Source organism: Symsagittifera roscoffensis, chromosome 3, assembly GCF_963678635.1.
Source record: "Symsagittifera roscoffensis chromosome 3, txSymRosc1.1, whole genome shotgun sequence".
In the NCBI taxonomy this organism is placed as follows: domain Eukaryota; kingdom Metazoa; phylum Xenacoelomorpha; order Acoela; family Convolutidae; genus Symsagittifera; species Symsagittifera roscoffensis.
Window position 1 is genome coordinate 77,618,558 of NC_087064.1, and position 144,179 is coordinate 77,762,736.

The 144,179-nt window shown below is 36.7% G+C and overlaps 1 protein-coding gene and 1 long non-coding RNA gene across 2 annotated transcripts; both read left to right on the top strand.

Annotated features, from left to right (window-relative positions):
* The first annotated feature begins 24,269 nt into the window (after window positions 1-24,269).
* LOC134842147 (uncharacterized) lies at window positions 24,270-27,083 on the top strand. Its single transcript, XR_010162482.1, has 3 exons — window positions 24,270-24,697; window positions 25,351-25,469; window positions 27,015-27,083. It is a non-coding gene; the product is annotated as an uncharacterized LOC134842147 (long non-coding RNA).
* An 11-nt stretch (window positions 27,084-27,094) lies between these two features.
* Window positions 27,095-95,437, top strand: LOC134841847 (uncharacterized). The gene is made up of 16 exons (XM_063857887.1): window positions 27,095-27,198; window positions 32,065-32,288; window positions 74,972-75,132; window positions 79,344-79,987; window positions 80,665-80,851; window positions 81,232-81,334; window positions 81,809-81,894; window positions 82,429-82,529; window positions 83,509-83,579; window positions 84,709-84,816; window positions 85,158-85,228; window positions 91,269-91,389; window positions 92,761-92,937; window positions 93,307-93,446; window positions 93,766-94,033; window positions 94,613-95,437. The coding sequence occupies exons 2-16, from the start codon at window positions 32,175-32,177 to the stop codon at window positions 95,435-95,437; spliced, it is 3,177 nt and encodes a 1,058-aa protein (XP_063713957.1). The 5' UTR covers window positions 27,095-27,198; window positions 32,065-32,174.
* Window positions 95,438-144,179: the final 48,742 nt, after the last annotated feature.

The following is a 144,179-nucleotide window of genomic DNA, read 5'->3' on the forward strand; positions in this document are numbered from 1 at the left end:
TTCTTCGCAATTATGATCCCATAACCCAAATGTACATCTTCTGTCCCATCACCAAGACCTTCAACGCCGAAGAATCCCGACCCTTCCTTATCCCGCACGAGTTTGTACAACCTATAGAAATCCCAATTTTAGAATTCATCCACAACACTAAATTCAATCACAAATTATATAATCTAATCCAAAACACACCTTATGAGTTTGCAGTTGGCACTGAAGAACTAACCACTATTAAGGCACTTCAATTGCTTTGGCCACTGCTTCAGACTAAAAATATCATCCGCATCTTAGCTAAACTACTAACAAATTCCGATCTCATCCACGACATCTTCCCCCACGGTTTTTTCCACGACGACTAACAGGTAAGTATGAATTAAATGAATATTACTAACTAATTAAAATATTAAAAAAACTCACCATACTTTATCCATGTTTTCTTTAGATTTTTAGCCTTCATCCGACAATTACCTACAAAAACCACAAAAGACAAATAAAAATCGCAAATCTCATCAAACAGATTTCAAAAATTCTATTAATCTCTTACACTTATAAATTTATAAATTTAATACCAATGCAGTAAATTCATTTCTAAAATTTTCCCCACAAGCAGTAAATCTAATTATGATGAAAATTTGTAACTTAAAATTCCCCCATAACTAGCAGTAAATTTCCAAATTCTATGCAGTAAATTAATAAAATGCAAATGCAGTACTAACCTTTTGATATTCTCATTCATTCGCACAGAAATTCTATTCACACTCGCACAGCTCGCCCACGAAGAATTGTTTAAAATAATGAATTTCAGTTTCAAGTTTTCACACTCAACAACTCTAACATATAATAACATGTTTCAAACCTTCCTTTAACCCGGTTGGAAAGGAATCATATACTAAACAAAACTAACCAACGCAGCTTACTAAATACCACAAATCATAGAATAACAGCATGAATAAGAAAAGGAAACCAACGGTACCCAAACCGGATTAACCCAGTTTAAAACTGGATAATTTATTCTTTTGAAGACTATTATAAAGTCTAAGAAAGAAATAATAAAACACAAAAAAGTCGAAAGACAAACCCATACCACGAACAATTTGCTTTTCGGAAAAAGGACATAACCAACAAGACATAAGAAAAACCACAACAAACCCAACATAAAACGTTGTCACATAACAGGACCCCTCATAAAAACCGCATGAAATCATACTCCCACTCCTGGCCTAACCCACCAGGAAGGACGTCCTGAGCATGCTCTATAGCCGGCCTAACCCACCGCGCTACATCCACGCTTTGTGACCACACCTCTATTTTTAATAAGAGCTACTCAAGGGTGAGTAACTCTTCAAAATAACCGAACTAAAACAAAAAGCTTTTGTGAAAACAACTAACTAAAATCATAATTAAAAAATATTAAACTAATAAATGTTTTATAAAATGTAAATTACATTATGCAATACATAGATCAGAATATAACACCAAGGACGAACATCTAAAGACAAAACGACCCCACTACACTCGAGAGAGAATGGCCAACCACAATCGATATGCCACTCACAATCACAACTCAAAGGATTTAGAGTACGACTTGACTTCGCAGAAAAGGACTTCATTGAACTAGACCAATGACCACCTCGATGTTCAAGTATACGTACAGATCCGAGTAACCAGGCATCCCCTCCACGCACAATCTCCACGCCATTCCCAAACTAGATCAGACACAAAAGAAGTTCTCCACGCAGAACAGAAAAACCTGACATAGCCAACCATTCTGAAATCAGATTTGAGTTTGTTGCAAAGACTTAGTCGTTGTCACTAGAAGACACAACGTCTTATGTCTCTTACTCCAGCTTCCTGGAACTTCTTTAACAAAGAGGAAACGGAAGAAAATGGTGTTCGCCAAAAACCAACGTCCATCATCCATCCTTCGAATCGCAGAAGAACTATTCTAAAAAACTCTGTAAAACCCGGATGGGTGGAACCTGATCTAAACTACATTTTATGATTGGATAAATTAGATATTTTACCAATGTAAAGTATTTAATATTAACCAATCATGATCCATCTAACTAACAACCCACTTATTTGTACGTGCTGAAGTTACTTGTAATTTCAGCACCAGAGAGATTTGAATTTAACTTAGAAATTAGTTGGACTCTCCCGAGCACTTCAGCAGCCGCAATAAACCAGTATACCCTAGATCTATTGAGCCTAGCAGAGACTAGTTAAACAACCTGAGACTAGATAGTATAAGAGTAAGATTAGGATCGGTATTAGACTAAGAAGTTGCACGAATCTATCCGGCCGAAAATAAGATAGCGTGACGAGCAGACGGTGTACCCTATCCGAAATTACTCTATGAGTTATACACTCCAGTCCTAACTCATTATGGGGGTTTGAAAATTGAATTGTTAATTTGGCAAATTTGGGATAGTTAACTCGCTATATGTAGTGATCCTATAGCATGTGTAAGTGGGCCTATCATTTGGCATTATTATTAGGATACGAGACGTTAAGTACTTGTTTTGTTAGTTTGTTGAAGCGTAATTGGGATAATTTAGACTAAAACAGTGAAAAAAGCGCTTGTTTTCAATTATCAACTTTTTCTACATACAAAAAACTTTTTGTTTGCCCTGGGAACCAAGTGCAGTGGGGACCATTAGGTGTTTGCCATTCTTCACCAGTAATCTTGTTTGACTTTCGGATTTGGATCGTGGCTTTTTCAATTATCGATCTGTGTTTTCTTCCTCCCCAGCTGTATTTAATCAGAATTTGCACGACTCAAGTTTCTTGCGGGATTATGGAACTTCGGTGGGCAGAAAGTCCATTTCGGCTACCCAATTCAGTCGCAACATGAGTCGCGGACCTCGGCCCGGTTCACACTTCCCTCGGCTACTTTTTTTTGTTTTTTCGTTGCTTGACATGCTGTCAATCTTTCTTGAGGTTGGATTCATTCTCGCCGTCAATGATCTTTCCACCATCCTGAAAAAGACTTAGGGCTGATTTGATTAAATAGATTTGTTGTTGACAGACAGTTTTAATTCTTCGAGTCAATATGAGCTAATTTGGAACCTGATCTAAACTACATTTTATGATTGGATAAATTAGATATTTTACCACTGTAAAGTATTTAATATTAACCAATCATGATCCATCTAACTAACAACCCACTTATTTGTAAGTGCTGGAATTACTTGTAATTTCAGCACCAGAGATATTTGAATTTAACTTAGAAATTAGTTGACTCTCCAAGAAGACTTCAGCAGCCGCAATAAACCAGTATACCCTAGATCTATTGAGCCTAGCAGAGACTAGTTAAACACCCTGAGACTAGATAGTATAAGAGTAAGATTAGGATCGGTATTAGACTAAGAAGTTGCACGAATCTATCCGGCCGAAAATAAGATAGCGTGACGAGCAGACGGTGTACCCTATCCGAAATTACTCTATGAGTTAACCACCTCGGTTCAAACTCATCTGGTGCAACCATAAGTCTCGAACAAGACCTTAAAAGCTTAGAATTAACCAAAAATAGATTAGAAATTAGACAAAACATTTTTAAAATGTTACACGACGATAATTTAATCGAAATGTCTCTACGACTCAATAGATCAAAGCCAATATTCCGAACGATAAGAGAACTACCCGGAATTGGAAGAAGACCTCGAACCAGAGACGACATACGACAAAATAGAAACTTACCAAATAGTTATATGATAGTACGGCAAAAGCCAACACAAACTTTTATATTTAGAATCTTATTAGCAATGAATTTAGATTTTCATTTGCAAACTTAAATCTTGAAGTCAATCTTCATGATCATTTCAGGCGCTAAACAAAATATTAATATACAATAACGATTGATAAAAAGATCTCAGATCGTTCTCCTAAAATTCTGCAGTATTCTATAAAAACATATTTGGAAAATATTTATTGAAAATCAAAACAAAAATTAGTAGCATGACAATAAACTGTTAGTAATCATAAATTATCCAATTGTCCCAGCTTCATCACCTAAAACATAACAGCAATCATAAACTCACTAATATCATTAAAACACTAAATCTTTTCCTTAAACAAATTTAAACCATTTTAAACTTAAATTCACTTAATTTTCAAATCAGATCATCAAGGCTTATCCTTGGATCTTAATTCATTTTCTATTCAGTTAAAATTTAAACTTGGTCATCAAGGCCCATCCTTGGATCAAAAAGAACAATTTTGTTCTCCCCCACCCACTTAGCTAGTGTCTAACGACCTCAAACGTCGATTCACTATCCAACCCTTTCAAAAAACCCAAGACAAATATAAATTTTTCAACAAAACTAACCATTCAAATTAGGATAAACAGTGAAAAACTTCGGTTATTCATCCTTCACTTGAACCCTCCTCTTATCAAGACCCAGGATAAATCGTAGACTTAGTAAGTTTAAAATAGTATCTAACGAACTACTCGTGTTCTAATTATACCTGAACCTTGTGGATCGATTTACTATTCTCCAACCCTTGAACACAATCACTACCCCTAAGTAAGATTAAGTAAGTTAACACCTTAGCTTATACTAGCCACGAGAAAGTAAAAATCATTCTTCGGAATCGATATACTTTTCTCTCCAACCCTGAACAAATAGACCCAGGTTAAGCTAACCAAAAAATCGTAAGGACTAACAATTTAAGAAAATAGAAATCATCTAACAATTTTTTGCATCCGTCATCCTAAACCTTATGTCATTTAAAATCTAGGAAACAAACAAACAATCGTTTTACACAACTGTGAAATAGATAACAAAAAATACGACCTTGTAATCACACCTCATACACAAACAGTTGGATATATTAGAACAAAACGACAAACACTAAAAAAGAAAAAAAGAAAATAATAACCAAACAAAGACAAATAACACGAAAAAGATTTTCCGAAAATAGAAACGCATTTTCAGAATCAGAAGCCAGCAATTTAGACGAACTCTATAAATTAAAAGAATCTATAGATAAAAATTGCCCCATACACGATCAATTATATTTTTCTGACTCAGAAACAACTTCAAATTCATCAAAAAGAGGAAAAAGACGAATAAAAAAGCAATATAAACACAAACCAGTACATTTATACAACTGGAATCAACCAATTAGACACATCGATAATTACCTATTAACAGTCATTAAACGAAAAAATGAGCCAAACACACACTCCAAGTGAAGATAGTCCAGATGATGACGATATCTTCCCCTTCCTTGTAGATGCACCCACTGATAGAGGACAGCATATACTTTGCAAGAATTTACTACTAAATTTATTTGAACCCGGAATCAGCCCATGTAAAGCAGAGTTCCCCGATGTAAAGATCAAAAGACAAAATATTGATCACTATCTGAAAGATATATGTAATTTGACACAACACTACGGAATCTACACCATAGAATTCACCTCACCAAACCCGAATCACCGCAAATATGTAATTCAAACAGACGACCTTGATTTAGAATTTTCAAAAGTATTCTCAGAATATATAAAAAGCATACAATATCATAACTCACAAAGAGCAAACTCCATATTTACTAATGAAGTTTTTGCAATAATATATAGTTATATCTCAATATTAGAAAACGAAATCCCAATCTCAAATGTCTCACCGACAGAGACATCCAAAAATATAAAGGTACGACATGAAATCACACTATTTTCAACTTTTCTACATATAATTAAAGAAAATTTCACCAAAGATGATGTTTCACAACATACAAAACATGACTTACAAAAAATTTTGGCATGGTTTATAATAGATTATTTCACACATAATATAGATTTAATTTCACAAGCAAGAAAAAATTTTAGACCTCAAAATTCAAACGATAATACCGCCATCACAGAACAGTCAGACTACGTTTGGGACCCCGAATGGTCTCATTATGCATTTATAAATATCCCACAATCAATTCCAAGCCAAGCAATAAGTACAATATCTTTTATAAGAGATTATGTAAGAGTAGTACAATTAACCATTGACGCAACACCATTAAACTACAATACATTTTTACCTGATACTCGAAATAACAGTTTAAATTCGACCGTCATACACAATGAAAACCTTAATGGAACTAGAAATCTCACTCAACAAGATATTCAGACACCATCACACTTCATAAATGAAGAAATTGTCCAAACAACAACAACTACACAACAAAGTATTTCACCAATACGTCCAAATTTAACAACACCAAGAAATACAAACACTTCGCTAGCACAGGTAACCTTACAATCAACCGTTAAACCTTCGGTTGCTCCAAAATATTCACAAATGGATTATCAAACATATAGACCCATGACAATACCGTCAAAAACACGCAGAACATTCACAAGAAACAATTTTGCGGAACATAATTATAATTATACACATTCATCAAAAACAAACTATCCTCCACGAAATAATAATAATAATCAAATCAGATCTCGATATTGGAATAATCCAATGGCAACAACCAAATCAGTAAATTTTCAAGCTAATCCACATCCTCCACAGGATCATAGTGAAAATTACCCATTCTTTCAACAGAATAAAAATAAAAAACAAGCACCTCATCAAACGGATTACCTATCCTCTGATGATGATCATTTACACCAGATATATTTGCACCATATACCCAAGAATATCGCGGACAAGGAATGCAGAAACCATATACACATCATAGAAATTTTTCTCCACACCAGATAGATACACAAAATCAACAACCAATACAAATGCAAAACCCAATTAATACACAATCTTTTCAACCAATTCAGCCACAAAACCCAATGATTACACACTCATATCAACCAACACAAATGCAAAATGAAATACCACTTCCATATTATCTTCAACAACACGAAATAACAAAAAATCAACTTTCTAATTTTTCACAAATGCCAAATGCAGCAGAATCATTACAAATGACAATGAATCCATACCTTATGGGTGGATCATCAATAACATCAAACAAACCATTAATGGTATTCACAGGAACAGACCCTGAATATTCTGTAGAAGATTATTTAAATGCAGTAACAGCAAATTTAATTTTAAATATAGGACCTGAACCAATTAATACGCCACTACATCAAAACTGGATACATCGACGCACAGCGTTGATACAGACAACCCTAGACGGCGCAGCCCAAAAATGCTTTTCAGTATTGCCTATAGAAATAAAATCAAAATGGAAAAGATTTACACAAGAATTTTCAAAAATGTTTGACTCCGAAAGAAATAAACAACAACAAAGAGTTTTATGTAATGAAATTCGCAGATTACCAAATGAAACCAACAAACAATTAGCAGTACGTATCGAAACACTAGTTCGAAAAGCATATTCATTAAATACACACGATTATAAAAACACAAAAATGACAGAAATCTTAATGATGACCTTAACACCTCAATTAAGGAAAATAGCAATAAAAAAGAGAGCATCCCATCCCTCCTCAACTCGAGAGCCCGATTTAGATTTTCGAAAACTAGTAGACAAGCTAGAGCAAGCGGAAATCACAATGAAACTTGAAGAAACAGAAAATCTGAAATTACAATATGTTAATCGAATTGAAACAAATACCACAAATATCAATAATATACAGGATTCAGATACAGACCTCGTTGAAAAAATCACTGAAATACTCAATATTTATGAAAAACACACAAACTTTAAAGGCAAACCATCTTTCAAAAAATGGTGTAATTATTGCCGACGATACGGACATAGTATTTCCGAATGTAGACAAAAACAACAGGACAATCAAAACAAACCTCCAAAAAATAAAGAACCGAATAAATCATTCTATCAATACATGAAGAAAGATCAAAATCTACCGAACAAAAATGTATACAGCAACAACAGTTCAGGAAAACCACTACCGAACAATACCAACTACACGAGAAATCAATCACCATATAACACAAGTTATAGAGGAAGATCACCAGAACGAAGAAATACACAAAATTCGTCACAAAATCATTACAATAGACCAAATAGTCGAAATAACTACTCCAGATCAAAGTCAAATACAACACAATTTGTTTCTAGATCTAATTCCCAATCAAGAAATAATTACTATCCAAACCATCAATCACGAAACTCATCATACAATAGAAATAGAAACTACTCCAATAATCGGAATAGAAGTTATTCAAACAACCGAAACCAGAATTACCCGAACAATCGATCAAGGAATAACTCATATAATAGATCAAACTATAACAGACCAAACAATAATTATCAAAACAGATCACGAAATAATTCACAAAATCGACATTCAAGTTATAATAATCGTTATAGAAATTATTCCCAATCACCACACAGGAATAATAACCATTATAATAATCCTAACAATCGCCACAGAAGTAGTACACCTAAACATCAAAGAAACATTAATCAAGTACAATCAAACCCAGAAACAACATCAGACCCCCCAGGTATTGATGACACAGGAAATAACGAACTACAACTAAATCAAATAAACTGTGAATCATCAGACTCAGAAAGTGATACAGAAAACACTACCTCCATAAATATGATAGCAATCGAAAATGACTACGAACCTATTATATATGAACAACATTTTTCATCACATATATACGAAAATCAATTAGAACTCCTTCACAATTATTATATTGAACCCATCCATTCTACACAAACGGCACAAGAAACTAACGAAATTAACACTACAAATCAATCCAATGAAAATAATAAAACAAAATGCTTGAATACAATTCACATCTATCAAAATATACAAAAAGAACAACCCAAAGAAAAAATTTGGACAATACCATTTCTTTTAGAAAGTCCAAGAAGCAAAGAATTTCAACCACCAGATCTTCAAATTGATTTTTTAATTGATTCAGGAGCAGAATCAAACATAATAAACATTCCCACATGGAATGAGATAAAATCACTACACTCAAAGCTAACGCCCCTTTAAACTTCCAATAAACAAGCAACAGCACAAGGATCAACATTAGTAAACTATGGAAAAATTCAATTATTTCTTCTCCCCACAAGAACAATAGAACAAAATAAAATTTTAAATAAACCATTTAAACAAATATTCCATATCACTGATATTAAACACAATATCATTGGAATACCATTTATCTCTAAATATATACCAACAATCAACATTTTGAATAGTAAAATACTAATCAAAGATAAATACACAAAAACAAAAGACACATCCCTAACATTTTTTCAAAGATTAAATAAACAACCACCATTCTTTTCAAAATTTTATCCGATATATAATCAACAAAGAAAACACCTGAAACCACTATCAGGAAACATATATAATTTTTCAATAAAACAAGTTCACCAATATGATAAAAAACAAAACAAACAACAACTCTATATGTCAGATTTTGAATTCAAACCTATCCATAAGTTTTTCAAAATCACAATTTCATCCATAAAATATTTGAAAAACTCGAATTCAGATTTTATTTCTCTACATGTATACAACAATACACCCTATCAAGTAAGATTACCTTTAGGACTTTTAGGCTATTGCGAAACCAACGCTACGATATCACCAATACATGAAAAAGCATACCGCGTAAATATTATACTCCAATTATTAGATATTTGTCTATCTACAATTCTTAATGAAGAATTATCCATAAGTAATATAATAAGTAATGAAAAAAGAAATACAGATTATTTCACAAAAACTCCATATTTCAAACCTACATTCAACATAAGTAACTACACAGAGACTCAACAGAAGTTTTTAGCAATGTTTAACTTCCAACATTCACAAATAACACAAGACGAATTTGATAAATTAGCCAAACAGCTAATAAAATATTCATAAGTCTATGCAACATCTAAATTTGATGTTGGCAAAATCAGTTCATCACTACATCTCCCATTAAAACCTGACGCAGTTTTCAAAAAACAAAGAGCAATTAAAGTACCAATTCATTTACACGATAAAGTGAACAGATTACTTGATATTTTAGAACAATACAATATAATCTCACCGGTAAACAAAGAAGAACAACCAAAAGGTAACACATTTATCAACCCTGTTATCATCCTAGCAAAAGGAGAATCATTAAAAATAGTTCTAGACGCTAGATACCTTAATTCACTAATAGACGAATCAAAATGCAATTGGCCTATTGAACCAATACAAGTTATTTTAACAAAAATAAACGGAAAATACTTTACAACCGCAGATATGAATAGTGCATATAATCAAATGCCACTAGATGAACAATCGCGACGCTTAACACAATTTGTTATTGGAAATCAGCAATATGAATTCAACCGCCTATTCTATGGAATATCCATAGGACCAGCAGCATTTTCAGCTTTTATGAGCAAAATTTTTAGACCACTAATACTCAAGAAAAACGCAATCACTTATTTAGACGATGTTTTTATGCAATCACAGAAAAATGAAGAAATGTTTAAAGTTTTAGAACATTATCACAAAATACTTCAGAACGAAAATCTGAAGGCCGCCCCCGATAAATCACACTTCTTTTTAACACGAGTTAAATTCTTAGGACATAATATAGAAAGAAAAACAATCACCCCATTAAAATCACGCATTGATGCTATTCAAAAACTCCAACCACCAACAAACAAAAAGAAAATCCAAAAATTCCTTGGAATGTTAAATTTTTTAAGTAAATATGTCTATAAAATGCAATTATACCTAAGACCATTTTATAATATACTTAGACAACAAAATAATTTTGAATGGAACACAGAACATCCAGCACAATTTGAAGAAATTAAAAAACTCCTAACTGAACAAATTTTGAATACAATTCCAGATCCAAATCAACCATTCTATGCAATGTGCGATGCTTCGAATTTTGGCATCGGCGCAGCATTATTACAATCACACAATGGCACAAACAAAATGAATCTTATATCAGCAAATTCTCGATTATTCACTCAAGCAGAGCTACGACTCTCAACTCTAATGAGAGAGTGTACAGCTATAATATATACACTAACAGAATATGAATTTCTGATACTTGGATCAAAATATCCAACAGTTCTTTTCACAGATCACAAACCAATCATTTTTCTCTTTACACAAAAATCTAATCCAAATCACCGAGTTTATAGATTTCAACTAATTCTAATGAAATTCCCAAACTTACATATAGTTTGGACAGCAGGAAAAAATCTTGCATTACCAGACACATTAAGTCGAAATACACCACCTGAATTACTTACACGTAAAACTACAGTTGAAATACCCAAAAATATAAAATTCTACCTTGCAGAAAACGAAACATCACCCCGACTAGAATGCAAATATGCAGTAAAAACTGACGTTGAACAATCACAGATAAACAATCTACAACACTTCCCACTCTATTTAGATTGCCAAAATAATCATTACGAAGTTGATCTACTTGGAACATCAACTTTCAAACCAATTCCATACTCACAATGGATAAAAAATAACACCCAACAAAAAAGAGTAAAACAACACTCGCATAAAAAAGACCTTTTTCCATTAATTGAAAAAGAAAACCTAACTGATAAAATAAATTTATCAGGACCACAAACAAACGATTCAAAATACACAATAAATCAAGTATTTGACCTCCATGACCCACTTGATACAATTCCCTTATCTAAATTAGAAATAGAAAACATTTTTCTCCCCCCAACAGATAAAATTACAATTAATACTTTGAAACAATATCAAAATCTTGACCCAGTAATTAGACAACTAAAATAATGGCTCAAATATAAAACTAAACCCGTCAAGGCAGATACAACTATTTTAGGAAATAAAACACTCCTCCGATATTTTCGAAAATTCAATAATACAACAATTAACGAAAACACAGACCTTCTAGAATACAAATTAAATGAATCTACAGTTCCCTGTCTCCCTCTAAGTATGATTCTTATAGCTTTTAATATTTCACATACACAAAACATTAAAGGACACTCTGGATCAGAGAAAACATATTCAAATTTCATACAAAACTTTTATTTTCCAAATGCACCAATTTGGATAAAAGTACTATGCAATGATTGTATAGTATGTCAGCTAAATAAACCTTATCCAAATCAAAAACAAATAGCACAAAAACAAGATTTTAAAGGACAAAGTTTGTACTTTAACCACCGTATTTCATTTGATACAAAAGGACCAATTTCACCCTCATCCGAAGGAAACTCCTACATTATGGTAATTGTTGACGCGTTTACACATTATGTAGCACTTAACCCAGTACCACATTGTAACGCTTATTATGCTTACACAACACTATATGAACACTGGATAGCCAAATTCGGACTACCAGAAATTCTAGTTACAGATAACGGTACAGAATTCATAAATAATGAAATTATCACACTATGTCATTTATATAACATCAAACACAAACCACGTACAACTCATGCACCTTGGACAAACGGCTTAGTCGAAGGTATGAACCGTTCACTACAAGAATATCTTAGATGTATCATCAATGGAAATGATACAAGATATACCGAATGGTCAGCAGATGTAAGACTATTTCCCTTAGCATATAACTCACAAATCACGACAACTCTAGGAATGTCACCATATGAAATGGTTTTTAATCAAAAGCCACGCAAACCGATTATGTTTACAGCAAACTCTCATAAAAATGCACAAAGTTATTGTCAACCGAATAAAGAATCAATTTGTTACAACTTACCTTTACATACACACGATGAAGATCATTTTCATCACCCACAAATTCTTAAATTAGCCTCCGGTACACACACCGAATGGATTTTAAACAGAGATAAAAAACACAATGAAATTTACCAAAAAGTAACAAAAAAGTTGTTACAAAGACAAAACATTAATGAACAAATAAATTCACGCTTTACACCAGCCTCCGATTTAAAAATTTGAACATTTGTTTTAATACCCAATTTTAACACTCAAAAAGGAATCTCTAAAAAACTACAACCCCTTCGTAAAGGACCATACCAAATAATTGCCAAACCCACTGATGTCACATATAAAATTACCGACTCAGACAAAAAAGAAATTGTTCAACACCGAAACAACCTATTACCTTATTACCCAAAAGAGTACGCACTACGCGAACTAACTCAATTATATTCTTTCACAGGTTTAAAAGTTATTCAAAATTATCCACATACGGAAAATAAAACAAAGGAACAACATGACATTCACCTCGAAAACCAAAATAAAAAATCAACTACAACAAAAAACAATACAAAAAAGCTAGATCAAAATACACCACAAAAAGAAAGAAAAAATAGAAAAATGATAGAAAAAAAAATACCTCAAGAACAAATCGACAAATCAGAACATAGAGAGTCATCACGACTTAGAAATCAACCACGTAAAAACTATAAAACATTCATTCCACAGTCTAAAATATTAAAGAAAGTCGAATTTCAAAAAAAACAGCTTTAAATTTATATTTAATAATTTTTGCACCTCTGAAATATTTTGAACTTTCATTTTTCAAAATAACATGCTGACAAATACGCAACGATTCTAGTTCATAATTAGCCAATAGGATTCATCCAATCCGTTACCTTCTCGAATTCTATCACAGATCAACTAGACGAACAATATTAAACTCCAGGCACATCTATAACTATAACTTTGCGACCTCCAGGTCAAAAATAAGCAAACCATTCTAACTTGACAACTAAAATAAATATCACCATAATATCATAACCCTCCCTTATCTAATAAACCAAAGATCAACAATATTTCCCCAACTCAGACCTCAAATACCCCCCAAACAAATATGTTAAATTAGCCTAAAGTAAAAGAACGACCATTTTAATTAGCCTAAAGTATAAAAATCTCAAAAATACCCCAGATCATTTGACAAATGAAAATAAAGACAAAGAAGACCTCCCAATCACCATAAAATTTGCCCCCAATAATTTTTCACGAAACTCGACCCACTTGTCAAAAAACCAATAAATAATTCGACCACACTTGAAAATTGCCTCAAACAACAAAAAACATTCGATCGAGAAGCCATTTCTTAAATGCTCTTCTCTCGACCAGTTACCATAATTCTAAACATTCTCGCAAACTTTTTCACAATATTTAAACCTTTCATCATATTTCTTTTTGATACCTTTGAATCTTTTATAATAATCTTAATCATTTTTTGCAATATTTTTTTAATTTTCTATTCCATATTTGAACTATACCTCCAGCTTTCAAAAGCTATTGACTATATCCACAGGTACGATTCACAAAACTTATCTAAATGATACGAACCATTTTTAGTAGAACAGATATTTTTTTTACTATTTGTAATTTTTATAACATTTCTATCATCCCTCATCTTGACAATATGCAAATGTATAAAGAAAACAATTATCACATTCGCCCTAGCAACAATCCTCCTAATACTTTTTCTAGAAGAATACTACAATAAACATAAATTTTTTCACGAAAAGAATAGATCAAAAACCATCAAAAATTGCTAACCAACAATCACACAGTCAGTCTTCACCGACATCATCCCAGGAAAACCCGACACCACCTTCAAATACCCAAAACCCCCAAACATCTACACGAATTTCTTTTCAAGATAACCCATATACCTTTGAAGAACGACACGCTCGCTTATCAGAACCACTAGAACCAGTTCAACGACAAGCACCTCTAAGCGAACCAACATATAACTTATACTCAACACTACCACAAGAATTAAGTAGAATACGAAATCCTAGTCAAAACCAAAATACAGTCGAAATAAATAGACAAATTATACATCCTCGACGAAACAGAAATTTTCAAACTCCCCGAGTTCATTTTGATATACCTCAATCCCCATCACAAAGTACACCAGAAAACCCCATTGGTATATTACCAGAAACCCCTACGCTTCTTTCACAACGTAGCACCTCAAGCCTACCATCAGATTACTTAGGTTCAACACCAACATCTGAACAAATACGTGAAAATCCCTTTAACCCTACAAACCAAACATCACGACTACCATACTGGACAACACATTCATTCACACAAGGTGAACCAAATTTAATCAATGATCCAATAGATATTTCTACGGATACAACAACATCCTCATCACTACCAGAAACATTATCACTACCATCAACATCATCAATAAGCCAGATTTCACCAACGCCTTTTAACTTAAATTTCCCAAATAACCTCGACGCTAGATATCGAGAACAATCATCAACAAATATTCCTTTAAGACTAGACTGGAATACATTCACAGGACCTCCACCATTATTTGGACAACACCTAGAAAGTAACCGACTCCACAACTGGGCACTAAATAGACTACAATATAGACAAGACATTCACGAAGACATTCGTGCTCATAACATCCAAATACTCCAACAGAATAGTCTACAATTAAAATTTGAAATCACGGTTAAATTAAACAACATTACTCAACATCCCTATCCATTAAATCCACCAAATATAACAGCTCAATCCCTACCACCACCATTTATAACAACTGAATACTACAGATATACCAAAAAGACAATTGGTTACATCACATTTTATAACCCATACTCAGGATTGTCATACACATGTATATTCTAAAAATTTTAATTTTTCTCCAACTCCTTTTTCTAATAACCTCAAATGAAAACATAAACCCTTCCCCCCGCACAGGACCCCAAGATTTATTAGTAACACATTACGATTGTGACGAAAACGAACAAAAAACATTACACAATTATGCAATAAATCAAGTATCACAATGCGAAACAGAACCACAAGCTATAGAAACAACAAATGTAATAGCGACACTTTATTCAAAAGCCCGAGCAACAACAGTTAAAGGATATAAATTCACAGCGACATTTTCCGAAAAGAAAGTACATTGTTCACAAGTCTCAAATGGAAATAAAAACCGACTTGACCACGAATCATTCTACCAAAGTAATATCGAACGACTTCTATATCTCAATCCCGAAGATTGTAAAAACGAGTTACTAAGACTCAATATCACAAGAAATAAAAACACTGATAGAAAATTAGTATATTTCCAAGTTTTTGCAGATTCTGTACATCAAGCAGAACTTGAAAGATATCAAGGACATATAAAATTAGATGAAAAATACCCATACAACGGCGCACACGGAAGATTAACTTATGATATACACGATAAACACTGGATACCACACATTGGTATAAATGACCCATCAAACTGCAAAGCAGACACAAAAAATAAAGGATATCAAGAAATCATGTTTTTTGATTGGAAAATACAACTCGAAAAAATACAACTCACACGCGATTTATCAGACAACACAATGATCTATCAAGGAATTAGATTACCTTGTAAAAACGACCAAGGCTATTGTGACCCTACAACACGAACACAAGCAACAATTGTTTGGTTCCCTGAAGACACATGTACAACATTTCAAGTAGCAAAAATACACGCTCGTATGATAAAATTTCACGAAAAATATTTCATACAATCAATTCCATATGAACAAGTCCATCCATCACGAAGACAAATTTCTAATTTTAGAAACATACACAATATAGAAAATAAATTGACTTGTTTTCAAATATATCAAGAAACAGAACTTGCATGTAAATACAGAAATCCACTTCACAAAACACAATACTCCGAGATATTAGTTGAATACGAAAAAGGATTCGACATGACCACTGGAAAAGTAAAAATCGACCCATACGCCACAAGTCACCCTATAAACGAAGGAACATCATATATACCAGTTAATTTTCAAAAAAGTAAAAATCAACCTGGTGGACATCTAAAGCCCCATGACACTAGAAGCACACGTTTACAAGAATTATCACTAATGAATAGTACATATTTCGGTAACATCCACTATGATATTCACCTAGATATGAAATTAGACTACACAATTAGCCGAATTTTTCAAGAAATGTCACTATCTGAATTAGAAACACTTCACCAGCTATGCGAATTAGAAAGGACACAAATCCTACAATCACTTGCACTAGCAGTATTAAAAATACCCTACGCAGGATATTTACTATCGGAAAATAGATCAAATTTTTTAGATTATGAAGGAAACATTTTATGGTTTTATACCTGTACCAAAAAAGTATCACCACTATATGTTTTTGAAGATAAACGATGCTATAAAAGAATCCCTATCTTTTATAAGAATAAGGTACACTTCGTTGACACACTTTTAAGACGAACCTATTTCTGGGATACCGCAGTCCCATATGGATCAGAAAATAGCCACAATGTAGTTCAACTGAACCCTGATGAAGATAAATATTATCTTCTTACTCCATATCCCACATTAATGCAATCACTCAAAAAATTTTCACCTGAAAGCATTAGAGCTATTGTTCGAAACCCAAATATTGACTTACAATCAATTGGAATATATTCAAAATCCGATATACAACATCACATTAGAACACAACAATTCCAAGAATTATTAACACAAATGGACACGATACAAAGACAATCAATTGACCAAAACTTACGCAAACTTGCCGAAACAGCAGGATTTGCAGATATTTATACACAAGACTATAGCGGATATTTTAAAGACATCAAAGACTATATATATCTAAACGGTGAAAAATACCGACCACAAGATATTTCACCTATAAATATTTTTAGCTTTGTTACACTAAAAAATGAAATTCTCGATTTTCTAGGATGGCCCTACTACATCTTAGAAAAATTGACTATTTTATACGCAATGTTTAACTTTATAGGATTTCTTTTTTCGCTTTTAAAAGGAATCTATAATACATGCGCTATACACACACAAGTAAATAGACAAGCAAGTGTAGCACGCATACTAATTGCAGGATTTTTTGGAATTTTTTCATCATCAATAAACAAAATTCTTTTAGATGCACAAATAAAGGAATACAACACAAAAATAGCAACAAGACAGAACACATACGACGAAGAACATAACAATGTAGACATTACGCCTACAGCACCACAGTTACCACCACTACCACATAACCATCCATTATCACTAGTCCCACGAAATTTTCGAAATTTAGCAATAACAAATAATCCAAATTTTAGACCAACAATATCACAAAGTCCCATTCAACATATAATGACACACCATTCACTAGATGAAAATACATATGAACAAATCATAGAACAACCCCATAACACCGCTTTTCAGTCTCAAAATAATAATTTTTTTAGCCCACGATGAGCCGACAACTTGGATCCCTACACCGCTCAAATTCCCACCCAACCAAACTCAACACTCCAATTACAATAATTCCACTTTTTGCTTTCCCGCCACCCGATTTCCCAACCAATAATATAACATCAGGCATGAATTCAGACACTAATTCACACATCTCAGTTTTATACTCCATCTCACAACTCAATAACCCAGATATTGAAACCCCTGACGAATTTGCAGACTCTGAACCATCTCCATCCAATAATTTTCAAACCAATCCCTCAGTTTTTTCGAAACCCCCTTTTCAACCAATCCCACCATATAACCCACTCCCATCCATTTCTACACCCTCCTATGCTTCACAAGTTACCCCAACCTACTCTTCACTTCATTCAGATCGATCATCCAATTCTCCAGACACCCCCCAAATCTCCCAAGAACTAGATAACTTTATCACCTTACAACAACAACCCTTCCACCTTGAAAACCCCACTATAAATCAGATTTCATCCACAATAAAATCATCAAACCCACCTACCCCTACACCCTCTTCAGCTTATACCGCATCATTAGCACCATCATCCACATCCACCGAATCATCAATTAGCACTAATAGAGCTTACCGCACTTTCAAAAGAAAATTCCCAAACCATCCATTTCCAACAAAACCAGGAACAGCCCGTGAATATATTAATCATCCAAATCACACTAACACGAAAGAATTTTTAGCAATCACCTTACCTTCATTTCCACAGTATACTTTGAACACCCCTACAGATACTAACGATACACGTAGCTTTGTAGATGAACAAGTTTTAATGCCTACACTTCATTGGACAGCATATTATCATTTTACTAACCCCCTTTGCCTACCTTTATCTAATACTCACATCAATATAGAACGAAATCAAGATATGCTATATCGACTCACTACACCACTAACACATAGACAATTTACTTACATCGGATATAAAAAATCACTAAAAACATACACTGCACCCCGAGCTAACGAATATACGCTAGAATATTACGATCATAACATCATCCGAACTAACCAAGACCAATTTTTAGATGATGATCGCTTCGCTAACCCACAAATCACAGAAAAAATTTTCATCAAAACACCATATGTTTTTACACTCAATATATTTGATCGCAAATTCGACCACATCATTTCTGAAGCACTAACCGACACACAAGCTTACGAAAGTTTTAAAGAAAGATTTCAATTATTTTCACTAACCTTTCATTTCCTTGCACCACATGAACGAGATTTGCACTGCTCACATGACATTATGTTACGCACTAAACAAACCCACACATATACATATTACCGCTTTATACAAAATCACTTTGACCTACACACTCCATCAAGACAACCACACCATCATTTTTAATTTATTAACTCTAAATACACATCACCATTTTTTCTTAACTTCACATATTGCATCAAAGATACTAACCTTCACGGTATTCTTCGCAATTATGATCCCATAACCCAAATGTATAATTTTTGTCCCATCACAAAGACCTTCAACGCAAAAGAATCCAGACCCTTCCTTATCCCACATGAATTTGTTCAACCTATAGAAATCTCCATATTAGAATTCATCCACAACACTAAATATAACCACAAATTATATAACCTCATCCAAAACACACCTTATGATTTTGCAGTTGGCACTGGAGAACTAAAAACCATTAAAGCACTTCAATTGCTTTGGCCACTGCTTCAAACTAAAAACATCATTCGCATACTAGCAAAGTTACTAACAAATTCCGACATAATCCACGACATCTTCCCCCACGGTTTTTTCCCCGACGACTAACAGGTAAGTATAATTTATACATATACTAATAAATTTAAAAATAAAACACTAACCATTCTTTATCCATGTTTTATTTAGATTTTTAGTCTTCATCTCACGATCATCTGCAAAATACACAAAAGAAAAATAAAAAATAGAAAACTTCTTCAAATTGTCCCAAACTCTAATAATCTTTTGCACCAGCTAAATTAAATAAAATTCATACAAATGTAATAAATTAATTTATAAATTATTTCCCTAAAAGCAGTAATTCTAATAATGATGAAAATTTGTAACTTAATTTTTCCCCAAAACAAGCAATAAAATTGAAATTCTATGTAGTAAATTAATAAAACGCAAATGCAGTACTAACCTTTTGATATTTTCATTCACTCGCACAAGAATTCTATCCAAACTCGCACAGCTCGCCCACGAAGAATTGTTTAAATAATGAATTTTAGTTTCAAGCTTTCACACTCAACAACTCTAACACACGATAACAAATTTCAAACTTTCCTTTAACCCGGTTGGAAAGGAATTATATACTAAACAAAACTAACCAATGCAGCTTACTAAACACCACAACACATAGAATAACAGCATGACTAAGAAAAGGAAACCAACGGTACCCAAACCGGATTAACCCAGTTTAAAACTGGATAATTTATTCTTTTGAAGACTATTATAAAGTCTAAGAAAGAAATAATAAAACACAAAAAAGTCGAAAGACAAACCCATACCAAAAACAATTTGATTTTTGAAAAAAGGACACAACCAACGAAACATAAGAAAAACCGCAATAAACCCAACATAAAACGTTATCACATAACAGGACCTCTCACAGAAACCGCACGAAATCATACTCCCACTCCTGGCCTAACCCACCAGAGAGGACGTCCTGAGCATGCTCTATAGCCGGCCTAACCCACCGCGCTACATCCACGCTTTGTGACCACACTCCTATTTTTAATAAGAGGTACTCAAGGGTGAGTAACTCTTCAAAATAACTGAACTAAAACAGAAAGCTTTTGTGAAAACAACTAACCAAAATCATAACTAAAACACTAAACTAATAAAAATTTTAAAAAATGTAAATTATATCTTGCAGTATATAGATCAGCATACAACACCAAAGACGAACATCCAAAGACAAAATGACCCCACTACACTCGAAAAAGAATGGCCAACCACAATCAATATGCCGCCCACAATCACAACTCAAAGGATTTAGAGTACGACTTGACTTCACAGAAAAGGACTTCATTGAACTAGAACAATGACCACCTCGATGTTCAAGTATACGTACAGATCCGAGTAACCAGGCATCCCCTCCACGCACAACCTCCACGCCATTCCCAGACAAGGTCAAACACAAAGAAGTTCTCTACATGAAACGAAAAAACCTGTCATAGCCAACCATTCTGAAATCAGATTTGAGTTTGTTGCGAAAACCCAGTCGTTGTCATGAGAAGACACAACGATTGAATCTGGAACTTCTCTAACAAGAGAACCCAGACGAAATATGATGTTCACCAAATACCAACGTCCATCATCCATCTTTTGAATTGCAGAAAGACTATTCTAAAAAACTCTGTAAAACCCGGATGGGTGGAACCTGATCTAAACTACATTTTATGATTGGATAAATTAGATATTTTACCACTGTAAAGTATTTAATATTAACCAATCATGATCCATCTAACTAACAACCCACTTATTTGTAAGTGCTGGAATTACTTGTAATTTCAGCACCAGAGAGATTTGAATTTAACTTAGAAATTAGTTGACTCTCCAAGAAGACTTCAGCAGCCGCAATAAACCAGTATACCCTAGATCTATTGAGCCTAGCAGAGACTAGTTAAACACCCTGAGACTAGATAGTATAAGAGTAAGATTAGGATCGGTATTAGACTAAGAAGTTGCACGAATCTATCCGGCCGAAAATAAGATAGCGTGACGAGCAGACGGTGTACCCTATCCGAAATTACTCTATGAGTTAACCACCTCGGTTCAAACTCAAATTGATCAAAATGAATCCTACCAACCATTTGTATGTTCAATGCTAGACCACGGCTAGCAGTCTACACTCTATGGACTATAATCATATCTCACAGTGCACAGCCGAAAGCTGCTCACGTCTACATGCACTCAAAAAACTTAAATAACTGTCAAAATGAATGTGAACAATTCATGGAAAAAAATTGCCCATTGAACCAAATTGGCGTGTTCTATTTAGATCTAATTTGCGGATCTAGCACTTCATCTCAAAAGCCGTTTTTGAACAATTTTTTATGAGGTTTTGACATGAGAATGCTCCATAAAAAACCAAAAAAGGTAGATTTGAAAAACTCGATATCTCGAGGAGGGGAGGGGATGGGAGGGGCGCCGTTATCACGACACACCACCCAAACATTCTAGTCGGCATTGAATTAAGGATTGTTTGACTCTACCGAAAGCTGATTAAAAATTTAATCCGACCTTGTTTTTGTCGATAGCGCTTGACATCCCGGGTTGATCAAAACAGCTAATCCATATGTAGAAAAATGCTACTCTTAAGAGTTCTATGCAACTTTGTTAGCATAGAAAATTGCACGAAAGATGTGAGATTAGTATTTTTCCATATATGGAAATTGTATGACTAGCATTTTTCCGTAACTTATATTGTGTTACTTTTTCTATTTTTTTTCAAATTTTTGGGTTTGTAACCTGACACAACCCGCTATGCAGTTCCCTGGATAATCAGTAATTATAAAAAAAAATTATCGGCTATCTGCCAAAAATTCTAAAATAACCGATCATAAGGTATTAGTAATCGATTATAAACCAATCAAAATAGAAATAAATTGAAACCAACATAATAAAATATAATGTGCTTTCCAAAATACTCCCGAATGGTTTTAAAACTTGAGCTACATTTGGCTTGTAAATAATGTTGTATTGTTTTCTTCTTGTTTTCTTCATAATATTTTTTCACTGTTTTTTAATTGGGTGTCTCTTTGCCCCTTCGCACTTTATTGGAATTTTCTTGAGTCAACCAGACCACATGCTTAGCTCGTGGGTCAATCATTTAAGTTAACAAAAGCGTATATATCTAGCACTCATTCGGTTTGACCTACTTGCAAGAACTCACTTTGCAAGTTGCAGATCTAGCGTAATTTGAACCAGCAATCAAGACCTCGCATGCCACCATTGATGAAAAAATTTTCTGAAAAATGGATTAGAATGGAGTGTATTGGATGGCGTGATCCTAAAGTGTAATTATAATCAATTATGATGACAACATTTTTGACGCTTATATTCCAATATTATCCGTGGAGCCTCAATGCAGGAGGCGACGAAAAGCCTAAAGGTTAAACGGCCATGCTTGTACAAAACATTGAAACAAACCGCTGTGTAGATATATGTATACTCAATCATTATAAGGCAAACGCAATTTTTGAATTTCTAATTCATTGTTCAGGATATATAAAAATATGCAAAACAAAAGAAATAGGCTTTTTGAGATTTTTTGAAAAATTTGTAGAGAGAAACGGAAAAGTTATGCAGCTTTTGTTAATCCAGGACAACGTTATTTACAAAAAGTGAGTTTTGCCTGTAAACGTTTTTGGGAAACGTGTGTTTGAGTGTTAGTTTTGCGCTCGAAAAAATTTTTTAAAAAGTGCTTGGGCACTTTCAAAACTGTACTCACTATAATGTTTGATCTACAAGTCTACAAATTTTCAATAACCAAGGACTGCAAAACAGATATTTTGGTGCTAGCATTTTTATGGCTAGCATTTTTTCAAGGACTTAGAGCATGGAATTGTTAGTTTTTTACGACCTCAATTTCGGCAAATAAAGGCTAACTAATTCTAAAGGCGCCTTTGGCAGTTATTTTTAGGGGAAGCGCGCGCAAAAAAAAATTTGGTCTAAAAACTTCAAAAAGTGCTCACAAATATCTTTTTTGAATTTTTTCGAGCAAAAATTCACTTGCCACACAGAAAATTTTGGCAGAACAGTTAGAGTCATTTTGACATTTTGGAGTTTTGAGGAGGTCATAAAATTAAATTAACTGATCATAAAGTCAACAAAAACTTCGAATTTTTTTGAAACACTCCGCGAAAATCAAAGTCGTGAAAAATCCTTAGTCGTGTGTTACTGTATTTAAACTCTATTGATAAATGACTCGAGTAAAACGAGATGACGTGATTTTTAGTGACGGTAATTTTTCATTGAGTTTTATGGCCATTGATCTTAATGATTGTAACGAAAATTTCAAACACACGTTTAACTTTTTGGTAAACAATTCTTTTTTTACACATCTGATTTATGATTGATAGCTTTGTTTAATTTATTGAATTAACTCTGATTTATTTAATATCTAGCTTTTAAAAAAGTTCTATAGTGTAGTTAATAGCGCTATTGAAATTGTCAAAATTGTTGCGATATGGAATCAAGCGAAAAAATTACCAGGAAACTCTTAAGTTATCTTTCGGATGCCAGTGTTCAAAGTTTAACCAAACTGCGGCGACACATTGCAAATCAACCGGATTCAGTTATAAGTTCATTCGCTGCAAATGGCGGATGCGAGAAGATCTTTTCAGTCCTTTCAAAACATTCAACTTCATCAGAAAACGTGATTAAGATAGAAGACGATGCTGTTCAGTCTGCAGTCGAGTGTCTGAGGATTCTCAAAGCCATGATGCGATGTGACTCTGGCTTAGACTACATTTCAAATTCACAAAACAGCCAAGATCTTTTTTCCCTGAGTATGAATTTGTTTCAGAAAATGTTACCTTCTTAAATTACCAGTAAATTTTCAAACGGTTTATGGTAGTTTTTTTTCAATACTGTTTTTCTGACTAGCATGTTTTGGAATACACAGACACCGAGTGAAAAACTGGTAGAAATATCTAATTACAAAGGATCAACGTTTTAATACAGCCGAGCTAGGTTTGTCTTTTTTTTCGGGTGCATTAGTAAAAATGAGAATTTCATAAGCATTTTGCAACAAAGCCCGCAAAATGTTACTGAGATCCGAAGTTTTCCCCTCAACGTATTTTTTGATATGAACAGCCTGACTACCCCTTCGATTTCTTCGGGATCGTTGGGACCATGTTCGGATTTGCGGGAACCATTGGCTTGTATTTGTATCAATAGTCTGACTATGTTGCACTGATTTAAGGATTACACGGGTAGAGGCCGTGGTTTCTTTTTCCCTGTCAGCGGGTATCAAAGCTTGGTAGGTTCAGACAGTGGGGAAGAAATTTTAATATTATCAGAACCAAGTGACTAAATTAATCAGGGTTTGACCCGGAGAAAATCACGGCGGTATGTTTGGGAGTGCAGGGATATCGCTTTTAACCTAAAAGTAGCGAGTCAGGTTACCGTGCTTGAGAAAACTTCCAACTTCTGTTTTCAGTGCTGGGCTCGTGGCAGGATCCTTCTGTACTTAGACATCTGTATGGGTTGCTGTCTGTTATTGCAGTGCACTCTGTTTCCGGTTACAGCTGCACTCTGCAAGCATTGCAGCTCCACCAGGTATATTAAATGGCAACAAAGGAATCAGTTTGTCAAAATTGTTCAATTACCTTGTAAATTTTAATTTTGAAGCAATCTAAAGCATTAGTTTTGTCCAAAAATTAGTTTTGCATGCATACGCTTTCTGTAACACAGTTGATCTGCAACTGTCAAATGTATTTGTGGCACAGCAATGGTTGATTTTCAAATCTTTGGTTGAGTTTCATGTGATCACGTGAAAAATGAGAGGCCCTGAGAATGAAATGGAGGGACATTACATGCAAGTTTTTTAAATGTCGTTCAAAACCCGGCTGAAAGGGTTTTAATAAGTTGTATCATTCGACCGATTTGTTGTGGTAACTAATTTTGCTCGAAAAACTAAAAACAAACAAATTTTTCAAATAGTCGGAAGAACAAAAAATGGGGATTTAAGGGAAAATTTTACAAAATCAGTTGCGCCCACAATAATTTGAAAGCGTTGACCCGGGTTGACGTCACAGAGCAAATCATTTATTACAACCGCTTATAGAAAAAGTACAGTATTATAGATCATAGAAAGAAAGCTTCTCAGGGGGCCAATATCATAGGCGAAGGACTAAACGGGCAAAGGATAAAAATCAAAAACAATAAAAAGTAATTTACTAATATGAATTAATTGCCGTTCAACTAAAAGAAATTAAATGAAACAAAATTTTGCTTCTTTTTTAACACACCTTTGAAAATATAAAATTTGCTCCAATTCGCAGGCGGTCAGTAACAATTTAAACTTTTTGCTTATTTTCACCGTTTTCATAATAGGCAAATATCAATACTAAGTCCCTGAAAATGTTTACTTTAGTTAAGAATTTCACATTTTTTTCCATATTTGGAATACTGCAATCTGATTGGCCGATTTATATTTTCGCCCATTCGGTCTTTCGCCTTTGAGGGATTCCATCCTCTGAGAGTATATGTTCATAACAGTGAAGGTATTAAAGTTTTGCGAATTTTGAATCATCGACAAGCAACTGTTTTTTACATCACATTTTCAGAGTAAAATCAGAGAAAACATCAGAGAAATGTAGTTACTCGCATAGATATTTATTTAAATTTTTTTCAATTATAAACTTACTAGAGTTGCTAAAATTTGGTCCGGCAGCCAAAAAAGGATATCTGAAATGATTACAAAAGTGGGACCCTTTGGGTCCGCACTCCCCCGAAATCCGCTGGTGACCATAATCCTAATTTTTAGTGCGATCAGTCACTCGCAAAAAGTCGACCAATTAAGTCCAATTTTTAGCCTTAGATTTGGACAGTTGGGCCGTTCAAAATTAGATCCCAAAACTGCACCTGGTTTTCTTAGAATTTTGTACTCATTTATCCCCTCTTTTCACTAAAAAGTGATCTGATTCTGTCTGTTTTGCTTCAATTGCGCTCATTCAGTTGGCATCATGGAAAAAAAATAAACCTCAGAAGAGATCAACTTCGGCGCGGGTACTGGCTCAAGGGGTATGAAAACTGATCTGAGCAAGTATATCTTTAAAACTTAGAAGAATTTGAGAGTCAAATACATTTTGATGTATTTAGGAGAACGACAACCTGAAGAGCAAGTTCGAGAATGTTGTTGGGAGAGATCTAGGCAACCTGTCGAAGAGTTGGAACATCCATTCAACTCTACCCTTACAAACAGCTTCTTTAACTCTCCTCAACTGTTTCATTCTGTCCACCGATAGTATTTGGGACAGACTGCAAATTAGGAACGAAATAGAAAGTAAGTTCGGGCAGGGGTTGGCAAAAATTGTGTGACAAGCTTTTTTACATAAATGAAAATCGATATTTTATTATATAAATTTTTGAGAGTAATGAATGTAGTGAAGATTCTTATATAGGTCTTGCTGATTTTTTTTTGTTTTTTTGTTTTTTTTAGGGAAAAGTCTCAAAATGCTCTGATAATTTCCAATGCGCATTCATATATATTATTGCATTTATGAATGCATTAAGGTCAATATGCACTTTTTGAATTCAATTGAAATTCATCTGCTGAAAGTTACCTAAATAGGAATCTCCTCGTAGAAGCGTTGCAAGAAACGTGAGCAATTTCTATTTTCAAAAGTGGAATTTAATTTTTAGATTTCCAGCGGAAAAAAAATTTACCTATTGATCCAGTTTTCTCAAATTGGAATAGTACCATTAAATATGCGCCCTTCATAAATTGTTCTAGAAACTCAATGAGCTTAAAAAGCATCTATTTTGGACGTGGAAATTCGAAAGTTGAGATTTTTTGAACAATATCAGTGTTTTTTTCTGTTTACTTGTGTTCATTACTCTTTTCAACTGTTAATGGCTATGTTATAAAATTTTGAGTTTCCGTGTTTTGTTCGAAAAACACCATAACTATTTTTTTTCTCATGAAAAATCAATCAGCAACTTAAGTGGCAAGAATTGCACCACAAATTTTACTGAAAATTTTGACAATTGAGTTAATTATATGCTTTTCACAGCGATAAAACAAAAAAGCTAATTTTTTGTATGGTGATAGAAAACATTTTTTGAAAAATGTATAAAACTGCAATTGGTGACATGTTTTTCTACTTAAATGGCAGATTGCAGTTCAATTTAGCATAAAATTAAAGAAAAAAAAGAAAAAAAATAAAATTTGTGTTTGCACACAGAAAAATGTTTGTATTTTGGGTGAAAATATGTGGTTAGACTACGTTATACACAACAAAATGCAATGTGCAGGCAATTGATTTGGAAAACTACAAATTATTCCTCAGTTTTTGATTTTTTGTAGTCAGGTAGAAAATTGACTATCAACGTATGTTCTCTAATAAGGAAAGTCGAAATTGCGCAATTTAAAATGAATGACTTTTAGTTTCGAACGTGAACGTTAATTTCAGATTAAACCGGTTTTTTGAATTGTGTCAGTTGTAACAAAAAGTTGTAATTTAGTTTTGACTTTCAAACATTTTTAAGGCCATAAATGTTTCCGATGAAATTTTCAAGTTATAGAATTTCCGGTTTCCTTCAGTTCGTTAAAATTTTTCAAACTGTCTGTTGGTTGTGTTGTTCGATGATTTTAAACGGCGAATGATTAGGTGAAAAAACGGACGAAAGAGTAGCCTAAGTCATCTAAACGTTATAGTACAAATTATAAAAACACCTCTTATAAACGTTGTAGTGATATTTCAGTCAGCCTTTTTTCAAACTCCTCTCAGCATTTATCGGATTAAGTCTGAAAAAAATCAAATGATCAGATAAACTTTAATTGGCACTGAAGCAGATATTTTTGAGAATCCGGAGGATGGCTAAACTGGCTTCAGTATCATACCGTTTTTTTACTCCTACAAATTTTTATGCAGTCAGTTTTGGCTGAAAAACACAGAAACTATGACATAATGCTTTGATGTGGTTGGAACAAAATATTTGTGCTGGTAAGAAGAAAATAAAACATTACTAAATGCATCTAAAAACTGATTTCTTGCTATACGCGTAGAGATTGAGTAACAGCATGATATTTAACGTTTTAGATTATCTAGACTTTCATTTTGAAAATTTAATTGAGTTTTTTAGTCAATGCCACCAAGGCCCTGCCGTAGTAACCCATTCTGTGTCGCGTAAAAGTTTCTCAAATGCTTGAATATAGACAAAAAATAGTTTGTTTGCAGAAATTGATCCAAAAGGGATCGTCTTCCTCATTTTTCTCGATCGTTAAACACTGAGACTATCTTTTCTCAGTCTATTGAAATGATTTTTGACTATCTCAATCAAAATCAGATATGCTGACCTACATTCACCAAAAACTCATACAATTCTATGCAATTTGTTTATCGAAAACTGTAAGTTATACAATTCCCATACTGTAGGACTTGTAGAACCAGCGTTTTTGGATGAACAAAAAGATTTCAATGAGGTTAAAAGTTAAAGGCCTCAAAACAATTTCATCTTTTCGCAAAATCAATTCTGTACTCAAACAAGTTTTTTTTTAAGAAGAAAACAAAATCTAAAATATATCTTTTCTGTCTATAGCATTGCTTAGTGCTCAAATATTTGCAGAAAAACAAACACTTTAAATAAAATTGGTTGTTTAATTTAAGTAAAAACCTATTTTAGTGGATAAGTACCAGACGCTTGGTCAAATGGAAAGTTGTGCAATTTTAAGATCGGTGACAAAAACTACTGCTCAATTTCGTCGCGCAAACTGTCAAAAGTTGAGATATTTTTGCTTCAAAGCTAGTTTTCCCTTCTTTGCTTAATCTGAGAAAGCAACTTTTCTATGAGATGACAAGTGTTGTACTAACATCTGGATTTTTATTCAGCAGTGTTCCTGTGTTTCAAGAAAAGACAAAGACAAAGATTAGAAATGAATGTAAGAGACAAAAAATCTGCACAGTTGCAGTTTATGGAAAATACTAGTCATACAATTCCACACGATGAAATATGCTTTTCAAACAATTCTAGTATATGAAAAACGCTTTTCATTGAAGTTCAAACTGTTTTTCAAATGCCTGGAATGATTTGAAAAGCGGATGAAAACTGTTTGATCACCTTTTTCGTCAACATAGGCATATTTGTTCCTCCGACAACCTCCTTGGTTGGGCAAGACTTCAGGACTTAGAATATTTTTACTGAGGCGTTCATGATTGAATTGTCATGTCTGAGCCGATTTTATGTCTTTTAGTTGTGACTTTTATTCCAAATGCCATTTGCAAAATCAACGTTTTCAGAGCAATTTAGTGAGAAAAATATCAATAAAAAGTTAGAAAAAGCAACATAGAGCTTTTAGTTTTTGCTGCAGTTTATTTCTCTAATGCTGATTGTGAAAAATTACTCGGATCAAACATTAGTACAAAAATTTCAATGAAAAGCGTACCTTATGCTTTTATTTCAATGTACTTATAATATCTGATCGGCGAATATAATGAGAAAATTGGTAAATAGTTTGTATATAAAATGTTAATAGCCTGTATGAAATCTGTATATAATCTGTATATAGTCTGTACATAATCTGTATATAATCTATATATAATATGTTTGTATTTTGTAGATAATCTGTAGTTTTTCTGTTTATAATCTGTATGCCATCTATATATAGTATGCATGCGATTTGATATATAAAAAACAGTTTCAGAGTGTTTTATTTATGATTATTTAATGAAGATAAGCTGAAATAAACTTTTGTAAAACAAAATGCATTATAATCGATTAGTGAAACTACATAATCGAAGTTCTACTATATGAAATTATAACATATCTGAAGTATGATTTTTGTTCATTTTTGTCACTGCGAGTTTTCTCATTAATTATCGTGTTCGATTTTCGAAATAATCTGTTCTTAACAACCACTAGTTTGTTCAAGTATTCACTTTTCTTTTTGTTTGAGTTAAATTGAAGATTTTTTAAAAACCAGACATGAAACTAATAGGTTGTTTAAAAAACAAAATAACGTTGTTTAACTCAGCTTTTGGAATCTTCTGTAACAAAAAAAAACAGTAATTTTTTCAAAGCATAAAGTTCAACTTTGACCAAAAATTAAGCTCATCGAAACATTTTTTTTTTCAAATAAGTAACGTGCGTAATACAAATCGTCTGGGATATTGGTACAGAGTTACCTTTCAAGGTACTTTCGACTCTTTCTCAACTTTCATGTGATGGCAAATGTTTTTCGCGCAAGATACCTTTCTCGTAGGAAGATAAGTTTTGATAAATTTTATTATTTTTTGAATTGAATCGTCTGGGGGATTGTTTGCACAATGTGTTCGAATTGCAAAAAAAAAGATCAAGCGTTCCGCTGCCTTCAAATGTCTTAATTAATTTCCTGCAAATCGACCGGGGGTTTTTACCCTGCCGGATTTTTAACCCCTTTTTTGTATGTCGCGTTGAGGAGCCGAGTTTTTTGCGGCTTAAAATATTCGATCATTTTTGCAATTATGAGGCGTTGTATACTTGAACAACGCAAACAGACTAATTTGTTTAAGCACAAAGCGTACTATGTTTTATAACTTGAAAAAACTAATGGCAACAGCAAATCAAACATTATCCGTCCCAAATCTTATAGCTGAAAAAAGGAAACATTTGTATATTTTGGTTTTATTTAAGCTCCAATTACGCTTCCAGTGCACTACTCACTATCAGTTTGAAACCGACAAACAGATCAAATTTTTAGGGCGCACTTTGAAGAAATATGCAGCTAGAGTTCTTCTTATCTAAAAATAGGTTCACAAAAGTGAAAAGTATTTATCAAGCTGTATAAAGTAGCACTGCCAAAGTAATCATTATTTTGTGCGACGCTCCACCAAGTAAATGCAAATGGTTGACAATTTTCTGTCATCTTTTTGTCAAATTAACGTCAAAATTTACGTAGATTACGAAGAGCTGCTAAACAAAACATTTGAATAATTTCCCCAAAAAAATTGTTAGCGGAACTTAAAACTCAAATTGCTGTATTTTAATTGATTCCCAGTTTTTCACAACCCAGAGAAGTTTATCAGGCAAAAGTTTTCATTAAGCGTCCAATTATCTTTTTTTTACAATATTCGGTGTTAATTATTGACTGTTAAAAATTACCTTTGGGTGTTCATTTTAAACAAACATAAGTAGTTAAAGCTTGTTGAATTGAATCAGTTGTGTGGTTCAGATCTCGGCTTGATTGGAATTCTCCAAGATCTTCGGAACGTTCATCTGCAGTCAAACTACGGCGATGATTCGAGAAATAGCGAGATAACCACTCAAAGAGACGAACTTCTGATGCAAATCTCAGTGTACGAAGATCACTCAACACAGGATGCTGTTTTCGTCCAACAGACATTCGATTTTGATGTCAATGACCAGCAGATGCTTTTAAAAGAGATCAACAAAGCAGTAAGTTTTCAGAAACAGGTTTTTTCGCTTTGTGGTCAACATGTATAAACTTATTGCAAAAATAACAAAAATAACAAAAATGTTGGCCATATTGGTGACTTGAACTTCCTTATCGCTCAAAAGTGGCGAGTTTTAGGAACTTAAATTTTTTTGCCCTCTTACGTTTTTATGGGTAAAAATGGAACCCTGTATCAAATTGCCCAGTTTTAAGTTTTTTTTTGGTTGAGAATCGTTGAAGAATTCTCAATTGAAGTTCAGTACATCTGCGAGTGTGTTTTTTGAACAATGAAAAAGTTATTGCAACGCTACCCGCGCCGGAATTCCATGGATAGTAATCAGCACTTTGTCATTTTTGTAATCAGGATCCGTAAAGTTCTTAGCTGATCAATTATAATCGATTCAAAATGGTTAACAACTACTTAATGATGTTATGAAGCCCACTTTAAACTAATTATAATATTTTATAAGGGAGTTTAATTGTTTTTTTTTCTAAAATCGCTATCCACGCCGGATATCCATGGAACGCCGGAACGACGGAATTCTATGAAAGTTATTTCAACGCTACCCGTGCCAGAATTCCATAGATAGTAACCATTATTTTGTCATTTTTGTAATTAGGATCCGTAAAATTCTAAGCTATTCAATTATAATTGATTCAAAACTGATTACAACTAGTTAATGATGTTATGAAGACCATTTAATAGTGATTATAGTATATTAAAATGGAGTTTAATTGGTTTTTATACTAAAATAGCTACCCACGCCGAATATCCATGGAACCTCGGAACGCCGGAGTTCCATGGAAGTTATTGCAAAGCTACCCGCGCCGGAATTCCCTGGATAATAGTTATTAATTTGTCATTTTTGTAATCACGATTCGTAAAATTCTAGGCTATTCAATTATAATCGATACAAAATGGCTCACAACTATTCAATGATGTTATGAAGTCCATTTTAAATTGATTATAGTATATCATAATGGAGTTTAGTTAGTTTTTTTAAACTAAAATCGCTATCCACGCCGGATATCCATGGAACCTCGGAACGACGGAATTCCTTGAACGTTATTACAACGCTACCCGCGCCGGAATTCCATAGATATTAATCATTATTTTGTCATTTTTATAATCAGGATCCGTAAAACTCTAAGCTATTCAATTATAATTGATTCAAGTGGATTACGACTAGTTAATGATGTTATGAAGACCATTTTATATTGATTATAGTATATTATAATGGAGTTTAATTGTTTTTTTTCTAAAATTGCAACCCACGCCGGATATCCATGGAACGGCTGAATGACCGAACTCCATGAAAGTTATTGCAACGCTACCCGCGCCGGAACTCCAGGGTTAGTAATCGATTATTTTGTAATTTTTGTAATCAAGTTCCGTAAAACTCTGAGCTATTCAAATATAATCGGTTCAAAATGGGTTACAACTACTTATTGATGTTATAAAATCCATTTTATATTGACTATAGTATTTTATAATGGAGTTTGATTGGTGGTATTTGTTGTTGAGACGAAATGCTATTTTTTAGAGGTCAGACTTAATTGAGTCTGATCCGAGTTAAAGAGAAAAAACGATTGAAAACGGTCAAACTGGATTTTAGCCCATTGGGTTTACATGTATAAAGGTCAGGTATGGAGGGATTCGAACCCGGTTGACCAACGCGAGCGTCTGGTCTCTTGGCCGCACGACCATTAATTCTTCAAGTTTGATAACTTTCGTCCAATCATATAAAAGCACAAAATGCATATACAATCTTATTTCGTTTCGTTCATAATTAAGAGAAAATGAACGTGGTGAAGACTCTTATATAAGTCTTGCGGATTTTTTTGTTCTTTTATTCCAGAAAAAACTTTAAAATTTTGATGCACTTGGGTATAATGCACTTTTTGAGTTCAATTGAAATTCAACTGCTGAAAAAGATGTAAAAAGCAGTCTCCAAACGTAGAAATGGCGCGAACAAACGTGAATGGTTTCTAGTTTGAAAGTGGAATATATTTTTAAGACTTCCCAGCGTAATAAAATTTTATCTATCGATCCAGTTTTCCCAAGGTGGGTTCATGTTATCAAAAAAGCGCCAATCAAAAATTGTTCTAGAAATTCATAGAGCCTAGATAGCGTCTATTTTTTCTTTGAAAATCGATAGATTAGGTTTTTTCAAGAAATTCAGTGTTTTTTTCATGTTTACTTGCCTTTATTACTCATTTCCAATCTTCGATTGGCTATGTTTTACTTTTGCGCTGCAACAATTTTTTTGCATCAAACTCTGATTTTAATCTCTGATCACTCTGTACTGGAAAAAATCACAGCACCCGCAACAGTACTGATCATTTGCAATACCAAAACTTCCACTGATTAAGTTTTGTCATCTCATCCAAATTTGATCCCCCTATCATTTACACTAGATCTAATAATAGGCTACTTGAAAAGGAATTTGTATGAGGTTTTCGAGCTCTGTGTCTGTAAATGAAAATCAGTTGACTAATGACGGGTCATCTGCCGTGAGTTAGGCACTGTTGAAACTACTTGAGAAATCCAAGATGAACCAATAAAGATTTAATTGCAGAAAATGGACAAAACAAGTATCAGAAAAAATAATGAATTGTACAAAAAAGGATTGTTAAGTTTACTTTAAACACACTTCACAAGGCAAAAAATACACTTCATGAAACTTTAGAAAAATCAGATCCGCCTTCCACAATTTCATTACGAGGCCAAACTGTGCATTTTGTGCATTGTAAGCGGATTCCGCTATGGAACCTGATCTAAACTATATTTTATGATTGGATAAATTAAATGTTTTACCAATGTAAAGTATTTAATATTAACCAATCATGATCCATCTAACTAACAACCCACTTATTTGTAAGTGCTGAAGTTACTTGTAATTTCAGCACCAGAGAGATTTGAATTTAACTTAGAAATTAGTTGGACTCTCCCGAGCACTTCAGCAGCCGCAATAAACCAGTATACCCTAGATCTATTGAGCCTAGCAGAGACTAGTTAAACAACCTGAGACTAGATAGTATAAGAGTAAGATTAGGATCGGTATTAGACTAAGAAGTTGCACGAATCTATCCGGCCGAAAATAAGATAGCGTGACGAGCAGACGGTGTACCCTATCCGAAATTACTCTATGAGTTACACTCCAGTCCTAACTCATCTGGTGCGACCATAAGTCTCGAACAAGACCTTATTAGATTAGAATTAACCAAAATTAGATTAGAAATTAGACAAAAACATTTACAAAATGTTATACGACAATAATTTAATTGAAATGTCTCTCCGACTCAATAGATCCGAGCCAATATTCCGAACCATAATAGAACTACCCGGAATTGGAAGAAGACATCGAACCAAAGACGACATACGACAAAGTAGAAACTTGCCGTATAGTTACATGATAGTTCGGCAAAAGCCAGAACAAACTTTTATATTTCGAATACTACTTGCAATGAATTTAGATTTCCATTTGCAAACATAAAACCTTGAAGTAAATCTTCAAAATCATTTCAGGCGCTAAACAAAATTAATATTATACAATAACGATTGATAAAAAGATCTAAGATCGTTTTCCTAAAATTCTGCAGTATTATACAAAACATGTTTGAAAAATATTTATTGGAAAATAAAAATAAAAATTAGTAGCATGACAATAAATGGTTAGTAATCATAAATCATCCTGTTGTTCCAGCTTCATCACCTAAAACATAACAGCAATCATCAACTCACTAATATCATAAAATACTAAATCTTTCCTTTACACAAATTTAAAACCTCATTAAAACTTAAAGTCACTTAATTTTAAAACCAGATCATCAAGGCTTATCCTTGGATCTTAAATCATTTTCTACTTCATTACATTTTAAATTTGATCATCAAGGCTTATCCTTGGATCAAACAGAACAACTTTGTTCTCCCCCACCCACTTAATTAGTGTCTAACGACCTCAAACGTCGATTCACTACCCAACCCTTTCTAAAGACCCAAGACTAATAGAAATTTTTAAACAAAACTAATCATTCAAATTAGGATAAACAGTGAAGAACTTCGGTTATTCATCCTTCACTTGATCCCCCCTCTTACCAGACCCAGGATAAATCTTAGACTTAGTAAGTTTAAAATAGTATCTAACGAACTACTCGCGTTCTAATTATACCTGAACCTTGTGGATCGATTTACTATTCTCCAACCCTTGAACACAATCACTACCCCTAAGTAAGATTAAGTAAGTTAACACCTTAGCTTATACTAGTCACGAGAAAGTAAAAATCATTCTTCGGAATCGATATACTTTTCTCTCCAACCCTAAACAAATAGACCCAGGTTAAGCTAACCAAAAAATCGTAAGAACTAACAGTTTAGGAAAATAGAAATCATTTAACAACCTTTTGCACCCGTCATCCTAAACCTTATGTCATTTAAAAACCTAGGGAATAAACAAACAATCGTTTTACACAATTGTGAAATAGATAACAAAAAATACGACCTTGTAATCACACCTCATACACAAACAGTTGGATACATTCGAACAAAACGACAAACACTAAAGAGAAAAATAATCACTAAACAAAGACAAATAACACGAAAAAGATTTTCAAAAAATCGAAACGCATTTTCAGAATCAGAAACCAACAGTTTAGACGAACTCTACAAACTAAAAGAATCAATAGATAAAAATTACCCACAACACGATCAATTATATTTTTCTGACTCAGAAACAACTTCAAATTCATCACAAAGAGGAAAAAGAAGAATAAAAAAGCAGTATAAACACAAACCAGTACATCTATACAACTGGAATCAACCAATTCGACACATTAATAATTACATATTAACAGTCATCGAACGAAAAAATGAGTTCAACGCACACCCCAGGTGACGAAACTCCAGATGATGATGAAATCTTTCCTTTTATAGTAGATGCAGATACTGATAGAGGACAACACATATTTTGTCAAAATTTACTCGTAAATTTATTTGAACCCGGAATCAGTCCATGTAAAACAGAGTTCCCCGAAGTAAAAATCAAAAGACAAATCATAGATCACTATCTAAAAGATATATGCAACATAACACAACAATATGGAATCTACTCTATAGAATTCACTTCCCCAAACCATAATAATAGAACATACACTATTCAAACAGACGACCTTGATTTAGAATTTTCAAAAGTTTTTTCAGAATATATAAAAAGCATACAATACCATAACTCACAAAGAGCAAACTCCATTTTCACCAATGAAGTTTTCGCACTAATATATAGTTATATTTCGATATTAGAAAATGAACTCCCATTAACAAATGTCTCACCGACAGAAACATCTAAACATTTAAGAGTACGACATGAAATCACACTACTCTCTAGTTATTTAAACATCATTAAAGAAAATTTCACGAAAGACGACGTTTCACAACATACCAAACACGATTTACAAAAAATTTTAGCATGGTTCATAATAGATTATTTTACACACAATATTGATTTAATTGCACAAGCAAGAAAAAATTTTAGACCCCAAAACTCGAACGATGATACAGCTATCACAGAACAATCAGATTATGTTTGGGACCCCGAATGGTCTCATCCCGTATTTATAAACTTTCCACAATCAATCTCAAGTCAAGCAATAGGTACAATATCTTACATAAGAGATTATGTAAGAGTAATACCATTAACAATTGATGCAACACCATTAAACTATAATACATTTTTACCCGATACACAAAATAATAGTTTAAACTCTACAGTCATACACAATGAAAACCTCAATGGAACTAGGAATCTTACTCAACAAGATATACAGACACCATCACACTTCATAAATGAAGAAATTGTACACACAACAACTACACAACAAAGTATTTCACCAATACGCCCAAATTTAACAACACCAAGAAATACAAATCCTTCACAAACACAGGTAACCTTACAATCAACCGTTAAACCTTCGGTTGCCCCTAAATATTCACATATGGATTACCAAACATACAAACCCATGACAATACCATCAAAAACACGCAAAACATTCACTAGAAACAACTTTGCAGACCATAATTATAATTATACACATCCATCAAAAACAAATTATAAACCACAAAGAAATTTTAATCAATATACAAAACCTCGAAACTGGGATAACCCAACGGCCCAATATAATTCCAAAAATTTTCAACCAAACCCTCCACAGGATCGCAGTGAAAATTACCCATTTTTTCAACAAAATAAAAATAAAAAACAAACATCTTATCAAATGGATTATTTATCCTCAGATGACGATTTCTTACAACCAGATATATTTGCACAAAATACTCAAGAATATCGTAGACAAGGAATACAGAAAACACGTACAAATTATAGGAATTTTTCTCCACAACCAATAGATGCACAACATCAACAACCAATTCAACAGCAAAATCCAATTAATACACAATCTTTTCAACCAATTCAACAACAAAATCCAATGACTGCACACTCGTATCAACCATCACAAATGCAAAATGAAATACCACTCCCATATTATCTTCAACAACATGAAATAACAAGAAACCAACTTTCAAATTTTTCTCAAATGCCAAATGCAGCAGAATCATTACAAATGACAATGAATCCATACCTAATGGGTGGATCATCAATAACATCAAATAAACCCTTAATGGTTTTCACAGGAACAGACCCTGAATACTCTGTAGAAGATTACTTAAATGCAGTAACAGCAAATTTAATTTTAAATATTGGACCTGAACCAATTAACACGCCACTACATCAAAACTGGATACATCGACGCACAGCGTTGATACAAACAACCTTAGATGGCGCAGCCCAAAAATGGTTTTCAGTACTACCTCAAGAAATAAAATCAAACTGGAAAAGATTTACACAAGAATTTTCAAAAATGTTTGACTCCGAAAGAAACAAACAACAACAAAGAGTTTTATGTAATGAAATTCGCAGATTACCAAACGAAACCATCAAGCAAATAGCAGTAAGAATCGAAACACTAGTTCGAAAAGCATATTCACTAAATACACATGACTATAAAAACACTAAGATGACAGAAATCTTAATGATGACCTTAACACCACAATTAAGGAAAATAGCAATAAAAAAGAGAGCATCACATCCTTCTTCAATTCGAGAACCCGATTTAGATTTTAGAAAACTAGTAGACAAACTAGAACAAGCAGAAATCACAATGAAATTAGAAGAAACGGAAAATCTGAAATTACAATACGTTAACAAAATTGAAACGACTCCCACTAATATTAATAATATACAAGAATCAGAAACAGATCTCGTTGAAAAAATCACTGAAATACTCAATATTTACGAAAAGAACCCGAACTTTAAAGGCAAACCATCTTTCAAAAAATGGTGTAATTATTGCCGACGATACGGACATAGTATTTCCGAATGTAGACAAAAACAACAAGATAGTCAAAATAAACCTCAAAAATACAAAGAACCAAATAAATCATTTTATCAATACATGAAAAAAGATCAAAACCTACCAAACAAAAATGTATACAGCAACAACAGTTCAGGAAAACCACTCCCAAACAATACAAGCTATACAAGAAATCAATCTCCATATAACTCAAGTTATAGAGGAAGATCACCAGAACGAAGAAACACGTATAATTCATCACAAAATCACTACAATAGACCGAATAGTCGAAATAACTACTCCAGATCAAATTCAAATACACAACGATTTGTTTCTAGATCTAATTCTCAATCAAGAAATAACTATTATCCAAACAACCAATCACGAAATTCATCATACAATAGGAATAGAAACTACTCCTATAATCGAAACAGAAGTTATTCAAACAACCGAAACCAGAATTACCCGAACAACCGATCAAGGAATAACTCATATAATAGATCGAACTATAACAGACCAAACAATAATTACCAAAACAGATCGCGAAATAATTCACAAAACCGACACCCAAGTTATAATAATCGCTATCGAAATTATTCCCAATCACCACACCGAAATAATAATCACTACAATAACTCTAATAATCGTCACAGAAGCAGTACACCTAAACATCAAAGACAAATCAATCAAGTACAAGCTAACCCAGAAACAACATCAGACCCTCCAGGTATTGATGACACAGTAACTGATACGTTACAACTCAATCAAATAAACTGTACATCATCAGATTCAGAAAGTGATACTGAAAACACTCTTGATATCAATATGATAAAAGTCGAAAATGACTATGAATCTGTCATATATGAACAACCCTTTCCATCACATATATATGAAAATCAATCACAAATTCTTCAAAATCATTACACTACACCCATAAATTCCACACCAACGACGCAAGAAACAAATGAGATAAACACTACAAATCAAACCAATAAAAATACCAAAACAAAATGCTTGAATACAAACCACATTTATCAAAATATACAAAAAGAACAACCCAAAGAAAAAATTTGGACAATACCATTTCTCTTAGAAAGCCCAAGAAATAAAGAATTTCAACCACCAGACCTTGAAATAGATTTTTTAATTGATTCAGGAGCAGAATCAAACATAATAAACATTCCCACATGGAATGAAATAAAAATCTTACACCCAAAGCTAACACCTCTTGAAACCTCCAGCAAACTAGCGACAGCACAAGGATCAACATTGATAAACTACGGAAAAATCCAATTATTTCTCCTCCCTACCAGAACAATGGAACAAAGTAAAATTTTAAATAAGCCATTTAAACAAATATTCCATATCACCGATATTAAATATAATATCATTGGAATACCATTTATTTCAAAGTATATACCAACAATTAACATACTAAATAGTAAAATATTAATCAAAGATAAATATACAAAAACAAAAGAAACATCCTTAACATTTTTTCAAAGATTGAATAAACAACCACCATTCTTTTCAAAATTTTATCCGATATTTAACCAACAAAGAAAACACCTGAAACCACTATCAGGAAACATCTATAATTTTTCAATCAAACAAGTTCACCAATATGATAAAGCACAAAACAAACAAAAATTTTATATGTCAGATTTTGAATTCAAACCGATTCATAAATTTTTCAAAATCACAATCTCTTCAATAAAATATTTGAAAAATTCGAATTCAGATATCATCTCCTTACATGTCTATAACAACACACCTTACCAAGTAACATTACCATTAGGACTTTTAGGATATTGTGAAACCAACGCAACAATATCACCAATACACGAAAAAGCCTATCGCGTAAATAATATACTCCAATTACTAGATATTTGCCAATCTACAATTCTTAATGAAGAATTATCTATAAATAATATAATAAGTAACGAAAACAGAAATACGGATTATTTCACAAAAACTCCATATTTCAAACCTACATTCAACATCAGTAACTACACAGAGGACCAACAGAAATTTTTAACAATGTTTAATTTCCAACATTCACAAATAACACAAGACGAATTTGAAAAGTTAGCCAAACAGCTAATTCAATATTCATCAGTCTATGCAACATCAAAATTCGATGTTGGCAAAATCAGTTCATCACTACATCTCCCATTAAAACCAGACGCAGTTTTCAAAAAACAAAGAGCAAGTAAAGTACCAATTCACTTACATGATAAAGTAAACAGATTACTCGATATTTTAGAGCAATACAACATTATATCACCGGTTAATAAAGAAGAACAACCAAAAGGCAACACATTCATCAACCCCGTTATCATTCTAGCTAAAGGAGAATCGTTAAAAATCGTTCTCGATGCTAGATACCTCAATTCACTCATAGATGAATCAAAATGTAATTGGCCCATTGAACCAATACAAGTTATTTTAACAAAAATAAACGGCAAATACTTCACAACCGCCGACATGAATAGTGCATACAATCAAATGCCACTAGATGAACAATCACGACGTTTAACACAATTTGTTATCGGAAACCAACAATATGAATTCAACCGCTTATTCTATGGAATATCCATAGGACCAGCAGCATTTTCAGCCTTTATGAGCAAAATTTTTAGACCACTAATACTCAAGAAAAACGCAATCACCTATTTAGACGATGTTTTTATGCAATCACAAACAAAAGACGAAATGTTCAAAGTTTTAGAAACATATCACCAAATACTTCAGAACGAAAATCTGAAGGCCGCCCCCGATAAATCACACTTCTTTTTGACTAGAGTTAAATTCTTAGGACATAATATAGAAAGAAAAACAATCACTCCACTGAAATCACGCATTGACGCTATTCAAACACTTCAACCACCAACAAATAAAAAGAAAATCCAAGAGTTCCTTGGAATGTTAAACTTTTTAAGTAAATATGTTTATAAAATGCAATTATACCTACGACCATTTTATAACATCCTTAGACAACAAAACAACTTTGAATGGAATACAGAACATCAAACACGATTCGAAGAAATAAAGAAACTTTTAACTGAACAAATTTCAAACACAATTCCAGACCCTGATCAACCATTTTATGCAATGTGCGATGCTTCGAACTTTGGCATCGGCGCAGCATTATTACAATCACATAATGGTACAAATAAAATGAACCTCATATCAGCAAATTCTCGATTATTCACTCAAGCAGAGCTACGACTCTCAACTCTAATGAGAGAATGTACAGCCATAATATATACACTTACAGAATATGAATTTCTGATACTTGGATCAAAACATCCCACAGTTTTGTTCACAGACCACAAACCAATCATCTTTCTTTTTACACAGAAATCTAACCCAAACCACCGAGTTTACAGATTTCAACTAATTCTAATGAAATTTCCAAACTTACATATAGTTTGGACTGCAGGAAAAAATCTTGCATTACCAGACACCTTAAGTCGAAATACACCACCTGAATTACTTACACGAAAAACAACAGTTGAAATACCCAAAAATATAAAATTCTACCTTGCAGAAAACGAAACATCACCTCGATTAGAATGCAAATATGCAGTAAAAACTGATATTGAACAATCACAAATAAATAATTTACAACATTTCCCACTTTATTTAGATTGTCAAAATAATCATTATGAAGTTGACCTACTTGGAACATCAACTTTTAAACCAATTCCATATTCTCAATGGATAAAAAATAACACCCAACAAAAACGAACAAAACAACACCTACCTAAAAAAGACCATTTTCCACTAATTGAAAAAGAAGATTTAACTGATAAAATAAATTTATCAGGACCACAAACAAATGATTCAAAATACACAATAAATCAAGTTTTTGACCTTCACGACCCACTTGATACAATACCATTATCTAAATTAGAAATCGAAAACATTTTTCTCCCCCCAACAGAAACAATTACAATTTCAACACTGAAACAATATCAAAACCTTGACCCAGTAATTCGACAACTAAAATCATGGCACAAATATAAAACTAAACCTATCAAAGCAGATTCAACCATTCTAGGAAACAAAACACTCCTCCGATACTTTCGCAAGTTTAACAATACAACAATTAACGAAAATACAGACCTTTTAGAGTACAACCTTAATGAATCTACAGTTCCCTGTCTCCCTATAAGTATGATTCTTATAGCTTTTAATATTTCACATACACAAAACATTAAAGGACACTCTGGATCAGAGAAAACATATTCAAATTTTATACAAAATTTTTACTTCCCAAATGCACCAATTTGGATAAAAGTACTATGCAATGATTGTATAGTATGTCAATTAAATAAACCTTACCCAAATCAAAAACAAATAGCACAAAAACAAGATTTTAAAGGACAAAGTTTATACTTTAATCATCGTATCTCATTTGATACTAAAGGACCAATTTCACCCTCATCAGAAGGAAACTCCTACATTATGGTAATTGTTGACGCATTTACACATTATGTAGCACTTAACCCAGTACCACATTGTAACGCTTATTACGCATACACAACACTTTATGAACACTGGATAGCAAAATTTGGACTACCAGAAATTTTAGTCACAGACAATGGTACAGAATTCATAAATAATGAAATAATAACACTATGTCATTTATACAACATTAAATACAAACCACGTACATCTCATGCACCTTGGACAAACGGCTTAGTCGAAGGTATGAACCGTTCACTACAAGAATATCTTAGATGTATCATCAACGGAAATGATACCAAATATACCGAATGGTCAGCAGATGTAAAATTATTTCCATTAGCATATAATTCACAAATCACGACAACTTTAGGAATGTCACCATACGAAATGGTTTTCAACCAAAAGCCACGCAAACCAATAATGTTTACAGCAAATTCCCATAAAAACGCACAAGGTTATTGTCAACCAAATAAAGACTCAATTTGTTATAACCTACCATTACATACGCACGATGAAGATCATTTTCATCACCCACAAATCCTTAAATTAGCCTCCGGTACACACACCGAATGGATTTTAAATAGAGATAAGAAACACAATGAAATTTACCAAAAAATAACGAAAAAGTTATTACAAAGACAAAACATAAATGAACAAATCAATTCACGTTTTACACCAGCTTCCGATTTAAAAATTGGAACATTTGTTTTAATACCTAATTTTAATACTCAAAAAGGAATTTCTAAAAAATTACAACCCCTCCGAAAAGGACCCTATCAAATAATTGCAAAACCCACAGATGTCACATATAAAATTATCGACTCAAACAAAAAAGAAATCGTTCAGCATCGAAACAACCTATTACCTTATTACCCAAAAGAATACGCACTCCGCGAATTAACCCAATTATATTCTTTCACAGGATTAAAAATTATTCAAAACGAACCACATCTGAAAAACACAGAACAAAATGATAACCCCACCGAAAATCAAAACACAAAACCAATTGCTACCAAAAACAATACACAAAACCATAAAGAATCTCCAAAACAAAGAAAAAATAGAAAAATGACAGAACAAATAATACCCCAAGAAGAAATAGACAAATCAGAACATAGAAAGACAACAAGACTCCGAAATCAACCACGTAAAAACTACAAAATGTTCATCCCCCAATCTAAAATATTAAAGAAAGTAGAATTTAAAAAGTAATTTTAAAATTTTATACTTCACAATCTTGAAACCTCCGTAACATTTTTCATTTCCATTTTTCAAAATAACATGCTCACAAGTACGCAATAATTCTAGTTCAAAATAGACCAATAGGATTCATCCAATCCGCCACTTTCTCTACCTCAAACTAAGATCAATTAGACGAATAATCTAGAACTCCAGGCACATCTCTAACTATAACTTTACAACCTCCAGGTCAAAAATAAGCAAACCACTCCAACTTGACAGCTAAAATAAATATCACCATAATACCGTACCCCTCCCTTATCTAATAACCCAAAGATCAACAATATTTCCCCAACTCAGACCACGAATACCCCCAAAACAAATTTGATAACTTAGCCTAAAGTCACAAAATGAAGATTTTAATTAGCCTAAAGTATAAAAATCTCACCATACCCCGGATCATTTGACAAACAAAAATAAAGAAAAAGACGACCTCCCAGTCACCATGAAAATTGCCCCCAACAATTTTTTACGAAACTCAACCCACTTGTCAAAAAACTAATAAATAATTCGACCACACTAGAAAATCGCCTCAAACAGCAAAAAATATTCGACAAAGAGATCATTTCTTAAATGCTTTTCTCTCAAACAGTCGCTCAAATATTTATCAATTTTAAACATTTTTTTTCAATACTTCAAGTCTTTATAATCTTTCTTTTTGATATCATCGAATCTTTTCTAATAATCATAATAATTTTTTGTAACATTTTTTTAATTTTCTACACAATAATTGAACTATTCCTCCAACTTTCCAAAACCCTTGAATATATCCACAGGTACGATTTTAACAACTTGTCTAAATGATACGAACAATTTTCAGTAGAACTGATATTTTTTTATTGTTTGTAATTTTCATAACATTTCTATCATCCCTCATTTTGACAATATGTAAATGTATAAAGAAAGCAATCATTACATTTGCCCTAGCAACAATTTTTCTAATTCTTTTTTTAGAAGAATATTATAATAAACATAAACCCTCTCACTAAAGTAACAATTTAAAAATCCATCAAAAATTGCTACCCAACAGTCACAGAATCAGTCTTCACCGACATCATCCCAAGATAATCCAACACCACCTTCAACTACTCAAAACCCTCAAACATCTACACGAATTTCTTTTCAAGACAATCCATACACCTTTGAAGAAAGGCACGCTCGTTTATCTGAACCACTAGAACCAGTTCAACGACAAGCATCCCTAAGTGAACCAACATATAATCTTTACCCAACACTACCACAAGAACTAAGTAGAATACGAAACCTTAGTCAAAACCAAAACACAGCAGAAATAAATAGACAAATTATACATCCTCGACGAAATAGAAATTTTCAAACTCCCCGAGTTCATTTTGATATACCTCAATCCCCAACACAAACCACTCCAGAAAACACCACTGGTATCACACCAGAAACTCCTACACTTTTTTCACAACGAAGCACTTCAAGTCTACCTTCAGACTACTTAGGTTCAACACCAACATCTGAACAGATACGTGAAAATCCCTTTAACCCCCCAAACCTAACATCACGACTGCCATATTGGACTACAAATTCATTCACACAAGGTGAACCAAATTTAGTCAATGACCCCATAGATATTTCTACGGATACAACAACATCCTCATCACTACCAGAAACATTATCACTACCATCAACACCATCAATAAGTCAATTTTCACCACTACCCTTTAGCTTAAATTTTCCAAATAATCTCGACGCCAGATATCGAGAACAATCATCAATAAATATTCCTTTAAGATTAGATTGGAATACATTCACAGCACCTCCACCACTATTTGGACAACATCAAGAAAGTAACCGCCTTCATAACTGGGCACTTAATAGATTACAATATCGCCAAGATATTCACAACGATATCCGTGATCACAATATTCAAATACTCCAACAAAACAGTTTACAATTAAAATTTGAAATCACAGTTAAGTTAAATAATATTACCCAACATCCCTACCCATTAAATCCACCTAACATAACAGCTCAATCACTACCACCACCGTTTATAACTACTGAAGTAATATACAAATACGACAGATACACTAAAAACACAATTGGTTACATTACATTTTATAATCCATACTCAGGATTATCATACACATGTATATTCTAAAATTATTAATTTTTCTCCAAACCCTTTTTCTAATAACCTCAAATCAAAATATAAACCCTTCCCCTCGTACAGGACCACAAGATTTATTAGTAACACATTACGATTGCGAAGAAAATGAACAAAAAACACTACATAAATATGCAATCAATCAGGTATCACAATGTGAAACAGAACCACAAGCTATAGAAACCACAGATATAATAGCAACACTCTATTCAAAAGCCCGAGCAACAACAGTTACAGGTTATAAATTCACAGCAACATTTTCCGAAAAGAAAGTACATTGTTCACAAGTCTCGAACGGAAACAAAAACCGACTTGACCATGAATCATTCTACCAAAGTAATATAGAACGTCTTTTACATCTCAATCCCGACGATTGTAAAAATGAATTACTTAGACTAAACATCACAAAAAATAAAAACTCCCAAAGAAAATTAGTTAATTTTCAAGTTTTTTCAGACTCTGTACATCAATCACAACTTGAAAGACACCAAGGACATATAAGACTAGACGAAAAATACCCGTATAACGGCGCACACGGACGATTAACCTATGACCTACATGATAAACACTGGATACCACACATTGGTATAAATAACCCATCAAACTGCAAAGCAGACACAAAAAATAAAGGATACCAAGAAATAATGTTTTTCGATTGGAAAATACAACTCGAAAAAATACAACTCACACGAGATTTATCTGATAATACAATGATCTATCAAGGAATCCGACTACCTTGTAAAAATGATCAAGGATATTGCGACCCTACAACGAGAACACAAGCAACAATTGTTTGGTTCCCCGAAGACACATGTACAACATTTCAAGTAGCAAAAATACACGCTCGTATGATAAAATTTCACGAAAAATATTTCATACAATCAATTCCATATGAACAAGTCCATCCATCACGCAAACTAAGTTCCGATTTTCGAAACATAGACAATATAGAAAATAAATTGACACGTTTTCAAATATATCAAGAAACAGAACTTGCATGTAAATACAGGAATCCACTTCACAGAACACAATACTCTGAAATATTAGTTGAATATGAAAAAGGATTCGACATGACCACTGGTAAAGTAAAAATCGACCCATACGCCACAGGTCATCCTCTAAACGAAGGAACATCCTATATACCAGTTAATTTTGAAAAAAGCAACGGACAACCTGGTGGACATCTAAAACCTTATGACACCAGAAGCACACGCTTACAAGTATTATCACTAATGAATACTACATATTTTGGTAATATCCACTATGATATTCATTTGGATATGAAACTAGACTATACAATTAGCCGCATTTTTCAAGAAATGTCACTCTCTGAATTAGAAACACTACATCAACTATGCGAATTAGAACGAACACAAATACTACAATCACTTGCACTAGCAGTATTAAAAATACCCTACGCAGGATACTTATTATCAGGAAATAGATCAAATTTTTTAGACTACGAAGGAAACATCTTATGGTTTTATACTTGTACTAAAAAAGTATCACCACTATACGTTTTTGAAGATAAACGATGTTATAAAAGAATTCCTATCTTTTATAAGAATAAAGTACATTTCGTGGATACACTTTCACGAAGAACATATTTCTGGGATACCGCAGTCCCATGTGGATCAGAAAATAGCCACAATGTAGTACAACTAAACCCTGATGAAAACAAATATTATCTTCTCACTCCATATCCCACATTAATGCAATCACTCAAAAAATTTTCACCAGAAAGCATTCGCGCTATTGCTCGAAACCCAAATATAGACTTACAATCAATAGGAATCTATTCAAAATCAGATATTCAACATCACATTAGAACACAACAATTCCAAGAATTATTAACACAAATGGACACTATACAAAGACAATCAATAGACCAAAACTTACGCAAACTTGCAGAAACCGCAGGATTTGCCGATATCTACACGCAAGACTATAGCGGATATTTTAAAGACATAAAAGATTATATATATCTAAACGGCGAAAAATACCGTCCCCAAGATATATCACCAATTAACATTTTTAGCTTTGTTACACTCAAAAATGAGATCCTAGATTTTCTAGGATGGCCCTACTACATCTTAGAAAAATTGACTATTTTATACGCAATGTTTAACTTTATTGGATTTCTTTTCTCACTCTTAAAAGGAATCTACAATACATGTGCTATACACACACAAGTAAACAGACAAGCAAGCGTAGCACGCATACTCTTTGCAGGATTTTTTGGAATTTTTTCCACATCTATAAACAAAATTCTTTTAGACGCACAAATAAAAGAATATAACACAAAAATAACAACACGACAAAATACATACGACGAAGAACATAACAATGTCGACACACAGCCAACGGCACCACAATTACCACCCCTACCAAATAACCATCCACTATCCCTAGCCCCGCGAAATTTTAGAAATTTAGCAATCACACATAATCCAAATTTTCGACTCACCACATCACAAAGTCCCGTCCAACATATAATGACACATCCATCACAAGATGATAATACTTATGAACAAATTATTGAACAGCCCCATACCACCGCTTTTCAATCTCAAAATAATAATTTTTTTAGCCCACGATGAGCCGCCAACTTGGATCACTCCATCGATCAAATTCCCATCCAACCAACCTTACCTCTTCAATCCCAATAATACCACTTTTTGCTTTTCCGCCACCCGATTTTCCATCTAGCAATGTAACATCAGGCATGAATTCCGACACTAACTCACAAATTTCAGTTTTATACTCCATTTCACAGCTAAATAACCCGAATATTGAAACCCCCGACGAATTTGCCGACTCAGAACCATCTCCATCCAATAATTTTCATAACCCTTCTCATTTTTCTCAACCTCCTTTTCAACCCATATTATCAAATAACCCTGACCCAATCACTCCTACACCCTCTTATGCTTCCCAAGTTACCCCAACCTACTCCTCATACCATTCTGACCAATCATCTCCAGACACCCCCCGAATCTCCCCAGAGCTAGACAATTTTATTACCCTCCAACAACAACCCTACCACCTTAACACCCCGACCATAAACCAAATCTCCTCCACTACAAATTCATCCAATCCCCCTACACCCTCTTCAAATTATACCGAATCATTAGCACCATCATCCACATCAACTGAATCCTCACTCAACACTAATAGAGCTTATCGCACTTTTAAAAGAAAGTTCCCCAACCATCCTTTCCCAGCAAAACCAGGAACAGCCCGAGAATACATCAACCACCCCCAACATACTAACACTAGAGAATTTTTAGCCATCACTTTACCCTCATTTCCACAATACACCTTAAACACCCCTCATGACGCTAACGAAACACGCAACTTTGTAGACGAATACGTTTTAATGCCCACTCTCTCTTGGACCTCATACTATCATTTCACTAACCCTCTTTGCTTACCTTTAACTAACACATCCATTGATATAGACCGAAACAAAGACATGCTATATCGACTAACTACACCACTCACCGCTAGACAATTTACTTACGTTGGATATAAAAAATCACTAAAAATACACACTGCACCTAGAGCTAACGAATACACACTAGAATACTATGATCACAACATCATCAGAGCTAACCAAGATCAATTCTTAGACGACGATCGCTTCGCTAACCCACAAATCACCGAGAAATTTTTCATCAAGACACCATATGTATTTACACTAAACATCTTCGACCGAAAGTTTGATCACATTATTTCAGAAGCACTAACAAGCACACAAGCGTACGAAAGTTTTAAAGAACGCTTCCAAATCTTTTCACTAACCTTTCATTTCCTTGCACCACACGAAAGAGATTTACACTGCTCACACGATATTATGTTGCGAACTAAACAAACACATACATACAGTTACTATCGTTTCATCCAAAATCACTTTGACCTCCACACACCCTCTAGACAACCACACCATCGCTTTCAATTCATCAATTCAAAATACACTTCACCGTATTTCCTAAATTTCACATATTGTATTAAAAATACTAACCTTCATGGTATTCTTCGTAATTATGACCCCATAACCCAAATGTATATTTTCTGCCCCATCACCAAGACCTTCAACGCAGAAGAATCCCGACCCTTCCTTATCCCGCACGAGTTTGTACAGCCTATAGAAATCCCCATTTTAGAATTCATCCACAACACTAAATTTAACCACAAGTTATATAACTTAATCCAAAACACACCTTATGAGTTTGCAGTAGGCACTGAAGAACTAACCACTATTAAGGCACTTCAATTGCTTTGGCCACTACTTCAAACTAAAAATATCATCCGCATCTTAGCTAAACTACTAACAACTTCAGAACTAATTCACGATATCTTCCCCCACGGTTTTTTCCCCGACGACTAACAGGTAAGTATGAACTAAATGAATATTACTAACTAATTAAAATATTGAAAAACTCACCATTCCTTATTCATGTTTTCTTTAGATTTTTAGCCTTCATCTTCAATCATCTGAAAAATTCACAAAAGAAAAATAAAAAATAGCAAACTTCTTCAAAACTATTTAAAACCCTATTTAACTTTTGCACCAACAATTAAATAAATATAATACCAATGCAGTAAATTAATTTATAAAATTTTCCCCTAAAAGCAGTAAATCTACATATGATGAAAATTTGTATCTTAAAATTCCCCCATTACTAGCAGTAAATTTCCAAATTCTATGCAGTAAATTAATAAAATGCAATTGCAGTACTAACCTTTTGATATTTTCATTCATTCGCACAGAAATTCTATCCACACTCGCACAGCTCGCCCACGAAGAATTGTTTAAAATAATGAATTTCAGTTTCAAGTTTTCACACTCAACAACTCTAACAAATAATAACAAGTTTCAAACTTTCCTTTAACCCGGTTGGAAAGGAATCATATACTAAACAAAACTAACCAACGCAGCTTACTAAATACCACAAATCATAAAATAACAGCATGACTAAGAAAAGGAAACCAACGGTACCCAAACCGGATTAACCCAGTTTAAAACTGGATAATTTATTCTTTTGAAGACTATTACAAAGTCTTAGAAAGAAATAATAAAACACAAAAAAGTCAAAAGACAAACCCATACCACAAACAATTTGCTTTTTGGAAAAAGTACATAACCAACAAAACATAAGTAAAACCACAACAAACCCAACATAAAATGTTGTCACATAACAGGACCCCTCATAAAAACCGCATGAAATCATACTCCCACACCTGGCCTAACCCACCAGGAAAGGACGTCCTGAGCATGCTCTATAGCCGGCCTAACCCACCGTGCTACATCCACGCTTTGTGACCACACCTTTATTTTTAATAAGAGCTACTCAAGGGTGAGTAACTCTTCAAAATAACCGAACTAAAACAAAAAGCTTTTGTGAAAACAACTAACTAAAATCATAATTAAAAAATATTAAATTAATAAAAGTTTTATAAAATGTAAAATCACATGATGCAATATATAGATCAGAATACAACACCAAGGACGAACATCAAAAGACAAGACGACCTCACTACACTCGAGAGAGAATGACCAACTATAATCGATATGCCGCTCACAATCACAACTCAAAGGATTTAGAGTACGACTTGACCTCGCAGAAAAGGACTTCATTGAACTAGACCAATGACCACCTCGATGTTCAAGTATACGTACAGATCCGAGTAACCAGGCATCCCCTCCACGCACAATCTCCACGCCATTCCCGAGCTAGATCAAACACAAAAGAAGTTCTCTCCGAAGAACAGAAAAACCTGACATAGCCAACCATTCTGAAACCAGAATTGATGCTGTTGCAGAGACTCAGTCGTTGTCACAAGAAGAACACAACGTCTTGTGTCCTCAATTCCAGATCCCTGGAACTTCCTTAACAAAAAGGAAACAAAAGAAAAATGATGTTCGCCAAATACCAACGTCCATCATCCATCCTTGAACTACAAAAGAACTGTTCTAAAAAACTCTGTAAAACCCGGATGGGTGGAACCTGATCTAAACTATATTTTATGATTGGATAAATTAAATGTTTTACCAATGTAAAGTATTTAATATTAACCAATCATGATCCATCTAACTAACAACCCACTTATTTGTAAGTGCTGAAGTTACTTGTAATTTCAGCACCAGAGAGATTTGAATTTAACTTAGAAATTAGTTGGACTCTCCCGAGCACTTCAGCAGCCGCAATAAACCAGTATACCCTAGATCTATTGAGCCTAGCAGAGACTAGTTAAACAACCTGAGACTAGATAGTATAAGAGTAAGATTAGGATCGGTATTAGACTAAGAAGTTGCACGAATCTATCCGGCCGAAAATAAGATAGCGTGACGAGCAGACGGTGTACCCTATCCGAAATTACTCTATGAGTTACACTCCAGTCCTAACTCAGCTACAAGGACGCTCCCTTTTTTCTTCTTTTGTTCTATAATTTCCTTTGATCGGTCCCGCAAAGTTTTAACATGTTTAAAGACTTGTCTCTGGAATCCAGGAACATACAAACACAAAGTTGTGCGCCTATTTAGTGCACAGTTTGGCCTCGTAATGTTTTATTTAGTCAATTTTTGGCTTTTAAAACAAGTTTTTTTTTAAATTCATTCGAAAGATTTTGTAATCCGGAGCTCAAATAGAGAAGACTACAAAAACAACCATTACAAAACCTTGAGGAAAAGGCATTTCTTACAGAAAATTGTTGCCGTACAATGTTTTTAAACCCATAAAGTTCTAGTTTGTGCTTTTACTTAAAAAAAATGTGTTTCATTTCAAAAATGCTGAGAGACTTGTAGAATTTAGAGGAAATTTTAGGCTGCAAGAAAGATTGCCTTCTATCGAGCCGTTACTAATGCAAAATGCGGATGAGATGAACTTTATCAATAACGCTTCACAAAAGTGTCATTTGAGCGTGCATTCTACAACAAGGGGATATGGTTTTTTTTTTCTCGTCAAAACAATCACAAAATTGGGTTTGGATGCTTTGGAAAGGCAAAAATAAACAAAATCGCAGCTTAAAAATTAAACTATAAAAGAAGTTTGCTCTTAATTGCCGCATTGACAAATCACTTGCGAGTTCTGCTCAACGCTTTCTTAAAAAAGATACAAGTAATTAGTCAAACATAGAATTCGTGCTACACAGCAGAACAAAGGAGCTGTTTTTGATAAATCTATGAACTTATGAAATGCGATATTAATTGAAAAGTTTGCTAAACTCCATATTTCGTTTTGAGCCTTTGAACTTGAATTATTCAAGGCTGTTTTTTTATGTTCAAATTAACCTGCTCTTGCTCAATTGAAATCCTAATATTTTTTTGTCAAAATAATCCATTATAATCGATTATAATCAATTAAAAATGGATATAATCCTAATTTTTAAGCCAATAAAATCCATTATAATCGATCATAATTGATTATAATGGATTTTTTTCAAAAATAATCAATTATAATGGAGACAAAATTGATGGATTATTATCGATTATAATGGATTATAATGGATTATTTTTTTTTAAATAATCGATTATAATGGCAATATAACCGATTTCGTGGTCTGAATTTTACATCTGCAATGGATTATAATGGATTGGGATTGTTTTTGTCTATGAATTCGATTAGAATCCATGGGCGCTCGGTGCGGGAAACGCTTTGCTCTAAGTAAACATTTATTTTGGTTCAAACGTTCATATATTTCTCTAGTTTTTTTAAAATTTAAAATACAAAAAAGTCTTTGCGGGAAGAGTTTTCCCTGCATATATTATGATACTAATTAGTTCATCCCTTGCATTTTTGTGGCCAGAAAAAATTATAGATAAAAAGTATTTCATGGAGAAAACGTTAAATCGGGATAAAATTGACGGGGTAAAATCAAGAGATTGTGGGCAGAAGTTTCTGCTACCTGCAGCCATTGGAAAACCCAAGCTTTTGCGTAAAAAATTGTTTCGAAAAAAGCAAGTCATGCTAACCGTAACGCAGCATCAACTTTCCAATAGATCGCACAGAGATAAATTTTATTTCTAAAAATTGAATGCAGGAATTGACTGCTTTCATTCTGGACGTTTCTGATGAAATCAAGCACCATTGTTTGGTAAAAAAATATATTTTGTATTAAAGCTACACACGCAACTGTAAAGCAATACTTTCTACAAAACTAAATTGAAATCACGCACAAAATCTTTTTAGTTAATTGCAAATATACCACAGAGACTCAGAGACTCAGGAAAAAGAAATATCTCTTAAAATTATTTTTTAAATTTTTTGTCTTATATTTCACTTATTTGAATCATCAATAGTGTATCTGATTAACAACTGCATGAAATACACCGAAGATTTTTTTCGAACAATAAAAAGAAGTTATAAAACAAATGATAAAATTAATTTATAATCAGATCATTCGTTCTCTTAACTTTAATTTGCAAGAAAATTAATTAAAAGTGAAGAAACTTGACAATTTGTCAATTGGCTGTTCTTGTGCTAACGTTCCTAACAGAGCAATTACCTTTACTAGAGCTTTTATCAATAACAAAACATATACCCGCTGTTTACGGCGAATACAATGGTGTGATCATTTAAAGTAATATGAGAAGTCATAAAGCCTGATTGATAGTCTCTATATATTCAATCTGACCCCAGGATTATCGCTTTAGGCCACTAGGCAAACAACTTCCTCAAACAATAAGAAAACCTAAAGGCAAACAATTATAAAACTTTAAAAAATTCATGGAACAGCAAACAAAACACGTATCACGAGTGAAGTAAACATAAAAGTATCAAAAAGTATATACTGTTGAGCCTTTTTATACCTACTCCGACAGATTGAGCAAAATTGTTTGAGATCAAAATCAACTCAGAAATTAAAAAAAGTTTGCTTTCTTATTAGTATAATGAAAACTACAAACTAAAAATTTCAACAAGGGTTTATCGTCAGAGTTCAGCTTTGAACTTTGAATTTTGCTCAAGAAATAGTACAAAAGCTTCTTTAAACCCGATTGAAAGCTCCAAAACGTTTTTTGGTTGCGCCATATCAGTAAATCTAGATTAATAAAAAAAATAAGAAAGTTTTTTGATGCGAATGATCACAAGAAAAATAGAGTTCAACAAAACTAAAATGGTTGAGACAAAAACACAAAGTTTGCTCAAATAACGAAATGCATAATACGATTCAAAACAATACTCACTAAAGGTCATATAAGAAAGGTGACAGCAATTTCATAGCATTTAGAGAAAAAAGTGGGCGTTTGCTTTGTGAGTTCAAGTTCTTTACGCACAACATTACACACAAGATTTGCCAAGAATCAATTCAGCCAAAAACATAAGTGATTGGGAGTTATTTTTGTTAAAAGTTTGAAAAAGTTTGTCGGCCTTTTTTAAGGTCGACTATCTAGATTTTCTGATCTCTTCTAAATCCTTAAAAGATCTTATTTTGAACAGAACTTTTTAGGCTCTTTTTGGAATTTTTTGACCAAAAGTTGCATTTTTTCAACAGAAAAAATGTTTTCAGCAAAAACAACAAAAAGAGCTGCGTCAATGAATATTCAAAAATCTACAAAATAGAGTATAGATCAGTTTTCAAAATTTATGTCAATGAAAAAAGATATATTTGTTTAAAGGTGATGCCTTTTGATTTTTTTTTTCAGAGCGAGAAAATATGCCGGAAAAGGCGTTTTTAGGCAGTTTTTGGAAAAACATTTTGGACAAAAAATCGCATTTTTTTGGCAGGCGCTCTTCCGTCAAAGTTAGTATATTTTGGCACCAAAGACGCCATCAGAAATTTTTTAAGGTCTGTCAGCCGAAAAATTGATATCTCAAAATAGTACAAAGTGGGACCCCTTGAGTCGGCAGATGGTCGAAACCCAGAGAAGGAGGCGTCTGCCACACCCAGCCCCCCTAAATAAGCTACTGATCACAATCATGCTGATGATCTTTCTTCAAGAAAGTTTTAGATTCGGGCCAGGGGGATGGCAGGGAGGCTAATAAGCATAAGCGAGGGGATTTTTGTTGGAAAAATGTAGGTTGAGATTTGAGATTAAGGGATCTTAATAAATGTCAATTGTTTCCTATCCGATCTCATTTTATTGCCTCTCACAAGAGGGACTCGACTAACCGTCATTCAAGATTCCACGCACGGTGATTTATACAATTCATTATCCCTGCGAATTCAAGACAACATCAAATTAATCAGCGGGAAAATTTGGTGCATCACAGGCAAAATTTTGATCAAACCGGTTTTACCGTCAATTCTATTCGTGACGTTTTAAAGTAAAAAAAACAAAGAATCAGTATTTTTGATGTTTTTCTTTAACTAATTAATTGCAAGTTTTGCTTCGCAAGAAAACTGAATTGGGTCAATTCAAATTTCAATTTTTGCTGAAGTGCTTAAACCCAGTCGAGGGTATTTATTTGTATTACCGCGAGGCCTTGTCACAATCCCATAAGTCCAATTTACCTTAAAGTAAAGCTCTATTAAGCTTTAGAGAAAAACAGAAATCACTGAATCATAAAACTGCCGCAATTTAAAATCTTCCCCTTTCTTAAACATTCTTAAGTCAGCGTCGAGGTCAAAAAACGTCGATCATAAAAGGTATGTACAATATTTCGCCCCTAAATCCGCCCCTGCATCCATAAATGTAACAACCACGTATTTTTTTGCATAATTGATATCAATGTGTGTAAAATCTTTAAATTGGATTCACAAAATTGAATGATTTTGAATCATTTCTACAACAGATTTACGTTAGGTTCAAATACTCGGAGGGTCGTTGATTGGGAATCTATCATACCGGTATCAACCAAAATTTTTTAAAATTTTTTGTTCCGACTTTCCATCAGTTTTGATTTTTGCGATAAATTGTTTCAAGGAACACACTCAAATTTAAGTTTTTTCGCGGTTTGACTTTAGATTTTTGAAGTTGAACTAGCTGGTTTTGTTGAAAGAAAGGCAAGCTCCAGAATCAAATAGCAAACTTGTAATTGTCACGAAAAAACGTAAACAGTTATTAGTTTCAAAAATGAAATACAATCATACAAAAGTCTTGAAATCCAAAAACATTTAATGTCATATACTCAAAAGTGTTCAGCAAATTTAAAATTCGAAAATTAAAGATTGTTCAGAAGCTTTAAATCTTCCAATTTTTTACTTGAGTTTTTTCAGAATTTCGAAGAAGACGAAAAAATTATGCTTGGACCGTTTTTTTATTTAGTGAACTTTTAGCTTTTAAACGATTTTTTAAAAATTCATCCGAAGATTTTTTTATCTGGAGCTCAAAGATAGAAACAAAAGATTAAACGGTGATATATGCTTTATAAAGTTGGTAACACAACAGCAACAAAAAACAACTCGCAAAAATGGCAACTCGTATAGTTTAGCAATTACTACTACCCTCAAAAAGCGATAGCATGAATCAAGCTCGTAAGATAATTTTACCCTTTGTCGCTTCGAAAATGTTTAAAATTTACTGCCTTTTTAGGAGCAATGAACATAGTGAATACTTCTTTATAGATACTGGTGTTTTTTGTGTTATTTTAGGAAAAAGTCTTAAAATTTAATCGCGCTCAATGTTGGAAGTTTTGCTGTTTGACATGTGATTTGTATTTTGATTAAAAGAAAGCAAACTCAACTATCGAACAGCAAAAGTGTTAAAGTCACAAAAAACGTGATAAACTTCTAGTTTCGAAATTGGATTTTTAATGTTTAGCTTTCCCAGCGAAATAAAATTTTTTTTACTTATTGATCCAGTTTTCTCAAATTGGGTTAATTTCAACAAAAAAAACGTCGATTGTAAAATGTTCTACAAGTTGAAACAGTTTCAAGACCATCTATTATTTTATTAAAAATTCAAAAGATGAAGGCTTTTCAAAAAACCATTTAGTTTTTTTTCCGTTTCTTTGCGTTCATTACTCTTTTCCAACTATCATTTGGCTATGTTTTTCTTTACAACTCAAAAATGTTTCGGATTTTGCCTAATCTATCTGTGCCTTTATTGCGTTGTTGTATGAGCGAAAACAGAATCTTATAGCTGTTAAGCTGCTGAGGCAATAATTTAATTTTTTTTTTAAGTTGAAGTTTTTTCAAAAACAGTTTTTTTTTATTCAAATTTTTTCCAATTTGTTTCCATTTCGTAAGTTTTGTTTTAATGCAAATTCGTTTTTAATGGTTGTTTTTTGCATGTAGTTTTTCGAAAAAAGAACCGCACTCAAGACACATTGAGAAAAAGCAATGAATTTCATAGTAGATATGGCTTCTTCGACAAAAACAAAACATGTAAACCATTAGAAGTTTTTTTTTTTGTAAGTTTGTTTCATTGTGAGATGTCGTAACCACTGCAAGATAATGGGGGTTCACAAATGGCTTATCTGATCGATTTCTGATAGTTAACGCGCGATATATTGCCTTTTTAAAACACTCGTAAGCGGCGAATTTTTGAATTCAAATGGAATTGAGGCAAACGATTAGGTCTCATTATTAGGACAGACGCTAAGTGCAACCCTTTGTAGCTCACATTAGTGTGTGGGGGAATAGATTGAAGAAACAAATGAAAACTTTTGCTTCCTCTTTTTTAAAATTAATTTATCCATTTTTGTCAAAAACAAACTTTTTATTCGCCTGAAAGCGCATTCGCAACAATCAGGGCTTCTTGATACACTAGCAGTCTGGTTGTACACTTTTCCTACCATCAGGTTGCTAGAACTTAAATTGTCAAAAATTTCTTAATAACTTGAGCTTAAAAACTACTCTGTGTGCGATATGTTTTAGTTTATGATTCGCAATTTGCAATTTCGCTTAGTTTTGGATAATTAAAGCGAAAGCGGGAGCGGGGTTTTAAATTGATTTATTACAAGCAATTCTGTTTTTTTTTGTTCCGACATTCGAAGATCGTGAAGAATATATATGCTTGGAGTGGCTTTTTAGACCAATTTTCAGACAGAATACTACTTGGTCAATTGGGTGATGTTCGCAGGCTCCATCGTGCGAGCACATTATTATTTTAACCAGCCTAAAAGCTCATTTTGAAACGAACCAAACGAAACTGCTTGTTTTATTTTTTGATTCTGAAAGAGTAACGCGAATTATTCCTCACTAGAAAATCAATCCAAATTGAATCCAAGCTGACACAAAATTTCACGCTTAAAATTTATTTTAATAAGCCTATTTTTTCAATCTTTAAATTGCCACAAAAAAATTGAGACCAGTTGGTGAGATTAGCAGCGGACCAATGGTAGGCTATTTAGCTTGTCACACAGATTTCTTCTCGTCTAATCATATTTATCATATTTCATCACAATCGAGACTGAGTTGTTATGTAGAGCGAAGCTTTTTTATGCACCTCAAACTGTTTTTTTTTGCGGCTCGAATTTATCAGTGGTGCCACTATTTCAGCCGAAATTGGTCAGACTGTGGTAGACCTGACGCTAAAGGTCAAGTGAGCGCTCGTCCTCATTGTTTTTGCAATGGCAGGGGACCGATTACGCATCCAATTACGCATCCACTAGGCTAATTAGATTCCATTCATTGTAAAAGTTACTACATTTACAAACAAACGAAATCACATTGCGAGAACGCCGTGGAACTATGCAGCCCGTTTTCAGGCGCCTCTGATCCTGCTATGACTTCTATTATTTTTAAATATCGATAGTTATTCAAGAAATCAAACAAAAAAGAATTAATGATTTAAAGAAGAAAAAAAATTTTTGAAGCGAAAAAAGGGAAAAATTTCAGCAGAATACCTACCCTTGACAGCAAATCTTTTTTTTAAATACTAATTCTACTCAAAAATGAGTTTAAACAGTTGATAATTTCCTAGAATAAAATTGTCCAAAAACTCATGGTTAAAGATTTGTAATTGATATTGTGTGCAGCTCTGAATCTTATTTACAAAATCTGGGTAGTATTTTAGAACAAAGTTGAAAAGTTTTCTAATTCTAACGTTTACAGAAGTTTTTTGATTACCCTTTGATTGCACAAGTATTTGCCTAGCTAAAACTCTCTTATTCATAATTGTTTTCAAATTTTTCTCAGTTACAGCTTCCTGGACAATGGCCGATATGCACTCTTTTCTCAAAACCTTACATAGTAACTTTTATATTTCTTAGATAGGTAATTCCTTTACGAAGTATATTTTGCGTTTATGTCTCAGTTTTTCGATGCTTTCGTTTCTTCTCTTAAAACAAATCATTTTTAGAAGCCGTTTAATTTTAAGTTCAATTGTTTCTAATTTCGTTTCGTCTGTTGACGCATAAGTCAAAACCCCGTACTGTAAAATGGGTTTCACATAAGCGTTATATGCTTTCAATAATTGAGCTTTACCTAAAACTTTCCTCAACCTGTAATACATTCCACAAAACCTTGACAATTTATTTTCAATTTTTGTAATATTATCAGTAAAGGAAAGTTTAGAGTCAATTTTAACACCTAAGTATCGGAACGATTGTTTTTCTTCAATAATTATTCCATTCTTTTTGACATCTGATTTACCGCTGCTCTTCTTAGATAGTATGTTTGTTTTTGTTTTATCTTCATTTAAGGTCAGATTGTTATTTTCTAGCCAACTTGCTGTTTTCTCCAACGCTTCTTGACGATTACCGATTAAGTCCCTGTTTCTAACTGTTGTTTTTATGACAGTGTCGTCTGCATATAAAATCAGATTACTTTCATTTTTTCATTTAGCTCAATATCATTTATATAAATGATGAGAAGAAGCGGGCCTAGTATGGATCCCTGTGGTACTCCATAATTCTCATTTTTATTTTGAGAGCGTTTGGTTTTAGTGGCAACGTATTTTTGTCGGTTTTTTAAATAAGATTTTAGAAGATCAAAAACAGGTCCCCGAAAACCATATGCGTCACATTTCTCAAGTAAAAGAATGTGGTCAACTGTATCAAAGGCTTTCTTAAGGCGCAGTGCTGCTTGTATATGTTAGGGGACGCAAAATCTAGCACTCGATTCTTTGCATAGTGTGAAGATGAAGTTTTCATTAAATCTTATCTACACACATTTTACATAAACTGAAGTAAAATTGAAAAAAAACTAAATCGGGACATTGAAGTCACCCGGAATATTCAAGGCTTCGCCTGATCCGAACGGTCTTAATATCATTACTTTTTGTTATTAAAATGTTGATCTTCTTGGTTTCTTTGGTTTAAAATGTTGCTCTTCTTGGTTTCTATTGGTTTCTTTGATTTAACTTAATCAAAAATTTTATTTCTTCGGCTTCAAGGATAAGGATCACCTTTTTTACGTTGTTCCGACTAACAAATTTTTCAAAAACTTGTTTATGGCAAACAGCTGCTCGGTACTCGGCGTTTTTTGCAAACACCCCAGTGCGGAGAGTGAAAAAGTTGAGGGCTAGAAAAAAGTTTTCTAGCGGGTCCTACAGCCCCATAACATTTCAAAGCCCCCAAAGCATGACTCTTATTGGCATGCAGCCTTGGCCGAAGTTTTTTATTCGGCAAATTTCATTTGTTGGGCTAAGATTAAATTTTGTTGAAAATGAGGCAGAGAAACTCTATTTTTTCCACAACAGTCGACTTTATCGTATAAATAGTTGTACATTCGAGTCGTTCAACGTTTTTTATTGTCTGGTATGTCCTCAAGTCTGACCATAGCAACTGATGGTAGTGATGTGGTAACCTATTTGACCACAAGTTCAGGGGAGTCGATTCAGATCCATAGAATAATTTATGCAACCCAAATATTATCATGTTTTAAATATAAATTAAGTTTTGTTATCATGTGATTTTGATGTGGCACAATCTGATATTTTTTAAACTATGATACGGGGCTGGTTCGCCTAGCATATCTGCGCAGCTGTCTTGGCTAGGGTTAGTTGCATGAAATCCGATCAGGGACAAAAAATATTTCACAAAACTTAGAATATTTTGATATGAAGATGTCAAAAGAAAGTCACGAAAGTCCTAAAGTAAGACGACGACAGACATGCGGTTTTCACCAGGAACCTTTTTTTCATAACCCTCTTCGACTCAGCATAAATTAGATGTTGCCGTGAAGATTGTAGGATAAGTCTTTACAACTTCCCTCATTTCTTAAACTAGAGACATGGCGTTTAAATTATCTTCGGCTTATCAAAAAGACTTACTTTTCTTGCTCTCTAGCTTCTATCCGCGTGTGGAATTGTAATGATTCAGACTCTACAGAATCTCGGATCAAGTTTTCTGTTTTAATTTTCGACCTAGTCGGATCAAACACATGTCAGAGTTTGACCAAAAATCCGTAGTTGAAAAAACACTCCTACTCAAAAAATGAAGTCTTACACTCTAAAGTCGAAACATGAAGTCCAGATCCAAAAGGCAAACTCGATTTTGAAAAAAAAGGAAAACCCTTAAATAACTTTTCGATGTTTTTGCTTAAGAATATGAACAACAAATTTTGACTCATTCGAGAACCTCCATTTAAAAGCTAAAAATTGTTTGCGAGGAGAGTTATATAGCGCAAACTATAAATTTCAAGGAGTTCCCTTCAAAATAGTTACTTTCATGAAAATTTTCGCAAAGTTTGTTTTTTTAAACAATTTTGTTGCAAGTTTGAGACAAAAACTAAATTTTTGATCAACTACAAGTTTTCGCGGTTTTTATTTAAACTGCTTAGTTCAGCTGGGTTGAACTTGGTCGCAATGTTTTTTCTTGCTCGGTTGAATTTTTTTCGGTCAAAAATAATCCCAGGTCGATCTCAGTCTATTTGAATTTCGTCGGTCGAACACAGTAGATGAAATAATTTGCTTCGTCGAACTTCCCGAAAAAAAACTACTCAATCGAACTAATTTGAATTTTTTTCTATCGAACGACCTTGGTCAAAATGTGGAACGTAGTCGAGACCTCAAATGCCTCAAATGCTCATATTAAATTGCCAAAAAATCTATTCATCGAATTCTCTTGGAAAATATTCTCGTTTTACTCTTTGCAAAACTTCATTCGACATCACTCGAAGCGCATCTAAAAAATGTTTAGATTGCACTTAATTCGTAACCGAAAAATCAAACAGAAAAAAAAAACAAATTAGAATTGACAAAAAAAACAAAGTTTTGTTATATTGTCAAAATAATCGATTATAATGGATTTTAAACATTGAAATTAAGCGATTATAATCCGCTATAAGACCATTTTCCATGGTTGGTTGGTCATGAAAATCGATTAGATGGGTTAAGTTTGTGCCGATATAAACCATTAAAATCGATTATTTCCCAAAAAATTCCAGTGCGGGTAGTGTTTTGCGTTTAAAAAACAAAAGTGGATCATCTGCAAAATGATACATTTTTGATGATTTTCTGAATTCGTGAAAAAAATTCAAGAAAATTCTTTTTGTCTGGAAAAAAATCGACTATCTCACTCCTACATAAGAGGACCAACAAATTTCCACTAACTGATTTTATTTTTGCATTGTAAAAGCTATGGCAAGTTAGTTTTGTAAACCCAGTTTGAATAAAAATAGTAGTTTTCTATGGTATTATCGAATCAACATAGAAAAGCTGGATCATTTTCTATTTCTAATAGCATCTGTTTTTCTTTTCTGTTGATCAAAAGAGCCACAATCACAGATAAGCAATTTCATTTTCTATTTGCCAAGAAGCATTAAAACTTATCTTTTTTTTGTCAATTGAACTATTGACTTAGTAATGTTAGTTTTTCACACCGTGTTTTGTGCATGATTTCAAGCAATTTAACGGAAAACAGCCAGTCAAATGTATTATCGGTTTCATATAGATTTGAAGAAAAAATACTGTTCGAAACGTTTCGGTGTCAGAATATAATAGACGAAAATAGAAAAGCTGATTTAGTCTCTAACTATTAACGGTATTCAATTATAAACGCTTTAACGCTGGGTTACTAAATTTTCACCTTTTTTGATGCAGTTTTTTCTCTCAATTTAGTCGCCTTTTCTAAGAAAAAACAACATTGGAGTTCGGTAAAGCTGATTCTAAGCAAAATTTTATAACTACTTTTTGATTTTTTCGGCAAGTTATTGTTCCAAAATTCCCAGATTGTAAAATTTAATTTTGCTTGGGATCATTTTTTGTTTCATCGATGCAAAAGTTTTCAACAGTAACTATAGATCACGATGTTTTTACCCTACCACCACCATCACCTCATCTATATTACCACCACCATCACCTCATCTACACCCTCGCGCCCCCCAGGTTTCGACCCCCGCCACTCTCACCCTCCACGTTTAAGCCCCCCCCCCCTACTTCGGTGTATAAACAGTTCCGTTACCTGCAACCGCCCCCCCCCAAACTCGGTGGCAGCGGAATAAACAGAGGGGGGGGGGGGGGGGTTGGAGGGGGGATTGTAGAGAGGGATTGTTAGAAACCATCACAGTAAAAAAAATAACAGTAAAACATAACAGTTAAGTAAATTGTTTAACCGCCAAATTGAAAAAGTAGAAAAATTTAAATGAAAAATTGAGTGTGAAAAATTTAAGTTTTTGAAACTTAGTCCGTAGCATCTCCACTAAACAGAAGTGAGATAGGCTGCAAATTTTGCAAAATTCACCAACAGATTCTCAAAAAAGACATTATAATTGATTATACTGAAATAAAAAAATAATGAATTTGAAAAATTATTAGGATTATAATGCACTTTTGATGGACTGTAATTGATTACTTTTGTAATTTTATGGATACTGGGCACAGGATTATGGTTACCGGATTACTTTTCTATAAAATGACTACAATCGATTATTATCCATGAAACTCCAGTGCAGTGCTGTTATCACAAAACAACTAATTCAACAGAAGTGGAAAACAAATAGAGTAACAATCCGTATAAACTCGTTCTTAGGTAAACGTTGTAATTTTGATCTAAATAAAAAAATAAATCATTTTGAGATGAGGAATTTGGATGTGAGTTGTCAAAATGACGCTTGGATACTTTAACAAAGGGTTTCTCAGATGCTTCGATCTGAAATTTGTTTTCTTCATGGTTCTTTCAGATCTTTAATTTTCTTTTAAATCCAAACTTTAGATCTTGATTCTTAAAATTATTATCAGTGATCTGAAATAAAGAATTTCAAAACAAAATCCATTTAGTACGGGAAGGTATGATAGCTAGTTTTTTTTGGTTGGAAAAAAAATTGCGAAGTATCTCTACAGAGAAAAAAAAGAGCTGTGTGAAAAATTTTAATTATTGGGGGTTGTTTTGATAGTTATCACAGTTTCCATCAGCAAGTTGGTATCATTTGTTCCTTTTGCAAAAATTTTGTACGTTTAAAGGTTTTTTATAACTTCCACGTATAACAAAAAAAACTTCGACGAACCCTACCAAGAAATTTGAATCCCATTTTAACCCTAAGGTTTGCCAAGCCAAGTTTAGGCCTTGTACATTGTATTTCATGGTTTTTGAAATATGGAAGTACATCAAAAATTTTCAGGCAACAACGGATCATAAAATAGCATATTCCACGTTGACAAAAATGCTACGGCTTCTTTGATGATGCAACGGCTTCTTTGAATAAATGTTCGCGAAAATGTTTGAGCAACATTTTCGCTAACATTTATTCAAAGAAGCCGTTGCATCATGATCAGTTATTTAAAAAAACATTGGCTTTTTTCATGATGAGACTTTGCAAAAGCGATGTACGATAGTTCTTGAATCCAAAATTAAGACCAAGTTAACATCCCCCCCCCCCCCCCCAATCCGTTAAGGGGGAGGATGTTAACTTGGTTCTGAGTTCGAATTTTCAGCCAATCAGAATAGAGCATTTTGCATGCAGCGCTAAGTAGGTTTAAATTAAAATGAACGCTGGGGTGGAGGATCTTAACTTGGTCTATTTGGGGGTGGGGAGGGGGGTATTGGGGGGGGGGGGGGGGGGGGGGTGGTGGTGGAAGGGGGGATGTTAACTTGATCCTAAAATTGTTAACTTAGTCAGTGAAATGAAAAATCTTGCATTTGCTATAAAAAACTGCTACTTGAAACTATGAAAAATTAACTTGCAAGAAATTAAAGAGACAACAAATACCTATAGATAATGAAATATTTTTCCTCGTCGATAATTCCAATTTACATGAGATAACTCTGGCTAATTTTTAAAATAAAAGTATTAAAGACTCATTGCTTTTGGTTTGCCAATCTCGCCTTGATGCGCCTCAGGATTCGTGCGTGGCCCTAGTGAATTAAATATTTTAATCGTTCTGAATAAATATAATTCAAATTTCAATCAGGGACAAAACAGCGGCTCTCTCAGAGAGCTGTTGCTTGTATTTTGCTTCCTTTCCGCTGTTGATAATTATGGTCCTAGAACAACCGGAATCATCAGAACGTACACGGCTTTTTAGTTATTAGTAAAAGTATCAGCCAAGATGTAACTCTGCTCAAAAGATACAAATAGAAAAAACTATTTGCGACTAATTGATGCTCTCATAGGCGAGGTACACTTATCTAAAGCGGCGAAACTGATTTCTGACACATCCCCCCTGACAAAAAGAGGGGATAACTGCTTCAGATGCTTTTAGCCCCCGTCTGAGCCAAATCAATCTACCCTAAAGCCTATCTAGAAACAAGCTCCGCTCAGCCATATGCACCAGTGGCAAGACACAGGAGGCCACCGCAAAGAACCGATTAGACGAAAATTAAAAACTAGTCCGCTAGACGAAAAAAAATACTATAGAGCTAAACTATATCAGGGAAGCTACATTATATTCTTAAAAATGTTCCCCGTCATCTCTAAAGAAAAATAAACAGGACAAAAATGTATATAAAATTGGATGAAACTTATTGTTTTGAAACTTTTTTGAACATTATGCGATTTCGGCGAAAATAAATTTAAGGTAAGCGAGCCTTAATGTAATTTCGCCATCTTTGGGCGGGGTAAAAAATATTAACATAATTTAACTAAAAAGTGAGATGAGGTCCAGTCGATAATCATACCATCTTAATCTTAACCCATCATACTCCTCCTCAGCATGGTGACGTAATACCATATGTGCATTATTAAACACACGCTCTAGACTCTTTACCTGTTTTCAACTAGAGTCACCTTCTAATAGCTTTTTCCACTTCAATGCATTCATGCTGCGACCCGTTTAGCGAAACGATTTGTATATAACTGTAATATAAATTGTCCAATTTGGGTTCAAGATTTGCCCTCTCCCGCGTTTTATTTTAGCAGGCAATCTATTCCCAGGAGTTCAAGCACCTTTTTTGTTCCAAAAACTGTTAGTTACATTTGACTCCCATCTTTTCCCACAGCCCTCCTTCCGCTTTTGAACTTGGGAAAGATCACGGTTTTGTATAGTCGTCTGCTTTCTCCCTTGCAAACGAAAAGTACTTTTTCAATTGATGAAATATACGTTAGGATGAAACTATAGCCTCATATCCAGACATAGAAAGAACCTATCCGAGTGTGCGAAGAGACAACATTTGGTGTCTACCCTGGCCATCGATCAGTGACAATGCAGCCGCCCTTGTGTATTTTAAATAGAAGGAGCCCTCCCCTGTTCAGCATAAACAGTTAATCAGGCATTCAGCAGTGAACAAATTTACATTATCGTCTGTGTATTTATGACCACTACATGTTTCGAAATCAGGTTACTTTTATCAACCTTAAATAATTTTCGAGCATATATGGAATTATTTAAGTTTTGAATTTAAAAAAAAAACATTTCAGCCCCGCTTGATATTCCAAACTCGCTTTTTCCAAATAAAAATCTCGTTTACAGGCATTAACTAATTTCATTATGCTGTTCCTGGCTATAATTAGGTGCTGTCAAAACTGCCCTCAGTTTAATTTGATCATGCTCTTAAACTATTAGCAAACAGGGAGTTTCCAAATTGAAAAAGGTGGCAACGCCCGCCTCCAGTTAAGTAATTTTGGTAACTGGTTCTATAAATTTAATAATTAAATTATAAATTGCCATCCAAGTTTCATACTTTTATGCACTTTTAAACCTGATTCCAGTCAAATCAGAGTGTAAAAGATTAATTGGGAGGTCTTTTGCTTGGTTAAAAGTAAACAGTTGCAAAAGTTTTTAAAGCTATTTTTTGCACTTGAAGCCAAAAGCGGTGGGAATGGGTAAGTTTTTAAAATTGCCTGCTTTTCGTATAGTTCTGAAAATTTACCATAGCGAATTTTGAAATAAAAAATCGTGCAATATTTTTGCAAAAAGAATGCAAATTTTACAAAAACTCTAATGGCAAAATTTTACAAAAAATAAAAAAGACTCTTTAAAAGTTTATCTTCCTAATGAATAATAATATATATGCTATTCAAACATCTGAAATTGATACCTTAAACATTATCCTCAACTTTGCTAAATGTGGTAAGTGGTGAAAAGCTAAATTATAAGAACTTCACAACAAATTACACAATTATTTGCTTTCAAAAGTTACCTCAGAATACCTTAATTTACAATAAATCTTCAAAAAAATTTTGCTTCTTAAGAAAACTTGTCTATTAATCCTAAATTAAGAAATTGCAAAAGCTAAAAAGCCTGCTATTGACAAATCATAAACTATGCACAAAAAGAGAACGTACATAATATTCTAATTATGCAAATTATAGCTTTTGCTGTAAAAACAGGCACTCCATAGGTAGCGTCTAGTTCCTTTTCTAAAAATTTGTGAAACTTTTGCATTTTCTGATAAAACTATTGCCTTTTTTGTCGAATTCTGGCAGTCTCAATTTCTTCGACGTAAAATTTTTGGTTTTGAATTTCCCAGGTAAAATCTTGGAGAATTTTGAAATTTTATCAAATATAGCAAAAAATGTTATTAGTTTTAAGCAGCCCAGAAATAATCTGATGTTCTCGTAAACTTTTTTGATGGCTCCGCAATTCACCAGTTTTTCGCAAAAATTTTTTGAAAGATCTTCAAATTTCATCAAAAAATTTTAATGATTCTTCAATATCTTAACAGAATTTTAAGGAGCTTACAACCAATTTTTTCTCAAAACGTCGTTGCAATATTTATAATTATATATGTTGAAAAAGAATGCAAAAAGATTTTAAAGATTTGCCCAGACAGCATAATTTAAAAAAAAACTCATTCGACGTTTTTGAAATCTTGGTAAAAAACTTAAAGTAAAGTTAGCATTCTTTTGCAATTCTTTAAAAATTTGTAAGATAATCTTTGAGGTGTTTGTTTTATTTTCAAAAATTTTTGATATTTCGCGAAAAATCTTTGACATCTTCAAAAACTCTTTGGCCAAAATTTGCCCAGACAGCCAAGATTTTCTCTAAGGTGTTCAGCCAATATTCTTTGATGTTTTCAAAGCTCTCAAAGATTGATGGACTTGGGTTGCATGTGACAAAAACCTTTTGCTTAAAGCTATATCTACAGGTGAATGGTAGTTATGACGTAAAAAATACTTTTCCTTAGAGCTTCGTAAATCAACGCGTTCTTGACATTCAATCTTTTGACGAAAACATAGTAGAAAATCTAGGCTCACTGACGTGAGAAAAAAAAATGTTTTTGCAGTGACCAACAGTGACGAACTAAACTAGTGAATAATGGTTAGTTGTTAAAATTCGTTTCAAAACTTACACAACTTAGCATTTTTTTGAATAAGTTTTGCTTTCGAGTAGAGAAACCAATGATGAATAAAGCCTAGTTTAGGCACGGATTAAACACAATTTAACAGCCGAAATTTTGCCTTTTGGCAATGAATAGTTTTAGTGCTGCTAATTTTCCCTCCGTTTTCGATACTAGTTATCAGCAAAGACCACAGTTTGTATTATTGTTCCGACTTTTGAAGAAAAAGGAGAAAAATTTGTGCTCGGGCTGGTTTTTTCTTCAAATGAATTTTTACTTTTGAACTAACTTTTTTTTTTTAATTATTCGAAAAGTATTGTTGTTCTGAGCTCAAATTAAAAAAATTTTCCTGTGATAATTTTTGTAAAATTTTAGGGGTTTGAAGATTGCCAATTAGGCCAATCTGGGACAAGTAACGAGCGATATGTTTAGTGCTACAAACGCAAAAACGGAGATTTAATTCGTCTTAGAAATCGTTCCAAATTGAATTTAGGCATGCTAGTTGGTCTATTTATTACTTTGCTAAGTTCAAAATATTTCACCTTGTGGTTCACATAGCGTATGGAGGATGATTTTCAAAAAAACGAGGCTTTTACATATACCTCGAATAAGTATATAGCTCTTCTACCGCGTTTTCATCCATTCATGTAAACATTAATTTTACGGTGTTAGACTTGATTTTAAAACGTTTTCCTTCGTTTGTATTTCACTGACATGCAAATTTTATGACAATTGAGCCACATAAACATGAATTAGGATTGCAAAAGTTACAGGTGAGGCGAAAGGGAACGACAAAAGAGCCAAATGAATAAATGAACTTCTGATTGAAGTAAAGTAAAAAAAAACACAACGAAAAATTCAAAATAAATATTTTACACTGCAGTAGCTTAAGTGACTTACAAAATTTTACCAGCACTGTGAAAAATTGGATGAGACTGGATAACATTCAGAAAAATATACAGATTTACCTATGTGCAGAACCGATTTATCTGTAATCATTTTGCGAGCGATAGTCAATTCTATACCGAAACAATAGACTTTTGTTCAACTAAAAAACGTGTTTTGGATACTAAACAAGACGTTTCTAAACGAGTCCTGAATGTCCGAACTACATCTTGAGGTCTATGGGTTGTGCTTGATTTAAGCACTTGCTATTCGTAAAAAAAATCAGAACCTCTCACACCACACCCTATTCAAAATGCACCCTCAACAAAGTGATAAATTTCGCATATAGCAGAGTTAAAAAATCAAATAGTTTAACTCAATTCACTTTAGAACAATTTACTAGATGGATTAAAACCCCGCTTACGCATTAATAGCACAAAATATATCGCGCGTCATTTGTCCTAAACTGGCCGGCTCATTTACACTTCAGCCCACATTCGAAATTCAGCTTTGAAAAACTATTTGAACAATTTTTTTCATACTTAACATCTTAATATCACGCATTTAAGCATAATAACACGTAAAACAACTATAGAAATGGTTATTTTGAAATGTGCCGTGAAAATGGAAAAGAACCAACTGCCCAAATTGGCAATTTTTAACCCCCCTAACTTTAAGAAACCTGATACCGGCAAAAAAATTTTGACCTGAAGAAAACAATATCTTGTTGCTGTCGACAACAAATCATTGCCCGCTAGCAATAATAATTCTGACACTTTTTTAAAAGCAACCAAAAATCGCGCACGCTGAATATTATAAACTTTTTTTCCAAAATTTTTTTTGCTCCAGAAATTTAGTCCTGGATCATGGAGAGTAATCAACGCTGACTGCTCTTTTCGTAAAAACTGTTACGCATCCCGCATCTAAGAAAAGAGATAAAAAACAATTATAAACAAAACAATCGATTCCCATGCTGTCCTCAGACAACAAAAAGGAATAAAAAATTGATTGTAATCCATCCATTATTTTGATCAAACTTAATATCAATTATAATCTGCATACACTCATACATACATACAATTATTGTCCACCTCCAATTGTTACGCCACACCCCATACAAAAAAATCTAAATTAAATATGAAAATGGTTGAAAACAGCAAAATATAGTTACATAAAATGAGTTACAAAAATCAAAAATACATCAAAATAATTTGAAACAGAACAACAGGTAACCAACTTCAGTTGAAAATGTGCAAAGTATTTTGTGTGCTTTTAAATTTGCATCTCTAAAAATGGAAAAAATTAACTCTTATGGAGTTTTTTGTCTCTTTCTCTAAAACGGAAAAACATCAATTGTTGCTATGGATTTTAATGCTTTTTGAAAACATAGCAATTTAATTCATTTTTAATTGATTATGATCTGTTTTTTTTTCTATTTTTTAGACCTAGACGATAAAACTCAAATTAGATAGATTTTTTTCCATGGAAATCTAGTGCAGGATTGCTCATACAAAAAAATCTTACTTCGTAGAAACGCTAAAACTTTAATTTCAAATATTATTTTTTATTTAATTGTTATCAGTTCAATCTAAAAACACGTTTTTTATGCAAGTTGTCTTAAAATTTTGACTCGAAATGCTCCCAGGAAAATGTATGCCTCCAATTATTTGAATGTAGACGGAACTAAAATTTTAGTCTATTTTTAGCATCTCGTGGTCGCCAGTTTTGATTATATCCACCTTGTTTTTGTGAAGCGCGGCTGGGCGTTGGATTCTAATTTTCCAATGCTCTATTCAATTCCGCTTTTCATTTTCATTTTACGAGGGTTTTAAATTTAGTCTACTGGGGCGTAAGACGGCAACTATTAATAACAACGAAAGGTAGGTTTCCCTAAACAAGATATTATTCTTTGTTTCCAGGAAAAGGTCAGACTTTATTGTGTAAACTATAATCATATCGACAGCCTTCAAAATATTGAAAATTATGCAGGTAAAAACATTTTTTTTGGCTTCCTCTATAAATTGTCAGCTGCCTGAAAACCCTGGTGATTATCAAAAATGACGACAACTTTTTGGGTTATTCTTGAAAGTTTTGTCAAACTTCCTTTCACAACATTGCCACGATGATCTTAAATCATTCACGGCTTTATGGTCATAGCTTAAGGTTGCTGATATATCTACACTAATTGGAGTTTTTAACAGAGACATAACAATAATCGGATTGTCAAATTAGACGTTGGCGATCTTTTGTACCACCCGATACGCAGTGACATTCACTGACTTTCGTACAAATTCTGCTGCAGGCGCTCTTAAATGCATTCCAAGTTACAATTGCGTCTTTCAACAAATATATTTAAGCTGGGCTATACAATCAAAATGCATTTTCTCGTTGCACTTTGTAGACCCCATGATGGTACGTAAGAGCCCCAAGTTTTTTGATCAAATTCCATTTTTGAATTCAAATTACTCAGCTGTTTTTGAATTAATTCAACTAGCACGAGAACAAAAGCCTTCGAGTGCTATAAGCTCTCAAAATTGATTAACATAAAACTGCAGTTTTTTTACGCTTTAATTTGAATATCTCGATCCCTTGACAGTGATATGCACGTAGAAAATTGATATGGAAAAACAATTTTGTCCGGGAGGAATACTCAAAAGTAACTCCTCCGTAATATTTCCGCTATTTCCAATTTTAAAACGAATTTAAATGACTTTGCTTGCAAAACGGTCTAGTTCAAACTAATATTCTGTTTTTAGTACCGTTTTTTTCTCATACCACTTGATATCTTAAGGAAATAGCAAGTGCTTTGTAGAAGAAAAAAACGATAAATATTCTTTTACACATCACATCAGTTTTAAAAACAGACAAAATTGCTACACAAACTGACAGTAGGCTTTGCACCTCAACTGAGATATAGCTTGATCCATTATAGATTTACTTTCGTTGTTATAAACAGCTATAAATAATTCATTAATTTTATGCGATGAAATTGGTAATAAATCGGTAATTACTTCTTTCATATGCAAATTTATTCATTCTGTTGTCCTTTTATTTGTAGTTATCTACAGAAGATTCGACGGGCTTTTCCAACATGAAGTTTCTTCACATTTTGCAGAATGTGTTTCAAACACAGAACACTAGATCGAAAAAGGTCAGCCGAGGTCAAGCCAAAACATCGAAGAACAATTTGTTGGACGAAATGGAACTCGTGTCCAAACGGTATGCACAATTGACTAAATTAATGGCCCTCTTTTTCAGCAAGTATCAAATCAATTTTCTGGACAACCCGAGGAAAGTGTTTTGATCTTAGTTTGCAACTAACCAAATTCATCAAATTATGTCATTTGTCAAAATTTTTGCCTCACTGGATAAAAATCAGAACATTTTTGTTGTTTGGCATTATTTTACCCCAACCCAGCCTAAACTTTTTGATACAAGCTGCCCTCGTAATCATTTGCTCATCCATAGGAATCCGAAAAAGTGCAAGAAACATGGGCTGCTAGAGTTCGAATTAAAGGTTGCCATTTTGGCCAATTTGTGACAATTAACGCGCGATATATTTCGCGCTATTATCGCGTAAACGGTAATATTTCGCGCTATTTCGCGCTATTAAATCATCCGTATCAGAGTCAAGCCCTGAATGTTCTGACTGCCTTTTAAGGTTTATGGAGCAGTAGTAACATTTAAAAAAATATATGTAATCGCAGCCATTAATCTTCCTAAAGACGCATATGTACAAAGTTTTTTGATAAATTTCTTTGATAGATATCACTGGTTCAATTTTGTTTGATACTGGTGAGTAAATTGAAGAAAACTAAAGCTCGGAATTGTTCTTTTTGGTATTTTTTACTCCGAATTTCAAAAAGAAAATAATTTGGATCTTGTTATTTATTTGCCCCCTATGATACCTTGTAACAAATTGGTTCCCTTGTGATTCGTTTTTTTCCAAATGAGGCAGTATGTGTTCCAACTTTCGATACGAAAGTAACGAAATATTTGTGCTCGGGGTGGGCTTTTTTTCAGACTAATTTCGACTTTTTAACTAGCAATTTTTGACAGAATTTTTTATATCATTCAAAAGGTATTGTTGTCCTGAGCTTAAATTTGAAAAGATATTTCACCTGTGATCATTTTTCGTAAGGTTATGAAGGTTTAAAAGTCGCCATTTTGGCCATTTTGACCAATTCGGGACAATTAACGCGCGATATAATTCGAGCTATTAACGCGTAAGCGGAGATTTAATCCGTCTTAGAAATTATTCCAAATTGGTTGAACGAAGCTTATTTGCCATAATTGGTTTGTTTCAAGGAATGAAATCTATTCTTTTGTATTTTATATGGCGTGTGGGGGGATGACTTTCATAAAAAAAATTCAAATTAAAAAAAAAAAATTCATTTTATTTTATTTAAATTAATTTTTTAAAGTTATTACTGCTCTATAAACCTTAAAAGGCAGTCTGAACATTCAGGGCTTCGCCCTGATACAAGCAGTCTTGTTTAGTTTTAAAGTCCATCATATAATGCTTAGTTTTTTTATTGCTTTTGTATGCCTCAGAAATTCAATTTCTCGCATTTTATTGACTGGCCTTATCTCAGTAATTTCCATCCAAACCATGTAATAAATTGCCCCCTCCCTTTTTGTAGAAAGGGAGTTAACATGAGATAGTAAACAGGATCCAATGCTTTTGGTCGAGAACTTTTCTGTGATCAAAACAACTTTTGGTTCATTTTCATAATTGAAATATAAAAGCCAATATTTTTTCAAGAACTTAGTCATGCTTGAGCTCTCAACCTCCCGTTAGCTTGAGCTAACTACTAGGTCACCTGACCTGAGATACAGTAATAGTTTAAGCAACCTTACGCAAAGTAACACTTGTCATAACAAGTGTTATGTCGCAATTTATTGGTACGATTTTTTTATATTCTCAAAACATGTTGAATCAACGTTTATCTCATTGCGGATAAGCAGTGACTTGATTTAAGGTTATTTTTAAAGAAAATGTATCTTTCATATGTTCGATGAGAAATATTTAGTTTCTAAAAATTTGGTTTGATTGACAATATGAAAATTCTATCCAGATTAGAAGCAATTAGCGGGTACGGGAAGATCTTAAGCAACTAACAAGACTGCTCGTATCAGGGTGAAGTCCTGAATATTCCGACTGCCTTTTAAGGTTTATGGAGCAGTAGTAACATTTAAAAAATATATGTAATAAAATGAAATAAAATTGTTTTTCTAAAATTTGAAATTTTCTTTGAAAATCATCCCCCCACACGCCATATAAAGTAAAAAAAGAATAGATTTCGCTCCTGATAACAAATCAATTATGGCAAATAAGCTTCTTTCAACCAATTTGGAAAGATTTCTAAGATGGATTAAATCTCCGTTTACGCGTTAATAGCGCGAAATATATCGCGTGTTAATTGTCACAAATTGGCCAAAATGGCAACCTTTAAACCCCCATAACTTTAAAAAAAAAAAGATCACAGGTGAAATATCTTTTCAAATTTAAGCTCAGGACAATATCAACTTTTGAATGATATGAAAAATTCCGTCAAAAATGGCTAGTTAAAAAGCCGAATTTCGTCTGAAGAAAAAAAAATGCACCCCAAGCACAAATATTCCGTTACTTTCGTGCCGAAATTCGGAACAATAAATGTTTTAAAGCACAGTCAATAGCCACGTGATACGGTTCTTTCAAAATTGAAAGCACAAAAGGAAACAAATTTATTTTCTGGACAAGTTAGCATACTCGAATCTTAGAAATTTGACTGAATTTTACCATGACACTTTCGTTCCTTTGCAAACGACCTTGTTTATTCAATTTTCAAAAGAGCGGTTGAATAAATACTGAAAGAGAACTTTACGTTCAGCCAAATTTGAGGATTGGAATGGCAAAATGTGCTCAAATGCTGATCTAACTTTTTGAATATCAAGAATTTGAATGTTCCAACTCCCCTTCATCGGCATCGAAAACTTTATGGTTACAGTTTGTATAATAGGAGACATCGAGTGTGAAATTTTAAGTTGCGCAACAAAATACGACCGACAATTTGCCTCAATTTATATTGAAACACTTTTGTAGTGCGGGAGCGAGATAAATTGCCACACATGAAAAAATCACCGTTTAAAAAAATGTTTTCCTTAAGTGCGCATAAATCATTCTAAAGTTTGGCCAAAATAGTATTTCAATAATATATACACACACACTTCGTTTGGAGCTCGGAACAATAAACAAATTTCAATTGCTCGTGGAAGTTTTCGGAAATTATAATTTTAGTAAAGTAGTTCATTAGTCTACAAAGAGACATACTTTGATTTAATTTTTTATCAACTGTCTAGGTTTGCGTAATTCTTGATTGACTAAAAAGGGCAGAAATAGTTTTTATTTTGGGAAGATTTGGGGTGCGATTTACCGATACAGCTAATTAAAGGAAAAGTTGTTCTCATCGGTGTCAAGGTTGCATGTTTTTTGTAACTCGAGAGCGGTGCAGAGTTTTTGGCAAAAGAGAAATTTATGAGCTTTAGGTGAGCTCGGAAAATTAATTGGACGGCTTTGATAAATTGATAAATTTTTTGAGTAATTTCGAAAAACTGCCCTGTAGAAAAATTCATGAGCACACCGTTGCATTTAAGTGACTTCTTGCTTTGATCAATTAGTGTGACTTAATGCAATTAAAATATATTTTCTTTGAAATTGTTTGAGATTGCAAATAAATAGATAAAACAAGGGCGTGAAAAATCGAAAAATTTTGCTTCGATTGATGCAGAGAGTGAGAAAATCGTTTTTATTTGAAAGTAGCTCTATCGATGTTTTTTTTATCATCTTGAAAAAATTGATCTTTTAGGCTCAAAGTTATAACTTAATCCAAAATTAGAAATCAAAATTAGAAAATAATCCGCGGCTGATCGGTCAGAAAAAGTCTTGAAATTCTTTATGCTCAAATTTGTTTTTTTTCGCGGTTTGATTTTCCACTTCTTTTATGATTTCAGTTCCTTTCTTTTGTTTTAATAAATGCAAATTCATTTATCGAACAGTAAAAGTAAAAAAAACGCACGAAAAACGTGATCGAAATCTAGTTTCGAAATAGGATATTATTTTTTAATTTTCAGCGGAAAAAAATACCGATTGATCCAGTTTTCTCTGAATGGGATAAAATTACGAAAAAAGTGATCTTCCTAAATTTTTTTTTTCAAATTCAAAGAGCTTTAAGAACATGTTTTTTTTTTAATTTTAAATTTCGAAATTTTAAGATTTTTCAAATACTAAGTAAGTTTTTTTTCTGTATCCTCGGTTCATTGACTCAATTTTTTTCGTTACTTAAAAGTTTTCAAGCCAAAACTATTTGAAATACGTGCAAGTAAACTAGGAGTATTGAAAGTTTCTCTTTGATACGAGCACTCTGGTATGATTTGTTCTACATGTTTAGCACTGCAATACTGAGCAATGGAGTTGATGACTCATTGCCTTCACATCCTATGCCTTCCGGTGGTTTAATTTATACCACATCCTGTCAGCAGCTGAAAATAGACAAAAACTGGGAGGATAAGCAGCCCGAACTGAACAAATCAGTGCTGGATTCGAACTTGAGCATAGCCACTAGTTGCTGCAGCTGCAAATGCCACATTCCAAGTTCAAAAAGTGCGCCTCATCTTGCCGATATTTTAACACGGGCCGACAAGAAAAACAAAAACGAGACCGATTTTTCAGAAATACAAAATAGTGAAAATTCGGAGCCATCACAATTGCACACGGAAGACAATTTGGACCCAAACATAGAGCAATCTGCAACAAGCAACCCTAATGTTGAGCCACCTTCAAGTTTATCGGCCTTACTGCAACATCAAGCTGCAAATTATGCTTCGGAACTCAATTCTGAAAACCTGATCAATGACTGCTCTGAGAACGTTAAGTTGCCAAGTTGGCCGAGGCCAGGCTCAAAAATGCGATCAGTCAATTGGCAGAAACTTCCACCTCAAGCAATTCTGGGAAAAGAGAAGAATTTATGGAAACAAGTTTTGACACAACTATCGGAAAGTGGAGAAAGTAGCCTAGATTTCAACACAGTCGAAGGTGTGAAAAAAACGCTTTCGGTTCTTTTTCACATTCCGCCCCACATTCAAAATTTCTATTTTCATGTTCTAGTTGTTTTTCGTGTTATGTTGGCTAAATACGTAATGTTGCAAAACAAAATAAAAAGAACAAAACTGTTCACTAGATAGTCTGTTCACCATGCATTATAACAACGCTATTTCTTTCAGAATCGAATTTCAAACGGTGGGGGTGGATAACAGTTTTGTCAACAGGGTCTTAAACTTTTCTGAAACGCTTTCGCGACAATATTTATTAATATAAGAGACGAGCACGAGGCCAACATATTTTTGTGAAACGTTTCCAAAAAACGCTCAAAATGGGCATTTGTGTCTTTTTCTTTGTTATGAAGGCGCTCAGTCAATCAAATTGGTTGATCTAAAAAAAGTTGAACATTTTTTTTTCGGAAGTTTTTGATAATAAACTCTTGTCGCTAAGTACTAGATTCGCTAAACGTCAATGAAAAGTAATATTTAGCACAATAGGCGAACAATTAAATTCTCCCAGAAGTAAAATAATGTGAAACAATGATAAATGAGAGTGATCTGTTAACAGCATTCGTGTGGGATGTTACTCTAGACACCAACTTTTAATGGTCAATAGGTCATTTTAATTTTTTGAATAGAAAATAATCCAACTGGGTTGAATTGACTTTTTAGAGTACTTCAAGCAGAAACAGGACACCTCTGATGTCCCTGCGGGGTTAAACGGGGAATCAGACCAGAATGACTCATCTATGGGCCCCGGAGGCACTGAGCAGCAGAACAGCAGCTTTGCTAGTCCGGTGAGAATACTGGATGAGAGGAAGGCACTCAGTGTCAACGTTTTCATCAAACAGTTTAGATGGTGAGTACATCAGTTGTGGGCATATCAACAGTTGCTGTGCAAAAAATAGATTGGAGCAGATTTTTCCTGCGACGAAAAGATTTTTCAAACTTTGGTCATTTTTTCAGAGAGGGTGACACGAGGCTCTGATTTTAGGATTAGCAAAATAGGTGATATAGCTCAGCTCAAAGCACAACAAATATATACAGTTTTTCAGTGTTCTAACTTAAATTAACCATATCAAAATAAATTCTCTTCAGACTATTTTTTCTCGAAACTGGGACAACTATCACCAATTGAATGAAAATTTTCAGTATTTTTTGACGAGTCTCATGTTTAAGGCGCAAGTTTCTTCCTTCTTTCAGTGGCGATTTTTTTCACTGGACGTTTTTGTTTTTCAGTTCGCACGGGGAAGTGTTAGGCAAGATCAGACGTGCAGATGGTGGCAGTATAGGAGCAGAGCGCCTGAGACAGCTCATCAAACTACTTCCCACCACCAAAGAGGTCAGTAAGGTTCAGTGGACGCTCTTCTTCTGCTGGTAGATAAACACTGTTACTATGACTGCTTAAAGTGTCGCAAACACACTTGATCTTCATACATGACTTTTGTAAAACGACACATTACGCCATAGAAGTTGATGCTTATGTGAGCTGGAAGATGGTATGTTACTGATTATGACTGAATGAAAATGAACTGCTCCAGTTAGAAAAATTGGAAAGGAAATTGATTGGAAGATCAAACGCGACTTTTAGAATCAAAAGCAAATATAAAAATTTAAATTTTCCAGGGGATGAATTAATTATTGCTTCAATTTTTTCGTTCTGGGGTTTTTAACAATCTAAAATTGTTCTAAATGATCGACCTAATTTCGTTTCCTGATTTTTTGAAACAATTTTTTGAAGACTTTTTTATGACATTATCTGTAATTTTTTTATGCTCAGTAATTTGAAAACTTGATTTTCTCCCCTCTGATTCAGCTGGAGCTGCTGCGCAGTTACAGTGGAGACAAGAATAAACTGGACGACGCGGAGAAGTTCCTCAAACTCCTAGTCAGTCTGCCACAGTTAGTACCTACGATAAAATAGAGATAAGTCAGTCTGTCAGAGTGAACTTTTTTTCATCCCCGAGGGAGTCAAAGAACCAACATACGTGCTGTTCGGTACCGCGACAACTCGCAAGAAAAGACAACTTGCTCTAAGTTTCGTATAAAGTCCTACCCTCTGTTGGCAAGCTCGCAACACGTTGGCGCGACCGCGGCGATGGGTATATTGCGAGTTGTCTTTTAATGCGAGTTGTCTTTTATTGCGACTTATCTTATCTTGCGAGTTGTCGCCTTACGGAGCTGTTCAGCTTTTTACAGAGAACTGTTTTTGTTTCCCTGCTTAGAAAAAGGGGTTACATGTAGTTTTTGGTTATTCTGTCTGGGCTGGGTAATAATGCTTCACTTTCAAGCAACTACCACAGAGCATGATTATCATCGAGCCACCAACAGTCCGACTTAGAGCCGGACGCTCAGTCACCTAACCATCGCTCCTCTCTTAAGAATATTTTTACTTGAGTCTTACAGTTTTTGGAACAAATTGGTGTCTTTCTTCAGCTATGACCTGAGACTGGAGAGTATGCTGATCAAGGAGTCCTATGACGAGAAGTGTTCCACTATCCAGTCTGCAATCGATGCCCTCAAACTGGCTTCCCAAGGTCACTTAATAACTCCATCATTACTTATACAAAAAAGCAGGTGTTCAGTTTTTTTAATGCTGGTTTTGGATGATTTTTCGTTTTCGACGAATTGTCGCTTCGTAAAACATTTCTTAAGTCAAAACTTTGTAATTAAAAAGCAATAGGTGGTCCAAATAGAGCAGTTATTGGATTTCAGAAAAAGTCATTCTCAAATTTGAATAAATTTTCACTTCTGCGTTATGCAGTGATGCCCATCTAAACTAAAAAATGCTTTTTTTTGAACAACCAAATAGATGAATTTTTGACTGAAGTTTAATTTTTTTGGAATTGTCTCTGAATTGAATACAAATTTTGTTTTTGGCAATTCAAAGTTTCAATATTTTTGTGGCTTGGTGGCCTCAATTAATTTTTTTGAAATTTTTTGTGGCAATTTCAATTTTTGAGCAGCCCTAAAATACTATAATTCCTTCGAATTGGTCAACGAAAAAGAGATATTGAAAAATAGTACCATATCGAAAACTAGTACTTTCTAAAAACTTGGCAACCAGAATTGAATAGGGGAGAGGGGGTTGCGACCACTTCTTGAGCCATTTTTTCACCATCTGTTTTTCATTGACTAAAAATGAAGAAAAAATAGAGTATGAGTGCTTATAACCGAAGAAATATATTTATTATCCAGAAACAAGGTCTATGCAAGGTAAATGGTTTTTATTTACACTTTCTTTCTTTGCGTAGCTTTCTCATTTAATTAAATTGCATTTAAAAAGGAAAACTAAATGTATTTGAATTGTTTATTTGAATAGACATCACTAGTTTTTCGTTGGGTATTTCAGCGTATTACGCTCGAATTTTAGCCAAGCTCAGTAGAATTCTGGAAGCAGAATTCTGCAGAAACGCTTGAAAAAACTTTTGAAGTCGATTGTTGAATGAGACAATTTTGTAAAGAATGTGAAATAAAGTTGGTCGCTTAATTGTTTTATGTTGTGGTTTATTTCAGAGGTGATTGACAACAGGCCGCTGTGTGACCTCCTCTCAGTCATTCTCATCGTTGGCAACTTCCTCAACCAGGTGCGCTCTTTTTTTAAATTTTTGAAATCACACAAAATCACAACTAATTTTAAATTTATTATATATTATTGTTTTTTTAATTAACAACACATGTGCTCAAAGTTTTTGAATTCAAGAAACAAAATCCACAAAAATCAGATTATGGTCAAAATTTTAAATAATAAAACTAGAAAAGGGTCAAGTTAAATCAAGTTTTCAGCTCAAATAATTGCAACGAAATCATTAAAATTATGCAAGAAAAATATAAAATATTTTCGAAAATTTAAAATTTATTTAGTCTTTTTATTATGCTACCAGACGCTATGGAAGTAAGCCGAAAAACGATGGGCAATGAATAAATGCAACGCAAACTCAAAACTGATGAAGTTCGCCGAAAAAAATCAATTCAAATCGATTTATATTCGTTTTATTACCCCTAAAAACAAAAAACTGAAAGAAATGGATTTAAGCCGACTTAAAATCGATTTAAATCATTGATCCAAATCAATCTTAACCTTTTCTATTTTCTTTTCGTACTTTTTTCATACTAAACACAATCTGAATTAAACCTAAATATTTTTTTCAGATTAAAATCGATCTTAATCCCTTTTTTGTCAGTGCTGGTAATGATATCAAAGAAACAATTAACACTTTCACGCTACAAAATCTTTGGTCAAATTTTTTCACAAACTAGGTCGAAGTCAAAGGTAAATTCATTTTGAAGCTGAAAAAAAATCTTATAAAATTACGAACGGTTCACTTTTGACATTCTAAAACCTTCGTTTCTTTCGGCTTACTTTTACACCGGCGCTCTTGAACGCCCCAGAGCAAGTACATCAATTGGAGACAGAATTTTAAAACAATTTCTATTTCTCGATTTTATCTTTCTTTTGATCAGAAACGACCAAGTTGACTACATAGATGACAAAACTAAAAAACTTAAAATATTTCAACAGCAAATTCTTTTTGTATTTGATAAAATCCAGCCAATCAAACTCCTTTGAATTGTTCAAAACACTTAAATATTTTTTAGCTATTGATCTCTGATCAGCTAATATCAATATAAAACTAACAAACTAACGCATTTCAGGCGTTCTACAATGTGAATATCCCCTCCCATGTATATCAGTAACTGGGTGATTGGTTTCAGGGCGGGTATGCTGGCAACGCCCTTGGGGTTAAACTGGAAAGTCTGACACAAGTTCTGGACAGCAAAACAAACCACTACAGCAGGAAACTCAGACATGTTGTGGCGGAGGCTAGAATCTTATTTACAAAACAGATTTCAAAATAGTCTAATTTAGTACTAATTTCACCTGAGAAACCTCCGTTTTTACGATCATAGTCTTTCAAATTAGCTAAAAAATGGTTGCAAAAATTTATAATTTTCCGGTCAAACAAGTTCTTCTGATTTTTCTGAAGGGGTTAAGCGACAATTTATTATATAATTCATTGTTTCCTCATTTCTGAGCCCTGCTTTTATACTCCAACAATTTTGTTATCTTGACAGATGAAACGCCAAAACGTGAAGAAAAGCTTTCTTCATTGCACAGGAAATTGAGTTCGGTTTAAGACGGGGCTGACTTTGTTTACTTTCAGGAAGCCCTGAGGCGTAATGGTCAAATAAACAACTTGCGGTCAACCATGCCTTCGGTCTTCAAAGCAGCCAGGTTTGTACCAGTTAAGGTAGCTGCAGTTTCCCGTGATTGCAAAGAAGTCTAAATTGATTTGAAAGCTGTTGTCTCGTTTTCGCTGGAGAAACTTCTGGTAATGAGAAAATTTTTATCAGTAATTGAAACAGAAAAATCATGGTATGTGAGATTTGAAAACATGGATCAAAGAAACATCAATCGGGTTGACGTCCATACAAGAAAAATGCCTATCATACAATTTCGTATAAGCAGTTTATTAAAAAATGCTTATCAAACTATTATCATAGAAGAAAATTACATGATAAGCATTTTTTCAATCGAATTTTTTCCTGATAAAAGTTATCTTAAAATGGTTCAAAACTCAAATAATAAGAAATTTTGGCAGTTTTTCTTACATGAGAGCAACTTTGGCAACAAATTATTCCAATGATTTTTCATGAAAACTGTAGGATATCAATTTTTTCCATATATATTTTTAAAAAAAGATGAACGTTTTTTTTTGTTCTTTTTGATTGCAAACTCGCTTCTGTGCTCAGATGAAAAATCTACCGAAAACTTTTTGCCTGCAATTATTTGTCTATAACGTAGTCCAGGCTGAGTTAAACTCACGTAAATATTTTTTGCATTATGAAAATTGGTGCTTACTGTTTTTATATGCTACAATAAACCTATATCTATATCTCTTAAATTATAGGCAGACCACTGAATTTTTCCGAGGAGAAAGCTTCTAGCCATATTCAAAAAGTTACATTTTTTAAATATAATTCTCTGTGAAAGCGTATCAATTATTCACAAGGTAAAATAGCCACAAGCAGTTTATCTGCGCGATAACTGCCATAAAACCCTTACTTAGTGTGTTTGGACAAAACACAAATTTACAAAACAAAAACCAGAAAAATTTTGATGGAAAAAATGCTAGTCATACATTTTCATTGAATGGATAAATGTTTATCGTAAAATATTTGTAATGAAAAGAATGGTGAAAAACGTGTTATGTAACTCGAGATTGACGGAAAAATACGAATTTAAAAGTTTCATTGCATGGGAAAACGATTATTTGCTATATTCGCACTATTTTTTGTTCTATGAAATGGTAGGAAATTTTTGTCAACCCGTGCACCCCATCTCTCAAATAAACCAAATTAGCATCCTAAGCCCTTGCTTTCAGTTTAAATTAAATTTGCTAAGTGTTGCGTGTAAAATTCTCTAATTTGAGGGCTGAAAATTTGTTTTCAGAACCAAGTTAGCATGCTTCCCCTAAACGGCTTGGGGTTTGTTAATTTGGTCCGAAATCATGATCTAAAAATGGTTAAGTATCCTCAAATTCTGGAGCTCTATAGCCGATTTTTTTCAGTTCTAAAAGAAGGAGTTTCAATTACTATGTGCATTTTTGTCTGCGAGTGGAGAGGAGGGTTAAGGGGTAGAGTTTTTGGTCAAAATTTTCAAAGCTGCCAGTATCAAAAAGTGTGAAAACGTGTTTTATAATTGATTATATTTGTTTCCAAAGAGACAGATTATAAAAAAATTTTATTGACTATTATAGATTTTTCTCATTTTTAGTGAGACTGGTACTAAAAACCAAAAAAGTAATCAATTATTGACGCTTGAATTTGGATGCAGGAAATAAAAAGATTTGAAGTTCCACTTCTGAATAAACCTTATTAGAAGATTAGAAGACTCGCTTAAGTTTAAACCAAGGTTGCGATTATAGAAGAGATATCCTTTGTAACGAAACTTTTGGTGTATGAAAACTTTTTGGAGGAAATCTCGCCTTTTTTGCAAAACTATTCCAATTTTATAAAAAATAATAATTTTTTAAACAGTTATTGATTGATGATTTTTGAAGCCAATGAATTACAAAAAAATATGTTTCAAATCAAGTTTGTAGGTGTAGGATTCAAAAAAATTTTGCTCAACTCTTACTTCTTTTTTCAAAGAAAAATTGTAGGATATCATTTTTTTTCCTTAAAAAAAGTGAAGATAAAAAAGCAAAATACGGCAGTAATGTTATAGGTATTCTTCTTTACCCTAGCTGTGAATCAAAATCTTTTGTTTCAAAACTTTAACTATGCATGCGGGTTGTTTTTCAGTTTTTCCATTGGCAAGGGCCAACATAATGGATTGTTTACTGGTCAATAATTACGCTCAGACAAAATTGTTCCAAGAATTCGAACCAATGAACGAAAAATTGTTGCAATTTTCTGCGGCTATAAAAACCGCTGCATGCAAAAACAAAACTTTACTACAATTTCAAATTTCGTGTTAATCGCAATTTTATGCCCTCTACTTTTTATGGCCCTTGGTTTTGTGATATTTAGTTCCTTGATTATATCCTTTGCAATGACTGGAAACTGGAACCTGCCGGCTGTCTTCACTAACAAATCTTCTTTGTAGTTTTCTGGAGCCAAAAACTTTGCAGAAATATTTTGGATGTTTTAGCCACTCCTCGACATCCCGGGTTGACCTCCCAACAAAAAAAAAGTTCTCATTTATACCTTATTTAAACTTATGCAAAATGTATGACAAGCATTTTTTCCACTAGGTTTTTTTCAGAATTCTTCTAGGAGAGTTTTTAGGTATGCTCAATTGGGCTTATATCGGGTTTTTATTAAAGGAAAACACTTTGGTTACCAAAACATAATTTTTGTGAACAAAAAACGTTTATCATACTACTAGTATTCATGAAATTGTTGATAAACCTTTTTTCCATAAAAAAATACAAAATTGAGAAAGTTTCATGTTCTCATTTTACTTGCTAAACCAGTTTTATGAGCAAAAAATGTATCCGAAAAACCTTTTCTTGCATGCTCAGTTTTCTTTTTTGTTTATAATTAACGTAGTCCACGCACAGTCTTCTTACATTGAAAATAATCAAGAGTCACAATGAAGAGTCTCTTTGAAGGCAGAGATGGTTTTTTTTCAATTTTAGATAATTACGTTTTCCCTAAATTGGTCCTACAACCAGGCTTCGGTTTTAACATCTGATTTTGTCGAAATAGAGACATCGTAGCCATATACAAAAGATGGCATTTTTGTTCTAATTTTGCGTCAAATTCAGTTGTGTAACTGACTTGGCACATACCAATACGCGGTTTTAATGCCGTTTAGCCTGTTATTTTCCTACTTTAAGAAAAAAGTTATTTTTATGTTTTAGGGCCAAACACAAATTCAAAGCGAAACACAAAAAATTTATACAGGAAAATTGCTTGGCATAAAATTCCATAGAATGGAAAAATGTAAATCATACTATTCCAACGTATAAAATAAAATGATTATCATGCTTAATGCTAATCAATTTTCATACAGCTTTTTCTTACAGTTTTCTTAATCTTTGGAATTGTATGATAAGCGTTTTTGTATGATATAGAATTGTATGATAAGCCAGGATATAATAACTCAAGAACATTTTTTTGAACGAAATCAAGCTCAGGCTTACAATAATGATGGTTTTTTGTCAAAGAGAACACTTGGCTAATAATGCCAAACTGTTTTGTGATTGACAAGCAAACATCACGGCAGAGTGAAAATATTTTGACGCTGAATCCGCAAGAAGTCTTCTTTGATCTTCTCTGATACACTGCAATGGTGGACTCAAGAGGCAAATTGCTAAAACAAAGTTTTGACTCTTTTTTTTTCTAATTTTTTTCCGCTCAATTATGTGATGTTTTGGCTCGTTGGGAGTTCTGCGACACACTAAATGTGCCATTAAAATTTGTTAGAAGTATTTGTTTGCAGATTCCGCGAAAAATAGTGATAGTCATACACACATCAAACGGTGCTCAGACCTAAGGGGTCATACTGTGGCCTATTTACAATATAAAAAACCCAAGCCTGATTTTGAGTATTTCTGTGGTCTCTTGTGTGGGTGATGATTTTTTAAAAAAATCAGGAAAAGTCTTAAAACTTGTTCACACTCAAATTTACGTGATTGCGTTTTCATTTAGAAAAAAGCCAAAATCTACTATCGAACAGCAAAAGTGTGAAAATCACAAAAAGCGTGATCGACTTCTTGTTTCAAAAATGGCGAATCAAATCTTTACCTGATTATCTAGTCTTCTCAATCTGGATTGAAATTGTCAAAAAAGTGTCTATCATAAACTGTTCGGGGAATTCATTCAGCTATAAATTTTTCTTGGAAACTCGAATACTGAGATTTTGTAAAAAAAAAAGTCAGTATTTTTTTTCCATTTGCTTGCCTTTATTGTCTCTGTTCCAACTGTCTCTTGACTATGTTTTTCGATTTTCATGTTCTTCTTCTGGCTGTAGTCCACTTTCCTCCACATTTGAATTTTAATATTTAAAAAACTCACTCTACGTTGTCATAATGTAATGAAATTTTGCTAGGTGAACAACGTAACTTTTGTGAACACATTTGTTCTTCATACTTTACATCGTAAAATCAAGCATGTATCCATGATAACACATAAGACAAATGAAAAAAATAAATTTGGGGGTAAAAGTTGAAAAAAGCTCTTCTTCTGAATTGAAATCATTGAAATATTAGTTAATTTGACTTTTTGTTTGAATTTGTTTTTTTTTTCAGAGTTTCTCACGCAAAATTTGACTTTATTTGATTTTGTTTTGCTGTATTTCAATCTAAATCATGTTGGCCAAAATAAGCGCTGTCGAATAACGCTTTGAAAACTTCATGATTTTGATTACTCGATGTGTTTCATCTGTATGCTTTTTTATGGTCCGATTTCGATTTCTATCAGCTGCAAGTAAAAAAAATAATTGATCTGGATAACTGAAATCAATATTTGGATGCATTGAATTGAAAATCATAACTCTATTGTACAGAAGAACGGTGGAATCCCTCATACGCGAAGGACCGAATGCGCGAAAATAAAAATCAGCCAATCAGATTTAAGTTATCTAAAATTTGCAAAGAAAGTAAACATTTCCATGGACTGGAGTATTGATATTGCCCGAATATAAAAACAGCAGAACTATGCAAAATTTTCAAATTGTCAGTGACCGCCGCAAAATTGGGACAAACTTTATATTTCAAGGGTTTCGTAATGAAAAAAGTAAAACATTGCTTCATTTAATTCATTTCAATTGAATGGCAATTGCTTCTTTTTAAAAATTGACTTTCGGCTAATTTTGTCTTCGGTCCTTGGCCTACAAAATTTTTTGCCCATTCGGTCCTTCGCGCATGAGAATAGCCCCCCAGAAGAACAAGATAGCTCGTATCAGGTTCAAGACATAAATCGTTGACCGACCTTTGATCTCTGTAAATTAATTTTTATATATTCCCTCCACATGCAATATCGTTAAGAAATTGCGAAACTTTACATGAAGAAGCGCCTTATTTGGATCAATGAGCTAAGCTGATGCTGAGTTCGAAAAACGAAAAATTACCACCGGTGAAAAGAGGGACAGTTTTATTCGAGGGGAGGGGGATACCGTTGAAAAAATTATCTTAAAAAATTGAAACCCAGATCAGTATCTTTTATGTGGTGGGTGTTATTTAAAGAGTTTAAGAAAGGTTCTAACTTATAAAAGACTTGAAACATGCATGCAATTAGGTTTAAACAAACATTTTTGGGGTAGAATCAAAACCTGTTCTGGGCTTCTCATATCTGGAACAAAAAATGATTCAGTTTTAATTCAATTATTGTCGAATTGAAACTCTTGACGCCACTTGACGCAAAAGTAACTCCTACAAATTGGGAAACGTTCATGGATCTACTTAACAATCCCCCCTTTTCAAGAAAGGGGGAGATTGTTTACTAGATTACTTGTAGCTGATTTTCGACCAATCACAATCCACCAATCACAATTTGAATTTACATACAACGCTTTAGTGCGAACTTACTGTTTTTATTTACAGGGGTGGAGATTTTTTAGTAGATACAACAGGGGGGGGGGGGGAGGGGGGGGGGATTGTTAAGTAGATCCACGTTCCTTAATCATTTTGCTTCTTAGAGGCAAATTGATTGATGTTCTGTCTTTCGATGAGTGCAATTTTATGTCAGCACTCGTTAATAATTACGATTAAAAATTCATTCCATTGCCGAGCTGACCGACCGACTTGGCTTTGCTTTTGTTCTAGAGAGAGTCTGGAAAACATATCGGAAGAGGTGGCTAGTATTTCAGAGAAGACAATCTCTGTGCTGGACAGGATATCAATGTCCACTTCATTTGTGAAGGAACAGTTCAGTGCCAGTTTACAGGTATGAAAAAAAAATTGTCCATTGGTATTAATTCAGACAAAAAGGTATCTGAACAGAAAAAGTGATTTTTTAATTGACATTTCTAGAAATGGACACCTTCATATCAAATTTTTAAAGTTTAAGCTGTCATTTGTAAAACCACTCGCAAGAATAAAAATTACTTTAATATTTTATGACTTTTTATCTCTTATGACTTTAATTTAGAATGCCCCATTAAAACTCCATAGAGAAGTTGTTTTTGATAAAACGTTCACCATCTCACGCTCTGGTGTTTTTTATCACGCTATCTGTTTTTGGCCAGATAGGAATTTGTAACCATTTTGTGTAAAATTAAACCTGTCCTACTAGGGAAAAGCTGGTGAACACGAGGCTAAGCTGAGATTAAATTAGTTCCAGTCGGTTTAAGTAATGGTCTGATCAGTTGAACTTATCAGGGTAAAAATATTTGATCATCTTATGGATCATGATTGGGGTTATTATTGAATACTTTACACAATTTACTCTAGTTTCATGGGAAATAATCGATTATAATGGATTATGTAATGGCAAAAAACTATAATCGATTTTCATGAACCATCCAACCATGAAAATGGATTTTTAGGGGATTATAATCGATTATTTACCATATTTAAAAATCCGTTCAAATCGATTATTTTGACAATATAATCGATTTTTTCTAGGCCAAAAAATCCATAAAAACAGATTTTTTTCTGCAGAAAACTGTTTGCAGCTATTTTAACTCTTGTAAACGCTTGGCTGAGAACTTTGCACAATTATATTTCATAAATATTCCGCAGACATCATAATGCTAGAAAGTCAAAAATCATGCATGAATATGTAACTGAAAACATGGTTTTTTTTTATGATTTTCATTTTTCCTTTCTTTTCTCCTGGTGAGAAACATGTTGTATTTTATTTAATCGAAAATTGGAAGTTCTAAATTCGAAGACAATCAAATTAAATGTTCCGAAATTTGGCATAAAAAGAGTTTTTGGCAGCCATGATTTTTTCTCCAGACAACTTTCGATGGTCAAGATATAAAGTTTCGACAATTATTTTATAATTTATCAGCAAATTAATCAATGCCCTTGCCTAGAACACTACTTTTTTTCGTAATTCGGCCATTTTTAGCTGGCGAATGAGGTTATTTGTTTGATGTGATAATGTGTTTTGCGCACTGACTACTGGGGTCATAAAATTTTGGGCTACCCGCACACCAACCGGCTGCCATTGTTTGGCATAAGCTGTCATTTGTTCCGAGTTGTTCCTGTAACTTTAGTTTTGATAGTCCAACCATGGTTTTTGATTTGGGCGCTAATGGTGCTAACATCAGCAGAGGCTCATTCGGGACAACCCTAACCCTTTTTTTAGGAAATGAAGCGCACTTGTGATATGTGGCTCGGGGAGATAGAGGAGTTGCGGATGAGAGAGAGGGAGGTGCTGGACTATTTCTGCGAGGGGGGAGGGGTTGGGGGCACAGCTTCCAGACTGGAACACATTCTGGTCAACATCGACTCCATCATAGACAAAATCGAAACATCAATCAAGGTCAGATTCACATATGATACTTGGGACCTGTCCGCAGCAGTTTGGGACCTGTTCGAGAGAAAAAATCTATGTAGTAATTACCTGCCTCAAAAGATGAACATCAACATTTTCTAGTTTTCAAGTTTTCCGAATATATATTTTTTTCAATTGCCTTCAGTTGTCACGAGTTGGTTGCTTGTGTATGTACTTAAGTAAATTTCCTTTGCGCATAAATTTACTCTTATCTAAACTTTGTCTTGTTTTCAATCCTCCGCCCCCACATTTGAGTTTTAATTTTAAAAGCGTCTTTTGGCATAGTCAATGAACGAAAACTTTTTTAACCTTTTACAATCAACGTACAAAGAGGGGGTTATCTGAGTTTTGTTTCAGGAAAACGAGCTTCTGCAATTGCGTGAACAACAGAAACGTGAGCGGGAAGTGAACAAGCAGAAGTGCTACTCGGCCAGCTACAGTATGCTAGAGTCTGACACTCCGAGCAGCTCCTCGTGTTCCGACTTGAACAACGACAGGTGAAATATTACAACAGATGTTATATTATTGTTTGCTTATAGTTTGTTAGCCTTATAATCAGAAATTTCATATCTCTAAATAGTAATAACCAAAGATTTCCCACAATTTGTCAGCTTATGGTAACAAGTTTTGGATAAATTACCCTATATAACTCGGGTCAGATTGGAATTTTAAAACTGGCACGTTAATGGCATACTTGTTAAAATTCCATATCAACCCCTGGTGTTAGACTCCTCAATTTGATTCTGATAATTTATTTTAGTACACACGCAATTACACTAGCTAATGCATAATTTCTCACAAATATTCTATTGGCAGACTGAGCATGACTAATGCGGAGCTACAAAGTGCTCTTATGAAACAGAAGACTGAACTACAAAAGACCAGTGGGGGATCCTCAGGCAGGAGAAGATATCACCACAATCATCATCACCACCGCCACCATCATGCGCAACAGCAGCAGATCAAACACTCCTCTACGTTCTCACATTTCCCACCAGCCGACAGAAGTACCTTCTCCTCTGAGGACGCCAGCTGCGAGTTAAGCATCTCCTCAAAATTGCCCCCCCCCGCCCTTTGCAATGGAGTGGGCAGCTCGTTACACTAGGACCAGTTTTCATGTTTATTGTGGCTGTTGTAATTGAAGAATTGGATAATTATTAAAAAAAGAGAGGGGGTGGGTGAAGTTAATAAAGAGATTCAGTGATTATTTAATTTTCGCTTTTTGCTCAGACCTGGAACCTCGTCTAAAAATTTTTTATCCTCGTTGAAATGGGTCTTTAGACCTATAGATACTAAATTAATCCAAAAACTCTAAAATTATTCTAACTCAAAAATAACTTCAAAAAATATTCCTTGAACTTAATAAAAAGTTTTTTTTTTAATTTTCAGGCGTTCTGAAGAAAGTTTTGACCAAAAAATTGCGTTTACAGTGTCACGATTTTCCCCTTTAAATCAGTGCATATAGACCTTTGAACAAATTTAGGAATTGTCAGCCGAAAACACATGTCGCAAAATGGAACCTAAGGGTTTTTGGTTAGAAATAAACTCAATATTTTGATAGGGGTATCCGCCCCCTCCCCGAACTCAGTCGGTGGTCTCATGGCAAACCTACAAGCAACTCCCAATTGCAGACGGATTTCATGACCGATTTGGATTTTTTCAGGATGTGAATCGGAGTCCAAATGGAGATATGTACAACGTGCTACTCAAGGAAACGCCACACAGACCTGGAAGTCACCCGAAACACCCACACAGCTCATCCGCCGCTCTAAGCGAAATCAAAAATGCCCGAAAAGAACAAATTCGACGAAACCGCGAGAGGCGAAAACGAGAAATACAAATACTCACGCAAGCTGCATTGAAACAGCTAACAACTGAAAAAGAAGACGAAGCCTTTCTAGGCTTTGCAAACCACAATATCGACACAGATAATAACATTGAACTTGGCGAAGTAAGTTCGGAACAAATATTTCAACAAGGTAGTAGTCGATTTGAAACATCTCCTGAGAAAAGTAGTCTTTACCCTTCAGATAACACAAGAAAGGACACGTACGCGATTGGTAACCCTTCATTAAGAGAAGTTTCGAGTGCACCTGAAGGTGAAAAATCGAATATCAAACCGGAGTCATCAGCACAATGCGCATCAGCGCCGGAAAGCTCAGCCAACGATCAAAGTCTGAACCCCCCACTGCAGAGTTTCTCAGTAAGAAACTACAAGTCGCAGCATTCAGTTGAAGAAATTCAGTTGGCCACAAAAACTATGATTTCCGATCAAACTCCGAAGTCAGCAGTGCAAGATAGTACTAGCAAACTAAATACGAAAAACTCCGAACACGACAGTAAAATTGAAGACAGTTCGTGTACTTCTTCCGACTTTCAGAGCGAAGAGGATTCGTCTGAATTAAGCTCAGACGAGGCAACGATCATTGAAAACTCAGGGCCAGCAAAAGTAGATGTGGCTAAAAAAAAGAAGCTTGCCAAACTTTAAACGGCTAATTATTTATGTTGAATAACAGATTAATCAATTATCAGTGGTATCAAATATTTGTTTTTCCTCGAATTTTTGTGGGGCGTTCTAAAATGCCGAAGTACAACAGTGCCAAAACTGAAATTGCCATCAATTAAAATGGTCATTTTTGGCTTTTCAACTTCCCGCTATATGAATTAATTTACTTGTGCAGTGATTTGGGACCAGAAAAAAAAACAGTATTCAAATTAATTGTTGGCACCTTTTTTTCGACTTTTCTGTACTGTCCCACTTTTTGTGCTTTTTAGATATTCAAAATAAAAAAGAACAGAGCAGATGAGTTGAGCGCATTGATAAAGTAAGAGAAAATTGTTTGCTGAGCAAAATAAATGCTGAATCTTTTCGATTTTTTTATGAAGGTGAGGGGAAACTTTTTCTCAATTAGTTTTTTTCTTAAACTTTAACCAGAAATAAAAACCCTTCCGTCATTTTATTTATGGTACTTGATTAAGAGTCATGAACGTGGTCATCAAAACGTGATCGGTTTCTTGTTTCAAAAGTGCATTTTATTTTTAGATTTATCAGAGGAATAAAGAATTTACCTACTGATCCATTGTTCTCAAATTGGGTTAACTCTTTCTCAAAAAAAGTCAATCATGAATGTTTAAGAAAATTAAAGAGCTTTAAGGCCTTATACTTTTCTACTTTGAAATTTCAAAAGTTGAAAATTTTTCAAAAAAAAGTCAGAATTATTTTTTGTTTCATTGAGTTTATTCACTCTTTTCCAGCTGTCTGTTGACTATGTTTTTGGTTTGGAAAACAAAACACACTTGAATCCAATTTAGTTATTTACTTTCGTTGTTCGCAAAAACTATTTTGCAAAAATTAGTTGAAACTCTCAAATTAGTCCTCGCACTTGTGAAACCTGACCGACTAATCACAAACCATCTAATTCTCTAAAAAGTAAGTTTAAGTTAAATTAAGAAGCAAAAGCAAAATATCGAAATTTTTTAAAAGAAATTTGAAATGATTCAATTGGTTATGAAATATCTAGAATACAATGAATACATTTGTGTCTCAGGTCTACTTCAGAAACAATGAAATCTAAATTTAATCAAGACTGCTTGTATCAGGACAAAGTCCTGAGTGTTGCGACTACCTTTTCAGGTCTTTAAGGTTTTTTGCGGAACACTTTTATTTTTTCAAGCGGATTTATGACATTTTTCTTAGACCTTTTCTTGCGATGCTCTGCGTATTGCTTTTAACTTTTGTTGGCACATTATGTTGTTTTTCCAACACTTTGTTTTTGCTCAAAATCAATTCAGAGAAGTTATCATCACCATTCTTGGTTATCCCCACCAACTACTTCGAAAGAGAACTGTAAACTAAAAAGTGTGGATTACAGTGATATTTCAAACATCAATTTTTTTTGTTTTGTTGCGTTTCTATAATAGAGTTTCAGTTTTTTTCTTTCTATAAGTCTTTTTGTCCCTTTACAGTAACTTGACTTCAGTTGTCTTCAAATTGTTGTTTTCATGCAATGAGCAAAGTCATTGCATGTCCTGCCTGAAATATCGGGCATCGAGAGTCACAGTAAACTAGTTGATTTGTAGAACTGCTCAAATTGGGCTAACAGCCGGTCTCATTTTGTAATCGTAAATTTAAAATGAAAATTTGGGGCGGGCTTAGGTGGAGATTCCCAAACCTAGTCCTAAATTCCTAGCAGAGCTGAGGTGGCTGATGTCGTCGTTGATGAGTCGATTCGTGTTGTGGGTCGTTGTCTTGGTCGTTGCTAAGGTGGCTGCTGCTGCTATTGTCAAAGTGTCGATTCTTAATGGAGACAATTGTCTTGGTTGGTCGTAGAGCTACGGTGGCTCCTGTCGCGGTGGAAGATTCGCTGTCCTTGTGGAATAGTCGAGTTTTGTTGTATACTGTTGTCGTCTTTGCAGGTTGTTTTGTCGATAGTAGAGGGGTCGACTCAATTAGAGTGTTTCATTGGTCGTAGTTGGAAAAATTGTTGGTGGCTGAGTAGTGTTGTCGATGATAAGATCTGTGCCAAATTTGTCACTATTTGAGTGATGCTCTCCTGGCAAAGTTTGATGCAGGTTGGTTCCAAATCGTCGTTGCAGAGGTGAATATCAGAGAGTGATCTGTGGGTCGGATCGTATATCTCACAAGAGAGTAACTGCTGAGAGTAGTAGAGAGTGGTTCCCATTTTTTCTTTCGAGATGCGTTCAATTTGGGCTGATGGATAAAGGGTCGGTCGAAGTGTCGATAATCTTTTCTGGTTTCTTTGATTTGATAAAATCCATAATCTTCTACACGGTTGTAGTCGCGGAGTGCTAGCCAAGTCGGTTACAAAGATCCGGCGCTGTTGGGTGAAAAAAAATTGGGCAAACAAGAAATTCTTCTAGTATCCATACTGGCTGTCCGTTGGCTATCGTTATGGTTTCAGAATTCCATTTCTGGCGAGGAAGAAGCGTTGGCACGAATTCTTGAAGAAGGCGTTTTCATATGTGATTCGAGAGCTGCTGGGCGAACTTCCATCGTTTCGTGATAGTCGATGGTGGCCTTGATTGTCCTAGAAGGAAAAAATTTGGGCTGAAGGCCTCAAAATCGTTTGGAGATGAAGAAACTGTGGTGATCGGTCTGACGTTCATGAACTGTTTGACCTCGCATAGTACTGTGTTGAAAGTGTCGTCAGTCAGAGTCTTGCTTGCTACCAATGATAGCATAAATTGCGTTTTTCAGGCTTCGAATGAGGCGTTCCCATATGCCTCTCAAATTAGGCGCATGTTCTGGGTTGAAGCTCCAAAGAATTTGAGAATTCCAAAAAAAATCATGAACAACTGTAGAGTCGGTGGTTTCGAAGAGTTTTTTTTCGGCTGCTGTAAAGTTTGTCCCGTTATTGGAACAAAGTGTAGAAAGGGTTCCTCGTCTAGCAAAGAAGCGCCGAAGTGCACTGAGGATGGCATCCGCAGAGAGGTCATGACACATTTCGAGGTGCACGGTACGTGTAGTTAGGCAGGTCAAAATGAGTCCATAACTTTTGTTGTAAGCATTGGCTGTCTGAGATTCGAAAGGTCCAAAAACTTCCAGTCCGGTATTTTGAAAGGGGACGAGTTTCTCAGAGGGAAAGCGGGTGCATGGTAGAGCTGCAATTTCAGGCTTGACACCATAAGCTCATTGGCGGGGGCATGCGTACCAACTGTTGCAGACTTTCGGAATCTGTGCTCGGCCGTGTAGAATCCAGGACTCGGCATGTAGAGTGTTCCTGGTGGGTTTGGGTGGAGACTGCTGGTTTGTGACATGAGTATGTTCAATCATTAGCATAATAGTGGGGTGTTTGCCGTCGAGAATGATAGGGTATTTCAAGCTAAAATTCAAGTCTAGTTTTTTGTAAGCGTACCTGAGCTCGAAGAAGTCCTTTATCGTCGATGTACAGGGAGAAGGGTCTAATGCGGCTGCTGGGTAATACTGATTGACCACGTTTTAGAGCGGCGCATTTTGTGGTGAAAGTATCTAGCTGCGATTGCTTCGGAAGAAACAATTCGGCGTTGGTGATTTCGACTGACGTCAAGATGTGGTTATGGTCTGTCTGCGTTGGCAGAATGCTGCTGGTTGGGTTGGTCGAATGCGGCAAACTAACATTGTCTTTTGCGTAAGATCCTCGTGATCTCAATCGACCAGACATGGGAGAAAATAAAAAAGTTGTATCCGATGGTGTTTTGTAAAATTAAAGATTAATATTTCAAGCTAAAATTCAAGTCTAGTTTTTTGTAAGCGTACCTGAGCTCGAAGAAGTCCTTTATCGTCGATGTACAGGGAGAAGGGTCTAATGCGGCTGCTGGGTAATACTGATTGACCACGTTTTAGAGCGGCGTATTTTGTGGTGAAAGTATCTAGCTGCGATTGCTTCGGAAGAAACAATTCGGCGTTGGTGATTTCGACTGACGTCAAGATGTGGTTATGGTCTGTCTGCGTTGGCAGAATGCTGCTGGTTGGGTTGGTCGAATGCGGCAAACTAACATTGTCTTTTGCGTAAGATCCTCGTGATCTCAATCGACCAGACATGGGAGAAAATAAAAAAGTTGTATCCGATGGTGTTTTGTAAAATTAAAGATTAATGTCTAACCTTTAATTTGAGTCTTTCTAATGCTCTGAATACAAAAACAGTTGCTCGAAGCAGTAGGGTCCATTTCGAGAAATTTGTGGAACCAACAAAGTTTGAGTGAGCGATGAAAGACTATCTGTGAGAACGCTCGTCTGTGTTATCCGTCGAAAAGAGAGAAAAATTGAACTCAGATATGCAGTTTTGGGCTGTGAAATCTGAAGTGGCGCGGATCATTGCTGGCTGATGCTAAAAGGAAGTCTGGTCCATGAAACCAACAGCAGTTTGGTGTGAATTCGGCAAAGGGAATTCCTCACGCTCAGTCGTCTGCAGTGTTAAGGTTTCCTGGGCAGTGTTTCCTATGCGAAGCTAAGGAGAGGTCTAATATTTCTCCAACACGTCTGGCTCCTATCAAGGCAGCTTGTAACTCCAGTTTGGTTATGGTATGCTGCTTTAACGGTGCAAATCCAGCTTTTCCATGGGCCCGTGATATATATTCTTCGGCTTGCGATTTCGTCTTTCTTAACGAAAATTGAGACGGAAGCAGGAGCGAAATAGGAAACACCGCAGAAAACATGCAGAGAAAATTTTGATTACTTATGAATAAAATATTGGCAAGGATTGATCACTGCTTGAAGCTGCTTGATCTCACAAACTAGTGTGAAAAATTCTGGCAGGTTGTCGTTGCTGAGAGGGTCGTCCCATGAGAGTCCTTGTCTTCAAAAACTTTGCCACTGCAGTTCATCTATTCTATACAGCTGGTAGTGCCTCTTAAAGTCATCACAGTCTGAAAGAATGTGAATTTGGTAGCCTCATGAATTTTTTCCGAAGTTTTTTGTTTTTCAGCTCGTCCAACGCTCGTGAGAGCTTCTTCATGGACTTATTTTTGTCGGCCTGCTGGATTCCTGCCTTGGTTTACTCGTCATAGTTGACCTGGTGTCTTTCTCTCTTGCTTAATGTCTGGAGAACTCCACGTTGCTAGTGTAATCAATCGTTGTAAAGAGCGCTGTCACTACGGAACCTGGCTCATTCCATCTACCGACTAAGCGACCCGCCAACTTGACCAAATGTCTCATCTTCCTTCTAACAATCGGGTTTCCTAACGTATCATTCGGGTCCGTGATAGTCAATCTTCCAGATACTCACGTTACTTGCCTTTCCTTCGTCTCACTCAGTTCATGTGGCGTTAACAAATCCACAGCTCGGTTCTTCTGTCACTCTCAGGTGCCATAACCTCTGTCTGTTTTAATCAGTCAGATCATTCTTTGTATTTGCGTCTAAAACGCTATACTTGCTCTTCCTGTTTCATGTTACAGTCTTGGAATAGCCCCCTTAGCATACCATCTTCTCGAGTCCTGGCTAACTCCCTCCATATTCTGTCCAGCTCGTTTCCTGTCTCTCTTATGTCTTCCATTGTCTGATTTGTATGTACTTTGTCTTCTACTTTCGCCCTCTTTGGTAGCACACCTACTTCCAACTGTCAATCAGACGATGAAGCCTACTGACGTCAAGATGAGGTTTTGGTCTGTCTGCGTTGGCAGATTGCTGCTGGTAGGGTAGGTCGGTTTCGGCAAACTAACCTTGTCTTTTCTGATAAATACTCTTGATCTCAATCGACCAGAGATGGGAGAAAACAAAGAAGTTGTATCCGATGGTGTTTTGTAATATCAAAGATTGGTGTCTAACATTTAATTTGAGTCTTTCCAATGCTCTGAATACAGAAACAATTGCTCGAAGCAGTAGGGTCTATTTCGAGAAACTTGAGGACCACAGATGTTTGAGTGAGCGATGAAAGACTATCTGTGAGAACGCTCGCCTGTGTTATCCGTCGAAAACAGAGAAAAATTGAACTCAAAAATGCAGTTTTGGGCTGTGAAATTTCAAGTGGCGCGGGTCATTGCTGGCTGATGCTAAAAGGAACCGGGTCCATGAAACCAACAGCAGTTTGGTGTGAATTCAGCAAAGGGAAATTGTCACGCTCCGTCGTTTTCAGGGTTAAGGTTTCCTGGGCAGTGTTTCCACTGCGAAACTAAGGAGAGGTCTAATATTTCTCCAACAAGTCTGGCTCCTATCAAGGCTGCTTGTAACTCCCGTTTGGTTATGGTATGCTGCTTTAAAGGTGCAAATCCAGCTTTTCCATGGGCAAGTGATAAATTTTTTTGGTTTGTGATCTCGTCTTTCTTAACGCAAATTGCGAAGGAAGCAGGAGCAGAATAGGAAACACCGCAGAAAACATGCAGAGAAAGTTTTGATTACTTATGAAAAAAATATTGGCGAGGAATGATCACTGCTTGAAGCTGCTTGATCTCACTTACTAGTGTGAAAAATACTGGCAGGTTGTCGTTGCTGAGAGGGTCGTCCCATGAGAGTCCTTCTCTTCAAAAACTTTGTGGCAAAATGCGAAGGCGAGTAGTAATTGGTGCGGCGATTCCTATTGGGTCGAACACTGATGATGAAATGTGAAGCATATTCCGTTGACTTGGTTTCTTTTTCAGTAAATTGCAGAAATTGGTTGGCAAGAAAACAAGTGAGTCGCTTGCGATATTCCACTGAGTTCGTAAATTTCGTTCGAGAAGTTTGACAAAACAGAAGCTAGGTGTGTCTTTGTGTTCATGGGTACAATTCAGATGCTCAACACTGGATCTTCTGCCACTGCAGTTCATCTATTCTATAAAGCTGGGCCACGGTAGTGCCTCTTAAAGTCATCACCGTCTAAAAAAATGTGAATTTGGTAGCCTCATGAACTTTTTCCGAAACTTTTTGTTTTTAAGCACGTCCAACACTCGTGAGAGCTCTTCTTTATGGACTTTTTTTATCGGCCTGCTGGATCCCTGCCTTGGTTTACTCGTCATAGTTGATCTGATGTCTTTCTCTTTTGCTTAATCTCTGGAAAAATGCACGTTGCCAGTGTAATCAATCGTTGTAAGGAGTGCTGTCACCACGGAACCTGGCCCATTCCATCTACCGACTCAGCGACCCGCCAACTCGACCAATTGTCTCATCCTCCTTTCCACAATCGGGTCCCCTAACGTATCATTCGGGTCCTTGATAGTCAATCTTCCAGATCCTGACGTTACCTGCCTTTCCTTCGTCTCACTCAGTTCACGTGGCGTTAACAAATCCACAGCTGGGTTCCTCCTGCTAGTGACGTCCCTCTCAGGTGCCATAACCTCTGTCTGTTTTAATCACTCAGATCATTCTTTGTGTTTCCGTCTAAAACGCCGCTACACTTGGTCGTCCTGTTTCATGTTACAGTCTTGGAATAGCCTCCTCATCATACCATCTTCTCGAGTCCTGGCTAACTCCCTCCATAGTCTGTCCAGCTCGTTTCCTGTCTCTCTTATGTCTTCCATTGTCTGATTTGTATGTACTTTGTTTTTTACTCTCGCCCTCTTTGGTAGCACACCTGCTTCCAACTGTCAATCAGACGATGAAGCCTCGCTCCTCATTTCCTGATGTATTGTTTGATGTCTTCTCCTCAACAAAGCCGAGGCCTAGTGGATAGAAGCATCTGAATTTTCCAGCTCAAATTCGTGCGCCAAGTCAATTACTGAGAGTGTTCCCCGTCTTTCCTCCACCTCATTAAACGCATTTCTGGGCGGTCTAGTGCTCCTTGTTCACCCCGTGAGGCCATCAACAAAACTTCTGTGAGATGGTCCCCACTAAGATGTTCGGTTAAGCAGCCGTCAGTATCTTTACCTCTGGATCATCCAAAGCAAAATCTTGCTCCATCAGCTTGTTATAGAGCTCATTTGTGACCGCTTCAACAAAGGCTTCTAAGAAATTCATTAACTCGTTAACATCAAAGTTGTTCATAAGGGTTTCAGTCCATAATGACTTGATTTTGACCGTGATCTTGTTCAAAGTTTAACTTGAAATTAAATTGATCAATCTGGATCTAAAAATAAGGTCGCAACTTAAGCATCAAAATTGGACAACATCGTCACCCATTTGCTTAACCATCAAGTTAAAAGATTCGTTCTAGAGATATCTTTAAAGCATATTTCAACCCAATGTTTTTGATAGTGATCGAAGAGTGGACAGTCCACATTTTGGATCTTTTCCTGAGGCTATTGGCAGCGAAAATTGTGGTCACTTACCTACACAAACACTTAGCTTAGTCCTAATAACATTACACACACAAACTGACCTGAACTTCCTAAAGCGTGATAGGTTTGTTACCTAAGTCCTTGTGGCCTAAATATTCTAATCCTCTCCTCTTCTATTTCTTTCAACATATAATTAGGTACTTAATTTTTTGTAACTTCACTTCATTGTTAGTATCTAAAAAATCGCATATATTAGCGCATACCACTCCCTTGGATGCAGTCTTCTGTTAGTACACCGGATGCGAGAGATCTTTTACTCCCATCTCCACATGAATTCCCTCAACTTAGTCGGGGATGAAATCAAACTCTCAGAGTCTAAATCAAACTCCCTGTGGCGCTCGTCACCATGAAGCATCGATAGTTTCCTGGTATTTGTGCAGACTCTGCTATACCCCTATTCCTGGTCTTTGCTTCCATAAAAATTCTATCTTTGGGTACTCTCTACAGAAGTCGGCTGCTAATGCTATTGTAAAACTCATATCCTCGGTGATGGCAATTGCACATATCCTATCCGTAAGTATAAAATCTTTATCAGTTTGTAAAATGCTGCTTGAGTACTCACTCAGCAAGTTAGAATTTAACTCGAATACTTTTCTTATATCTGGTTCCTTATATCTGGGCCATATAGTTCTGCCTCTAAAGCTCCTGTTTTTCTCGCAATTGTTATATTTATTATTAACTTGTTAGTGTGCGTAAGTCCTAACCCTATTTCACGGACCAAATTATCCATCGACGTCACCGTCGATCGCATGTCGGATATCAGAAAATGGTTGAAGACAGAAATGCCAGCTGTCACCAACAAATAACGTACAATCTTAGATTCGTTAGTAATTTTGCGTGTCTCAGATAATCTGCATAAATGTCTAGATGCATCATGGTGAACATTGTTGATTCACTCAGGTTACTGGTCCCCTGATATCACGCCATCAATTTTTTTGACTGAATCTTGCTGCCCTGAGCACCATTCCAAACGTTTGATTCATACTCAAGCTAGTTGGTGCTGTACATGTTTCTACTGATGTTGCCTCAAAAGCGTTGAACTCAAGCTCGACTGTCTGTTCAATTTTCTTTGTTGCAAACTCCTATTGAACCCAGTTCAAGCCATCTCTTCCCGTCAGACTTGTGTTCGATACTAAAGTCCTGCATTGCGGTTTTGGGTTCGGTTCCGGTTTTCCTTATCACGTCTTGTGTCTTCATCGTGGCTAATTTTGAGGCTTTCCTTTTTTCTGGCATCCACTTCACTCATCGGACGAGCCTTATTAACTTCTGTTGAACCCAGTTCAAGCCATCTCTTCCCGTCAGACTTGTGTTTGATACTAAAGTCCTGCATTGCGGTTTTGGGTTCGGTTCCGGTTTTCCTTATCACGTCTTGTGTCTTCATCGTGGCTAAGACACAAGACGTGTCTTCATCGTGGCTTGATATGAAATGGACCTCCAAAAAACAAAGAGGCACATGGGGCCAAAATTTGATTTAAATCTTTTTATAAAATCCAACGCATCTTCGTCGTCTAGGCAAAAACCGATTGCCTTCATTCATTATTTGTATATTAGACATGCCGTTACTTGTGGGCCCGTGGAACTTCAGTTTACACAAGAGCGTCTCTTTTGCATATCGTCTCTAAGTTTATACCAACTGCTGCCTTGGTCTACAGATCTATTAGTAAACTGATATAGTTGTTTATGTAACAACTTGATCTCATTTTGGATCACTTCTGATCCTAACTAACCTGCTTTTTTTCACTAGCTGGGATGGGTGCTTTATAAGAATTATCTGTCGTCTTTCTGCTTATTTATGACGCTGAACCCTCCCATCGTTCAAAACAACGTAAAATTTCCTGAGTCAAACTTGACTACCCTTTCGTAGTAATAAAAAGGCTTTCAAAAAAGTTTTCCATGAATTGTGAAGGTTCTACCCTCAAAACCGGCCTTTTCGCTACTTTTACCAAAGAATGATTAAAGCATGTTTAACCTTAATGAATTTCTGATCTAATGGTATTAAAATGAACCGGATTTGTTCATTCATTCGCGTGATAACTCAAAAATTTCCGACTTGTGTAGGTTTCGCCGAACTTTTTCTTCAATTCCTGTGTTCTAGGCTACACACTTCTCTTTCATTGTACAAAACACGACGGGAAACTTTTGGAAAGACAATACAATTTGGATCCATCCGGAGTGGTGAATCCAGTAAATCAAACATCTTGAGTCTAACTGCTCGTGGACCTGGAAGGTTACTGGTAAATGATTTCTAAAATTTTTCGATTCACTGTATTCGTTATCCGAACAACAGTTTTTATCACAATAACTCTTTCTACTTCACTCATCTTGATCCAAAACTGTTGCTCGTGTCCACTCATCTTGACCAGATCCTCGTCATGACCTCGTACACCGAGAACCTATCGTTGATCAAGGGTGTCACGAGTGGTGGCGTCACCCGATTCGTGGAAGGCAATTTGGTGCTAGTCAAAACGTGTGCCACATTCATCTGTCTCAAAGGTCCGTCGATTTCCGCTTCCAACCTAATCAATTTCGTTTTTGGCCGTCTTTCTTTTCTTCCAATATCAGTTGATCGTGATTCGCGTTCGTACCGCCTTTTTCTATGTCCGTCGTAACCTCCACAAAACAGTTTTTTGGTTTTATTCCGCTCCAAGCAACTCGATTAATCCCAAGATCACCACAAATGATAACTAAGGTATGTTTTCGCCACGAAGAACGCGGTCCATCCTGCCTCAATCCTCGCAACATGCTTTCCGTCCCCAAATAGCCTTCTTGTCCTCGCACGTTTTCATTACAAAACGCTTCAAGGGTCGCTCGAATCATTCTATTAAAAACTCCGTTGACTTTTTCCCCATCTGCTACTGCCAGGTTTAATTCCTTCACAAGTAATTGTTGATTTTTATGGACCTCGTTCGAAAGCGTCTATGCCCAAAAGTCTGGTGCAGCATTTTGTTCGCCTCAGGTTTCCTTCTCAGAGCCACAGCCTTTGTCTCCTTGGCGTTTTGTCTCTTCGTTTCTTCTTCCTCGAATTCCATTCCACGGAATCACAGATCAAATGACATTTTCAATACTACTCGGTGGTCATCGTCGATTTCTGGCTTCATTTTCAATTGCCTGCTGAAACTGAACAGCTTTAATCCCAATACCTTGTCCAATACTATCATGTGAAGCCGATGTTCTCTCAATCCTCTCATATCCTCGGAAGAAAACAAGTGTCGTGATGCAACCAAGTGTCCTAAGTTTTCTAATCTCTTCTATAGTTTCCGTCATTAATGGTTCTCAATAATAAATTAAGGTACCCAGTGGGTAGAAGAAACAATAGAGTAGTCGTCCTCTTCATGAGACGGCTCAAGTTTTTTAATATCACCACAAAGCGAACAATTCTTTTAATTGATTTAGGACTATCGTGCAGGCTGGCATACGTTAAATATAAACTACACTCAAGTTCTTCCAAATAAATAGTCAGTGTTTCTAAAAACACAATTAAAATTACAACGCAAGTTCTTGATTGCAGCAATTGTAAGCTCAAACTAAATTTTTTTTCCATTTAGCTTCATTTTAAGCTTAGTTAGCTTGATTGTTCAATTGGGTTTTTCACATTTGAAACAAATTTGAAATTTTTCTTCTTTTTGTTGCAATCTCTGTCCATACTTTCTTTTGAGCTTTGTCGTTCTGGAAGTTCTAGCAATTCTAAACTTTTCTAATCGTCTCTGCTTCTTGCTGTCGATATAACATCCCATGAAACCTTTCTTCTCTAGAGCAATTAGGTGTCCTCTGGCTGTTTTTTTTTTAGTTCAACCGTTTCAACGTATTCACTTGCAGGCTCATCTGTTTCGGCTGTCTCCGATACTCTCAATCATTTATGATCAACCAGAGTTAGCTTTCATGCGACGCTACATTTTCCAAGATCATTCTAGAAGTCTTGAAGCCCTTCATTGTGCTTTCGCCACACTGGCTCAGGATTTTCAATTCCAAAGTCGCTTCAGTGAGTGTGCGTTTACTCTTTTTAGTCTTGGAACTGGCAGATTTCAGCCCTGCTGAAAGGATTGGCGGTATCATCATCTCGTCCATTATTTTCGAGTTGCCGTATTTGCCTTGTCCTAGGACCTCTGTAACTTCCCTTTGCTTTCTTTTCGCTAAGTTGGCGGCAGTCTTAGCTGAGGATTCTGGGTTTTTCCAGATTTTCTTCCCATGGCTTTACTGCTCAACTTATCGTTAATTTGTTCAGTTACCATTTTTAAGCGCTTTGTCTCATTCCTTGTGCTGGCTAGTTACAAAACTTCATTTTTTTCGGCTTGACTGGACAATTCACTCTTTTGTGCATCGCATTCATACGATTTATTGAGACATTGATGCAACTGTGGTCTATTTAGACCTGTTTTTAGCACATTTTTGGTCCCGTATATTTGCACTACCGACCCGAATTCTTCCATGGAGGCTACTTAATTCATTCTGCAGCCAGCCTTGTTCTCGTGATTGCGAGGATGGACTTCTCATTCAGCTTCAGGTAAGACTTTGAGGAGAGATACTTGAGCTGCATTATCTATTTTCTGCGAGGTGATTCAGTGAATAATTTTTTCGTTGCTGTTTCAAGTTTGCCAGGAGGCCTGCTCTCCGGCACGTTGTGACTTGGGTTCATGAATATTGAAGGATGATCCGGCGTGGAAAAGTCAATTTTCACCGGCTTCGTCGTGTTTGTCACCGTCCTTGCCTCATCTTCTTCATCAAGGAACTTTAAATCTAGAAATGATGTTCCACTCACTGAGATTTTGTCATCGTCGTTTTTTCTCGTTTGACTAGGATCCTGACTCATTTGTGTCTCCGTCGCCTGATTAGCATCTTGATCTTCAATTTGCCTTGGTCCTTAGGGTCCTTGTCGATTGACATCGCTTTCTTCAGCAAGGAATGTTGGCACTATGAGTTCGTCAGCTGCCTTGTCTTCATATTCTTCACAACAGAAGGGTGTTAGATCACTTCTGGTCAAAAGTTTCCCAGTGGTATAGGTTTCGGCCGAATAATCAACGTAATAACAGCTAAATCATCCATGTCGATTTTCCCTCTCTTGACGAGAAGCGTGTCATTCAACTTTTTCCAGTCTTCCTCGAATATTCCAGGTTTCGAAGTGGCGACGTTACTCAAGCCCATTCTCGTTGACTTTTCTAGACACAAGAGCTGCGTTTACTGCAGCACAATAGCGTTCCTGCTGACAAAACGTGGATCCATTCTATCGAAGAAGCTCGCCATTCTTCTTTCGTTGGTTTTATAAGCTCTTAGTCTTATACGCGGAGTCTGATCTGTGTAAAAACCTTCTAATAAAAGGATAATCCAGTAATATACGGTCATTAGTCTAGGGGTCCTTGTCACTTCTCCGTTCCACAGTTTTGGGTAAACTTCGATGTGTGTCCTCTTTCCATTTTACCAATTCTATCACTTAAGTGGTTGTTGAAATTTATGGCTATCATTTCGGGTTCAGCAACTCTTCCGAAGAGCACATCCTCGCTCCTGACGTCATACAGGACACTTTGCACGCAACAGTTGAGTGTTCTTCCATCAATTAATGAGATGAGGTTCAGGTGCAGCAGTGACCTCTTGTACCTTTATTCTTCGGATCATAAAACGCAAACGTCACCGCTGGAGCATAATTAATATTCAAAATTTGATTTGCTCCCTCGTCAATACCAGAGGATCAACCCTCATGGCCAGGTAAAGATCTGTGAGTAGTGGCCTGCCGCCTACATTGCGTCGCAAATCTTCATGTTTTTCAAGTCGTTCATCTTCTCCGGTTTCAAAATCTTTCTGCCGTAGGAGATTTTGTAGTGAAGTGTGTCTTAGATCCCTCATCTTTGTCCGAGAGACAGTCGCTCTTTGCAAATCAAACTTATTCCCGTTCTCTCGCATCTGCTCTGGGTACCGTGTCAAGAAGATGAACTCTCCCGTCTGCGAAAAAAAATAGCGATCACGGTTTGTAGACCGTCCAGACGGAGATTGTGTGCCCTCTCTGTTAATAAGACTGCAGGTCCTTTCTGGAAGGTCTCTACTCCAAATGACAAGAAAAATGTCAGGATTTTTGCAATCGAAAAATCGTTGACCGCCTTGAAAAACACTGATCAATTAACGAGAGAGTCCAGGGTCTACTTCTGCAGGGAAAGACGCGATCCATCCTGAAGGTGCGGTCTTCTTCTCCTCGCACATTTTCGGTCCAGAACGTTTCTCGTTCATTCTGTCCACGAACTCGGTAGATTTTTTTCCGCTTTGTTTGGCTAGATTCAACTCTTTGAGGATGTAACCATAAGTTGTAGAATAATTGTGGAGCTCGTGCGAGAAAATACAATCTAAAAGCTGCAACTCGAGGAGTCAGTTCTTGAAACCAGAGCTTCCAGATGAGCTTTCCTTCCTGTGGCTCTCTGTCTCTTCGTTGCTGGCTCTTCATTCTCCAGAACCTGACGTTAATTTTTTTTCCGTTATCTGACTCATATCTCGTTGCGTTAACAGTTCCACAGCTGGATTCCTGTTAGGGACGTCCCTCTCAGGTTCCATAAGACATGTCTGTTTTAAATGCTCAGATCGTTCTTCATATTCTCGTCTAAAACCTTTTTTTTCTTTTTCGATTTATTTCAGTCCTCGCATAGTCTCATCCGCATATCTCTACTATCTTCTCGAGTCCGGACTAATCCCCTCAATACTTTGTCCATCTCTACGTTATGTCTTCCATTATCAATTTTATTTGTACTTCCACTTCTACTCTTGCCCTCTTTGGTGGCTTATTGTGAGTATACGCTCGGCGTTTAAAAGCCTTATTGTGAGCCTCCGCTCGACGCAATGGCTTCAATTAATGGTCTCGGCAATCATGATCTTACGAATAACACAAAAGCGCCGTAAAAAATATGTAATATTCGCCCGGAAATTTGTAAATTTGAAAATTTGAAAATTTGTAATATTCGCCCGATAGAAAGTGAAACTAGATCCCAAAACAATTGGCTATTGTTGAATAGAGATTCACGTGCTTTTGTCTTTATCTGCCATACCCATTTCAAAGTGGTTCTCAAAACCGGGTCGACAAAAACGTGAATGTCTTAAAGCTATCAGTTTAGACACGAATTTTAACTAAAAATACTTATGAAATTAGTATTTTCAATTAACAAATTAGTTGCCACAGTTTCACCAAGTCACTCCTAGAAACAAGGCTGAAACTCTATCATTAAAATATTACTAATTTACTTTTGCTTTTTTAACAAAAATGGAAAATCACTTCATGCATCCAGTATGGACGGACCTTTTCTCTCAACTCCTAGCTTCTCATCAAAATGAATCTGAAAATGAACTTTGATGTTTTTAATTTGAATTCAGACCATTCCAGGAAGCTAAAAGGTGTTAATTACACATTTCCCGATATAACGAGAGACTTTCAAACTCTTCGTTGAAGAAGCTCCTTCACCATCAGAAAAGGTTGCAATCTTCACTTCTAGCCTTCCCAATTGGTGAAAAAAGTCTTTTTAATTCTTCCATTATCAGTTGATCGTGATTCGCGTTCGTACCGCCTTTTTCTATGTCTGTCGTAACCTCCACATAACAGTTTTCTGGTTTTTATTCCGCTCCAAGCAACACGAATAATCCAAAGATCACCACAAGTGATAACTAAGGTATGTTTTCGCCACGAAGAACGCGGTCCATCCTGCTCCAATCCTCGCAACATGCTATCCGTCCCCAAATAGCCTTCTTGTTCTCACACGTTTTCAGTCCAAAGCGTTTCAAGCGTCGTTCGAATCATTCTATTAAAAAACTCCGTTGACTTTTTCCCCATCTGCTACTGCCAGGTTTAATTCCTTCACATGTAATTGTTGATTATTATGGACCTCGTTCGGAAGCGTCTATGCCCAAGAGTCTGGTGCAGCATTTTGTTTGCCTCAGATTTCCTTCTCAGAGCCATGGCTTCGAGATGAGCCTTTGTCTCCTTGGCATTTTGTCTCTTCGTTTTTTTTTCCTCGAACTCCATTCCCCAGAATCACAGATCAAATGACATTTTCAATACTACTCGGTGGTCATCGTCGATTTCTGGATTCATTTTCAATTGCCTGCTGAAACTGAACAGCTTTAATCCCAATACCTCGTCCAATACTATCATGTGAAGCCGATGTTCTCTCAATCCTCTCATGGCGTTCAAGATATCGGAGCTGCTGCTGGCAAAATGAATTGGATTGGTCCCAGATTTTTTCTTCCACATCCGGCTTGGGGCGGGTATGATCAGTTTACACCTTCCTCGGAGAGGAGCACAATTGTCGCGTACACAAACTTCAACCCATCCGGGAAATGTGCATATCCTGGCTATAGCACAAACACTGAATTCGTCGTTAATTTCTGAAGTCCTCCTTCCTTCAATACATCCATTATCTCGCCCATGGATTGCACAACAATTTTGAAAGCTGGCCACACAGCAGCCTCGGCCATTGTTGGCTTTCTGAAACTGCTCAGGAGACCGCTGCTCTGCTAATGATTGTTAGTGCCGCCAAAAACGGTCCTTATCCGATTCATTTCAGTTTGTGGCTGAACTCCGATTCACATCGAAGTGGGTTGCATCCCATCCATATCAGCTCCTGCCATCACTATTTCACCAGGCGACAATAATCATTTCGAGTTTTTTATTTAGTCCGAGCTTGCAATCACAATAGTTGTCGTTTTCCTCATTTCTGCTTTATCATAGGTGGCGAAAATGGCTAGAATTGCAGTTCGCCATATCGTTCCACATCACTTCCATTTCCAGTAGTTTTGGGTAGGTTCTCTCTTTCACGTTAGCGGAGGTGCTCGTACTTGCGATCTATATGTGCTGGTATCTTAAAGTGATGTCCAATGGATGCTCTTTTCTTCAAAACTCTTCTCGGATTTTCTCCTTGCCACTTTCGAGGAGAGCTTTACTCTGCCGGTGTCATTAAGCGTTCCAAATGATGCAGTCAACCCAGAACCTGATGGATTCATGTTGGCCCAGTTCGACCAGCGCCTTCTACCAGCTGCTGTACTGTCCATTCAACTACTGGGTCGCGCAGGGTGTCGATTGTGTCCGGGATCGTTACTCTTCTAGATCCTGTCGAGACTTGCACTTCCTTTGTTTGGCTGAAATTGCGAGGTGTCAGGAGTTCCATTGGCGATTGCCTATGGGAACTTTCCTATAGGGAACGAGTGTTCCAATTTTGCCACACCCAGACGCTCTGCTCGCTCCTTTTACTCCTTCCGCAACCCCTCTACCTCTCCTCCTTGCTTCTTGTTGCAATCCCCTAGCAGCCTTTACCACATATATCGATCTTTTCGAGTTCTGACCAAAGTTTTTCTCAATTGTTCCAGCTCGTCTCTTGTCTCTTTCAGGTCTTCCATTGTCTCATTCGTTTGCACTTCTTCTTCGTCTACTCTTGCTCTCTTTGGTGACACAGCAGTTTTCAGCTGTGAGCTAGACGAGGCAGCCTCGCTACTCTTTTCCTGGTAAAAGGCGGGCCTAGGACTGGTTGGGAGACGCATCTCTCCAGGCTGATACGTTCTCGCAGTCCAAAACAAAATTGTGTGCCAAGTAGCTTCCAGAGAGCGTTGCATTCATCCGTCTCATGACGCGTAGGCTTGGCCGGTCCAACACTCCTTGCTCGCCCCAAGCTGCCTTCAGCAAGACTTCCGTGGGGCAATCCGCACGGTTGTCATGCCCCAGGATGTTCGTCAGAGCAGCCGTTAATATGACCACCTGCAGGTCACCATGGGCGTAGTCTCTTTACAGGAGCCGACGATAGAGCTCGTCAATGACTGGCCCTTAGTAGGCCTCGGCCAAATCTATTAACTCGTCAAGTTATCCATTCTGGTATCATTTGAATAAATTGAATTGATATGTTTCGATGCAAAGATTGAAATTTGAAAATAATTTCGATCAATCAAGATCTAGAAACGAGGTTATGACAATCACTTCTTGGTAAACTTTGCTTCAACTTTACGTTAAAAGGTATGCTAAAAACTTTCGGATTGAAAGAATTTATCTAAGGACTTAATAAAATTCAATTCAATCGAGAATCTTGGCAAATGGTCTAGGTGTGGACAGTTCACGGTTTGAATCTTTTCTCGAAATTGTTGGTTAAGTTTACTTCGTCACTAACTTTCCTAATTTGATAATCTTAATTACATAATACATAACACATACACAGAACCTATACTTAGCCAATAATCAAACAATTTTTCTTAGGTAGATGTACTTTTATGTTAGTGTCCGAAAAAATTACATGTATTAATTCGTACAGCTACCGAGGATTCAGTCGTCCTCTGTTTGTCCTCTGCGCTGGTAGCGAGAGTTCCTTTTTTTACTCTTCTCTCCACTAAGAAGTCTCGTAGTCTTGCCAGGGACAAGTCCAAATACTCGGGTCCTTCTTGTTGCTTCTCCGTCGCCCTCGTCACCAAGAAGCGTAAATACTTTCCTGGTATTTGCGGAGCCGCATATGGCAAAACTGCTACACCCCCTACTCCTGGTCTTTGCATCGATAAAAACTTTTGTTCTTTGACTCTCTCCTGATAGATAACGAGAGGTCCGTCCGTGAGTATTAAACCGCTATCGGTTAGTATTACTTGAGTTTTCACTCGGTAATCTTATAATATTTTTAAAACTTTTCGAATTTGGGTAATTCTTTTTCACAGCGGGTAAATTATGCAGTTCTTGGTATATTCTAGCACCGTGTAATTTGGATTAAAAAATAAATTATGCAACCAATATATGCCTTATAAGTAACTCATACACTATGTGCCACACCCAATTCGCCCTATCATGATCACTCATGACTTAAGACTCCCTTCCCAGCTCAACACTCAGGCAATGCTCAGATAATACTTCTTGTGTACGTGAACTGAGTTCTCCTCAAGAGAAAATCACGTGCAGGATGGCATACAGCTCCCGAGGGTTCAACTTTCCTCTGTTTGGATCGTAGACTGGTATTGAGACCTCCTTTGCCTCTCTCTCTCTATTAGAAAGTCTCATGGCCGTGTTTAGACCAGTACCACCTGCTCCGGATCCACCACATTGCTCTCACTGAATTTTGTCACTAAAAAGCACACGTGACTTTTGCCTGGCACCTTGTATTCTCTTTTGAAGTCCGCTTGTATTTTCTTTCGAAGTCCGCTTGTATTCTCTTTTGAAGTCCGCTTCCAGCCGGGTCTTGAAGCTCATGTCCGCGATTATGCAGATTGCACTGATTTTGTCCGACAGGATGGAATTGCAGTCTTTGATCAAGATCTTTTCCGAGTATTTGTTTGGTATTTCAAATTTGGTCTGAAATTTTTTTTCAGATGGCGGGCTCGACTTCCTATGGTTCAAGTTCCAGTTCACTGGTTTCCCTTGTTTTCCTGAGCTTCTTGATCAATATAGTATCGGTGTGGGTTAGTGATACCCCCACTCTCCGGAAAAAAAAACATTTGCCGACGTCCCTGTCCATTGTACCAACTCTAGATTACTTATGGGTGGTCGCTCTGTTGCTCTCCAGTCAACCGAGGCATCTTTCTCCTTGTTGTCGTTTGCCGCAGATATATCGACTCGTTCTTTGGTTTGTATCTCTTGCGCTCGCATATCCGAGGTTTTGCATCCACTCCAGGACTCTCAAGTTCGTCTGGGCTCTTTTTTGTGTCTCACTTTGTTCCAGATCCATTTCCTGCTCTGACACAGTTCAATCCTTTTGTCAGAACGATTCATCGTCTTTGGTGATCTGCCAGTCTTGGTCCGGAACGAACTCACCTACGCCGAACAACTCTGCTCCGATCTCACCTGACTTTATCTTATCAATCAAGAAATCGTCCCCACATCTGTTGTAAGTCAAACTGGACTTCTTCCGTCTTCTTCTCCTCGTCTTCATCATTATGGGCTTGTCTGGCTCCACTGACTTTGGTACTTCATTCTGTTCCAGTTCATTCCAATCTTCTTCAGCAAAAGAACCCTCATCCGAGTATACTTCAATTTTCTCGGGATCACTCAATCTTGAGAACCATTACCGTCATTTTTCTATCTGGTACCAATTTTAATCAACTCGCAAGCCGGTTCCAGTATCATGTACTCCAGCCCTTCCATGTTTTTTGGAAAAAACTAATTCTCGGTTGACGGACCATGAGGTTTCATGTTTTTGTAAAGCGCAGCGTTTGTGGAAAACACCAATCCTTGGATGACGGAACGTGAGGTTCCTGCCCTGTTGATGTACTTCTGTTACTATGATTGTTTCTCTCCAATTCTTGAACAACTTTTTGGACCTCTTTGACCGTTTGACTTTCTGAAACCTTCAAATACATTGTCTCACCGCGTACTGCTTCGCTTGAAGCATCCGTTCGTCGTTTTTCTTGCGTTGTGGCATTAGTGCTTGCGCTGTATTGCGTCTGCACAAATCCTTCAACTCTCGTTGTCTCTTGATAGCCTCTCTCACGTAAGCCCGGAGTGAAGTCTTTTGTCCCTCGTACTCGTCAATGTCATCGCTCTTTTTTGGCCCGTTAGCATCAAGAAATGACAGATCCCAGTTGTCGAGTGTTTCGTCCTGTGGTATGCGTCCACAACCTGTGGCAAGTACGTGTCCCAATCTGTCATGTACTAAGAGCAGTATACCCTAAGCCTGTTTACTAGTTTCTAGTTCTGATTTTCAATCAGTCCATTCGTTTGTGGATGATAGGTTGTCGAGTGGGCTTGAGCATGTGAGATCTTCTCATCAAATCGTTTGTCAGATCCCCGACAAAGGTTTTCCCATTTTCCTACTGAAAAGTCATGAGGCAACGGTATCTTGAGATCCAATGCCTGATCGCTTGATCACAAGTTTCTTCTGCTGACGCTGACGCCTGTTTCGTGAAATGATCTATAATCACTAGGATCTGGTTGTATCCCGTGTCTATCAAGCAGATATTCCGGTGGTCTGTCTGCACGATGTCATTGAATTCCGAGCTCTCTACTAATTTCAGCGGAAACTTCATCGTTCTCGGATCTTTCACCTGTAGGCATAACAAGCATGAATTGATCCACCTACCGCAATCCTTCTTCATTCTCGGCCAATCAAACCAATGATGTCTTCACTGTTTCACCTTGTCTATACCCTGATGCCTATTTGGTCATGCGATCTAAACAACATCTCTGTTTAATACAGCTGAGGTAGTATGATGATGTTAAGCTTGTGCAAGATAGTCTCTTCGTCTTTCCTCTTACAGGCTACCACACCCTCCTCCGTGTGATAAAGTAGCTCCTTTCATTTCTTGTAGAACTAGCTCAAGATCCTATAGCTGTCCTCCTCTAGGTCTCTTTTCACCTATTTGCATCCATTTGGAGAGATTGCTAGTCACTTTTTTGTTTTTCTGTGCCTCGGAAAATTTAGATCTGATAGTCTATACAATGACTTCACGTGATCTGTTAATGTCATAACTTGTCCAGTCATTTCCCCTCGGTTGTTGATATCATCTCGTAACTTAACGCACACTATCTTGCTCAAGATTCTGCCATTGCTCTCGGGCTCTAGATTTGTCCTTATGTTCGGATTGCAGATTGCACGTTAACTGACTAACGGGTTTCCTGGAAACCGCTTTTATCACAGCTCCTCTCCTCGAATTGCATTATCAGAGTCCAAGTTTTAAGTTCCAGACGAAGTATCTGTGTGAATCTCTCTGTCCTGGTTCCTCAACCTCGTCTCCGCCAGTATGGTACACAGGCTGTCTGATTCATCTTTTTTGTCTGTAGAATCTCAGTCAGCTACTTTTGAATCCCGGACATAACTTCTCCTTCGCCCCTCTTTGCATGCGTCATCAACTCCCCGGACTCTTGATCTGTCCAAACTCTTCAGTTATCTCCTTGAACGACACTCTCTCTTTTCTCAATGTACGCTGCAAGAGGATCTTTTCTGTAATTTTCTCGACCAAAGTTCGCACCACCTCGCTACTCTCAAGTTGATTTTCTTCTGGCTGTCTACCTCCATCCGGATCCACCCTTTGTTTCTTCATTATTGTGACCTCCGGCTCGTTTTTCCTTCCAGCAATGTCCTTAGACTTGTTTTTCTGCCAATTTCTGCAACAATTTTATCAAGTCTTGCTCCACCACTATTAATACCTGCTCGATTTTCTCCAGGTCAAAACCTTTTGACAAAAAGTTAAATAATTTAAGTTAAAAGAATTTTTAAGAGATTTGCCACGTATCTAGCACTTCAAAAACAATCACAGTATAACATCTTTTTCAATAGTCTGGCTCAAAACCTAACAATTTTAGTAGTTGTTTGCATTACCTATGATTCCAAGACTCTAGTGTGAGGCAGTTATTTTAACTTCTCAGAACCTCGAGCGTTGGGCGGTTGTTTCAACTTCCCAGGACCTCTAGTGTCGGGCAGTTATTTGAACTTCCCAGAACCTCCAGTGTTGGGCAATTGTTTGAACGTCCCAGGACCTCAAGTATTGAGAAGTTGTTTGAACTTCCCAGAACCTCCAGTGTTGGGCAGTTGTTTGAACGTCCCAGGACCTCAAGTATTGAGAAGTTGTATGAACTTGCCAGGACTCAAGCTAAGTTAGTGTTGGGCAGTGCTTAAACTTCCAAAGACTCAAGCACATTTAGAGTTGGGCAGTTGTTTCGACTTCCCAGGACCCGAGCAATTTCAGTGTTGGGAAGTTGTCTGAACTTCCCAAGACCCGTTCCGAAAAAAAATGTTTACAATTTTTTCTTGTATCTTGATGTTTCTCTTTGAGTTATGGTCGTAAGACTCTACTGGGTACGTAAAATAGTATGACAGAAGGTCTTGGTTTTTCTATGGCCGATCAATTTGACATTCACCTGGAACTACATATCGACGGAAAATGAAACTAGGTTGTAAAACGACTGGCTAGCGTCTAAACATAGCTCTACGTGCTTTTAACCGTCTCTACCAAAGCCAGATCAATGTGTTGTCCATTAACATCGGGTCGACAAAGTCGTTACGTTTTAAAGGCTAACGGCCACACCGCGCAAATTAAATTACATGCAAAATAAGGAGATCCTAGAAGCCTCTCAGTATCCACAGACCACGAGATCACTCCTGAAAACAGGGCTAGATTTATCATCATATTACTATTGTTTTTGTGCAGTAGATAAAAATCATCATATCTATAGGAGACTGGTCAACCCTTTTCATCAATTACTAGCTTCTGGTATTCTAAAAAGTTAAATTCAGCTCAAGATGTACCGGGAAGATAAACATTAAGTAAAAACCAGTTTCCTTATTTTTCCCAACACCCTTCCGGACGAAGAGCTGTTTTCTTGACAATCAAGAGGGGTAGCATATCTTCTCAATAGACCATCGAACTCTCGGGAGTTGCTCGGTAACGATTGTAGGCGTAGAGGTGTTACACGTCAGAGAGTTCTTCAAAAATTGATGCCGTTCGCTGTTTTTCTCTCGTGTATCTTGTGTTTTATCAGCGAAAATCGTAGTTTTTTCCATTTCAACTAGCAAAAATTGTTGTTATGATTTTCGCGCTTTTTCAGTGTTCGCGAAACTTCAAGTTCGTGACAGGTCTTATTTTGAGTGCATTTTTAAAAATTATCTGGTCAACGCAAATTGACCTTTCCCAATTCGTTCATTTGAACAATTAACACCGTTAATTCTTCGAAACAACCATATTCTCACTCAGTTGCTTCAAAAATTAATTTAATGTTGCCATGTATTTCAGGCCATTCTGGTCCATTGTCACACAGGTATGACATTAAAATCGTTACTAAGAACATTTTTCCACACCGGCTAGATATCAACTGCCATGTCAAAAAATGTTGTCCAGTTACTTGCACTCTTGTTGTGGCTATTGGGATGTTACCTATGTAGTCTCTGTAAAAAAAACTATATCCGCTCCGCCCTCCCCGGTCCAGCAAGTTAGTTCTTTGTATCTCGAGTTCTCCATGGGCTCTTTTGCGATTCTGGTCTTGTTTTCGATCTTGATTCCAATCAAAACTGGTTAATGTGTTTTTAACCAAATCGACTATGTCGATTCTTAAGTTACAGTACTAAGTTCCGTCTTTTTTCAATTTTCAACCACAACCCTTATCTCAACCAACACCCACTGTATAACCTCCCACTTTTTTAGCCCCCAGTTAGGTGAAAATCCCTTTTTCCGCGATGGGTGAAAAACCACTCAAGAGAAATCTCATTTAACCTATTTTCAATCTCTGCTCAAGTAAAAACATTTAATCAATTCAAAAATGTGTTAGGTGCCACCTATTCACTTTTATAGTTATTGACTATAGTATAAATAAGATGTCCACGATACCCGTTTGTATCTCACAGCACTCTGGTGATCTTTTTTGGCAGTCACGCTGGACTGGTGAAACTCTGGTAGCCTCTTCCCCCGTGGCGTCTTTTCTTGATTCTTGGGTTTTCGGTTCTCTGAACCTCTTCTTCATTACTTGATTTTATCATTTGATCTCAGTTTAAGTAAAACTTTTGCTGAAACTCGAATTATAAGTCCAAAACAACCACTGAAAAAATACGTTTTAGAGATTTTTTCACTTTTTTAAAGGAAATTAGCTGAAGATGCAGTTGCGATTAGGTGAGTGTTAGAGAGAGAGAGAGAGAGTTCTCGCTTTTTTGTTTAAAACAAAGGTTTGCACCGATCATTTGATGGCTGCGCTGACTTTCTGCACCGGGTTGCAATGTCCACAATTGCATATAAAAGCCCAGGAACGTAATTTGACTTCAGAGTAACAATTGTACAAGGAATTCCAGCATAATTTGTTAGGTATGGTATGTCAATTTGTTCGAGGTAAAAATTTCTTTTCTCCTTATTTTAATCAAAAATTGACTGGTTCTTTTCCAAAAAATATCGTCAGACTTCCTTTTTCGAGTTTTTGTTATCGATGTTAGATCTTTTTGTCTTATTAATAGAAGATCATCATTGGGTTTCGTATTCGACTTTGTCTGTAGTTTGACTGACTTTCAACAATGATACCAGCATAAACAGATCATGTAGTTCAAAGTAATACGATAATGGAAGTTCAGTTCAGTTATTCTTTGCTTATAGCTCTTATCGCAATTGCCCATTATCGAGATTGCTGCTTTCCATTGAACACGTTCTATTTTTCCACTTTCAATTTTTTACGCGCAACCACGCTGGTGATACTTAACTAATTACAAGTATTACATATTCTACGTGCGCATTGAGCTTAGTGTTTTTAGCAGCAGGAGAGGAGACCTTTCCTACAAGGAAGAAGAATGCTTTCCAAGGTTTACTACATCTATTATCGACATTTGGTTTCCATGATAAGTTGCTGGTCATGGTTAATCCAAGGTCCTTTTGTTCGTTTGTTTCAGAAAGCTGTTTTGAATTCAACGTGAACGCATGCTTTACGCATTCTTTCTGTTTTATTGGTAAGGTATAGCATTTGCCTCCGTTTAATTTCATTTATTAGCATTGCAGCAATCTTCCACTTTTGATAGATCTTATGTATCGTTTCTGGCATCTAAAATACAAGCTCGAAATTATCAGCAAAACCAAATTTTTCCCATCCTGCCAAACCCTTCGCTAAGTCGTTCACATATACTATAAAAAGTAGCGGGCCGAGTTAGGAATGTAACAGTCGCCCGGAAGTACATATCGACGGGAAAAAAGCTAGGCTGTACAACAACTGACTAGCGTCGAAACACCACCGCTCTACATGCTTTCAATCGTCTCTACCAAAGCCAGTTCTTTGTGTGCTAACATCGGGTCGACAAAATCGTTACTATTTTGGGCTATTTGCCCGAACGCTCAGGTTAATTTAGTAACATGCAACAATAATGAGCTAAAGGCAGGGTCTCAGTATCTCCAGACCATGAGGTCACCCATAAAATCAAGGTTACTACTTATTTATTATATCACTATTGTTTTTGCTCAGTAGATAAAAATCATCGATCCCATCGGAAATAATTCAAACCTTTCCCCCAACTCCTAGCTTTTCATTATCTGAAAACGAATTTAGATGTCATTGATTCATTTCAAGACTTTCCAGGAAGCAAAAAAATTGTTAAATTAGAGAGTTACAGCCTCCTTCGCGAGACCCTTCCTGTTTCTCGGAAATCTTAGGTAACGATTGTACCGTTACAATCGTTACAATTCGGAATTGTCTTCCCTTAACGTCGATCACTGTAACTTCTTCGTTCTTTGCTATTTCTCGTTCGACTCGTCTGTTTCTACAAATAATGTTATTCTGCTGTTTCTTATTTTCATTTGTAGCGAAATTTCGAGGTCGTGACGTATTTTTATTTTGAAAATTTTGAAAACTTTGAAAATTTGAAAATTTTGAAAACTAACCATTCCGAATTTGCCAAATTGTCCAATTAGTACAGCTAATCCATTAAAACGGTCAATATTCCCAGTCCGATGTTATAATTAAAATTCGATGCTTTTTAGCATCATTCTGGTCGAATGTCCCATACTCCCCGGAGTCTCGTGGTTCTCATCAAAATGATACAGCGCCATCGAACAGAATTTACAAAAACCACCATGTTTGTAGTAAGCAAAGGCATGGGAATTCATCATGCGTCAACATGATGCTCCTCCAATTACGCTTCCCCGACGCTTCCAGTAGTGGTTCTACTTCCATCATTACTCGGTAGATTTCGTCGTTTTCGTATACTGCACTGTAATCTGTCGCTGTTGATCCTCTCTGTTTGTGTCTTTCGAAATCACTTAAATTTCCACTAGCATATCCCATGAACTTCTTGCCCAGTATCGGCTCTAACCCGTCTTTGGTTCTTCCCGGAACTGCTGCAAACATCTTACAGAGCAACTATTACAGAGATTCATCCGACATTCTCGCTAATCTTTCACATTTCGGCACTGAGAAGGCTTGATCCACGATGGTTCTCGTACTCTTTACATCCACTACTACGAAGTGCACTGGTTATCGTTTTCTGCACAACGGAGACGACGTCGATCCCACTAGGTATCGCGCTTCCGATGGTCTGCGATAAGTTTCACCGTGTCGGATGTTCATTTGCGCCTCGATCGCTTCTCTTCATTTTCCTATGTGCTTTTGCTCAGTCTGCAAAACTCCTGGGAACACTTCTACACTGATGGCCGTTTCTGTTCTAGATTCAATGGTGACTCTAAATAATCAAAAATGCTCAAGAATCCTATTGCAGTCACTAGATTCACCTCAGTTCTTCCGTGACAATCTGCAATCAATTCCTTTTCCGTCTTTGCCTTCATTAATATATTCCCGAACAGTACTGTCAATTGCTTGTGTTGCTTTGCCAGTGTCTTCACGCAATCAAGACCTCCACACATGTGATTTTCCAGTCCGCAGACTCTTGTCAGGCAGCTACCAGGCATAACTCAGTCCTCTGATCCCCAGGCAGGCAGTTCCAAGTTGTTTTCTCTGTTGCTTTTGGAGGCTGTTGTCATCAAGTTATAAATGTCACGCAAGCTGTCACGCAAGCTGCAGTCTGAATGTCACGCAAGCTGCAGTCTGAATTCAGCGCTCCCTCTGCACATTCTGTGTCGCACGCAATATCGAATCAGCATTAGGACTCGGGCACTATGATGGTTTCATCAACTCCCACACCACCATTACGCTCGTTCTCAGTAATTCATCCGAGAATCACAATCCAAATTCCACTCGATTTTCAGATTTTGGCACTGAAGGTGCAGTCACCTTTTCTTTCAACAAAAGTCCCAGCTTAGCCTGCTGATTAGCAGTGCCCCTTATCGTCGCAACTCTTGGCAGCCAGATCTCAGCAACGCCGCTTGTTCGCATTGATGAAAGGTTTGGATGCCACCCCTACAATTCCAGACACGTAATTATACGACTTTTTTCTGATCGGTCCGCAATACTTACTGGACTTCAGCAGTGCTCCCATTGACTCCTTTGTAAGTCTTAGATCTTTGTTCGAGAATCTTCTTCATTGGTTCCAATTCTACAGGCTCCTTCAGATTTACTCGCATCGGTTTAATCTGATGTATGTCTAAAAGCGCTTGTAAGATCAAGGTTTTCGTTCGAGCATTGCCTTCTCTAAGGATCTTGGCACAAGTTTTCAAGGCTAGCACCAATATTTTTGTTCTAACATGAATGAGAAGAAACAGAGAGCGTCTCTCCGTTTCGCACACGCTACTGCCGCTCCTTCTTAGGTCATGAGATCTCTTAAACTTGTCATCAAAAGCACCTTCTCTTCCTTTGATCTTTCCCTCCTCTGAGTCAAACTCATCCATTATCAATCCAGTCATGCGCCAAGCAAACCTAAGTTGCAGGCCAGTTCTGACGTAAGGTACCGCTATCAGAGCGTGTATTTTCGAAATGGTTCTCATCTCTTCTTCAAAGTGAACTAATACCACCGCTCTCCACTGTAAACTCACCAGCTGGTCTATCGGTTCTGCATGCATCTCAGGGGAGGCCAACGTTCCGTACGCCTTCTGTTTCATCGTCGTGTCTTGTATTTTCTCCTCCAGATAACCTTCCAAGGCGCCTTTGTCTTCTAGAGCGATTAGGTGTCCTCTAGCCGAGCTTCTGTACTCCATCATCTCAGTGTATCCACCAGCGGTCAATCGATTATGCTCCACTGGGACCAGCTAGTTACAAGTATTACATATTCTACGTGCGCATTGAGCTTAGTGTTTTTAGCAGCAGGAGAGGAGACCTTTCCTACAAGGAAGAAGAATGCTTTCCAAGGTTTACTACATCTATTATCGACATTTGGTTTCCATGATAAGTTGCTGGTCATGGTTAATCCAAGGTCCTTTTGTTCGTTTGTTTCAGAAAGCTGTTTTGAATTCAACGTGAACGCATGCTTTACGCATTCTTTCTGTTTTATTGGTAAGGTATAGCATTTGCCTCCGTTTAATTTCATTTATTAGCATTGCAGCAATCTTCCACTTTTGATAGATCTTATGTATCGTTTCTGGCATCTAAAATACAAGCTCGAAATTATCAGCAAAACCAAATTTTTCCCATCCTGCCAAACCCTACGCTAAGTCGTTCACATATACTATAAAAAGTAGCGGGCCGAGTTAGGAATGTAACAGTCGCCCGGAAGTACATATCGACGGGAAAAAAGCTAGGCTGTACAACAACTGACTAGCGTCGAAACACCACCGCTCTACATGCTTTCAATCGTCTCTACCAAAGCCAGTTCTTTGTGTGCTAACATCGGGTCGACAAAATCGTTACTATTTTGGGCTATTTACCCGAACGCTCAGGTTAATTTAGTAACATGCAACAATAATGAGCTAAAGGCAGGGTCTCAGTATCTCCAGACCATGAGGTCACCCATAAAATCAAGGTTACTACTTATTTATTATATCACTATTGTTTTTGCTCAGTAGATAAAAATCATCGATCCCATCGGAAATAATTCAAACCTTTCCCCCAACTCCTAGCTTTTCATTATCTGAAAACGAATTTAGATGTCATTGATTCATTTCAAGACTTTCCAGGAAGCAAAAAAATTGTTAAATTAGAGAGTTACAGCCTCCTTCGCGAGACCCTTCCTGTTTCTCGGAAATCTTAGGTAACGATTGTACCGTTACAATCGTTACAATTCGGAATTGTCTTCCCTTAACGTCGATCACTGTAACTTCTTCGTTCTTTGCTATTTCTCGTTCGACTCGTCTGTTTCTACAAATAATGTTATTCTGCTGTTTCTTATTTTCATTTGTAGCGAAATTTCGAGGTCGTGACGTATTTTTATTTTGAAAATTTTGAAAACTTTGAAAATTTGAAAATTTTGAAAACTAACCATTCCGAATTTGCCAAATTGTCCAATTAGTACAGCTAATCCATTAAAACGGTCAATATTCCCAGTCCGATGTTATAATTAAAATTCGATGCTTTTTAGCATCATTCTGGTCGAATGTCCCATACTCCCCGGAGTCTCGTGGTTCTCATCAAAATGATACAGCGCCATCGAACAGAATTTACAAAAACCACCATGTTTGTAGTAAGCAAAGGCATGGGAATTCATCATGCGTCAACATGATGCTCCTCCAATTACGCTTCCCCGACGCTTCCAGTAGTGGTTCTACTTCCATCATTACTCGGTAGATTTCGTCGTTTTCGTATACTGCACTGTAATCTGTCGCTGTTGATCCTCTCTGTTTGTGTCTTTCGAAATCACTTAAATTTCCACTAGCATATCCCATGAACTTCTTGCCCAGTATCGGCTCTAACCCGTCTTTGGTTCTTCCCGGAACTGCTGCAAACATCTTACAGAGCAACTATTACAGAGATTCATCCGACATTCTCGCTAATCTTTCACATTTCGGCACTGAGAAGGCTTGATCCACGATGGTTCTCGTACTCTTTACATCCACTACTACGAAGTGCACTGGTTATCGTTTTCTGCACAACGGAGACGACGTCGATCCCACTAGGTATCGCGCTTCCGATGGTCTGCGATAAGTTTCACCGTGTCGGATGTTCATTTGCGCCTCGATCGCTTCTCTTCATTTTCCTATGTGCTTTTGCTCAGTCTGCAAAACTCCTGGGAACACTTCTACACTGATGGCCGTTTCTGTTCTAGATTCAATGGTGACTATAAATAATCAAAAATGCTCAAGAATCCTATTGCAGTCACTAGATTCACCTCAGTTCTTCCGTGACAATCTGCAATCAATTCCTTTTCCGTCTTTGCCTTCATTAATATATTCCCGAACAGTACTGTCAATTGCTTGTGTTGCTTTGCCAGTGTCTTCACGCAATCAAGACCTCCACACATGTGATTTTCCAGTCCGCAGACTCTTGTCAGGCAGCTACCAGGCATAACTCAGTCCTCTGATCCCCAGGCAGGCAGTTCCAAGTTGTTTTCTCTGTTGCTTTTGGAGGCTGTTGTCATCAAGTTATAAATGTCACGCAAGCTGTCACGCAAGCTGCAGTCTGAATGTCACGCAAGCTGCAGTCTGAATTCAGCGCTCCCTCTGCACATTCTGTGTCGCACGCAATATCGAATCAGCATTAGGACTCGGGCACTATGATGGTTTCATCAACTCCCACACCACCATTACGCTCGTTCTCAGTAATTCATCCGAGAATCACAATCCAAATTCCACTCGATTTTCAGATTTTGGCACTGAAGGTGCAGTCACCTTTTCTTTCAACAAAAGTCCCAGCTTAGCCTGCTGATTAGCAGTGCCCCTTATCGTCGCAACTCTTGGCAGCCAGATCTCAGCAACGCCGCTTGTTCGCATTGATGAAAGGTTTGGATGCCACCCCTACAATTCCAGACACGTAATTATACGACTTTTTTCTGATCGGTCCGCAATACTTACTGGACTTCAGCAGTGCTCCCATTGACTCCTTTGTAAGTCTTAGATCTTTGTTCGAGAATCTTCTTCATTGGTTCCAATTCTACAGGCTCCTTCAGATTTACTCGCATCGGTTTAATCTGATGTATGTCTAAAAGCGCTTGTAAGATCAAGGTTTTCGTTCGAGCATTGCCTTCTCTAAGGATCTTGGCACAAGTTTTCAAGGCTAGCACCAATATTTTTGTTCTAACATGAATGAGAAGAAACAGAGAGCGTCTCTCCGTTTCGCACACGCTACTGCCGCTCCTTCTTAGGTCATGAGATCTCTTAAACTTGTCATCAAAAGCACCTTCTCTTCCTTTGATCTTTCCCTCCTCTGAGTCAAACTCATCCATTATCAATCCAGTCATGCGCCAAGCAAACCTAAGTTGCAGGCCAGTTCTGACGTAAGGTACCGCTATCAGAGCGTGTATTTTCGAAATGGTTCTCATCTCTTCTTCAAAGTGAACTAATACCACCGCTCTCCACTGTAAACTCACCAGCTGGTCTATCGGTTCTGCATACATCTCAGGGGAGGCCAACGTTCCGTACGCCTTCTGTTTCATCGTCGTGTCTTGTATTTTCTCCTCCAGATAACCTTCCAAGGCGCCTTTGTCTTCTAGAGCGATTAGGTGTCCTCTAGCCGAGCTTCTGTACTCCATCATCTCAGTGTATCCACCAGCGGTCAATCGATTATGCTCCACTGGGACCAGCTGTCCTATGACGCTTCCCTTTCCATGGTTCATGCACTATGGTCTAAAATCTCATAGAATACTTTGTCTACACTGGCTAAGTGTTTCCATCTCTTGTCGCTCCAGTCAGAGTGCGGTCACTCCTCTTGGTTTTATAACTGGCCGATCTTAGTCCTGCCATGAGGATGGGTGGCACCATCCTTAGATCGGCCAATTTCCTATCTGTCACAGGCAATCGGTCGTCGCCTTGTCCCATATCCATGACTTCATCGACACGCTTTCGCTTGGCTGAGTTGACAGCTTTTACTTAGATCTCAGAGTCTAATTTCGCCCTCCCAGTTTTCCTCAATGTCACTTTGCTGCCAAGTTTCATCTTCATATCATTGATTTTATCAATCACCATTTTCGATGGTATTGTTCATTTTCGGGTTTTTGCCAGGTATACTACTTCATTGCTGCCTTCTTGCTGCGTTGGTTTTATGGGAGAACTAACTTCACTTTCGTCAGTGGCCGAACCGATTAACAACTCGCTCAATCACCCTTCACATTCATCCAATTTATCGAGGATCTCTCGCATCAACGGTATGTTGAGACCTGTTTCCAGCATTGACTGGGTCCCTTAGCACTGAACTACCGTCCAGACCTCTTCGATGAAGGCAACTCTGTCCATATTACAACCTGTCCTACTTTCATTGTCTCTGTGGTGGACTTCCTACTCTTCTTCTGGCAATGTCTCCAAGAAAGGTACTCGGGTAGTGCATTCTATTCTTCTGCTCAGCGGACACAACATCAAAAGTTTCGTTTGGATAGTTTTCAACTCACCAGGAGAGCTGCTCTCCGGCAAATTTCAGCTTATATCCATGAAGGCTGACGGAGCTTCCAGCGTTGAAGTTTCATCTTCTGCTGGCTCAGTCGTCCCTTCTAACGTTTCTATCCAAATATCAAAGTCGTCTAAGAAATTGAAATCTAGGCTGGACATTCTACCCGTCGAAGCCTTATCGTCATCGTTTCGAGCCTGATCGGGATCCTACTGCATATGTTCTTCAGATCGGTCTTCTCCCTCCTTATCATCTCGTTTCTGATTTCTCCCTTAACTCAAAGGGCCTTGCTCTTTACTCGTTGTCCCGTCTGGAAACTTTGGTACGACTAGCCTGCCAGCTGAGTTGTCTTCTTCTTCTCCGTGCTTTATCTTGATCTATTCACAGCCAAGTTGTGCTAGTGCAGTCCTAATCAACACTTTACTGCTTGTTGCCAATTCCGGTTTCACGCTCATTACGATTAGCGCGGCTTCTTGCAAGTCCGCCTTGCCTCTCATGACCGTTGGCGCCAGGTCCAATTTCGCCAACTCTTCCTCAAATCTTCCAAATTTTGGAGTGGCTGCATTACTCATGCATCTCCTCGTCGATAAATCTGTGTATGCAAATTGCGTGTATTGCATTACAGCAGCCTTTCTGCCCACGAAGTACGGCTACATCGTTTCAGAGAACTTTCTCATCCTCCTTTCATTTGTTTCAAAGGCTCTTAACCTGGGTGTTTGTACTACGGAGTCTGCTCCGAGCAACATCCTTCTGATCAAGGGGAATTCATGTATTTCTTCTGACAGCTTCTTGTAATCGCCCCAGCTTTTCGTTCTTCTTTTACTTGTTGGTACGAGGTCATTAAACGAGGAATTCTTGTTTTCTCGCCATTCGTTTTGTCGTAGGGCCTCAAATTCCAGAGTTTCGGGGACACTTCAATGTGTCCTCTCTCTACTTCACCCATTCGGTCACGGAAATGATCATCAAAGTTTACTGCTGTCATCTCTGGCTCTGATATCTTCGCGAACAGTAAATCCTCATGTAACACATTATGTTCACACCAACTGAGTGCGCTCCCGTCCACTGCTGAAATGAGGTTTGGGTGCAGCACCGACCTTCTATACGCTTCCACTTTAACATCAGGTAACGCAAATCTTACCGCAGGACCGTATATCACTGTCATGAATCCGTCGTTCCTCTGATTAGCGCTAAGGGATCGGTCCTCATAGCTAGGCTCAAGTCAGTCAACAGGGGCATGCCTCCTGCATGACGTCGCACGTCTTCTTCTTTTTCAATCAATTTGTGTTCTCCTGTTCCAAAGCGATTCTGCTGTAGGAGATACTGAATCAGAGTGTGTCTCAGGTCTCCTACTTTAGTCCATCATGAGTCCGTGGATCTTTTCGTTTTGAACTTATTTACGTTTTCTTTAATTTGCTCGGGACAACGAGTCAAATTCATCAGCCCTCCCAAGTTCCCGTGTGTGATCGCAACTAGCGTCAAGAGTCCGTGCAGCCGCAGGTTTTGTAATCCCTCGGTGAGCAGTACCATTGGTCTTCTCACAAAATTCTGTGCTCCGAACGTCACAACAATGTTAGGATCACTACTATCGATAACCTGGTAACCGCTTTAAGGAACTCTTTTATCAGGTCTCAAGAGATTGCGGAGTAAACTTTCGCCAGGAAGGACGCGGTGCATCCTGCTACCAACCCTTCTAACATACTGTCGTTCCTGCCGAAGCCTTCTTCTCTCCTTAGAATCTGCGTCCAGAAAGCTTCAAGAGTTAGTTGGCCCATCCTATTCACAAATGCGGCTGGTTTTTATTCTGCATTCTCTGCTAGGTTCAACTCTTTTACCAGGTAGGCGTGAATCTTCGTAATCATCGCTCGGCCTCCGTGCCCAATGCTCCTATTCTAGGATTCAATTGCAGCCACTTGTTGACCTCTGGCTTCGTCCGCAAAACCATTGCTTCCAAGTGAGCTTTCGTCTGTTTGGAATTCTGTCTCTTCTCTCCTTCTTCTTTAACCTGCATTCCTCTGAACTACAAGTCATTGGACATTGCCACTATCACTTGATGATCGTCGTTTATTCCTGGCTTTAATTTGAGTTGCCTGTTGAATTTGGACAGTTCCAACCCCAAAAATTCATCCTGTACCAGCATGTGTAACGAATGGTCTTTGAACCCTCCCATAGCGTCTGAGATATCCGACCATACTGCCGGTAATTCTGCCGTAAGTGGTCTCAGGTTTCTCGCTTCCTCTTTGCGATTCGGGGCGGATATGATCACGTCATGCTTCCCTTCTGAGAGCAGCGCCACCATCGCATACACGAACTTAAATCCATTCGGGAGATGTGGATATCACGGGATAACGCAAATACAGCTTTCGTTGTTATTTTGGAAATGCCCCTTCTTTTAACGTATCCATTATCTCGCCCATTGACTCTAGAATATCTTCTTATGCTGGCCACACCTCATCTTCCGCCGTTGTAGCGCTCTGAGTCTGCTCAGAAAAACCCTACTATGCAAGTGATCGTTTATGCCGGCGAACACAATCGTAATCGGGTTCAATTCAGTTTGTCATTGGAGCTCGATCGCCATTGATGCACAATCGAGTATAGTCCGTTCACGAGTATAGTCCGTTCAAGTATAGACCGTTTGAAGCTTAAACTTCTTCAAGTCTTGTTTATAGACATGCCAGGTGGAAGATATGGGTCTCGACCACATCAGAGAACTTCTGTCTGGAAGTCGTTCCTCTCTGCTCGTACTCGTCGTTTCCGATTCAGAGATGCATGATGTCGTGTCCACTGTTGAGTTGATAGGTCCTAATCTCCGTCGCGGATGATTGGTCCTCCTCACTGGCGCTTCGCGCAGTCGGTATAATACGACCGTCCTCTGCCCCGTCTTACTGGAGCTCTGCGGCACCTAGGGTACCGCTGGGACTGATCCCAGGCGTGTCTTTAGATTAGGAGGCACGAAGGTCGAGAGCGCCGGTTCATTCGTGGTATCTACCCTTCTCAGCACTCCTGTATCAAAGAGTTCGACCTCCAATTCATCTAATCACTCCTAGAAGACACGATTCATCCAGGATTGTCCCTCTATACTGTCAAAATGAATTTCATCAGTGGTGGATCTGGCCTGATTGATAGCTCCCAGCTCATGTTCTAATCCATCAGAATCATTAGTCCAGCATTGCGACTCGCCAGATTTCGCACGATGTTATTCCATCCGATGACTCTTTCATTGTGCCTTCTTCCTGTCAACGATATCATTCTCGTGCTTATCGGAACCGCGCACTTAAACTTCTGCCATAGAGTGGTAAATAGGCATACCATCATCGATTCCCATTGTGCTTCTTCCTCATCCGAAATCCTGGACACATTGTTCGTGCCTATTAGGATCATTATTTCTGATATTCTTCCTCGGTTCATCAACTCCACCAACTGAAATAATTGGGCTATATTCTCGCCTCCAAAGGCCATCACCGTAGTTATCCATGATGTTCTTAAGTTCTGCAGAACTCTCACCAGACTATCGCCCAATATCAAATGTGACGTCCCTAGCGGTGGTTGCTGCAAGTTCATTGCTGGATTACACGTCGACCAGTTGACACATGCTCGCATGTCCGTATCTGAAACTCCTGTGAAGTTGTTCTTAATCTGGCTGTTCTTCTGTACGTCAAATACGCGGGACACTTTCTTCATAGGCATTTCTCTCATCTTCCTGTCAGGGACTTTTGAGGTCTCTGTAGGTTTCGCCGAGGCAACAGCTCCCGTTCTCTTCACTTTTCCATAGAGAGCGCCACCCTGCCTGTATCATTGATCGTTCCATAGGGTGCAGTCACCCCGGAACCTGGCACACTCCTGTTGGCCACCAGTCGTCCAGCTGTTTCTATCAGCTTCTGCAGAGTCTGCTCCATGACTGGATCACCTAGGGTGTCACTCGGTTCCGGGGTTGTTACTCTGCCGGCTGCTGTCGAAATTTGCACCTCTGTTGTTTGGCTTAGTTTGCGAGGCGTTAGAAGCTCCTTCGGGGACTGCCCACGAAGAACATCCCTTGCTGGTATCGTTCTTTCCACTGCTGTCGTTAATGCCAGCCGCTCGATCGCTCCCTCGATTCTCGCCTCAAGCGTACTATCTCCTCGCCCTGCTTCTTATTGCAATCCTGAACAATCTCTTCAACATGTCCCTGTCCTCCTCAAAACTGCGCAAGATTTTGGTCACTCGCTCCAGATCTTTTTTCGCTTCATTTAGATCTTGCTTCGTCTCATTCGTCTGGACTTCCTCTTCTACTCTTGCCCATTTCGGTCGCACAGCTGTTCTCAGTTGTGAATTAGACGAGGCTGCCTCGCTATTCATTTATTGATGCATCCTTCTCAATCCAGGCGTAGGCTTGGTCGGAACAGGCACCTCACCTGGTTGGTAGGTCCTGGAACTTCCCAATCCAGGCTCGTTCGCCAAGTCACTTCACCTCATAACCCTCATGCTTGGGTGGTCTAGTACTCCCGAGCGAAGTCTCGATCCATGAGCCGGCGATATATCGCATCTATCATCGGTCCTACATAGGCCTCCGCTAGGCCCATCAGCTCATTCAAGTCAAAGTTATCCATTTCGTATGATTCGGTTTGCTTATCAGTTTGTGCAATTGAAATCTGATGAATAATTGAAGTATCAACCAGGATCTAGGAAAGAGGTCACGAGTATCACATTTGTCAACAGTACTCCAGATTCGGGTTAAAATTAATTTAAAACAATCAGATAAAAAGATTTTGATCTTTAAATATAATAAAATCAGTTCATTTCTAAACTATTGGAATATGACCTAAGAATGGACAGTCCAAACTTTGGATCTATTCCTAAGATCAACGTTCGGTCATTCGTGAACACTAACCCTTCCATACCCAAAGACCTGACAACAAAACACATAACATAACACATATAACATAACACATCCAACACCCAACGTACACTCAGGCTATACTCAAATAGTATTTCTTATGTAAGTACACTTGTATGTTAAAATCAGAAAAGATCTGGTGTATCAGTGCATACAACTCCCGTGGGTGCAGTCGTCTTCGGTTTGGGTCGTATACCGGAAGCGAGAGTTCTTTCACCTCCATTTCCCCTAGGAAGTCCCTCAGTCTCGTCAAGGACATACCCAAGTCATCGGGATCCACATGCTGCTTCTCCGTCGCCCACTTCACCAAAAAGCAGAAGTACTTCCCTGTTGTTTGCGAAGCCGCCGGATGCAAGGCTGCTACACCTCCTCTTCCTGGTCTTTGCTTCCACAAGAATTCTATGTTTTAATATTCTCTCTTAAAATCTGCTGCTAACTCTGTCCTAAAACTCATGTCCGCTGTGATCGCTATCGCACATGTCCTATTTGTAAGTATAAAATCGCTATCTGTTAGTATAATGCTACTCGAGTATTCATTTGGCAAGTTAAAAATGACTCTGCTACTCTACCTATGTCTGGTTTCTTAGGATTTTTGCCTGTTTCTGCTTCTAGGTCACTGTTTTTCTCTTTTTTTTATTATTTGTCATTAATAATAATTCAGTGTGGGTAAATCCTACCCCAACTCCCCGCACAAAAATATATCCATCGATGTCCCCGTCGATCGCATACCGGATAATAAGTTGAGGTTGGACACAGGAATGAGTAATTGCCCTTCCTGGGCTGCCCAGGAAGGATCATCCCTATCATCCTTTATTTATTTCTTGCTCTCGCGGTCTACGTCCTGAATCGTGACACTGGTCTCCTTTGGGTTCGATGTCATTTCGTTCAGCCACCCAAAGACGCGCAGGCTCGTCAATTCTTGTTCGTACGATTGCTGGTGCTCGTCATCAATTTCTGCCTCAGGTTTAGACCGGTCCTCGACCCATCCCTCGTCTTGGTCGTCGACTCTGTCTATGTCCTGTGACGCGGGTATTTCTTCTAAACCCACTAATTTTTCCGCCATTTTCTTCAGGTCTATCCTGTCCACTACAAAATCGTCTCCGTAAGGGTTTCATTTCTTTGCAGTTCTTGTCCTGTCACTCTGTCTTGTTTGCATTGTAAAGGGTAAATCTGGTTAGATTTTCTTGGGCACCTCTATCTGCTCAGGGTTCTCCCAGTTTTTTTCTGCGTAGGGTAAGGTTTCTTCATCTGCTTCAATTATTTTATTGGAATCCAGGTCCAACGGCGGACTTTTTCCTTCCTCTAGAGCCTCATTCCCATCGTACTTTCCCCGGTATCTTTCTCATTTGGTTCGTAAGCAGGGTCCATCATCAGATAATTGCCCTCCTCCATGTCTCCAGGATACACCAGTCCTCTGTGGACGGGTTGTGTGGCTTAATCTTCTCAAGCTGCGCAGCTCCACCAGTACCCAGTCTGTAAAAACATCCCTAATGATGCACCTCCGTTATCGTAAACGGTCCCCTCTACTTCTTCAGGAGTTTCTTCATTCCTTTCGGCGGAATGACGTTCTGAAAGATTCACACGTAGACTCCTAATGAGTAAGTTTTTGCACCAGCTGCTTTCTTACCAAACCTTTTTCTCTTTCTCGCCTGTGCTTGCTGAGTATTTCGTCTGCACAAGTCGATCAGTTCCTCTTGACGTCTAGTCACATCGCAAACCTAAACTTGCGTTGATAATTTCTTTCCTTCATATTCTGGGTAAAAGAAAGTCAAATGCAAGGATTTTCCGTGTCCAGTCAACATCATGTGTGGACTAATTCTCGTGGTGGAGTGTTGCGTGCTGTTATAAGCTCCCATCATTTGTGGAAGAAATCTGTTCCAACCAGTCATGTATCTGGAACAAAACACTCTCAACATCGACACCAGAGTCCGATTTTGCCTCCCCACAAAGCCGTTCGTCTGGGGATGGTACGTCGTATAATCAACTTGAGCCACTTGAGAACGTCTCATGAGATCCTTAGTAAGTTCTCCTACGAAAGCTGTTCCATTGTCCGGTTGGAACGTCATTGGGCATCCATGCCACGCTATCCACGTATTGATCAGATGATCGCATGTCTCTTCTGCTGAGAGAGTTTTGCAGGGCACGGCCTCTGAACATTTCGTGAAATGATCGATCATCACCAGAACATAATTGTAGCCCTTGTCTGTCATGAATATCTACTGGTGATGAATAGTAGCACCTCATTGAACTCAGATGACTCAATCGACTGCAGTGAAGTTCGCAATTTCCTTGGATCCTTCAATTGTTGTCTTGACAGACTTGCTGTGACCAGCTTCTCGCATGCCTTCTTCATCCCAGGTCATTCACAGCTTTTCATGATCCTTCGGTATACTTTATCAATCCCCTGGTGGCCCATTTGTTCATGTGATCTGAATAAAAATTTCGTTTGATAGAATTGTGGCAACATTATCGCAGTATATTTGTACATGACTTTGTCCTCCTCTCTCCTTTTACAAGCCACCCTCCCGTCTTGGTTCAGATATAACCTTCCCTTTTTCTGCATAAAGTTTTGTCTTAGGATACGGTAACTGTTCTCGTCCAGATCTCCTTTGTCTGGTGCCCCATTCTCGATCCACCTCTTCAAGTTGCTCGTCATACGGTCATTTCTTTGCGCTCTTAGTAGGTCTGACAGTCTGTATCTTGCCTTCAAGTATGTCTTCATAACCATTAATTGACTATTCAGCTCATCGGGCTGATGCACGTCATCTTCCATCTTCACGCTCTAGGTTTTCGCCTATGGCTGTGTCTCTTGTTTGAACGGTTGAAGGTCAGTCATGACTGCTTCCTTCTTTGGTAACAAGCTCATCGAAAGTTTCGATACCGCTATTGTTTCCAGCTCATCTGCTGCGTTATCAAAGACTCTTTCACTGGGTACCAGGTCATGATCACTGTCAGGGTCTTGATATACTTCTCTGTCCAGGTCTCTCGCTCGAGTCACCACAAATAACGTGTGGATTGATAACTCTAACAATTCTGATCCCGTGCTTGAGTTCCTGTCTGAGTAGGTGTCAATTTCTCAATTCCTCGTACTGTTTTCAACGGATGAGTCTGCCACGGAGCACCTGTACGTTCTGCTCATCCATCTAAACTCTCCGGACAAAGTTTTATCATCCATGTCTTGTTCTTCTACACAACCATTTTCTTCAACAGCCAACTCCCCGGACAAATTTTCTTGTTCTGAGTTTTGTTCATCAACTAGACAACTTTCTTCGACGTCCTTCTCCCCGGATAAAACTTTCTTGCTCCGGGTTTTCTTCAAATTCTCCCTATTTCTGATCGGGATCCTCAAAAGTGACAGCTTTTTTTGTGTTCCGATCTCCTGTGCTTTTTGATTAACTGATAACCTCATCAAACCGCTCTGAGGAATCGAAGATTTTAGTTGCTGAACTACCATCCTACAATCCCTTTCGTTTTCCTTGTGTTGGCGCCTTGATGGCATGATCCTTACCTTCTTACTGACTGTCAGCGATGCCATGGCTGCAGCCCACTCTGGGTCATCTCTAGTCACTTCTCTCTCCAATAATCCACTCAGCATCTGCATCACATGTGGTGTGACCTGCAGCGTTTTATCCAGCAATGAGAGGCTGTTTATGTTCATACGAGAGAGTTTCTGTTGGACCAGGTTCGAGCGTAGCAACAGATTCATAGGCACCGGGTCCTCTTTAGATAAGATCTTTATTTCTGCTGCCTCCTCCACCGGTAACTCGGGGTGTCTCGGACCCGGATGTCTAGACTTGTCCAACCATCTCGTCAAGGGAAGCGCTTCATAAGTTCCTTTTCCAGAAACGAGAACCCTTCCTTAAAACTCAGTCTTCCTGCTGAGGCTGTCAGTATTTTGGTGTATGTCACTCATCCTGAGCTCAATTATCATGTGGTAGCCATATAACCTGAATTCCACCGACCAATATAGCTCTAGTCCATCGAGTACGTCTTCAACCAGGATGAAGCTCTGTTTTCCATGCGTAACTTAAAGGGAGGCTCCCCAAGTTTGCGCGTTACTTCTCCACGAACGTGTCTATCACAAATATTTCTGCTTTTGGTTCACCATATTTCATTTCAGTGGCACTCAACACTTTACTTCCATAAGCAATGGGACGGAGAACTGTTCTCTCAATCCGTTCTTGCTCCTGAAGCAGTATTCCTGAGGGGCTACTACTGAAGCATCAGTGTCGAGAACATACATGCCTTTCTTCGTCCGTATGCCTAGCACTGGCAGAGCTTTTTCGTTCCACTCGAACTTTTTTCATTTGTTGCGCATCAGCTACTGCATTGGGTACACCTTATCTGCGTATCCTTTTATAAACTTGCGATAATATCTGGCAAATCCCAGGAAACTCATTAGCTGTGTGACCGTTCTGGAGGCCTTCCATGTTAGCACGGCAGCCATGCCCCTCTTCCATCCTTCCACGGTATTTGATTGAGTCTCTAAGGATCTCACATTTCGATGGTTTGCATTTCAAGCCGGCTCTCTTCATGCAGTGGAAGACCTCGTCGAGTCTGTCGACGTGATCTGCCAAGGTGGGTGTCGCTATGACTACGTCGTCCACATAGCACATCACGAGATTCCCGTATTTCTTCGTTATCCCGCTCAAAGCCTGAGCTATCAGTCTTTGAAAAGTCGCCGTGGCGTTGCACAAGCCAAAGGGCATCCTCTTACTCTGGAATAAACGCAATTCACATGCAAATCCAGTCTGTCTACTCTCTGTCGTTGTTCCGCAGAGAAACCTGCCAGAAGGCAGAACCCAGCTCAAGTGTAGTAAGAAACTTGGTATCGCCCAGTTTCATGAGGTTCTCGTCTCTGCATGGTATTGGGTAAGCGTCCTTTATGGTCACCGCGTTCAGGTAGCGATAATCACAACAGAATCGAAGCTGTCCCCCTTTCTTCTTAGCCATGATATCTCCGCGAGCAAGGTGACTTCGAGGGTTCTATCATGTCGTATTTGAGCAATATTTCTATTTCCGCTCGACACGCTTCCAATTTATGTGGTGTCATGCGCCTTGCGCCCTCCCTGTGCGGAACGGGGCACTCTTCTAGTTCGATTTCGTGCTCGACGAAACTAAAACAACCAATATCCGCCTTATGTTTTGAAAAAAAAAAACGTCCGCGTTTCGATTTAAAACCGCCCTTAATGATTCAAAACCCCCCTCACCCCTTTTGTACCTCTCAAATGTTCTATCTCTGCCAAAACTGGTGGAGCGTTTCGGAAAATTCGAGCAACTCGACAGGCTCTCATCCGTTTTGGATCTCATTGGAAACATTTCATTCAAAGATTTCAGTTCATTAATCCTTTTTAAGATCAAATTTCTATCAGCATGAAAGGGAAAGCCCTTTACACGGAATTTCTTCAATTTCGTTGTTTCATCATAATCAGTTCTCATCGGCAAAGCGTAGCCAAGTTTCCTTCCACGCTGGATTGAAACCGTGTGTCCAGTGTAATCCACAATACACTCACACACAGCCCTCTTCCTGTTACAGAAAAGCTCCGGCCTAAAACTACTGAAATTTTACTATTTGGGTTGGATACCAAGCAAACTTGTTCAATATCACTCAAAGTGTTTAAGTTCCTCATTCAAAAATCGCTACTACTGCCTGCCCGGGCTGTAACTTCACTTTTCTGTCTAAAAAAATTGGTACTTTATTTTGATCAGTTATTATTCTGTTAACTGGTCTCTTAGCATACTGCCTATCTGAGTTCCTAATCCTAATCAGTCCATTATTCAGGTCGATCATCACGTCGAAGTTCCTGACAAAGTCGCGACCCAAGTTGAACTGGTCTGAATCGTCCAGGTTCTCCACCACGAGGGAACTCATCCATAGATATTGTCCTCCCATGTGGAGGACTGTAATCGGTGTTCTCCCGGAAACGTAGATTGTTCCGCGGTTAGCGGCTGCCAATCTTAGATTCGTTGGAATTGGGTCCTCCCTTTTGAAACCCATTCTTTGCCATGTCTTTATCGGCATTGCACTGAACACTGCTCCTATGTCTAGAAGTCCTGTTACTTGAATCCTTTTCCCATCGGGGCCTAACAGATGTGCAGTCACATCTGCTTCGTAGCCAATGTGTACCGCATCTTTTTCCATCAAAACGTCATGGCCAATTCTTCGAAACTTCAGTTCTTCCTGACCAGCATATATCTGTCCTATTTGGTCACTGTCTGTTGTTACGTAAGTCTTGGTGTAAATAGTAATCCCATTCACGTTTAACATCACTTGATATGGTCCGTAGACTTCCACGTAGCGCCCTTGCAGTTTCTTTATTCGAGTACCACCCGTTGTGAACAACGCTCGCACAGCTCTCGACTCAGTTCGTGGCTCAGCCTGTCTCAGATAGTTCGCATATATAACCAAATGCCTCATGGTGAACACCGAAGGTTCGCTCAGGTTCCTGATTACCTGATTTATCGCTACTGAGATTATTGACTGTATCTTGCTTCCTTGTGGCACCATCCCGAAAATTTTCCCTGAGACTACATTCAGTTTCATGCTCAAACTACTTGGTGCCTTCGTTTATTCCATCTCAGATGCTTCAAAGACGTTGAGCTGTTCTTGAGTTCTCTCGTTCTCTAGTTCGAGCTTGACTTTCTGTTCTATTTATTTTGTCGCCAATTCCTGTTGGACTCTATTCAGGGCATCTCTTGCCGCCGCTTTATAATCAATCTTAAAGTCGTCGGCTGCGGTTCCAGGTTCCGGTTCACACATTTCTTCTGTGACCGCCTGCATTTTCTTCGTAGCCAGCTCTTTCCTGTGGGCCTCCACTTCGCTCATTAGGCGTGCCTTGCTGGCTTTCACACCCGACAAAGCTTTCTCATACCTTGGATGATTGATGTCGGCCGCAGCATCCCAAAATTCTGGACAATCTGATTTAAAATGACCCTCCAAGTTGCAAAAGAAACACCTGGGACCGAATCGTGCAATTACTCCTCTCATGAAATCTTCATGATCGACTTCTGACGCATCTTCATCCTCTAGGCTGAAGCCTATTGCCTTCATACCTTGTCTGTATTATGGGCATGCTGATACATGATGGTCCGTCGAACTCCAATTTGCACAAGAGCGTATGTTGTCCATGTCGTCCCTCGGTCTGTACCAATTGTTACCCTGGTTAGTAGGTTCATTGTTGAAATTGCCATAATTGCTTTTGTAATAACCTGATCTCATAAGAGGCTTTAGTAGAAGATATTTCTTGGATCTGAGTCTCAATTCCACCCTTGTAGGCGCATTGGTTGTGTAAAGCGGTGTGTAATGCGTTGCTAATATTGTCCGGAGCTGATCGTTTTTCACATAATCAATGAAGTTCTTTTTCAGCTAAGTTCATTCTGCTGTTTGACTCATCCGGTTGACCACGCCTTCTCAGCATTTCTAAATCATCTAAAAACTTGTCTATCATTTCGCGAAGCGCATCATTGCTTGTGTAGTTGCACCCTTGAGCCAAAACGATTCAACAAGACTTCAAAGATTTTCTCAGCTCTGTGCCGTGGATATTGCTTTTTGGCCATCACGCAAATTAGGGCTGTCCCTTCTAGGTTGCTGGTGAGCGCGCTGCATTCTCGTCTTTCTGTCAGGGTCAAGTCTTCCTCCCCAAAATGCAGCTTCATGACCTCTATCCAGGTATCTATTCAACCGTCAGACTCGTCTTTGTAGCATACTGGTTTCTCAAATACCCTTCCGGACTTCTCGCTGCGTTCACTGGTCCTAGATAACCTTGTCAGGAAAGTTTCAAGGACCTGTTCAGAGGTTCAAACGCTGTAGTCATTGCCGTTGCATCACGCGAACGCCTCGCCTGAGCGTCGTTTCCCTCCGATAGAGGTTCCGAATTTTCCCTACTGTTCGATGCTTGACTTCTTCCTTGATCCGCATGACTCCAGCCTGTTGAGTCACATCTCCCAGTCGTATTTGCGTCTCGCGTCGGTCGTTCATCCGAGGTCGGTCTGTTGCCAATAGAACCTCCTCTGATGTTTGGGCCCCTCGGCCTATTATCCCCTGTGGTATACTGGATGAACTACCCCTACCTCTCGTGGATCCATATTTCCTTCTTCTGTTAGCTTGTTCGTCGAAGTTCACTCTCGGCTCCCTGTTAAGCTCTCCTGAGTTTGCTCCTCTGTTCCTCAATCCACCCCTGTTTTTAGCCAATTGTTCATCCCTCCTCTCTTTCAAGCGTTTTTCACTTCTGCTGACTTCATGTCTGCCTTTGATCTCTTCCCGCAGGCTTTCTCTCTCGACGTGGACTGCCCTCTCCAGTTCACTCATTCTTGGGGACATCTGTTCCTTTTGTTCTCCTATACTACCCACTATGCTGGTCAAGGCGTCTTAGATTGATGCCCCTTCGTCCACTAATGGCGTCTTTAGTGGTGGTGTCACCCAATTGGTTCCAGGCAGTTTAGTGCTAGTCGAGACTCGACTCTTACCTGTCTATCTCGATGTTTCTTCATAATCCGTTTCTGGTTCCTTTGGTGGGTTACTTGGCCCTGGGTTCCTGTTCTTTCCAACTTGCACTTCCAAATTTGTCATGATCACAAACTCTCTTGACTGCTGTGATCCATCTATGGTCTTGTTTATTGCCCTGACGACACCAAATCGGTCCAATGAGCCAGTCTCCCTATTGATGGGTGCTCCAATTTCATGAGTCGAACTGTTGAGGCTTAGTTGAGATCGTAGTCAGCTTGTTCGTCATCGTCCTCCTCCTCTTCTTAGGTTTCTACTTCACCACCTGTACCTGTTCCCATAGTGAATGGGAAGAAGTTTCCCAGAGTGTTCTTCAATCGTTCTGAAAACGATGAGGACGTTGCTCTTTTCTCGGTCACCCCATGCATCATGGTATTGTCAGTGGGTGATCTTTTTGTTGCCACATTTTCAGTCGAGATGTCGGACAGTTCTGACATCTCCTCTCGATCTAGAGTCCCGGTGGAAGTGGCAAAATCTTGGACCTGTTCTAACGGAGTAGATTCAATTGCCAATCTTCTGTTCTCATTCCTTTCCGTTCCACGTCCCGCCCGATTCTCATCCAGGGCAGGTCCGGATAGATCTCTACTTCTAAGATTGCCTTTCAGCCTTCGGAGGAATTTTTGTTTCCTGGTTTCAACCGTTCCGCTTAAAACGTTCTCCATTTTGGTGGTCTGGGTCCGTGCAATCCTTTCTACAACAGGGTCGATCATTGATTTTCTTTGTTTCTTTGGTATAAATTTCCTAGAGCTATCACTTAGCTTAGGTATCCTCGACTTGTCTAGACTCATTTTCAATTTATCGCTTCTTACCACCTTTTTACTCAATTCTTTTACTACGATTTTTATTGTCTGGCTACCGATAGTTATAACACAACACAAAATGTCTCCAAAGTTTCACTTAAATAGTGACCACGAATCCTTAAAATTTATCACAGTACAGCGTGTAAAAAATTTATTCACAACTATTGATTATTAGTTATAGGATATGAAGCTAGCACAGACTGATGATATCAATAAATCTAGGAGATAGTGTACTCACTACCCACTCAATAAAAAATTATTGAGGATTTAAAACCAAAAACGAAGGAAGGTAAAAAATATATGTATATTTCCAAAAAACGTATGTGTTTCGAACCTGTTTCTAAAGAAAAAGCTTTCCCCGTTCAGTGCCGCACTAAACAGACAAAAGTTCAAGGCAGTCTTTTTCTCAATGGAAGACTACTGCACCCACCGAGTCCTGTGTTACCTAACTGCCTTCGGATTGGCCCAGCTAGACCTACTAAAATCCCCAAGACAACCACTTTTACAAAAAAAAGAGTTTGGCTTTTATTCCACAGAAAATAGTGTCGAACTCTGATTTCAGTTAGACTTAGGGTCGCAAATCTCCTGGCTTAGACATGTTTTGTTTTACTATGGTCTTTTCAAATTTTTATTTAAAGGCAAGTTACCAGTGCACTCACTGGTTTCTAGCCTGATTCCAATACCCTAATATTCTTCACAAGGTATATCACTTTCGTCAACGTACGCTTTAGGATCCCTACAACCACGTCCGTTATATATCTATCTATATATCTCTATCTCCGGATTAACGAAAATTAGGACCCTTCCGAATTGGCAAAATGTGACCCTTCCGAATTAGGATTCTTTCATGATTAGCAGCATTGGGACCCTTCCGGATTGGAAAAATTGGGACCCTTCCAGATTAGCAAATTTAGGACCCTTTCGAATTGGGATCCTTCCGGATTGGCAAAATTAGGACCCTTCCAAATTGGCAAAAATAAGACCCTTCCGAATTGGGACCCCTCCGGGTTTGTAAAAGTAGTTTTTCCGGGGCGTTTAAAAATCACTTCCGAGACACTTCCTGATACGGTCTCCGAGACTATTATGCTATATGAACTAACTAGAAAGGGAGCAATCTGGCCTTAGACCCTTCCGGGTTGAAGCTATGCTGCTAATTTGACAATTCTCCTTAGCTGTGAAGGGTCTTATAACTAGACTAGTTTTGACTGGATTATCGTTTTCTGGGTAACTTAGCCCTTCCTTTTGGATAGAACAGCGTAAAATTGCCTTATTCAACCGTTACTATCCTTTGGTAGGGGTATAAAGGCTTTCCAAAAATTTTTTTTACAAAACGTTAAGCGTCTACCTTCACAAATGGGTAACTTTGCTAAAAACAATTTTAAATATGATTGCTTACTTAATTTCTTACTTAATATTAATTGCTTACTTATTTGCTTACTTAATTTTATATGCTAACTTTTCTCAAGAAACAAAGACTCTATGAGTAAGCCCTTCTAATTTTTGATCTAATGGTACCAAAGTTATTAAGCAAAACGTCTTTTCCTTTAAGCTCAAAAATTTTCCAGGTTGATGAATCCGTTAAATCAAACAAGTTAAGTTCGATTTCTCTGAGGCCCGGAAGGTTTTTGGCAAACGGG

Bases quoted from the DNA above. Each gene is read 5' to 3' on its own strand.
- LOC134841847 (XM_063857887.1), top strand. From the start codon at position 32,175: ATGCAAATCTCAGTGTACGAAGATCACTCAACACAGGATGCTGTTTTC. The intron at 82,530-83,508 runs GTCACTTAATAA...GGTTTATTTCAG, and splicing joins CCTCAAACTGGCTTCCCAAG to AGGTGATTGACAACAGGCCG. The intron at 84,817-85,157 runs GCTAGAATCTTA...GTTTACTTTCAG, and splicing joins TCAGACATGTTGTGGCGGAG to GAAGCCCTGAGGCGTAATGG.